This window comes from Orcinus orca, chromosome 16 (assembly GCF_937001465.1).
Source record: "Orcinus orca chromosome 16, mOrcOrc1.1, whole genome shotgun sequence".
NCBI classification, from domain to species: Eukaryota; Metazoa; Chordata; class Mammalia; order Artiodactyla; family Delphinidae; genus Orcinus; species Orcinus orca.
Genome location: NC_064574.1, coordinates 6,450,121 through 6,592,975, shown reverse-complemented (window position 1 = coordinate 6,592,975; position 142,855 = coordinate 6,450,121). Strand labels below are relative to the sequence as shown.

Below are 142,855 nucleotides of genomic sequence, written 5' to 3'. Positions count from 1 at the left end.
CCCCTAGGACTACTCGTTGGTTTTGTTTATTGAATTTGTTAACAGGGTATTTTTTGGAGCAGTTTACTTTGTTCTTACCATTCTATCTTTGAGTTGATACCTTGGATTTTGGACAATTCTTTTGACTCTGAAAGTTAGTTTCCGAGTGATCATAAAATTATGACGAAATGAGTCCTAAATAAATTGAAGGTGTGAAAACAGTCACGTGGCCTCCCCCGAGCCCATGCCCATAAGAAGAGAAACAAGGAGCAAGGCCCGGTGAGGCCTGGGACACCTGCCCACACCTGACCCGGGGAGGAGGGTGTTAAGGGGTTTGGGGACAAGTTCACCGGGGCAATTACTTGGAGGAAAAATGGGGCACTTTCACAAGAAAAAAACAGGGAAATGAACACTGGCACATAAAAAGAGTAGATATCTGACTCCACCAACTGTAAAGGAGGCAAAAGAGGGCTGTAACACCAAGCAAGATGACATTTCTTAATTGAGACATAATTCACACACCATAACATGTATCATTTTAAAGTGTACAATTCAGCGGTTTTTAGCATGTTGACAAGGCTGTGCAACTCTCACCACTATCCAGTTCCAGAACTTTCATCACCCCCAGAATAATCCCTACACCCACTAGCAGTCACTCCCCGTTTTCCTTCCCCCCACCCGAGTCCCTGGTGCAACTTGATGTTTTAAATCGTGGTAAGTGTCATTGCGGACTGCGTGAGATTCCCCTTGTGCTTTTGAAGGACTGACCATAGTTTAAGGGACCTGCCATCAACACCGGATAGACACACTCTCCCTTCCTGATGGAAACAGCCCCGACCCAGATGATTTCTGGGTCAGTGCCAGCCATATGAACCTGGCAGCGTGTGTGTTATAAAGCCAGTCCCTTAGGAGCCAGCGGCTTAGAACAAAAAGCCAAGCCGATCACAGTTCTGTTCAGATCAGACGTGGTGGTTGACCAGATCTCTGCACAGAGAGGCCAGAAAGAAATCATGCCTTGAGCACTGTGCCGATCTAAGGAGCCAGGAGCCTGGGGCTGAAAGCCAAACGAGAGGCTCCTGGGGGAGTAGAGAGAGAGTGCTAGGTGACCCGGCTCTGAGGTCAGGTCGACCTGGATTCAAATCCCACCGCTTGCCTGCGTACGACCTTCATCTCTCTGGGCCTTAGTTTCCTCCTCTGTAAAGTGGAAATGAGTGTACCACCATCCTAAGGGATCAGTGTTGTAGGAGCAGATGAGCTCATGCATGGGCCTCGCTCTGTCAAGCCCTCAGTTCCTGTTTATCCCCACCTCTGTAGACGGCACTCTTGTGTCCATTTTACAGATGGGAAAACTGAGGCTCAGCCAGGGGAGGAGCTCATCAAAGAGCACCCACCCATATCACGAGGGCTGTTCAAAGACACCCCAGCTCTCTCCTTCTGAGGGCACTTCCCTGCCTTCTTGGAGTTGGGTGTGGCCATGCGATTTGCTTTGACCGCCTTCTTTTTTGCCTCTGGTCTGGCTGCTCTGTCTGCCTGGGTCCCTGGGTGACCACGGTGAGCACCATCCCTCCGCCATCCTGCAATGGGCATGTGCTATGGATGAGAAGTCCAGTACATCTGTGTCGTTTTAAGCTATTGAGAAGCTGGGACTGTTCGTCACCACAGCATAACCCAACCCACCTTGACTGACAGAGTCACATGAGCGAGAGCTAAGATTCATACCCTAGTCCGTACCCAGTCCGTATTCATACCCAGGCCTCAGCCCCCAGCTCCCTGCCTTGTTGGAGAGTCTGGGGCTTCCTCAGGCCCACAGCTGGTGCTTCCGAGGCCCGGCATCGGCAAGTGGCTCTGAAAGTCCACTAAGGGCCATGAAGAAAGATTCAGCAGGTGGAATTCTGTGATGACCCCTCAGCATAATTCTCTGCATCTGGAGCGGGGCCTGTAGACAGTTGTGTTACGGGGCACAGCTGACCTTGAGAAAGGAGCCGGTCCTCGTGTGCCTGACGCAGCCAGGTGAGCCCTGGAAGGAGATGAGGCCTTTCCTGGACAACGCGTACAAGAGGTTTAACGTGTGGGAGAGTCTCTGTTGCTGGCTTTGAAAGTGGAAGGGGCCACGTCACAAGGAACGGGGCTGACAGCCAGCCAGGACGCAGGAGGTGCATCATTCCACCGCAAGGGACAGAGCTTGCTACAACCTCGCGTACTGGGAACAGGCATTAGAGCTTCTGAGGAGAGGATCGGCCAGCCGACACCTCGATTTCAGCCTGGGGGTCCTTGAGCGGGGAAGCTGGTCACACTGTGAGCTCCTGTCCCACGGAAAAGAGAGCCAATAGATGGTGCTGTCTCAAGCCACTGTTTGTGGCCATTTGTTATGCAGCACTGAAAGCTGATACAAAAGCGGATCTTTTCACGTATCCACCGGGCTGGGAGGAAGCTCAATGAAGCCCCAGCTTCTCCCACTGTCCTCGGGGTCCCTTCGCCCAGCACGTCCCAAGACCCCTCCACCCTCCCCTGCTTTTCTTCCTGCCACTGTCCTAAATCCCCTGTTACCCCCTTCAATACCTGCTGGACAAATGTGTCATGTGACTTGGGGCTCTCCTCGCAAGGGGTGAAAAAATAAAAAAACTTAAGCTCTCAAATACAGGCTCGCAGTCAGAGCTGGACATACCAGGCCGACTTGGCACAAGGAATGCCAGCTCCTTGCCAACGTAGTTGAAAGAGGGTTTTTAGTCTCGAACAAAGCTCTCCCTTTGAGGATTAACTGCCAACAGGGAGTTCTTTGTTTTGAGTAGAATTTAAGATGATTGCTGAGATAGGAAAGGGGAGAAAGGTGACACCGCCAAGATTGCACCGTGTAAATCCTGGATTATATAAAACATCATTTTTTTTAACGTGTTGGCAAATATGGACGCATATCACGCCGACACTCTGAAACATCCATTTGATTTGGGGCCCCGTCCCCGGTCTCACGTTTCATGGCAGGTGATCCCTTCAAAGATACGCACGGACATATGTGGGTCCTCGCAGAGAGGAAAGGCCTCTTCTCACCTGTCAGCTTTTTATGTTGTTAGAAAAAAAGGAAAGCCATCCTCAAGATACAGCCCCGGTGTTGTTTCCCAAGGTGGAAAACTTTGCAGATGGGAAGGAGGGATGGGTAACTCTGACACGGGGCTAAAAGCCTTTGTTTAGAAACAATCCCTGGCCTGGTGTTCATGGCCGTTTAATACACGCTGCCCTGCGCCTTCTGCTCTCTGAATGCAGCCTGCTGGGGTGAAGGGCCCTGCCTCGGCACGGCACTCTCACACCTCAAGGCTTGGTCCCCATCTTGCTCTGAATAAACTTCAACGTCCTACTCTGGGGCCAATGTCCTCATGACCTGGCTTTCCTGCTGCATCTCTGACCCATAACCCGGCTCTCTGCCATCGCTGTGCCTGGAACACTGCCAGCACATTCCTGCCCCAGGGCCTTTGCACAGCTGCTCTCTCCACCTGGGCTTTTGTTTTCCCAAATATCCACCTGACTGACTCTGTTTCTTCTAGTTTGTGCTCAAGAATCTCATCTCCCTGGAGAGGCCTCCCTGGCGCCCCCATCTCTCTTCTCTACTCACCGGCTTCAGGTCACAGGTTTCAGTTTTAATTCTCTCTCCACCCCCTCCAGAGTGTGAGCTCCACGCTTTGACTCACACCACGCCTGGCCTCATCGTAGGATGTGGGCCAGCAGAGGGACAATTACAGTAGACGGTGGACACAGCCAGAGTCCCTGTCCTCCTGGGGCTCCTGCCCTGGGACACGTCCTGGACACTGGGCTTTGGGAGAGGGTGTGAGTGTCACAGGCGAGCATGGGGAGCTGGCCGTTTTCCCCACCTGCAGCCTGCATTTGTCAAGAGCCCCAGACCCTGCTGACCCCCCTCTGTTAATGATTTGGGGGCCGCTCCATTTGTCAGCTGTGCGTTTTGAAGCTTGCGGGCATGGGCTCCAAGCTGTGGTCACTCCTCCGTGATCTCAGCTCAGGGAAGGGAGTCAGGACACAGATAATCCAAAACAGCTGAAAAGCCCAGCGGCGACGCTGGTAACACTGGCTCGCGCAGGCGACTGTGCCGGGTCCCACCACGGGGCTCCGTCCCAGCCTGGACCGCCGCGGGCAGAGCATTGGACACCTGCTCTATCCTCATTTCTAAACGAACTTTTTGTTTTAATGAATCCATCTTTCATTGTATGTAAAGCTTTTCTCCTTTACTTGCAAAATAAGCCTAACTATTATAGTGGGAAGAAAAGATGTTCTCTTTTTTTTTTATGAAATTGCATATCATTTATTTACTAAGTTAGAATTTACGTTTAGTAAATGTGGTTCTGGGAGTTCTGACAAACACCTACAGCCATGTAACCACTCCCACAATCAAGATGCAGAGTTCCACCCCCGCAAAAACTCCCTCCGTTGTGTGTCTTCTTCATTTAATCCTACATCAACCCTGAGAGGCCGCCGGGCTGTAAGGACAGGGCAGGGGTTCTGCCCTCTTGCACACGCTGAATCACACTGCTCAGCACAGTGACTGGCATATAGTAGCTGCTCAATACACGTTAGTCGAATGACTCAGTGAATGACTCTGGTGTTATTGTTATGATCAATTTACAAAAGAGGAAAGGAGATTCAGAGAGCGTAAAGCACCATGACAAATAAGAGACAGATCCAGGATGCAACCACAGTCTATTGTTATTTACATCTCCAGCCCCAGTCAGTGGCTCTCAGAACCAGAATCCCCTTGGGTGGGACTCCAAGGCCCACCTGGGCCAGACCTCTTGGCACAGCCTCATGCGAATCCAGCCTAATTACTTTGAAACCCTGACTTCCGTCTCCTTTTGCTTCTCAGGTTCATGGGCATTCATGTAAAGAGTGCTTGGGGGTGGGAAGGAGGCCAATTGACCCTCCTCACCACAGGGAAGAGAAAGGAGTCCTGAACGGGCATTCTGCATCCTCAGGTCCAGCCCTGACTCTGGCACAACTTGCTATGTGACCTCATGCAAGTATCTTGGCCTCTCTGGGCCCATGACAAAAAACCCTGCTCACGCTGGGTTAGGGAAGGAAAAGGGAGATGTTTCCCTGGCGAATCGAGGGGCAGGGGGGTCTACTGATTTAGACGTAGCTTGACCCAGGGGCTCTGACTGTGTCACCCAGACTCAAGCCCCCCACCCTTTCCCTGGATGGGTGGCTCGGGTAAGCGGGGTGCCGGGGACCCGCGTCTCTCATCCTCCAGCTTGGGCTCGTTTACCAGCAGAGGCAGGGGCCCAAGAGCCGGAGTGGAAGTGTGCAAGGCCTCTCATGGCCTAGGGCTGGAACCGCATGCAGACCCGTCCAAAGCAAGTCACAGGCCAGCCCAGATTCCAGGAGGTGGGACAGACCTCACCTGTTAGCGGGAGGTACCACCCAGTCACAGTGCAAGCAGTGAGGCTGCAGGGAGTGACGGGGGATGTGGCCGCTTAAAAAGTCTACCGCAAGGAGGAGGAATGCGAGAACCCGCGCAGGGGCTTCTATTTCTCTCAGCGCCCCTGAGTGCAGGAGAACCTCCAACGTCACTCACGTTCCAGGTCCAGCTGCAGTGAGAGATTCTCCCTCTGGCGAGGTCTCCCCGCCCCTGCCTCTGCTGCATCCCCTCATCTCTCTGCTGGGCAAAGCTGCCTTCGTGCAGCTGAGGAAAGGCCCACAGGGGCCCTGCCGGGCTCGTGCAGTCCCGGCGCCTGAGGCTTCTGGCCGCTGGTGCCAGCGCGCGCTGACTCACCGGTGGCCAGAGCATCCCTGGGCTTGGCGCTCACTTTCTCAGCCACCAAGTTGTAAGAGCTTCCGTGGCAACCGCCAGGAGAGCCCTTTTGCCCTTTCACGGAGCTGCTGTCTGGGTTGGCCTGGCCAGCGAGGATCCTTCTGGATGTGCAGTAAATTCTGACCTTTGGTTCAACCCAGCTTAACGAGTGTGTGAGGCTGACAAAGGCCTGGCCGGGTCCCCAGAGCTGCTTTGGGGCGAGGCCTCTGGTCGCTCGCGGGGCCAGCCCTTCCCCGTGATCTCATGCCCCTCCCACTCCCTACAGAGCAGGGGGCGGGGCGCAGCTGTGGGGCGGCAGTTTGGGAAAGAGACTGCAGGTCTTCTGGAAGTGGGAGTGGAAATGCCGAGAGCTGGGGAGCCCGTGTGAGGTCAGCCAGCATCTGGGGGTCCTGCGGAGGCCTCGACGGTGCTGGGCGTCTTGGAGCCGCTCCCGCGGGTGCATACACTGCGGCTGTTCAGGGGGCAGCTCTAGGTCACCTGGCTTCCCCACCTGCCACTCGCCCGCTCTGTGCGCACTGGGGTCATCGGCAGGAAGGGGTTAAGACCACTCACTGCCCAGGTCACTGTGAAGCGGAAGAAGAGGCACGTAGACGCGCTCAGTAAATATTACATCTAACTGTTCTTGGGGCTTCCGCCTTGGGAACCTGGAAGAAGCGCGCGCCCAGCCCCGCGATGAGAGAGCTGTGTCCTCGCTCCATCCTGATGCTGAGAGGCTCCGAAGACAAGCCTGGAAAAGAGGACTTAGCCCCTCTACCAACAAGGAGAGCGGCCAAATGAAGGCAGGGCCGTGCCCAGGGCCACCCAGCTAGAGGGGGGGGCTCGATCTCATGACACGAACAGCACCCACCAACCCGCTGCCCACCCGCCCACCGTTCCAGGACATGCGCTGGAACTTCACCCGCGTCCTCTCAGCTCATTGTCACCACCCCGTGCCCCTCTCGTAGATGAGGAGGTGCGGTCCAGCAAGGCACAGCCCCGACCCAGGTTCTAGAAGCCTGTAAGTACGTGACTAAGTGTGGAGCACTTGCTTAGACGAGGCTGCAGATGGGGGCAGGGCTTTGGGGGTCAAGGCTGCTCTGCTCCTGCAAAAGGGCTCTGTCCTCCACCCACCCACCCCGACCTAGAAAAAGGTCTTCAGAAAAGGGCAGCTCCCACTTAGGGGGCCCAAGGCGTCTCCCGAAAACAGCTCTCAGCTGACCCCCATCTCATCTTCCATGCCCGCGTAATGATAGTGATAATAATAACAACAGAAACAACAAAAACAGCTACGATTTGCTGAGACATGACAGTGTGTGCCAGGCATTAAGTATTCTAGCTGCACCAGCCCAGTTTCTCCCCACCTCAGCCTTAGCAATGAGGTACTGCCTTTAACTCCCATTTCACAGAAGGGAACACTGAGGCCGAGAGGATAGGTCGCTGGCTCCAGGTCCTCAGCCAGGAAATAGCAGAGCCGGACTCAGACCCAAACCGCCCCTGCCACTCCCCCCCCCTGCCCCCTCAACCCCGGCCAAGGCCCTCACACCCCTCCCATTGCGAGGAGGTGCTGATGAGAACGCTTTCCAAGGTGCAGTGCTGCGGTTCACTTGGCTTCTGTCTCGGAGCTGGAGATGTAGCTGTAGAGAATCACGGGTGGGCTCTAAGGTGGGGTGATGCCATGGCTGGGAGCACAGGTGCTGGAGCCAGGCTGCCTGGGTCCCCATCAGCTGCACTCAGGAGCCACTCTGATCCTCTGTTTTCTGAGACAGGCAACAGAGATGATGGAGACGTTCTGGGGATTTGACGAGACGATAAGTGTAAAGTGCTTAGAATTATGCTTGGCACGAGGTAAATGCTCAACAAATGATCACTACCTGATCTGGTCTGTACTCCTTGCACAGGGGCAGTGTGTGGAAAATCCTGGAGGCAAAACAGAACACAACATCCTCGGGGAAGGACAAGCAGCTGGGGACGGGGCCGCCAGATTGCGGACATCCTCAGGCTGTGCCACGGACACTATTTCAGGGCAAAGATGAGCCCTCGGGGGGTTTGCGCAGGGCCTCGATGGGAGCACCTGTGCATCTTTAAAAGTCCATCTGGCAAGGCTGGGGGCAGGGAGAGGAGGGGAGGGAGGGGAGACTGCTGGGTCATCCAGGAGAGAAAGGATGGTGGCCGGGACCAGACTGGCACAGGAGACTTGGAGATGGGTGGCCAAGGTGTATGTTAGATGGGGAGTCAAGAGCCTTCGTTGATGCCACTTTGCTTATTGTTTAATAACCTGCATTTTCACTCTATTAAGGTTGACCTCTATATAAATACAGATCTACTTTTGAACTGCATGACGTCACCAGCATTCGGCCGTTCTGATCCACAAAAACAGGAATGCCATATTGTTTGACCAAACACATCACGGGTTTCCAAGGACTGGCTAGTATTCCATTTCGTGACTGTGCTTCTTTTTTAACGTCCCCTCTTGCTGGACGTCTCTGGTATTTTCAGTTTGGATCTATTCTGAGCCCCACTACACTGAATGGTATTTTTTATACTACATTTGTGTGCCGGTCCTGTTATTTCCAGAGCTTTCTTTGCCATGTGTGCTTCGCTGGGCCTGCTGAAAGCCAAGGAAGAGCGGAGGGGCACAAGTTGATTCTAGCATTTACCGAGCTGCTTGCTCCTGGCAAGGAGAGTTTGGCGTTTCTGACCCCTTCACTCCCAGACAGGAATCCCACCCTGCCTGACCCCGGGGCTCCAGGAAGCTGAATGCTCATCCCTGCCTGGGAAGGGACCGTCCCACATGGGAAGGACAAAGGCAGGCGCTGGCAGCCCTGAAGGTTAAATTCCAAGTCTCCTGGGTTGACGGCTCCCTCCCAGGCCTCCTCCCTTTGCTGAGTGTAAATTGGGGCTCTCTTCAGGCGGAACCTCCCCGACCTCTGCCCTTAACACTGCCCGCTCCCTGCTTGGCTTCCCTGAACCCCCAGCACCTGCAGGCACGGTGTAGATGTGGTCTGGCCTGGAGGAGGGGCCTGAGGATGCAGTGAGGCACAGCTGTCAGGATGGAGGATGCTGGTGGAAAGGTGGCCCAGCAGCCCGCGGTCCCTGCCTTCGGTCCAGCTGGGCTCCATCACCGCCTGGGGGCGAGAGGTTCCCACACACATACACGTCTTTCACCCTGAGTTATGGGGAACTGGGAGGGCAATTTGGTTGGGAACTAAACAAAAGGGGGCAGACGCAGGGCAGCCCGCGGAGCAGCGGGTGGTCGCTAAGCACCTGCTCTGTGGGAGGCTCGACTTGCTGCCTCAGGGGAAGTCTTTATAATTCCAGCGGCTTCTGAGAGGGGACTCCTGTTAAATGGAGAGCTTTCGGTTCTGAGTGCCTTTGGGGCTTCGGGTGAGAGATTATAGGGACCCGAGCTGGGGAGAGCCCTGCAGAACTTAGGGAGAAGAATTTGGAGCTGTGAGTTGGGGGGTGACAGGGCAGGAATGGGGAGGCTGAGAAGGGAGGGGCTGGGAGGAGGAGGAACTGACAGTCAGACTGCAGTGCCTGACATCCTCTGCAGCTGAAGCCCAAAGGTGGGCCAGACCCTGCAATTGCTGGGCGGTACCTGGAGGCGGGCATCCTGGGAATCCCAAATGGCCTTTTATTAGAGACATGTGTATATATTCAAAATGAATGAAATTGACATTCTCATAGAAACTCACGCACACCTCTTAACCATCCTGGACGAGCCCCACCCTGAGTCATAGCCCAGAAGGAGGTGCCGGGCTCCTTTTCCGAGGAAGGCAGGAATTTGCTCTCCATCGGTCCAGGGGCTCCCCGTCCACCCTGGGTGCTCCTGTCGAGGTCAAGCCTGCACTTCTGGAAGCCCCCGCACGCTGCAGTGTTGGAGATGGGGGCAGGTGGGTTGCTGGTCGTCGTCTCTGCAGGTCAGTATCTGCTTACCTCACAGGACCCTGCCCGCCTCAAAATAAGAAACAGGAGGCTACATCATCCCTAGAGGCCCTCTCAGTGCGGAACTGGAAACATTCCTAAGAAAAGAACTGCTTTTTCCGAGATTCAGAGATTATTCTGGTGCCTGTCACCTGCCAAGGAATACTGCTTTCCAGCAAAGGTGCCTGTAATTTCAGCCTTTAAAGAATGTCTCCTGATAAGCAGGAGACAAAAACAGTGACCATGACAAAGAGCTAAAATATTTATCCCCAGACCATCCCATACATCTACCCAATAGGAAAACGATTCTCTCGGAACCTGCTTCTGAAATGATTGTCTCTCGTGTATCAGAGCTGTACTAAAAGCTACCTTAAAACAGCAACAGCTTCCACTTTCAAAGGGACGCCAGAGGAGTTCCCTGGTGGTGCAGTGGTTAAGAATCCACCTGCCAATGCAGGGGACACAGGTTCGAGCCCTGGTCCGGGAAGATCCCACATGCTGCGGAGCAACTAAGCCCATGCGCCATAACTACTGAGCCTGAGAAAGCCACCGCAATGGGAAGCCCGCGCACCGCTGCGAAGAGTAGCCCCCGCTCGCCGCCACTAGAGAAAGCCCGCGAGCGGCAACAAAGACCCAACGCAGCCATAAATAAATAAATAAATAAAAATTAAAAAAAACAAAGGGATGCCAGAATATGGTCAGGATTCGGGGGAGGTTTTTTTTTGTTGTGCTGTGTTGTTTGTTTGTTTGGGGTTCCATGGTGAGGTGTAGCCAAAGAGAGAAAGAAAGATGGGATTCTTAAAGGCTTAACAGGCAGGGCAGGAGAATCACCTGCAAATTCATAATCCCAGGGGTTTTGTGTGTTTCTTATAGATGCATAGAGTGGGGTGGACTTTAGGGTTTGGCACACCTGGGTACGATACAGTTGTTCTCTACAAATCAGGGATTTGGCAAGAGGACTAAATGGAAAATACTGAGGTCAGTGCCTGACACATAGTATTTGCTCAAGAAATGAATTTTTTTTTTAATCGTCACTGTGATGAGAGTAAGATTTATTGATTTGGAAATGTTTCTGCCCCAGCTGCACCCTGACCTCCCCAAATTAATTCAAAATGATATATTTGCCAGATGTTTGAGAATGAAAAATTGAAGAATGGAGTTAGAGACAGGATCAAAAGGTGGGACAAAAGTGGCTCTAATCTACCTAGAAAAGCCATCAATTTATATAATGAAGAGCCACTGAAGGGGAAGGTGGGGGGGATGTACGAGCTTGGCGTGTTTGGAAGCAGGGCGGTGAGAGGCTCCGGAGAAGCTGACTGGGGGGCCGGCAGGTCGGGAGGGGAGAAACGAGAATTTGAGAAATGAGGCTGAGGGCTGTGAACTGGAGCCTCATGGAGGTACTTTCTGAGATGCCGTTGAATGTCAATTCCTTTTTAATAACTTCTGGTCCCTGGACTGTGCTTCTTTGTAAGAGACTCTGTTCTGAGACTGGGCCATGGGGGGGCCCAGCTGTTATTAGGGCTACATGGCTGATTCCTTTTAGGGTACAGAGGTCACCCCAGATGATAGGCGTCTGTTTTCTGGGTACTCACGGAAGTGAGAAGAGAACAGTCTTAAGAGCCCAGTATCACAGAGTAAGAAGCTTATTCGGGATTCCAGATAACTCTAGGGTCCTAGTTATACTGGTTCCCACATAGAAATGGGCTTGTTGTGTTCTTACCCTAAGGGGTCACCATCGTGAGTCAGCCACGACTCCTCTTTTGAAGGTTCCTTGTTTGAACTCCCTGAAATGACCTGGTTTTTTGGCCATCACCAACAGCACTGCGTATCCCTGGAGGGCGTAGCTGTCCTGCCACCGACAGCTCCTGTTGAGATAACTGTCTAGGCCTGTAGTGGATGCCAGGATGTGCCCCTGAGAGCCTCCCATTAGGGCTGTTGGGGGTATTGGTGGCTGATTATTCTTAGCTGAGTCCCAATCCAGGAACTGCCTTCAGCCTCTGACAGCCGCAGACCCCCAAGGTCAGGCCCCTTCTTGGGTTGCCTGCTTCCAATGACTGGCCGAAGAGAAAGAATGAAAGTCCAGACCCATTGTCCATGTCTATGACCATTCTATAGGGCATCCCAACTCCAGAGCTCCCCAGGGTGTCAGTGGGGCCTTTGTTGTGACCGCATCACAACCGAACTTCTCCCACACAAGTGTCCATCCCCAAAGCTCCCCCAGCGAACTTCCTGCACATGAATGCTGTTTCGGGGTCTGTTCCTCAGCACCCCGATCTGTAACAGTCCCTACTCTGGCTACTGAGAGACGAGTGGGCTCTAGGGTTGCCAGATTTAGTAAATAAAAATTCAGGATTCCATTTAAATGTGAATTTCAGATCAACAGCAAATAATGTTTTAGTATAAATATGTCCCATGTGACATTTGGGACGTTATTTGTTGTTGATCTGAAGTTCAGATCTAACTGGGAGTTCTGCATTTTATCTGGTGACCCTAGCAGGATCATGGAGTATAGGATATGGGGTCAAGGTCCGAATGGGTTGGGGGCCACGGCACATTCAGAGCATCACACACTCACATCCTACATGCAGATCAGCTTGGGTTTCTCTTGTAAGAAATGTAACAACTCATATGTGACCCTGTTTTTGCTTAAAAGAATAATAAGGGTAGTAACTACCATATATTGAGGGCTAACTTTGTCCTGGACCATGTACTATGCATTTTAAAGCTGTTAACCCATCTTTTAACCTATTTAATTTCCCAAACAACCTTTTGAGGTAAATGTATTTGTTAAGATCAAGTCCAATATAAGTGACAGAAAATCCAAACTATCAGTGGTTTGAAGAAAATTCAAAAATTCAGAAGTAAGCGAGGCAAGGCTGGGATTGGTGGACCCCTCACCCCTTCCCTCTTGTTCTACCTTGTGTGACCTCCATTCCTCAGGTCACCAACCCCCATGGTCCAAGATGGCTGCTGGAGATCCAGCCATTACATAAAATTCCATCCAGCAAAGAGGAAGAATCAACAAAGAAGGGCACATCCCTCCATAAGGACACTTTCTAGAAGTTGCACAAACATATCAGTTTATGCCCCTTTTATCCTAACTCAATCATGTGACTTTGGTGTAAGAAAAGATGCAATAGATAGTTTTTATTCCAGCTGGTTACAGGACCAGGTAATAATCAGGGTTTTTCTTGCTAAGGGAGAAGGGGAGAAGCATAGTGAGAAATAATTAGCAGATTTTGCCACGAATAAGTACTATTAATATCCTCATTTTTGGATGAAATTGAGGCTCAGGAAGGTTAAGTAACTTACCCAAGGTCACTCAGCTTACAGCCTGCCCCTGAGCCTGTGTCTGTAATAACCACTATCATGTAATTCAACATAATTAGACTTCATAAATGCCAAATTATGTAAGTAGGATCTGATGATTGTCAAACCCTGTTTTTAAAAAATATAACATTCAGACAATTCATGGACATTCAAATATCAACACTTCATAAAACACTCTAATGATTATAGCAAATACAGAAAAACTTAGGCAAAAAAAAAAAAGTTTAAATGACACACACAGAGATATGAAAGAGAAAAGACCAGTTTTCACACAGATCAGCAGTCCTGCCAGGGAAGAGAAGCCCATCCCATGTCCCAGAATTCAGTTTAACTGGTATCATCCAAAAGAAGAAACAAATGTATAAAGCGGTAAAGTGTCTGTGGGGGAGGGGAGGGAATGCTTGAAATCAGCGAGAATACGAGTTTGAGCACGTGGGTGTGAATGAATATGCAGTGGGCTCTGTGGGTTTAAGAAATGCAGCTGAACAACACCCTGCAATGTCTTTGAACTCCTGGAGCCCAGCAAAATGGCCATGGGAATGAGAAAATTCTCCAAGAGAAATATTATTTGTATTCCACGGTTGAAAAGTGAACAGCCCTCCCCCACCCGAAACCAGAGGAAGGGAAATTTGAAACATGAAATTGAGAAGCTGGGCTGCGGAGATGCGGGGCCTGTCTCCCAGGTAAAGTTGCCTGGGGCCTTCTTCAGGCGGGTCTAGAGGCTGAGCCGCTCTAACTGTTGGGAGAAACTTTCTGCTATTTCACAACTTGGTTGACCTCCTTTCTTCTAGGATTAGTTCCTCTCAAAATCATGGTTTCATAGAAAGCAGAAAATAAAATAGAGCTTCAAGGCCATCTAGGCCTCTGAATTCAGCTGGGTCTCACCTTGGGGGCCGATACGGCTGCCTGGAGCGCCGCTCTGAGCAAGTGTGTGAGCTGAACTGAATTCAGTGAGATGGAGTGCTTTGCTGTGATTGATTGGTCATGTCTGCTGTAGGCACAGAAGGGTTCAGGGGAAGTCTGTGTGCCATGGTTTCTGACTCTGAACTTGGGGAAGCCCTTCATCTTACAGAGGAGGTAAATGAGGCTCTCTGAGGGAAAGTAAATTGCTCTGAGCCTTTTGGTAGCTGAGTGGGAATAGGAGGTCAGTTCCCCTGAATTTTAGTCCTGTCTTCCTTTTACCATTAACATCTGAGGCTGGCAACTGGAATTTTCTCCAGAGCAATTCCTAATGGGCATTCTCATTCCACTCAAAGAGGAATCTCTGTCCTTCCAAGGAAATCCATTTCACTTTTCCTTGATGTTCAGGTCTGAGCACGGCACAGTTGGAAGACAGAGACGTTTGATGTTGGTAGTCAGCCTTCCCTCCTGGGCGATAGTGAGAGTAACCCTGTGTGCTGCTGTAACAGATAATCCCTAAACCACAGTGGCTTAGCAAAGGGTGGCAGGCTGAATGAGGGCCCCTCAAAGATCACCATGGTCTAATTTCCAGAACATGTGAGTAAAGATACTTTACATGGCAAAAGGGATCGTATAGATGTGATTAAATTAAAGATCTTGAGATGGGGAGATTACCCTAGATTATCTGGGTGGGTCCGAGGGTCCTTATAAGAGGGAGGCAGCAAGGTCAGAGTCAATAAAGAGTTCTGATGATGAAAGACATGAGAGAGATTTGAAGGTGCTACGTTCCCGGCTTTGCAAACGGACGAAGGAGCCAAGCAATCCAGGCACCTCTAGAAGCTGGCAAAAGAAGGAAAAAGATTCTCCTCTAGAGCCTCTAGGAGGCATGCAGACCAACACACACGGTGCTAGTCAGACTTCTGACCTCCAGAACTGGAGCATAGTAAATTTGTGTTAACTGGGGCCCTTGAGTTTTGGGTAGTTTGTTTTTGCAGCCATCGGAACCTAATACACACAGGGAAAGTTTACTTCTTATTCTTATCTCAGTCTATGAGGGGAGGCTTTCCTCCAAGTCGTGGTCAGGACTTTTCCTATCGTGAGGCTCCGTGGCCCCTGGGTCTCCAGCCGGCCAGGCACCAGCCAAGAGAGAGGGTGAGGGCAGGCGTCCTATAGGAGGTCAAGGCTTCCCGTTTTCATAGCCTCTTCACTCTGCAGTTCAAGGCTTCCCATCACCTGGCTTTTGCCCACCGTTTGGCCTCATTTCTTGTCATTCTCCTTGCCCACAATCTTACAGCCTTACTGGTCTTCTCAGTCCTCAGATATGCTGAGCGCACCCAGCACCTGAAGGGCATCAAGTGTGTAATCCCCCAGCTTCTCGCAGGAAGGCTCCTTCCCCAACGACCACCCCCCTCAGATAAAACCTGTCCCCCTCCTGTTACTCCTGCCGCCAACGCTCTGTTTACTTGCTGCAAGGCCCTTCCTACTCTGCAAAAGTCCCTTCTTTGCTTGTTTGCTTATTCCGTTTGTCCTCTGTCTTATCACCGGAAGAGTCACCACCACGATGCCGAGTTTGTCGCTGCTTCACTCTGAGCCCCCAGCTTGCCAGAGGTCAGCACACAGTAGATGCTCAATCAGTAATAGTCTGTGGATCCAGCGAATCAATGAGCCAGCAGGACAACTTCTACGCTGGACTCGGGATGCCCAAGACTACCGGTGAGCTTGACATCACAGAAGTTCAAGAGTAATGGAAGGAAGGAAGGATCTGCCTGCTGGACGCCATTGGTAACAAGAGCTCATGTAGATAATCTTCTGGGGGGCTCATCGGCACATCCTCTGGAGCTGTAAGCGGAGCCGGCTCCTCTGAGCTGTGCAGAGGGGTGCAAAGAGGCAAGGCGGGAAGACAGAGGGAGGACCAGCATTTTGCACAGGAAGGTTCAAGGTGGGGCACATGCAGGATGTGTTTTCGCAGTGAGATGTCAGCTCCGCCTCCCCCACCCCCACCCCGTGTCAAAGGCCTCTTGATTCCACGGCCAAAAACAAGGCTCCTGCTAGCCCGTGACCCCAGAGGCGTTTATACTTCCCTCAAACACTCTCTTTTGATCGTCCCCCTAGGGTCACAGGTCTTCCAAGGCCTGAAGATAAACTGTTAGTTTTATGGGGTCAGTTTTACTCCCACCAGAAAACAAAACAAATGCATGACATTGTGCTTTGGGAAATCTGCTTGCATTTGTCATAGATGTGCCTCCCTTCGGCCTGGAGCCGAGGCGCCCCGAGAGGATCTGCCGGCCACTTCCTCTCGGAGCAGAGGCTTCCGCTCCCACGCGCATGAGCCGCCTGAGCCGCCGTGCTCGCCGCTGCGCTGCTTCTCCTCCAGGATTCCCTCGGGAGCCGGAGGAAGCAGGGCGGGATGTGCGCACGCGCACCCTCACCTGCGCGTGCGGGACAGAGAACGCTGCTTTTTGAACTGACGAGGAACTTTCAGAAATCTGTAAGACACGGCTCTCAAAAAAGCTATTATTGGGCATCTCTTCATCACAGAGAGAAAACTGAGTCAGTCAGATGTTGAACGGCGTGGGACTGCAGCCTTCCTGAGGCCACTCTCTGCAGCCCTGAAATGATTGTTAACTATATTCACTGACCCGGAAAGACATTTGTTTTGTGTCCATAGGAAGGTGGTAGAGGGATTAATGACGACCCTCGCAAATGCTGCCGTGGCCCCGCCCATACGCCCTTGGCTTTCACGCTTCCCGTGCAGGTGACCCCTACAGCTTCTGACACCTCGGCGGGTGACCCTCAGGCAACGACCGAGGGGAGCAGCTGGGCGAGGAGTCGGGCTCCCTCTCTGGAGAACACGAAGGCATGTCTGACGCTGTCTCCTGGGGGACCCCAGCGGGAAGGAACCCCCATGTGCCCACCGCAAGAACCTGCTCGCTGCCGTCTACCCAGCTACTCTGACCTGAGATCGACTCCCAAGTCAGTCACTTGCCAGGCCGGGCCCAGCAGTGGGAGAAAGCAGGGTTTGCGGCTGAAAGCTGAGGGGTCCACCGGCACGGCGGGGAGAGCCCAGAGGGGCAGTGGGACACGTGCCTGTCTGCTGTGGGCACATGTTGGAAGGAGGACCCTGTGCCCATGAATCTGAATTTCAGAGTTCCATCCCTGCCTCCGGGGGATTCAGAGCTCAGCTGGGGTGGAGCCCTCGCCTACCAAGGCTGCAGGGCTCGGCTGCAGTCGGCCCCAGAGTCTGGGGAGCTGGGGGCTTGCACACAGCCCCACCCGGAGAGTCGGACTGGCAGGTGTGCGGTGGGCCCAGAAGTGAGCACATCACACGATCATCCCAAGCGGTTGAGTGAAGGGTGCAGAGACCACATCCTGAAAAATGCTGGGCTGCAGAGCAGACAGAGCCACTGGACAGAGGCCACTCTAAAGAGAACGTGAGCTGCGTCCCTCCTCGCAGCGGCCATGGGTCACACCTGTACTCTCCCCTTGGCCACCCTGGACGTGGGAGGGAGAAATGCCATCTGTATTCTTTTGCTACTGCTCCCCAAACAAATTCGCACAAACTGAACGGCTACAGCAGCAATCGCTTGTTGCTGGCAAGCTGCTGCTCTTCCAGCAGGTCGGGGTCAGGCAGGCGCCTCTCCTCCAGCAGGTCTCAAAAGGCTGAAATCCAGGTGTCAGCTGGGCCGGGCTGTGCTCTGTCCTAGAGGCTCCGGGGAAGCATCTGCGTCCAGCTCATCAGGCTGTGGCCTGGATTCAGCTTCTGGTGGCCGTCAGGCTGAGGTCCCCGTTCCCTCGTGGCTGACAGTGGGGGGCAGGTGTCTGCTCCTCGAGGCTGCCCACATTCCTTCTCTTGCTTTCCCGGTGGCCCTTCCAGCAACGGTGGGTCAAGTTCCTCTCCTGCTTCAAATCTCTGTCTTTCCACCTGCCACGCCTCTGACTCCAGCCAGAGAAAGTTCTCTGCTTTCAAGGGCTCATGGGATTAGAGTGAGCCTACCGGAGAAGCCAGGATAATCCCTCTGTCTTAATGTCCGAAACCTTAATCAGGCCTGCAAAGTGCCGTTTGCCATGGAGCATACCAACTCACAGGTTCTGGGGACTGGGTGTTGGCATCAACAGTGCTATATGACAAACAAAAGCTGATGCAATTCCTGGTCTCCTTTCTCATCTCAAATGATTCTCTACTCAGAGACTCTGTAATTGCAGACCTGAGACAAAGTCATCAGGAGGCCGGGGAGTCGGGACTGCATGGAACTGAGAGCAAACGTTTTCCTCCCTGACAAGAGCAAGGTGTGAGGGAGAAGAGCTTGCCCTGCTCTCCTGCTCGGAGTGCCATCCTGTAAGGATACTTGACTCGGAAGCTTGGCAGCCATCTTGCCACCATGAGACAGCACTAAGCACAGGGATGGCAGGCCCAGGCGGAGGCTACTGCTAATGTAAAGGCATCAAACCGATCCTGGAAACTTCTATCTCCAGACGGTTGGTGGGATTACGAAACCTACCATTTAAGCTATGTTGAGATGGGTTCTGTTCTTTGCTGATGAAAACATTTCTAACATATGCACGATGGTTGTGACCATTTGGATTATTGTTCAGCGTCAATCACTCCCCTCTCCTTCACACTACGGGCAGAGCATCCCTCCCCACCCAGCTGACTGTGGACTTCACCATGTGACTTGCGTTAGCCAGTGAACATTAGTGGATGTGTCACAAGCAACAGCCTTCAACGCACGTGCATATGCTTTGGCTTGGCTCTTATGCCCCAGTGACCCACCAGATTATCCCCAGGATGGGCTGCCGCCCCTTCAGTCTGGGCCCCAGAGCAAACACACGTGGAGCTGAGTGAGTCCGGCCTGAGTCCTGTAACCCAGCGCAGCAGACCCTCAGCTTGAAGCAGACCCCAGCAGATCCCAGCCAAGGTCAGCTGAGCCGCATTCAACCAGCTATGAGCCACTGAGTTTAGGGATGGTGTGTTATTGTGTCAATAGCTGACTGACACAAAGACGAGTGTGTCACACACAGGTCTGCACTCTCCCCTTCCCCAGGACTCCCAAAGTTAGGTAGAGGTGAGCGATAGAACCTTCTGCTACTTTGAGGATCTAAGAGCACAGGAAACCTCTGCCACCCATTTGTAGGAGAGGATCCAGGGGACGGGCCAGCTTCTGGAGTTCTCCCGAGACACGCAAAGGGGCAGGAAAGGGGCAGGAAACATCTGTTGGTGCGCCTGGCAGCCTCACAGAGCTTCCTCAGTTCCGGACCCCACAGCATCCGAAGAAAGCTTGCTGTGGGCCCTCAGGCCGCTCTGCTAGATGTGGCCCAGGGACCCAGGACCCCTGGAGAGGCTTCAATCTCAAGATGCAGAGGGCACAGGTGCAGCTGTTGAGAACTGAGGAAGGGGGCTGGCGCAGCAGGTGCCCAGGGCACTTGGGACAGCCCGGGCCAGATACCGCTCACTCACCTGGGGCTAGACGGGCCCCATAAGCTATGCTGCAGGGAAAGGAGGACCCCATATCCCTCGAATTAAGTTTCTGCCCCCGGCACAAGGGGCTTGAAAGAGAAATTAAGTTAGAGTTACGGTCCTTGCACATCATAGACAGTAGACTCAGACTCACGTCCATTATAGACAGAGAATTTATTTAGTCTCTGGGTGAAGCGGTCACCTTGCTTCAACTTTATGCATCTCAGTTCCCATTGGGCTAAGCCACGGTTGACAAACTAGGGCTTGTGGGCCAAATCCAACCCACCACCTGCTTTTGTAAATAAAGTTTTATTGGAACAGCCTTACCCATTTGTTTACATATTTTCCAGGGCTGCAAAGGCAGGTTGAGTAGATGCAAGAGGGTCTGGCCTGCAAAGATGAAAATGTTTATTATCTGGCCCTTTGCAGAAAAAGCTTATCAACCCCCACACCAAACTGTCGCTGACTTTCTTACCAGCTCCAAATTCTAAATCCCCATCTACTGAACTCTGCTTCCATTAAAGTAATTCAACAAACGCTTGAGAACAGTGCACTAACAGGAATAAAATTGGCTTTATAAAAGGAAACCAAACCCTTGAGTGGGCCAGGGAGCTATTTCCCACATACCACAAAATTCTTCAGACTTCCCCCTCCAATTAGCCAACGGGATGTGTCAGGGACCCGCCTGGACCACACGGCTTTGGTACCCACTCCTGTCCAAGAAAAATGACTTTTGCTCTTAGAGTTCGCATCCCCTGCTGCCCAGCACTTCTTACAATCCTCCCTCAGCCCTGGGGTTTGCAGGAGAGGCAGCAATGAGAAGGGAAATCTGCTCCGGCCAGACTCCACCCAGCACCGCGGATGCCAGCAGAAATCCGATGTTTGTGTCTATTAATCACAGGCGGAATCTGCAACTCGAGCCCGTGTACCAGAAATGAATGGAAAAAGTGCAACCTGACCACAAAAGTATTATTTTATAAATAAGGCCCTTCAATAGTAGTTAATTGGATACACATTTTGCAAGATTTGGGGAACATTAAAACTATCATACTCAAATTGACAGGCTAGGTTCGTGTTACAGCAGTGACCATTTTCGAGACCTTGTCAGGCCCCAGGTTGCAAATCCTAGCTCCGAGACTTTATTTCTCCCTGAAAGATGTCACTTCTCCACCTCTACCCTTAAAAAAAAGATCAAGATTAATTTAGTGTATGTTTAACAGCTCCATAAATCACTCAACATACTCGAATCTCATCAAAATTCTGCCAGAAATGATTTTCACTAAAGCAGATGGCCTGATTGGGAAACTCATTTGGTATATGCTTTATTTTCCACCAAATCTCAGAGAGTTCCTACTGTGTGTCAGTCCACACCGAGCGCTGGAGACAACCAAGGGCAGCTGTGTCTAACACCTGGCTCTACAGCCAAGAGAAAGAGAAATTGCAGGAGCTGGAAGTAGGAGAGGATGTTCGGGAATACGGGAGACCTGTTATGACGAAGATCTTGAGGTGCGGTCGTGCCCCTGTTTGTTCTGAGGCCGTTTAAAATACACAAATTTCTCAGGAGACAGAAGATCAAATCCAAGATAAGCTTCGAGTACCGTCTCCTGCTCTGCTTGTCCTCTGTGGCTGCTGTGGGCACAGTGAAGGGACTCAGCCACGCCTAGAGGGACAGCTAGAAGGTAGGTGACAAGTTGGGAGGCCAGAAACTTCATATGCTTTATTGCTGATTCCTCAAAGTGACCCCAAAAGGCAGGTCCAGTTATTAGACCCAGTCTTCAGATGAGCAAACCAAGCTTCTTGAGTTTCTCAATGTTTCCATCAAAATGCTCCTGACAGTAGAAGAAAATAGCATGTAGAGTGGGGACTTGGAGGGGCTCCCCAAATCTACCTGCCGCAAAAGCAAAATTTCTTTGACGTTCTGGTTTTTAATGTTGAGTTGTTTTTTATATTCTACTCTATAACATTTCTCAGCCTGTTTTCAGACTGTTCCTAATTGTCTATCAGTAATTCCAAAAATCGCCATCTCCCCCCAAAAAAGACTTCTAATAAAATTCAGTTTCCCAGAGGATGTACCTCATTTCTCTGGGGGCTTTTCCAAATCCTTCACCACTGACTCGTACCTGGAGAGCAAACACGCTCACGCCTGAGAAGTTTGGTCAGAGAGTGAGCAGGGCTTGTAAACTGGTGGCCTTTGGCCCTCTGGTTTTGTTTGGCCTGTGCAGTATTTTTAAGTTTTCACACACACACACACACACACACACACACACACACACACACACACACGCAAATCCAGATTTCCAGGTTCTCTTAAAAAACGGTCTCAAAATAGCCCTTGTGTGTCTCTGAGTAGTGGCAGCCCCTTCAGGCTGGGCATGGGATCTGCACTCTTCCCCAGTCCCCACCACTCCCTAGTGTCTTATACCTGGACAATGTCACTGACTTATACACTCATTTGGACTCTGGGGGCATTGAGTGTGGGTTCTTGTCTTGAAACTATTGGTATTTGGAGTTCAAAGTGCTGAAAAGCCATGGGTCCTCCTTGGGAAGACACAGGGCCACAAGAGAAAGAAAGAAAAGTCCATTCACAAAAGAGGCCTGCAGGGCCTTGTCAACATGGAAGGGGGAAAAAAGCCTCAATGATGCTCAAAGAAGCTGTTTTATTTTCCACTCTACCTCTGATGCTGCTCAGGGTGCTGGATTAAAGAAGCTCATTTCCTTTGGTTGGAAAAGCAAAAAAAATACAAAAACAGAACGCAAAAGAAAAAGCCAGTGTTCAATAAAATGTGGATGAATGACGCAATGGTGCCTGGAACCCGCAGAATGGAGCTGTTAATTGCTTCCTTCCCCGGGGCCAGGACGCTGGTTCGCCCTCTCTTGTGGACTGGGATGTGTTTGTCAAAGAAAGTATCGACCTCCCATAACTCTCTGAAATGATACAATACATCACTTGAAAGTAAGCTAGGATCAACACGTTGTTAACCGTTTGATCTCACAAGTCAGAATTAATGATAGGTATTTTGCACAAAGAGAAAAAAATGAATGTTAAAAGCCTATTTACGTTAACGAAAGACATCCCTGCAGCATCAGGGTTGAGTTGGAGGCGATTTCCTGCGGCACAGCTGTTCCACGTTTGTTAGTCTGCGGGTGGGTGGCAGCAACCGGTAATCAGAGCCAGACAGAGGGTGCGGGAGCTGGAATGATGGGGGGACACGAATCTTCAAATGGAAAATCCCAGGGACTCCCTGGAAAAAGGGGGTCCCAGTTTAGAGCTCAGAGCAAACTCCTTCAGAGCTTTGGGGAGAGTCAGGAATCAGTTTCTTCATCCGAAAAATGGACTCCATTCATTCGTTCTGAAGATACTCAGAGACGTTGGGCTGGGCACAGGGGATACAGTGGGGAACAGACCAGGTCCCTGCCTTTGTGGATCTTACATTCTGGACAAATCTACTTTAACTAATAAGGAAACAAGTAGATTTAGAAATAATAATAATAAAACCTCTAGGGGCTGGAAGGATAAATTGGGTGATTGGGATTGACATATATACACACTACTATATATAAAATAGATAACTAATAAGAACCTACTGTATAGCACAGGGAACTCTACTCAATACTCTGTAATGGCCTACATGGGAATAGAATCTAAAAAAGAGTGGATATATGTACATGTATAACTGATACACTTTGCTGTTCAGACGAAACGAACACAACACTGTAAATCAACTCTACGCCAATAAAAGGTAATTATTTAGAACAACCCTCTAGGTCACGGTGATGCTAATGAGAGAACAAGCAGGCTGAGATGAGCCCTAAAGGGATCAAGACTGATGGGCAGGGAAGGCCGCTCTGAGGAACTGATACTGGAGCTGAGCCCTGAATGATGTGAGGATGGAATGAGCCAGGCAAACACTCAGGGGCAGGATGTTCCAGCAGAGGCCGAAGCCCGTGCAAAGGCCCTGAGGCACGACTAGGCTTGGGGGGTGTTCAAGCTACAGCAAGACGGTGGAAGGTGCTGGAAGCAAGCGAGGGAGCAGAGTGGTGGAAGAAGAGGCTGGAGAAACAAGGACAGCAATGTGGAAGGCTCTGGAGGCCAAGAGCCCGGCTGCTGCTCTGAGTGTGAAGGCTCCATTAGAGGAGTGAGAGTAGTGAGATTTGATTTTCGTTTCGAAAAGCTCTCCGGCTCTGGTTGGAGATGAGACTGTGGGCCCCAGTGGGGGCAGTGGAATCGGGGAGACCAGGTCCAGGCCATTGGAGGGGCACTCCCCATGTCTGCTTTGTACAGCAGCATTCCCTGCTTCTGGGGAGTTGGAGGTTAGGATTTAGGGAAGGCTGGGGAAATTTAGAAAAAGCCATAGCTGCGGGGCGGAGGGGGATGCAGAAGAGGCTCTGAGCACACACGGAGCTGCCTTGTTGGACAAGCAAGCCCGCTTCTCATGCTTCGTCCTCCCTCCGACCACGAGGGAGCTTGCTTGGGGACCCTTTAATTTCTCGGATTCATCAAATTTGCTGTCCTCGTCCAGGCAGATGAGAGGTTTTCTGGAGAGTATCAGGGACCGTCAGAGAGGGTTTCAAAGCTGGCTCAGCTCCCCTGTGTGGGGTGAGTCTCTTGTCCACCGGAGAGCTTCTGGGGTGTGAAGCCTGGGAAAGGTGGGTCACGGCAGTCGCAGCGCCGGACAGACACCCCGTCAGAGCTCCACGTCCTGGTGGGAGCTAGGAATGGCCGCAAAGCAGAACAGGAAGCAGCCGGTCTCATTTCAAATGTGCCAAGTCAATTTTGTTAGCAGATATTGGTTTGAATTAAGTCATATCTTCCATTTAAAATAATATTTTATTATTTTAATTTATTTATTCATTTTTTAAAGTCTTTATTGAATTTGTTACAATATCGCTTCTGTTTTATGTTTTGGTTTTTGGGCCAGGAGGCAGGTGGGATCTTAGCTCCCCTACCAGGGATCGAACCCGCACCCCCCTGCATTGGAAGGCGAAGTCTTAACCACTGGACCGCCAGGGAAGTCCCATAAAATAATATTTTTATATTGCAAAGAATTTTCACCTGTACAAGTTTATGTCCAGGTTTCACAAAGGCTGTTCTGAACATCCCTGGTGATGAGATGGGTTTAGGTAGGACACAGACTTTTAAAATGTTACATATTTGCTTTTAACTGTATTGGCAAAAATATAACAAGTACATCAAATACATGAATTGCTTAAGTCAAGACTAAAGTGGGTACTTAAATGATAAAAATAAAAGAGAGGGTGCAGTTGATTTATATAAAATGCTGAACGATAATTTGGTTATTTTATGGGTACAGGTAAAAATCGTGAAGTGACTGAGTTTGGAGAGCACTTTGCTCACGGATGGCTACAAATGCAGAGAAAGAACTTGACGTGTGCTGTTGTCTCCAGGTGACGGGTGACGAAACAGAGGGAGGGCAGCAAGACATACACACCTCAAGTCGCACGTCTGGTGATGAAGAGGCAGGACCCAGATGCTGGATTTTTTTAACTCTCAGTCTGTCACCTCCACTGGGCTAAGATGTCTCTATCACTAAAATGTGCTGTTTGCAAACTTGCCCCAATATAGCGCTTCTCGAGACTTCTCTAGAAGCAGAGAAAACACGATAAAATGTGATCCTCATCACTTTGTTCTTATTTTTCCTTCTATAGCAGTGGTTCTCAACCAGGGTGACTTGGCCCCCAGGGGACATGTGACAACGTCTGGAGACATTTTGGGTGTCACGGATGGGGGTGGGGGGGGGCGAGCAGGGGGTGGAGGCCAACGGTGCTGCTTAGCACCCTGCCGGGCACAGTCAGCCCCGCAGCAAAGAAGGATTCAGCCCCAAACGTCAACAGTGCCCGGGCTGAGGACCCTGCTCCACCCTAGTGATGTCCCACTTCACGTCACGAAATCAAATCTCAGACTGAAGGACTGGAAAACTGTCTCGCTCGTATTCCTAAAGATTCTCCAGAAATTAACACTTTGTTGGCTAAAACATGGGGACTGTTTTCTCATGAATAGACATCCTATCATAATATCGTTAATAAGAACAAACGTTTATAGAGCCTTCGTGTTGTGCCAGACATAGGCCTGACGACTTCGCATGTAATCCTCACCACCATCTGATCAGGTAGGTACAGAAGAGGACTCTGAGGCACAGAGAGGTTAAGCCACTCGCCTGAGGCTTCACAGCCTCTGCCTTGGAGGCAGGATTTGACCCCAGGCATTCTGGTTCCCGAGCCTGTGCGCTTGACTACAATGTTGTTCAAAACAGTATATAGCCCGAGTTGTCAGAGTATATATTTTCTATGGGACACAGTTTAACGATGTTTATTATTAGATGGGGGAAAATGCCACGCACAAGACTATTATTTTCCCTGAGCTGGTCTTCATGAAGAAGGAGGACGCACCACTGTTCCAGGTTGTCCGCCTTTATTGCGGTTACTTCCCCTGCAGTTGCCCTGTTTGGCCTTAATTTCCTTTTCATCCTCGGGTGCCATGGGAACTGGATTGGAGGGGTTCATGGAGTGGGCTTTTGTTCGGCTTCCCAGGACAGATCGTTGCCTTGTTTGAGCAGGATTTTCAGGCTGGGTGGTGCGAATGGAAGGTTCTAGAACTGTACGAGTCTTACCATTTACTTCCAGCGAGCTAAGTTCAGCTAGTTCTGGTTATACGGCAGGCACTGTGCCAATGCTTCAGGGGTGCTATTTCATGCCAGTTTCAGCCCTTTGGGGGTAGATATTGTTTGTTTTTGTTTTTTATTGAGGTAAAGTTCCTTTAACAAAATTCAGCACTTTAACCATTTTAAAACGTGCAATTCAGTGGCTTTTCATGCATTCACGATCTGGTGCAACCCTCACCACTATCTAATGGCAGACATCTTCATCTCTCCAAAAAGAGACCTCATACCCATTAAGAAGTTGTTCCTCGTTTCCCCTCCCGCAGCCCCTGACAACCACTAATCTACTTTCTGCCTCTATGGATTCGCTGGTTTTGGGCAACTCCTGTAAATGGGATCATACAATACGTGGCCTTTTGTGTCCAGCTGCTTTCACTTAGCGTCTTAGCTTCAAGGTTCATCCATGTGGTAGCAGGTGTCAATACTTCCCTCATTTTTACAACTGAATAATATTCCATTGTACGGATATACCACATTTTGTTTATCCATTCATCAGTTGATGGGTGCTTGGGTTGTTTTCCCTTTTTGGCTCTTGTGAATAATGCTGCTATGAACACTCATGTACATGCTTTTGTTTGAACACCTGCTTTCAATTCTCTTGGTTATATTATCTAGGAGTGGAATTTCTCGGTCGTATGGGAACACTATATTAGATACAGTTTTTTTTTTAAATAAATTTACTTATTTTATTTATTACTTTTTGGCTGCATTGGGTCTTCATTGCTGCGCGCGGGCTTTCTCTAGTTGCGGCAAGCGGGGGCTACTCTTTGTTGTGGTGCGCAGGCTTCTCATTGCGGTGGCTTCTCTTGTTGCGGAGCACAGGCTCTAGGCACACCGGCTTCCGTAGTTGCGGCTCGTGGGCTCAGTAGTTGTGGCTCACGGGCTCTAGAGCGCAGGCTCAGTAGTTGTGGCGCACGGGCTTAGCTGCTCCGTAGCATGTGGGATCTTCCTGAACCAGGGCTCGAACCCGTGTCCCCTGCATTGACAGGCAGATTCTTAATCACTGCGCCACCAGGGAAGCCCTGTTAGACACAGTTGTTTTTTTTTTAACTTTTTATGACCTACATAGTCAATCTTATTAAAGATATTTATTTATTTTTGGCTGCGTTGGGTCTTCGTTTCTGTGCAAGGGCTTTCTCCAGTTGCGGCGAGCCGGGGCCACTCTTCATCACGGTGCGCGGGCCTCTCACTGTTGTGGCCTCTCCTGTTGCGGAGCACAGGCTCCAGAAGCACAGGCTCAGTAGTTGTGGCTCACGGGCTTAGTTGCTCCGCGGCATGTGGGATCCTCCCAGACCAGGGCTCGAACCCGTGTCCCCTGCATTGGCAGGCGGATTCTTAACCACTGTGCCACCAGGGAAGCCCTGTTAGACACAGTTTTAAGCTCACTTGACAAATGAGAAATCTGAGTCACGGTGTAAACTTGCCCAAGATCACTCAGTAGTAAGTGTTAGGGTGGGATTTGAATCCAGGCCATGAGGCCATAACCACTGGTGTCCCCTGCCGGTCATAAAGGAGGCTTGGGAGAAATTGCAGACAGATCATATGACACAAACCCTCATTTATTTATGTTAACTTTTATATTCTCTTCATTTAATTTTATTTCATTATAAAAGTAATGTGTGTTCTTTGTGACATGCCAAATGATTTTTAAAAGCAAGTATATTTTAAAAAACCCACACGATTAATGGTTCACATGCTTTAAGCAGCTCTTACTTTCCAGGTTATTTTTAACATCAGTGAGCACAGTGATGGCATTACACCCCAACAGAGCAGCGCTCAGCTTTAATCAGTTTAACCTTGGGGGGAGGGGCTGAGCCTCGGAAGCCAAGGGCTGTGCCGTCCCAGGGACCCGAGTGATGGGGACTCTGAGGGCCTCAGCTGAGCCATCCTGGGAAGCTTTCATGCCCTCCGCAGCCCCTGAGGTCTGGCCGACAGTGACAGTGACCCTCGGCCAACAGTATCAGATACCGGGTTAGCACATCATCTGACCTACGTTTGATTCTCAGGAAAATCGTTGTTTTCTCTCGGGTTTTTTAGGTAAGGGAACTGAGGCTTGGACAGGTGGGCTGACTTGGTAAGTAGCGAGGAAGAGGCTGGTCTGGGAGCCAATCCAGATCTTTGTGACCTTAAAGCCAGAGAGGTTTATTTACTCTCTGCCTTTATATCCATTACTGCATTTGATTCACAGGTTCCTAGGTTTATGAGTAGATACTTTCATTATCTCCATTTTGTAGAGAGGGAAGCTGAGGCTCAGAGAAAGGTCATGATTTTTTTTTTTTTAATTTTATTGAAGGGCATGATTCAACTGAGATCATTTGGCTAAAGGTAGAGCCAGGCTTGAACTCAGATGCCAAGTCTGACGCTCTTTCTATTACAAGAAACCATTTTCTTGCAATTCACGTATCTATGCAGTGCGTTTAGCTCTCCTTCCCAATGTTAAAAGCTTCTAGGCTTCCACCTTGATTAGCTCGATGGGCTTCGGTATCATACAGACAGGTCTTGGCTTCAAATCCCAGCTCTGGGCAAGTTGCTTAATGAGAAGTCAAATTAAATACATGAAAGGCATATCTATTCCATGGAGAAATAATTTTTAAAAATCCAACTGGTCCAAAGAGCTGATTTCATGCCAGAAACTGGGCAAAGCATTTTCTATGTATGAATTTAACTCTCACAACAATCCTTTGATCTGGGTAGTGTTTTTATTCCCATTTCAATAGAATTCATAGGTGTGGAAACTGAGGCACAGAGAGGTTAAGTGACTTGTCCAAGGTCACCCAGCTCCCATCTGCCAAGGCTGGAATCTGCAATCACACAGCTTGGTCGCAAAGCCTGTGCTCTCACCCACCATGGCTTAAAATCATGCTGTGGAAATACATCCACTAGCATGGAAAACTCCATGAGTTCAGTTTACAAAGTAGGTTACAAATCAGCACAGATGCCCCTATTTATTTGAAGTTCGTATGTAACGCTACAGTTTTTGAGTGCCGACAATATGCTGGGCGCTACTAGAGTATACTGTTTAACTTAATCTTTCAAGCAGCCCTGCTAGGACAGCGCTACCATGAACAGATTTAGATGCATAATTGAAGACTCAGAGGGGTTCTGTCACCGGCTATGGTCACAGAGTCCTGAGAGTAGGAACTGGATTCAAGCCCAGACACTCAGCCCCAGAATGCATCCACGTGGAGGCCACCACTGACCGATGGCCACAGAGCTCGGAGCTCCTTCACCATGGCCCGTGGCTGGTGGCTCTGTATTGTCCCTAGAGACTCATGTCCCCCCCCGCCCAACCCTGCTCCCACTTTTGCAAAGTGCTTTTCAAAATATTTAGCGACACACAGCAGGAAGATGGTGCTGGCCGCCCCACTGGGCTGATGCTGCCCCTTTAGATGCCGGGCTGGGGGCAGTGAGGGAGGATCTGGGGCAACGGGAGGGATGCCCGGAGGGTTCAAAGCAATGCTCTTTGCCTACCTGCAGCTTTTCACTGCAGCCGAAGTTCTTCTCCCCCGAAAGCAGGCAGGTGCCAGGGTTTCCTGTATCGCCCCAGGAGCTGCCTCCCTAGATTCCCAAGCCCCTCCAGATGCAAAGCCCCAGGTGGGAAGACAGAATCTGGAAGATGCTGGGATCGCGAACAGCTTCGGAGAAGCAGCAGAGGGGACACGGGGTGGGGGGCGTGGGCTGGCTCAGATGCCCGGCCCTCCATGTGCAGGCCAGATGCAGGATGGGAAACAGGAACCACATCAAAGTGGCAGGAGCCCCAGCCAGAGTGGGAGGGGGCCAAGGAAGTGTACAGCACGGCGATAAAAACCCAGGCCCTACAGAGCCACCACCGTCTGCGGGCACGGAGCCCAGGCCAGCAACAGGGACAGCAGCGATGTTGGCAGGTCCAGGACGGCACTGAGAACCCAGGCTCGTTGGTCAGCGGGTTCACCACTGCAGCAAAGGGGCCTGAGGGGCCATGCCCTGCAGAGGTTAGGAGCACGGGCTCTGGACCCAGAGGGCCTGGATGCAAATCACAGGTTGACCAGTCTCTAGGATTGTGGTGGTGATTGCACAACTCTGTGAACATATCAATACTAAAAATATTAAATTGTGTACTTTAAGTGGGTGACGTGTACGGATGTTATATTTAAAAGCTGCTTCGTAAATTCCAAAGGGCTGGACAGTGGCTGTTATGATGACGATCCCAGCACAGTGCTCACATGCGTGTGCACACACACTCACACCCACAGGGACACACGGGTCCTGGCTGCCTGTGTGCCCGACCTGCTCTACTCCCCTGCTGGATTTTCCCTATTTATTCTTCACCTTTGGGAAAACACATCGGCTGCCAGGTCCTCCAGGGAGAGGTCCCGAATAAATACACCAACCAGGAGGAATCCCTCCTTCCCACTGAGGCTCTGGTGGGTCACGTGAGATGGACTCTCTGGACCCTCCCCAGGGCAGGGATGACTTTCCGACCTTATCAGGAGGTGAACAGCTTTCCCGCCTTGGTTCAGGCTGCAGAGGACAGAGGGCTGAGGACAGTGGTGCCCAGATGGGGGGCTCCCCAGAGCAGTCAACATTCAAATAACGTTGCGGTGATTTAGGTGGGGCCATCTCCTCCTCTCTCTCTCTTTCTCCCTCTCTCTTCCCCAGTTTTTGTGTATGTCCATCTCTGACCTTCGGATTCTCTCCCTATCTCTCCCCGGTTCTCCCTTCATTAGCATGTTGATCACCTCATAGCTGTAAGATGGCAGCTATGCGTCCAGACATCACATCCACGTTCCAGGCAGGAAGGAAAGGCAGGAGGAACGTTAAGCAATGCCTCAAAATAGTTTCCAGGTATTTGTGACAGAGACACAAATCAATAAATATTTGAGTGTTCCTTCGTTTACCAAAGAATCCCAAACGACCACAACTAAAGAGGATAATATATTTTGCTTGTTCAAGTTTCTCCTTTTTTTCCTGCTCTAAATGGAGTGCCCAGCCTGTTCCTGGGCTTCTGTGAAATAGAAGTGGGAGAATAGTTAGAGACAGAGGGATTGGCGATGCAGGAGGCACAGGAAGGGGAGAGGGAGGGACTAATTCAGCTTGGGAAATCTTGGCAGTTGTGACAGTCCCGGTCCTTCAGCCCTGTGTTTCCACCAAACCTGCACTTATGCCACCCACAACTAGCGTTTTAGTTCATTCATTCATTCTTTTTTTTTTTTTTTTTTTTTTTGCGGTACGCGGGCTTCTCACTGTTGTGGCCTCTCCCGTTGTGGAGAACAGGCTCCGGACGCGCAGGCTCAGCGGCCATGGCTCATGGGCCCAGCCGCTCCGCGGCATGTGGGATCTTCCCGCACCGGGGCACGAACCCGTGTCCCTTGCATCGGCAGGCAGACTCTCAACCACTGCGCCACCAGGGAAGCCCATCCATTCATTCATTCATTCTCTCACTGCCCCATTGATTCCCTCCCTCATTTCAGCAAGAACTAAGGGACTCCTCAGATGGTGATGTGACTGCCTTGGACTTGTCAACCTCCTTGTGAGACTGTGGGCTCTTGGAGTTTCTTTAAGACTGGGGCGTCTAGGGGACTTCCCTGGCGGTCCGGTGGTTAAGAATCCATGCTTCCAATGCAGTGGGCACGGGTTCTATCCCTGGTCAGGGGACTAAGATCCCACGTGCCGCACGGCGTGGCCTAAAAAAACCCCCAAAATTGGGAGTGTAGTGTGCTGCCTGTTCGTTAGACAAATGAAAGAATGCAGGGATGTGCCGTGATGCTTTCCAGAGGAGGATCCTGGGTAAGAAAAGCTCAAACAATCAGAAATCTCTGGGCCAGAGGTGATGGAGATAATGAACATTGCTTTCTCCATGACCCCTTGATGTTGGAATCTTGCTGTGATACCCTGGTCTGGTTCTCCTCCACGGTCAGGACCCATGAAGCCTGACTGGACCTCCCCATAGCACCTGTGCTGTTACAGAGCCTGGAGCATCACCTTGAGTGATGGAGGCTGGTGGACATGCTTCCACATTGGCCGGGCTCCGCCCTCCCCCAGGATCTGCTGAGCAAGTCCTTGTTTGTTCCCCATTTGTTGATTCCCACCTTCAGAGCCAGGTGGGTCCCTCGAGAATGGCAAAATAAGCCTTATAATTACAACAACAGCAATAATAACACCAGTCATTGTGCACTTATCATGTTCTATTATCATAACATGCTAAGCACATGGTATTTATTTTTCTTTCTAATCTTCACACCAGCGCTATGCAGTCCATGCTATAATTATACCCATTTTGCAGATAAGGAAACCGAGGCTCAGGGAGGCCAGATAATACAGCCAATATGTGGGTGGCACTGGGACTTAGCCACAGTGGCATCCACCATGAAGACACACACCTTGGTCCGCACTCTCCACCAGCCACCCTCCTGCCTGCCCTCTAGCGTCTGCCTTGTGCTGGGCTCCCCTCCCTCTTTGTGTAAATTAACTTATGCTAATGTGTGGATGACTGCTAAGCTCAACTCATCATAAAAATATTTGCCTTTAATTTTAAATGCTAGTTCATCCAAATGCATGCTTAGTTGGTGGAGCATAGCGTAGCACCGACCAAACAAAAAGGCACCCCCCCTATGCCTGTTCCCAGGGGACAGACTGGGGGTGCTGAGGAAGATCTGCCGACTCCCCTTCCAACTACAACCCCTGTTGCTGTAGAGACGGTGAGAACATCACCTCCAGCCCTGCCCTGTGTTGTGAGTAAGCCCTTCCAGGCTCTCCCATGGAGACCGTTCCTCTCCAGCCCTAACGACCAGCCTGCTCTCTGCATTTCCAGGTCTTGTTTGGACTGGAACAATTTAAAATGCTCTCTCATAATTACAGAGGTTGCGCAGGCGGGGGCTGCACCTCCGGGCGGCCACCAGACCTGCACGTCTCCACTGCAGCCGGCAATTTCAGTAATGATAGTCATGCCTGCCGTTTATCTTTGGGGTTTCCAGAAATACAGGGACTTTTCCAGACACTTGTGAGTGCCTGTAACATGAGTGATTCAGTCCGCGTCATTCTCCGAGGCTGTGAGGACCACCCCCGGATGAGCCAGGGCACTTTCAGTGGCTGTTCAGGGAAGACCAGACAGATGGGTTCAGACAATCGATGGGGTAAAGGAGACTCAGAAGCTGCAGCTGGAGAAGTTAGTTTTCCCAGGACTCAGGAATTTCCTGAGATGCAGGACTTTCAGTTTTATTTATTGATATTTATTTTTTAAATTTTATTATTGAAGTACAGTTGATTTACAATCTCTGCTGTACAGCAAGGTGACTCAGTAGGACTTTCAGTTTTAAAACCAAGAAACTCCTGGACAAACCAGGATAAGTTGGTTACCCTATTCCTGGTGAATCCAGGGAATTGAACATGTGTGTTTGTCTTTGCTCCATCCAGAGACCATGCTAAAAAGGTTAACAAATGAAGTTTTTTGGTGTTTTTTTAAAAAAAATTTTATTTACTTATTTTTAGCTGCATTGGGTCTCCGTTACTGCACGTGGTCTTTCTCTAGTTGTGGTGAGCAGGGGCTACTCTTTGTTGTGGTGCGCAGGCTTCTCTTGTTGCGGAGCACGGGCTCTAGGCACGCGGGCTTCAGTAGTTGTGCCTCGCGGGCTCTAGAGCGCAGGCTCGGTAGTTGTGGCGCATGGGCTGCTTAGTTGCTTTGCGGCATGTGGGATCTTCCCGGACCAGGGCTTGAACCTGTGTCCCCTGCATTGGCAGGCGGATTCTTAACCACTGTGCCACCAGGGAAGCCCACAGATGAAGTTTTAAATAAAGGTATAAACCTAAAGAACAATATGAATAGACGAGAGGACGACAGCAGTTGAAGGACGCCCACAAAATATTCGAAAATGGAAGTCAAATGGATGGGGACGACCCACGTAGGCCAGCAGAAAAGCTGAACTCTAAGAAGCATGGCCCAGAAAATTAGGCTCCCTAATTCTAGCCCCTCTCTGGAAGGAGATGGGAGATCAACCCTGCAGAGATTAAACCTGAGACTCTAAAACCAGGGATGTCAGCACAGAGAAAGGGGGCAACCCTGTTGTGAAAACGGTATACTTAAGTGCGAGTCAGTGTGGGAAATGGCGAGCCTCACGCTCGCTCTTCCCATCACGGGGACCACCTCCACATCAAAGCCAGAAACCGAAACACACAGCAGAAAACAACAGAACGTAAGGAAACAAAGACAATGCAGAGAGAAGAAACATGCCTAAGAAAAAGCCAAAAACCATGGCTAATATTATCACAGAGATAAAAGACTGAATGGGTGAAACAAGAAGAAAGTGCTACCTAAAAATTTTTTTTCAGAGAAGAATGCACTCTTGTAAAGCTGTAAAAAGAGCATCAATAGAATAATTGAGAAAATAAAGGTGAAGAAATACCCCCAAAGCTTGGCATAAAAATATGGAGATGGAAACTAGAAGTAAGAGATAAGAAAATTAGAGGTTCCATCCTGGGACCCAAATTCCAACTATACGTCAATAAAAAGAAATTATCACAGCATTAAAATTTTTCAGAAAACTGGAGATTAAAAAAGACACTTCGGGCTTCTCTGGTGGCGCAGTGGTTGAAAGTCCGCCTGCTGATGCAGGGGACGCAGGTTCGTGCCCCGGTCCGGGAAGATCCCACATGCCGCGGAGCGGCTGGGCCCGTGAGCCATGGCCGCTGAGCCTGCGTGTCCGGAGCCTGTGCTCCACAACGGGAGAGGCCGAAGCGGTGAGAGGCCCGCGTACCAAAAAAAAAAAAAAAAAAAAAAGACACCTCAAGTTTTCAAAGAGAAAGAAGGGGAAAATGTCATGTACAAATGAACAGGAATCGGAATAGCCCCGAACTTCTTAACAGTAGCACTGGAAGTATCGCAACTATGAAGTGCACGGCGCCAAGCCTTATTGGCCTTCAAATACCTGGAGGAAAATTATTCTCAAACTAGAATTTTATATTAGGTTAAACAATCAAAGTGTGAGATAGAATGATGATGCTTCCAGATATTAGATGTTTCAAAAAGTTGCCTCCCTTGTATCTCATGCCAGGCAGCTCCTAGAGAACCTGTTCCAATCACACAGCAGTGTAAACCATGAAGGAGGAAAGCGCAGCATCCAGGAATTGGCGACCCATCGCAGAAGGGAGGTGAGGGCAAGTCCCGGGATGGTGTGAGGGGAAGTCCCGGCGCTGCAGCAGGCCTGCGAGCCACTGACTGGGAACCAGGAGGAATAACTGAAAAGTAATGAACAAACAAAAATCACCCAATAGATTACCTGATATGTTCGTGCTGAGAAAAGTTTTAGAATTCTTTTGGAGGGTTGGAGAAAGACACATGATGGATACAAAGAAAACTAAGCAGATTATTTTCTTAAGGTAATTATAAACTCCAGGAAAAACAAAAGGTTGTTTCAGAAAGGAAATGATGTCATACCATACTACACTGGGTAGAGGTAAACAGTATTTGCAAGGCCAGAATTACATAAACACTAAATGTTCATTTTGCCAAACATTTGGATCAATAGATCAAGAGGATGTGGGAAGCCTATATATGGAAGTGGTGTTAGGTTTTCAATTCTCATTTTCCATATGAGAGGTCAATGGTGAATGTCTAAAATAGGAAATCAAGAAAGAAGAGGGTGAGCATATTATTTAGAAATACAGAGGTTTATATGAAAAGAAATAGCTAAAAGAGTAGAAAAAAAAGGTGTTTCTTCTAGAAGGCACTAATGTCCAGATTTAAGGTGCCCATCAAGTACCCAGGACAATACATTTCAAAATGATGAATATTGATCTGAATCCCCACTGGGAGTTGGAGCCAGTGCTGAAGAGGGGGGTAGAGCACAGCTGCTCTTTATTATAAACCTTGTATTAGAGTTGAACTTTTTATTTACCTCTGCACAAATAGAAATTATACTTAATGAGTAACAAAAGGATAGTTTTCTATGGGTAAAAAGAGGAATAAGAGGAATTGACTGGTATATCCGTCGGCAAAGCAAGGGGTGATGGTAGGGAGCTCTGCTTTCAAGCACAGCTGGATTTAGCAGCTCAAGTGACGTCACCAAGGGCTAGAGCAGCCAACTCAACCCACTCTGGGACGATCTCAGGTTTAGCACAGGGATGTCCACGCTCCAGGGAAAGCTGTCTGTCCCAGGCACACCAGCATGGTTGGTCACCTTAGCAAGAGCCCAGTTTTTCTGTCTCTCTGCTCTGCCTTCCTCGGGCTCAGCATCTCGCTCAGATTCCCCAAGGTGGCCCCTCGAACATTTGTGTGGTCGGCCCATGCCAGATGCCCACCACTGTTAAATTCATTGGTTTTTTTTTAAAACCTCTTACTCCAATTTTATTTTAAATCTTCCTATTTTTTTCATGTGTTTAAGTTTTTTGTTAAGCCTCCCACAAAACCTTTTTGGGAAGCAGTGCATCTATAAATCCGAAATAAATAAACACATCACTCTCCTTCCCACAGCTGTCCTGGAGAGAGCAGCGTTCCCGGCAGAGCTGCCAGGCTTCCCGATGGGTCAGGACTGATGAAGCAAGTGAATTCTTTAGCCTGAATGATCAGGTTTGTTCCTCTAGACTGGTCAGTGAGCAGGACATTGCCAAGTCCCCTCTTCCTGCTGTGCCTGGTAAATGACCGAGGAGGTCACTTGTTTTGGTTTTAATTCACCCGCATACAGGTTTGGGCAATAAGCTGTCTCCCTGGATTCTGGTTCAAGTTCTCACATGGTGGCCCCCACATTTGTGACATTCAAGGCTTGGGGCAGACGCCAAAAGGAACAAGAAACAACCTTTGGTCTGTGGGAATAGAAGCATCTCGGTCTCCCCTTCCTTGGGCAGGGTGAGCGCCTTCACGGGTGGAATAGTGCCGGGAATGGGAGCAGGGTTTGGAGCAGGACAAGCCTGAGTTCAAACCTCCGCCCTTAGCTGTGTGACAGTGGCAAGTCGCTTAGTGTCTCTGGGCCAAAATCCTTTTCTCTGGTCCCCAAAGTGCAGGGGCCGTCACAGCACCCCCCTTACAGCGTGGACTGGAACAGTGGGTGCAATTGCCCAGACCAGCTCCTGGCTCACAGGAGGTTTGCAGTGCACGAAGCCGCAGCTAGCAGAGACCTTTTCTCTTTTCCATCCCTGGTCCTGCCCCTGCCCTTAAATACTTTTGAGTGACTGTGAATCCCCCTCAAAAAATTAATTCAAACTAGCAAATTCGAAATTCAATTGAATGGCTCACGAGCATCTGTAAAGTGAAAACAAACAAACAAAGAAAAAAACCAGATACATCAAATGTAGGCGGGGATGGGGACTTCCCTGGTGGCGCAGGGGTTAAGAATCCGCCTGCCAATGCAGGGGACACGGGTTCGAGCCCTGGTCCGGGAGGATCCCACATGCCACGGAGCAACTAAGCCAGTGCACCACAACTACTGAGCCTGCGCTCTAGAGCCCACGAGCCACAACTACTGAGCTCTCATGCCACAACTACTGAAGCCCACGCACCTAGAGCCCGTGCTCCACAACAAGAGAAGCCACCGCAATGAGAAGCCTGCGCACCGCAGTGAAGAGTAGTCCCCACTCGCTGCAACTAGAGAAAGCCCGCGCATAGCAACAAAGACCCAACGCAGCCAAAAACAAAAACGAAACCAAAACGTTGGCGAGGATGTATAGCAAATGGGACTCTCACCTGCTGGTGGTGAGGATGTAGCTTCAATCATCTTGGAAAGCAGTCTGGCAGAATCAGCTAGAACAGACATTTCACAGATCCTGTGACCCAGCTCCGCTAGTCCATTCCTAGGAGGAGACCCAGCAGAGACATGCATGGACATATGCAAGAGTGTTCACAGCCGCATTTTCTTATTAGACAGAAACTACCAAACGCCCATCAACAGTAGAATGAAGAAACAAATTTGCTATGTTCACATAATGGAATATTATACAGCAATGAAAAGGAAACAAACTACAACCAAACACAGCAAGATGGGTAAGTCATGACATTGAGGAAAAGAGGCCAGGTGCAGTGGAACAAGTATTATACTGTTTTGTTTGTATAACTTGCTAAAATAGGCAAAACCAACCTACGGAGTGAGAGTTGCAGGCAGTGGTTACTCTGGGGGGCCAGGGTGATGACTAGAAGGGCAACTCTGGGGACCATGATGCTATTTTTTGATTTATTCCAGGTGCAGAAACTGTCACTCTGTGTTCACATTTTGCACATTCTGCATGGATATCATACTTCAGTAGAAAACTGAAAGTAACTACAGTCACATCATCTTGATCGTGTTTCCCTCATCCAAGGGCTGTGGAGACCAGGCTCCCCAACATCCTGTCTCAGCTGAAATGTCGCCTTCTCTGAGGAGCCTCCTCTGAAAACCTGTCCCAAAGCGGCCACTGGCACCACACAGCCTGTGAATTCTCTACCGACCCGTCACTGTCTCTCTCAGGGCTGCTTTCTCTGGCTGGAGGATTGTCACTTGCCGGTCTGGTGCCAATGGTTGACTGTGTCGTGCCTGCCTCGCCGCCCAGCCTGTGAGCGCAGGAGAGCAGGGTCCTGTCCGCCTTCCTCCTGCTCTGTGTCGTTTCCGTAACCGCGGCTGGCACAGAGGCAGAGCTGAAGGAGGCTTTGTGAGTGTCAGATGCTGAACGGACTAGTCAGATACCTGTCCACAGAACAGAGGTGTGGAAACGTGCGTCATGTTTACATCCAGGGAGGGGGAGAACATTAGATTGATGGGTCATTTGTTACCTTTTCCCGTGAGCTGTTCTTTATTTCCAAATCTCTGATCAGGAATGGTCAATGTTAGCCAAAGTAGCATTCTGAGGATGAGCCGTAGGCGGCCAGAGAAAGGCTTAAGGAATGACGCTGAAGTCGAGCACCCCGTAGCCGATGACGGGGATGGAAGGTCACGGCTGGGCAAGGGCTGGGAAGAAATGCTGCCCAGATGAGTCTGCCCCGCACCCCGCTGCTCACGGGCCCCGCCTGGCTGAGGACACACGGGCAGGAGCAGTGGCAGGTCTGCATACACACGTGACTGCCGGCGGGTGTCATGAACCAGGCGTGCCAGGCTCTGCCGCCGCCGTCACGCCCGTGCACGCAGGCCTCCAGCCTGCTGGACTATTTATACCCCTGGAATGTCACCAGGCCGCCGGGAAGCAAAGACCCTTGTAATGCATCAAGGCCACGGCCGCCGCCCGGTCTCAGCCCAGGGCATCCGAGAAGCCCCACTTGGTGTTATCAGCAGACCCCTCTGAAGATAAGGAGCCTCCGCCTGGCCCACTAATGGTGTTATTTTAGGGACCACTCAGAAGGACAGGATGAGAGGGAGGCCCGGGTCATCTGTCATCCTTCCCTTCATCAACACTCGAAACAAGAATGGAACAAAGACCAGTGCTTGCTTGGAGGGCTGGAGAGGCCACCGAGCCAGAAAAGTATCCTCCGCAAAGACACCCGGGGAAGGAATTTGCTCAGAGCGACTCTCCGTCCCCCTCAGAGCACCTCTGGGCGACCCACCCACCCCCAGGCCAAGTGGGTTGCCAGAAAGCCATTGCTCCCCAACTCTGGGCTGGACAAAAAGGGTAAGATGATTTCTGCTAAGACGTCCTGAAATAGAGAGATCTGGCTCTGGATTTGGTTAGGAAGGGTCAGAGCTCAGATATGCAGTTTCTCTTTGGCTTTAGCAGCTGAAACCATTTTTATTCAGCATTTCTATAACGTGATTAAGTTCTATGTGCACCATCAAGGGTCAAGGGCAAGGATGTGGGCCTCTGAGCAAATGGTGGCCACGTCTCCCCAACCCGCCCCGCCCGCCGGACCTCCACCTTCACCGCCACCGTCCCAGACCCCCACCCCAGCACACACGCGCAAACTTTTCTCGGGAATTATTTAGTCTGTCGCTCGGCGGCTTGTTTGTGCCATTAAATAATGACATGAGTTTGGGAGAACATGGATCTCAGGCCAGAGTCATCATTCCTAAACTCCCCCAGCCCCTTCCTTTTCTAGAGCAGGAAAAGCAGAAAAGACCACAGGGTTTGGGATGAAACTCAGAGGGTCACTTCACCGTTCCAGTAAAGCACACTCCTGGGTACACCTGAGAAAACGTCTCACAGATGATCCCGAGACGCCGCCCAGATGCCAAAGGGGCCAATCAGGTGGCGCCGGCAGACACCCCCGATCTAACCTTGATCTGAAAGGGCGAGGCCCAGGGGGCCAGGGTTAAAGCCCTCTCCAAGGCCCTTCAGCTACGAGGAGCAGAGACCAAGTCTCCTGATTCAGGGCTTGTTAATAGCAATACAGGCATTTATTCATCAAACCGTGTCAAGGAAGCCCTGCTGTGCACCAAGACTTGGGTTGGGCATGGGGACACCACAGCGACCAAAACACAAAATCCCTTGTCCTCTGGAGACCAAGACGGACAACAGCCACATAAATAAGTAAAAACATTCGGTTTGTCAGGTGGCAACGAGCTTTACGGAGGGGAAGTAAGCAAGGAAGAGGACAGGAACGGTGGGGTGGGGGGAGTGGAGTCACCAGCAGGCAGCAGAGGAAGGCTTGAGGACGAGCCTTAGGGAGGGAGCTTAGGGAACAGCCTGCAGCCATCTGGAGGAACTGCATTCCTGGCTGGGGGGCGCAGCAAGTGCAAAGGCCCTGAGGCAGGAGCGCACACCTGGGATGTGGAGACCAGCAACGGGGGTGCTGCAGCTGGAGCAGAGTGTGTGAGGGGAGGGGCGGTAGAGTGGGGGTGACGGAGGCTGACGATGGCCCCCCAAAGATGGCCGTGTCCTAATCCCTGGAACCTGCGAATGTTACCTTACGGAAGGTGACGTACGTTGGTCTGTATCAACCATTTTCATTCACAACACTTCTGACACCAAATGTTGGCGGTGGGGGGGGGTGGTTCTCCCCACACCAACCAGTTCTCTAAATCTCTGGATACCACCTGGGTGTCCTACCATTCAATTCAGTTCTGACACTATCTCCCTGGAGTTAGCACAGACCCTGAGTTTAAGGGTTCAGGCACCAAACGCAAATCCCAGGTTGTCACCTGCACTTTTGACCGACTGGCGATAGATCAGGGGTTTCCACACACCCCTCCTCAGGTTTGATAATTTGCTAGAACAGCTTACAGAACTCAAGAAGGCGCTTTACTTACTGTTACCCATTTATTGTAAAGGATACAACTCAGGATCAGACACATGAAAGAGAAGGTCAGGGAAAAGTGCAGCGGGAGGAGCCCGTGGACCCCAGGCCTTCCCAACCGCCACCGTCCCTCACCTCCATGCAGCTCTCCAAACCCTCCTTCAGGTCAGGGGTGGGGCTGAAGGTTTCGATCCTCCAATCACAGAGTCTCTTTGCTCAGTCAAGAGTCACCTCATTAGCATAAACTCAGGTAGGGTTGAAAGGAGCTAGTTAGGAAAACTAGACCATCCTAAAGCTCCTATTCTTCCCAGCACTCAGGAAATTCCAAGGCTTCTAGAAGCTCTGTGCCAGGAATCAGAGACCAAAGACCAAATATTTATTTCCTATTATGTCCCGCCTGGCAAAAGGGACTTTGCAGATGTGATTGAGGATGTTGAGATGGGGAGATTTTCCCGGGTTGTGTGGGTGAGCCCGAGGTAACCACAGGGTCCCTGGAAGACGGAGGAGGGCTGGACAAAGAGATGTGAAGAGACCTAAAGATGCTACCCTGCGGGCCTTGGAGATGGTGAAGGGGCCAGCCCTCTTTAGGCTTCAGACCTCTAGAACTATACATTTGTGTTGCTTTAAGGCACTAAGTTTGTGGTACACTCAGCCCTCTGTATCCATGGGTTCAACCAACCATGGATCAAAAATAGTCAGAAAAAAATTCCAAAAAGCAAAACTTGAACTTGCTGCATGTGGATAGCATGTACATTGTATTAGGTATTTTAAGTAATCTAGAGATGATTTAAAGTGTATGCAGGAGGTGTGTAGGTTACACGCAAACACAGAGAGGGGTCCTGGAAAATGAGGCACGACTGTAGTTTGTTACCGCGGTCACTGGTAACGGGAAACTTGGTCGGGGGCGAGGGTCAGATCCTGTAGGTTCTTTTTGGTTCTTTTACTCTGAGCAGGGTGGGAGCCCATGGGGGGCTCTGAGCAGAGAATTCTTGTTTAACAGCATCACTCTGGCTGCCAAGGTGTGCTCTGCTTACCTCATCTAATGCTCCCAGCAAGCCTAAGAAGTTATTATTGTTGTGCCCACTTGATAGAAGAGAAAACTGAGGCTTGAGGAGCTATGCGGTGTGCCCAAGGTCAATCAGCTCATAAGAGGCTCCAAGTTCATCGTTTAACGGGGCACACAAGATCCTTTGTTTAGTGGTCCCACTCACTGTAGGAGTTTCCCCTCAACTGTCCCTAAAATAAATGCCCAGCTCTCTACTCTCCCCCGTCACTGTCTCCTGCAGATGCCCTTCCCAAGAGGCAGACAACACCAGAGGGCAGACTCCTGAGCGCCAGTCCAGGGGCTGGACATCACTGGGGGGGTGGGGTGTCTCTAGGAGGCCGGATGGGGGTGCTCCAGCCCCATTTCCTTCCCTTCTTCAGCTGTGAGTTCTTAAGTAAGTGGACCCCACCCCTCAAAATCTCCCCATAGCTCCCAGGCTTCTGCTGGCTTGATTTCAGTTTCCGTAATTCGGTGGTTCTCAACTGGGAGCGATCGTGCCTCCCGGGGGACATTTGGCAATATCTGGGGACATTAGTGGTTGTCACAACAGGGGGATGCTACTGGTGGCTAGAGGGTGGCGGTCTAAAATGCACAGGACGGCCCAGCAGCAGAGAATGCCCGGCCCCACACGCCGGTGGTGCCAAGGCTGAGAATCCCCTCACTTAACCTCTTCCCATCACAGGTCTTCCGCCGGCCTTGGCTTTCTCCCCTGGGGTCTGTCCTCAGCTCCGTGGGCTCAGGGCCTTCTACCTGGGGTTTCTGCACACTTGGACCGCACACCTGGCTAACATCTCTTCAGCTGGTGCGAATCCTTCCCCCAACGCTGGCCATCGTCTGGCCTCTCCCTTGACCATTCATTTGCTCACCTGTTCTCTTTGCCATTGCATGCGCCATCCAAGAGAGGGGGGCCTCATTCCCCCCTCCCCCGTTCACAGCGTATCCTCAGTGCCCAGAACACTGTCCGCAGCCCATATATGTCCCAAATGTCCTTGTTGAACAGTGGATGTGGCAGAGGACATATCGGACCCTGGGCCTGACACCAAAGTTCTTGTTCTGTCCACTGGGCACAGGACTGGCTACGGGAGCTTCAGGACCTGGAGCAGCATGGAAACGCAGGGCCTTCTGGGGCACAGAGCCCCGGGTGACTGCCCAGGCCACACGCCCTTGTGGTGGGGAGGGGGGGCGGGTAGCTGGTACCATTTCACAGCACTGGCCGCTGATGCTGGGACAAGACTTGTGGCCACACTGCAGGGCTCACAGCACTAAAGTAGGGCCAGCCCAGGGCCTGCGGTCCATGGAGTGGGGGGCTTGAGACCCTGCCCCACTCGGCCACCTCCTCTGTCACCAGGGAGCCGTGGCTGGGAGAGGGCGGGTGGGAAGGACTGAGTGCCAGGGAAGGCAGCGCTGTCCTCCCGGGCCAGGTGCACTTTCTTGTCCCAACAGCTGTCGCAAATCCATAGACTTTGGAGAGTTCTGTGTTTTTCCTCTTCTATTTTTATTTCCTCAAATCTAAGACCGAGAGAGGCTGGGGCCAGAGTCCTGAAGGGGTCTGAGCCAGGAGGACCCGATCCACAGGCAGAGGGGAAGCATGTCTAGGTCACGGTCAGTATCCCTAGAAGGGGTGGACGGGCTCCAACCTGAGTGCAGGGCTGGGGCCCCAAGAAGGATTGGGTCCTGGGAGAGAGGGTAGGAAGTTGCCCAAGGTCCCACAGCTAACAAAATAAGTTAGTTAGGCTTTGAGCTGGCGCTGATCCCAGGCCCCTCTGCCCAGCATGCACTCCCTCTGTGGCACGAGGATTCACCTCCATCTCAAATAAATACGTGTAAGAAGGCAGCAGAGGTCTTCTCCCAGGGGAAGCGAGCGTGCTCTCAGCTGCCTCCGTGTGTGACCTTGACCGGGTGCCACTTCCCATCCCAAACACCAGGCAGAGGGGTTTGAGTGCTCACCCCACCTCCAGCCTCTGCAGATGGGAGATGGGAAAGGCTCATCTGGGGCAGGGGAGATTAAAATGCCACGTCCTCCTTGAAGCCCTCCCTTATTCCCTTACCCACCCTCCAGCTCTTCCCATCAAGTCCTCTCCTGCTCTTAGCACGTCCTATGACCCCACTGCAAAGTCCCTCTGGGGCCCTCAAAGCCTTTGCCTCGCTGACTTCATTCCTGCCTGACTCACTCTGCCCCGGCCACAAGGGCAGGCTTCCTTGCTGTTCCTCCAACCTGGCAAGCGAGTCCCACCTCAGGGCCTTTGCATGTGCAAATCCTTCAGGCAGAAATGCTCTTCCCCATGGGGACCCCTATCGCTCCCCACTCAGAGTCCTTCCCTGACCATGCTTTCCAAGAGCCTCTCTGCTGACACCACCCACCCTTCCCTGGCTCACTCTTTCTTCCCAGCACTCATCACTAAATGGGTCACCCCTAGCCGGCTTGCCCATCAGGCACAGCAGACACCGTGCTCGGGAACCACGGTACTTTTAGGAGCCCACAAAAATATTTTAATATCTTTTGAAATGAGAAGATAAAAAAATATGATGCAGCCTGGTTAATATTCATCTCTATACCAACGCAATCATGAAGGAAAATCTGTATTATTTTATATGGAGGAAGAAGCCCACGCAGCCATGGTGCGGTACCAGATACTATGTTTCCTGTGCCCTCGAACATGTGCTTCCCTGAGCGGATGCTTTGCTCCTGTATCTCCAGTGCCCGCAGCCCGGCACACAGAGGACGCGCAAGGAACTAGTGAATGAGTGAATGACGGCTTCTGGCCAAAGAGGAGGACTGTGAAGCCCTCAGAGACACCTTTGCACCTGCGAAGGGCGCCGTGGCTCAGCCGTCCTTGTTTATGGTCTGCCCTCTCCCCCAGAGCTGACACGGCCCGGCACCCTGTGCTGCACCTGGCTGCAGCATGACTGGGTGAAGGCTCAGAACTGGGGGGAAGCTGGGCTGGGCTCCCAAGCCCATTTCTAGTCGTGGGATGAGACACGGAGCTGCAGTGCTCACACAGCAGCGCGGATGGCGGCCAGGGGCATTCTGAGGACCACAGTGCTCTACGAGGTCCCAAAACTCTGCAGCAGGAAAGTGGGGGCAAGGCCTCAGGAACGGGACGTGTAGCTTCATGACAGGGGGCCGAACAGTGCCACCCCAAAAGATATGTCCACACCCTCGTCCTTAGTACCTGGGAATGTGACCCTATTTGGAAAAAAGGTCTTTGCAGATGTCATTAAGGATCTCAAGGCGAGGAGATCATCCTGGATCATCTGGGTGAACCCCAAATCCGGTGACAAGTGTCCTTGTAACAGACATGCGGAGGAAGGACGTAGAAAGATGGAGAAGCCATGTGAAGACTGGCGGAGATTGGAGAGATGCAGCCACAAGCCAAGGCTGCCGGCAGCCACCAAAGGACGGAAGAGACACGGAAGGTTCCTCCCCTGAAGCATCTGTAGGGAGCGCGGCCCCAATGACACCTTGAGTTTGGACTTACAGCCTCCAGAACTGGGAGGATACATTTCTAGTTTTTTAAATCACTAGTTTGTACTTTGTGAGGGCAGCCTCAGGAAATTAACACACTCAGCTTCTCCAAAAGATCTGGACAGAGGGAAGGACTCACATGTGAGACTTTTCTAAGCAGATGGCCCCAGTGACCACTGCTGACCCTCCCAGGCTCCCAGCAAGGTCCACACACTACCGTCGCCAGGCAGTGAAGCAGAAATCAGAGGTGAGGCAAGCTATATGTACAGCAGGCAGGGCTGGCGGGCCCAGCCAGGGGGGAAGCTAGAAGTTCGGCAACATGCTCACAGAGGAAGGTCCTAGAGCTGCTTGGAAGCAGGAGGGAGACCGAAAGCCTGAGCCTGTGGTCCAGGAACTTGGCACGGATTCAGGGATGGACGTAAGGAATTGGGGAAGGTCATTTGGAGAGGCAGGGCTGGGGGCCGGGAATCCCCACATTTCGTGAGCAGACCCAGGAGACCCTAACTCAGGTGAGCATGGGATCGAGGCCAGGCTTTGGGTCCCAATTCCAGTCCCAGCAATTATTAGTCGGTGACATTGAGTAAATTCCTTCACTTCTTCAGGCCCTCTCAGCACAGCCAGCAACGATGTCAGGCCAAGTGGTGGGAACCATGGTCCCTGACAGAGGTGCTCCGTAAGTGGGACAGGGAGGAGAGGCACCAACGCAAAATGCTCCAAGGTAACAACGAGCAAGAGAGGTGGGAACCAGGAGAGGGCAAGGTGAAGGCCAAAGATGAGGCCACCTGCAGTGCTGCAGCCACAGACACGCCTGCCTACAGGGGTCCAGCTGGAAAGGGGAAAGTGAGCCAGAAATGAACAAAAGGCTTCTCCTCTTCCCCCAAAGTGCGTGGCCCTTTCAGTCCAGGCTTTACTTTCCTACTCTTAATAGAGACATGGGTACAAATCAATAAATACCTACAATTTTTAAAACAGCAACTGACATTCGCACCTTCATGAGACAGACAACAGGGAGCAGTGGAGACTGTGGCAACAACTGCTCTTGGGCTCCAGCCGGGAGCTGCCACGCAGGAACGGGGCCCAGCGTGGCCAGATCTGCAGACTGCTCAAGGGAAGGCAGAATCTGAGGTTTTTTTTCACCCCAATCTTCTGAGTTTCAAAAATGTGTTGGCAACGAATTCAACCATGCAGGAGGAATAAGATATGTCTGCAGGCTGCATCTGGCCCTCTGGTTTGCAGCTCTGGTCTTCAGCCTGGAAACAGAACAAAAGCTAGATCACGCATCAGGACAATGACAGGAGGGTTTGGAAATCACAGGGGCTGGAACTTGTTAGGAGCGGCTGCTTCATTTGAGGCAACAGGGCAAGAGCAAGCAGCCGGCCAGGGAATGGGCCCAGATTCTAACCACCATCAGGTGACCTCAGCGTGCACTTCAAAGCGGAAAGGGACCCAAGACGCTGCTCCACGCTGCACGGCTGCATGCTCCTGCATGCACAGCGGGCCCCTGGCTACCTTCACCGGGCCCGCTGTGGGCCACCTATGGCTCAAGCCGGGAGCCAGCAGCAGCCCCCAAGCCGCCGAAATAATTTGCGCTGGACAGTGCTGGCTCCGGGGTCCGTGCTGCTTTAAAGTTTTGGGTGTACGCTCCCCCTACCCCCACGACTATTTCTTTTTCTTTCTTGTGCCTCTATTTTATTGGGATGACTAAATCTTTCAACTATGTTAGCAGTAAACACAGCTAATTTACCCCCTGCCTCTTTGAAACAGCTGCTGACAGCTGCACTGTAATTCAATTAAGGATCTTTGTAGTCGAGCCTACCAAATTCACATTTGTTGTTTGGTTCCATCTCTCCTGCCTGGAGCCCCGCACAGCTGCATCAAATATTGACGAGCGTCCCTCTCTCCCCAGGGCCTGAATGATAAACAGCGTGTTAATGGTGGAGGCCAAGGCAAAGAGTTCTCAGCGCACCAAGAGAACTCCGATATCCAGGCGCTGAGAGAAAAAACAACACAGACATACACAGGCCCGAAACCAGAACGCTTTTTATTTTGTCTATTTATACAGCATTTTCTCTGAGGACTGCTCTATGCAACGGCTGAAGGTACATCGGTCTGACCATTAATAAATAGTCTTAAATAAGAAAATAAACAGGTTGGAGGGAAGCGGGTAAGCTCATCGTCCTGAACAAGGGATTGGAGAGGGTCTAAAATGAGCTTCAGACGGACATAAATAATTTCTTTGTTTAGTAACAACTATTTACATGCTTCAGTGTACAAATGATGAGAGCCAGATGTCGGCTGGGGTGTACGTGGTGACAAAACTTGCACCAAGAGGGAATCACAGCAAAACCCCCAGATCTGTCAACAGACAAAACAAAATGTAACAAAAACACCGACTCTTCCCCATTGACCAGGCAGAGTGAAGGCTGCAGCCCAAGCTACTGAAGAAGAAAACATAAAAGAAAATGAAAACAGCGTCCCTGTGTTTCCAGGAACCAACTCAATCAACATGGAGAAGCAGTTTCCCACTAGACCAGATCCCAGGGGCCACAGGCCTCACCGGGATAACCCTGTTCTCTGTTCACAGAGAGCCTGGTCGTCTCCAAGGCTGCACTGCAGCTGGAGGCTGGGTGCACGCCATTTAGGGGACCCACCGGCTAAGGCAAGGGAGGCTCACACCAAGAGCCGCGTCAGAAATGGCACCTTCGAGTCAGGACACTCTCACGACAGCTTCTGGAGGCTTCTGTTTGAGATTCACATCTGCACACCCTGCATCCAGCAGACCTCCCACTGTGTCACCTTTCCCTTACGTCAAGGGGCCGATTCTTGCTCAGAGTCCTCAAAAAGGGGTCTGCGAACGAAAAGAGGCGACCACGGAGGCCCTCATCAGAGCCCAGACTCCAGGACGCTGCTATCGATGACCAACGGAGGAGCTGGCTTGGGGGACCGACGGTCCCCCTGCCCACCCACCCCTGTTGAAGGCTAGCGTGCTTCTGAAAGTAGGACTATGGTGGCCGGAACTCAGGATCAAGCTGCAAGTTCTGTCCTGAGCTGTCCGCCTCCATCTGCCAACCCTCCCTCACTTCCTACCATGGGAAGTGTTGGAAAACCAATTCCAGGCGTCTGCCGGTGCTTCACGTGCCTGTTTTAATTTCTGCCACCACGCACTCAGCTGAATGATGGAACCTATTTATTCTTCAAGGTCAACTCCAAGCAGAAAATTTCCCTCTCCCCTGCTGGCCAACTCTTGGCTTCTGGGTGAGTTTACGTAAACAGTGGGCCTCAGCAAGCCTCAGAATGAAACCGGAATGGCACGGAGAGGGGGCCTCCCCTCCCTCCGCCGGCCACAGCTTCTGTTTATGAAATCAGAGTAAACCAAGAAATGGGGATAAATTGTTTAGGAAAATATATCTCTACCATCCTAACCATTTTCATTCATTCGTTTTATTGTGACATTTATTACAGGGACTTCCGCGTTAGTCTCCCTCTCGCACAGAGACGAACGTGCCCACCCCTGGCCGCGGCCCCTTCCCCCCGCTGCTGGTGGCCGGGCTGAAGGGTGTCATCATTACCCCTGGGAACGAGTCGGTGCATAGCTGAGACTTCACAGCCAGCGATCGGGGCCCAGCAATTTTTCTTGATATATGTTTTCCCTGTTAGGTTTTGCCTGCAGCAGCTTGTAGGATCTTGTCTGTAGGATGCCAACGAAAAACGGATCAAAAGCCATCTGCCTCTCAGATTCCTTAACGCTCCTACAGCGCTGCAGCTGGAGAGGGGGACGGGAAGGCCTCGCGAAAGGCAGCTGGGCTGCGGGCTCCTCGCCGAGGTGGTGGGAGACGCTGGGCGGCGAGGGGCCCAGGATCTGGAGAAACGTGGCCCCGAAGCGTCTGACTTCCAGGAGGGGCTAGTGGCAACCACAGGCCCGGACAACCATGTTTCTGTATTTCTTCAGGATGACGTTGGAACTGTCATCGAAGTAGAGCACGGAAATGGCATTGAGCTGAGTCGGAGCACAGCAAGGCTTGGGCACCGTTTCCGGGTTGATGAAGTGCACCTGGAACACACACCAAAACGGTGGCAGTGGTGAGAGCCGGTGAGTCACTCCTCCCTGGCCTCAGTATTCCTAAAGGTACAGGTACTGCTTGGACAAAAGTCCCCCGCAGGTGACACTCACCGGTCACTCCCAGTTCTAAGCACTTGCTGGGTAACTAACTCAGTTCTGGGGTTATTCTTGATTCACAGATGAGAGAACCAAAGCATAGAGGGTCACCCAGCACATGGCTAGGAAGACACTTGGGGCCAGGATGTGGGGCTGTCCTGTGCACGGCAGGATGTCTGACAGCATCCCTGGGCTACAACCACTAGAATTCGGAGGCACTCCACCCCACCCCTGCACCGTGACAACTAAAAATGTCTCCAGACATTGTCAAATATCCCCTGGGAGGCAAAACTGCCCCAAGTGGAGAACCACTGGGCTAGACGAGGGTTGGCCTGCAGGCCGATCCCTGCTCCACCGCCTGCTTTTATGAATAAAGTTTTATTGGCACACACCACGCCCATTCATCTACACATCATCTGTGGCTGCTTCTGCTTCTGCATTACACAGCATCTGTGGTGAAAAGGTGCAGCACAGACTTTCAGCTCTCGAGGTTGAAAATATTTACTATCTGGCCCTTTCCAGAAAAAGGTTGCCAAACTCTGGGCCAGACCTGTCCTGTCCAAGAAAACTATCACGCAAACCACATGTGTAATTTAAAACGTTCTAGTAGCTACATTTTAAAAGGTGAAAAAGAAAGAGGTGAAATTAAACAGTATGTTTACTCTAATCCCAGATTTCAAAAAATTATCATTTCAACGTATACTTAGCATAAGGAATCATTAATGAGATATTTTACATTTTTTTTATACTAAGTCTTCAAAACCCAGTGTGTATTTTGTAGTTGCAAAACATCTCCATTCAGACTGGCCACGTTTCAAGCACTCACTGAAGAGGCACCACACAGAAGTGGTCACTGTATTGGATGGTGTGAGTCTAGACTATATTAGACTGTTCTGCATCTTAAGCAATAAAAATGAGAGGCAAAGAATTTGGGCAAACCTTTGGGTGCACGTCCACAAGAAAGGAGAAGGTCCAGAGGTAAGAACGAGGAAAGGAGTCAGCCAGTTGCCCAGGTTTATTGTTCCGTCTGGCTCGTGGGCGCCTACGCACCTTACAGGTGGTGGGGCTCGGGGACAAACTAATTCAAACGTCGGCAGCGGCCATGCAAGCGCCACGGACGACCAAACTGGGCCAGGGGTCAGACCATAGGGGACGGTGAGGACCGGGGCAAACCAAAGGGAGATGGACACAAGCTGCCCAAAGCCAGTGCGATCGGATGTGCCGAGTGCTCAGGCCAGCTGTCAGTCCTGTTTTGTTTTTATGAGAAACTTCCAGGTTTCCAACACACCACGTGGGCCAACCGGAAACCCTGTGGATGACCCTCCGCCCCCAAGCCCCAGTCTATGACCTCCCACGTAGGTCAGCGTGCTTTTTAAACTGTTTTTTATGTTTAATCTCAAACCTTACAAATCTAAACCTTCCCCCATCTCCTCCATCCTTGAATAATGTGAAAGCAAATCCCAGATGTTAGCTCACTTCCTCTGTATTTCATTAGGACTCTCTAGAAAGCAGGGATTCACCTCCTTTTCAAACATGACCTTCGTTTCAGAATAATCAAAGGACTCATTCTGATCCCAGAGCTTTCTGGTGAATTGCAGATGGAGAGAGTGTCACAGGGCAGCCGGGCTTCTGCTCCATGGGCAGGGCTCAAAGAAGGGTGGAGGTGTGCTCCTGGCAGCCTGGGAGACACCCCCGTCACTCTGGTCCTCGGAGCAGGACAGAACAGGGGGACACTGGCACGGGGGACAAGTTCAGGCCAAGGAACAGGCTGGGGTGACTCTTCATTTCCAGCCTGAAGACCTTCAGTCCTGAATAGGGCTTCAGAGTTTACTGCTGTGGGAGCGGGGGTCCTGGCAAAGCAATGCTTCAAAAAAGAGGCCTTCCCTCAAAGGGCAGAGCCTAATCCGAATAAATGGAACAGCGGAGCGAGAAGTAACACACGGGGCAGGGACAGGGAAGAGGGAGGCAGGTTACTAAGCAAAAGAAGCACAGAGCTCTGCAACAGACAGACCCGTGGTACAGAGGAGATGGGCCTGGGTAGTGAGCTCTCTATCACTAGAAGCATTCAAGCCAGAGAGGATGACCAGTTGTCAGGGAAGGCCCAGATCATTCACAGCAAGGAGGAAGATAAACAACGTCTCTGAGCCTCAGCTTCTAAGCTAAAGAACAAAGTCTCTAACTCGTATCACTCTTGTTGTTGGTAAAGTAGTAAAAATAACATCTGTTGAGTGTCCTCTGTGCTGGATACCCCGTTAAGAGCTTTAATTGCATCATCACACTGAATCCTCCAATGACCCCGTGAAAGTTCAAAGAGCCCCATGGCTGCCCCCCGTCTCTCTACCCTACTGTCCCGTTTGCCACCTTCCTGTCGTTCCCCTCTCTGTTCTCCCTGAAGTTCCCGCATTTGTTCACTTGACTGTTTCCCTGCCTGGAAAATGAGGCTCTGAGTGCAGGGACCACGTCTGTGATGTTCCCTGTATGTTGTTCCCTGCGGCGTCCCCAGCTGTCAGCGCAGGGGCTACATGTAGTAGATGCTCAATAAACACCCTTGAATGGCTGAACCACAGAGTTCAAGGCCCGGAGGCAAAGCCACGAGCTCTGGGAGGGGATGAGCCCTCAAGCCTACCCGACCTGGAGGAAGCCCAGACGTTGCAGGGCCTGTGGATGTGCATGCTGACAACCAGGAACAGCGGTCGCCTGACGGAGGCAGGGTCAGGGCGACCGCCGTTACGCACAGTGGCCTTTACCCACGATACCTTTAGGAGCCCACGAAACTGTTCTAACTGCTTCTAAAATTGGGAGAAATAAATGCACTCTAGGGTTGAAGACATACACGAAGATTATAATACATGTTATTAACTATAATTTCTAGTCTTGTTTTATGGAGGTAGGGCCCACGAAAGCAAAAGTGCCCTGGGCTCCTGAAAGCCATGACGTGGTCTTGGCCAGAGACCTGCTGTGGCCCCAGCTCGGAGGAGCACGAGGCGGGATGTGGTGGCCCTTCTCCCCCAGCTGCCCACACCCCAGCCGGCGCGCAGGCCACTCACCAGTGTCTGCACGATGGCGTGGTTGGTGGCGTTCATGTAGGAGTTCAGAGGGAAGGCGCACTCCCCCTCGCAGTAGTAGGCGGCATAGCCTTCGGGCGCTATGATCCAGTCCTGCGGGAGAGAGCGGAGGACGAGGCGGGGGGCGGGTTCAGAACCACGTGGGAAGTGGGAGCCGCAGGGTCCTGCCCTCTAGGCCGAAACATTCCTCCTGTGGGCCAGACTCCGAAGCTCCCAGAGGTCAAAGGCACGGCCCACCTCCTCCTGTGCAGCTTGGGCTCCTACAGAGGCAGCCTTCCATGGTCCCAACAGACTGCAGAGTGAGGGAAAGACCACCGGGGGCTGGGCTGAGCCCAGAATGAACACTTGCTCTTCATCGGAAGGTGGCACAGAGAGGGGTGATTAGGGTGGCATCAACCTTACCCCTGCTAGGTGGTAACCCGTGGGCGGTTTGCTTTAAACAAAGCCTCCAGGCCTCACTTCACCCACCCAGGAGAGACATGACAGTACAGCCGACGCAGCACAGTGCCTGGTACACGTGTGCGACTCTGTAAAGGACGCACGTGGTTGGGTTAGCACAGAAGTGTTGTGCTAGCAACACATATACCCCTCAGGGACTCGAGTGCATTTGGGGCTCTGTCCCAGCACTAGGACGCAAGCACGGCCTGGTGCCTCTTAGACCACGGATGCTGTCATAAGAGTGAGGACAAAATCACAGGAGGACTCCAAGCCGGCTGTGTGCACAAGTGCCCTGGGGGTGTATCTGAGGACATGATGACCTGGGAAGAATCTGGACCCTGCCACTGAACTACAAGCTCGCTGAAGGGAGAACAACAAAACCAGTGGTCCTGAGGATCTTACGATGACAACACCCTTTCCGGGGATATTTGGGCTCTGTGAGGGCAGGCACATTGCTATGCCCAGGGCTGCACCTCTAGTGCCTAGAAAAGGGCCCAGAACGTCATAGATACTCATAAATAGTTGAGATACTCTTTTTCTAGGATTCATCCCCTGCCCTGCTCCAGTCAAATGATTCCAGAGGGGCAGCCACAGTCCTAGGACATGACCCCAGCCCTAAAACAGCTGACTGGTTCAGGAACAAGCACCTGACCCGAGCTGGGCCAATCAGCACCTTCTCTGGGAACTGGAATCACAGACGGGGGAGGGAGAAGCAGACAGGGCAGAGGGTGGCAGCCCGCCCTCCAGGCAGCTGGATTCCAGCTCACGGACTCGGCCACGTCTAAGAGAAGCAGCCAGTGCAGGATGCAAATGGGGTTCACATGGAGAACGAGGTTCAGAGTCCACAGTGTTTGGGTTTCTGGGTCTAGCCTGAGTCTCAACCGTGTTTCTGCTCTTGGGTTTCACGGGGCATCCCTAGAGCCCCTAGTTAGGACGCGATACTGGAGTCTCAAGAGATGAGGAACATGGCTCACTGCACATGCGGGACCCAGCCCCACCACCGGGGGAGTCCACACTGGAGGCCTCACACATCCGGGGCCGATCCAGCCACCGCCGCCCTTACCTGCCAGCCCAGGTCCCGGAAGCTGACGTACAGCTCGTGCTTCTTACAGGCCTGCCTCTGGTCGCTGCTGCTGTTTTCTGAGGAGCGGCACCGGGGGGAGGAAAAGGAAATACACACAGATTAGAGTTTCCTCAGTCTAAGACAGTGGTGTGATCCCAAGCAAACTCTGAAAGCTGGAGGGTGACCTTCCTGACACAGAAGCCGTTCAAGCCCCTGTAGCCTCAAAACTCATTTCCATCCCCAGCAAACGGCCTCTGTAAGGGAGGCACCAACGCCCCCGTCTCTCTCACGCAGTCTTAGCTCACAGCTCTCTCTGGATCCTTCTGTGGACACTGTTTTCTCTTGTTTGGATGTGGACATCTGCGTGGATTACGGGTGGGAGTCCATCTCCGTCCGCATCCCACACGCTGGCTGCAACAGCCTGCTCAGAGGGGTTGCTTCCACTCAACCTCACTTTGTGAGGCCCGCCCACCTCACGATGCTCAGCCCCGAGGAGCGGGCAGCAGGAGACACGGACAGGGCCTGGGACAAAGCCCCACCATCGAGAAGAAATGACAGGGCGAAAAGTCAAGCCCCACTGACCTTCCAGAAAAACAATACTGAGGTTTCTCTGAGGAACGAAAATGATGCACTGGGGTTTTCCAGAAGTATGTAAAGTTTGTAGGAACTTTGGGTTAGGAATTGAGCCCTTGTAAACATGTAGAAATCTGTTTATCTCTCTCTTTGTGTCTATGTCTCTCTCTGTCTCTGTCTGTCTCTGACACACACACACACACACACACACACACACACACACACACACACACACCTGCCACTGCACAACCTCCCCTGAACCCAGAAGCTAGAGGGATTCATTTTTTTTCTTAACCACGACCTGTCTCTCCTCTGCCTAAAACTTCCCAGGGGCTTCCTACCAGCTTTTTTGAATATCCCCAATTGTACATGTATCTTTATATCTAGAGTTCAGAAGAGCAATTTTTTAAAATGTACAAACCAATGAGGAAAGGACACAACTGATGATGACAGAATTGCATGTGTCTTTCTAGGAGGGATCCTGGCTCCTAGGAGACACTCAGGACCAGTGAGAGGATCTCAGTGAGGGGGGCCAGAACTGGGGGGGGGGTGGGAACAGCCACCTTCGGGTATCTCGGGCCCTCATTACCTTGGTGCCTGGTATGTCATTCATTCATTCATACAAATTGTTAATGTCTACAGATTTGCAGATGCTGTTTTGGGCAGTGGAGCTACAAGTGTGAACAAAACAAAGCCCTGCCACTGAGGGGCTTATCCTCCAGCGAGAGGCAGATAATGACCAAATGAGGAAACACCAATTCCATTCCATCTAGATGAGCGCCGTGGAGGAACTAAGGGAGGAGAGGAGGACGGGAAGGGCGGGCTGAGGGGTCTGTGCCATGGGCGCTAACCAAGGCCTTCCGAGGAGGGCCGAAAGGAAGAACGAAAGGAAGTGAGAGGGCGGGCCAGGGAGGAATCCAAGGGAGGAGGTCCCAGGATGAGGACGGAGCAGGATGGAGAGGAGGGTTAGGAAGTCGGCAAGAACCAGGACAGGAGTGGCGGTTGGCAGAGGGACGGGCAGCAGGCACTAGAGCCTTCCAGGAATGAGGAGGCAGCGCTGGGGTCAGCGGCCGGCGGCGTGCAGGGGGGAGGTCTGCTTCGCTGGATTGAGCTCCACGGCTGGGGGGTGGGGAGGTTAGGGAGGATGGAGCAGGAATGGGGAGTCCTGGGCCCCCCTTCCCCACTTTGGGACCTAGCCTGAGGGCCTTGAGATAGAGAAAACCAGCTGCAGGGGTACTAGGGCTGCTGGAGGGCCAGGTGGTCACTGATATACAAAGGTCAAGCTCAAGGGAACCATCAGAGGCGAGCCCAGGAACCTCCTGGACCATTCACTGTGCCATATGGAAGGGCACAGACACTGAGTGGAAATCCAGGAAGGCCTCCATTGCTGTGGCCATGCCTGTGGCCCCAGGTGGCCACCCCCCAAGCCTTCTTCCCCTCCTTCCTTGTAGGGAGGCAGAAGGTGGAGGGGAGAGGGGGGGAGTAGCCCTCAGCCCAGTGATGTTGTGTGAAGCAACCTGAACAAGACAAAGGTCTGAGCACGTTAGCCTAGGCCAGGGATGTGGCAAAGAAGCTGTGCGTGGAGGGCCAACACTGCTGGCTGTTTGTTGCCCTGAGTAAAGAAGGATCTGAAGCTTTGTGTGGGCTCAGTGAGAAGAATGTGCCAGGATTGATTAGCAATGTCTGCCATGAGCAGAGGAAGGGCGAGTAGGGACCTTACTGCCACTTTTCCCAACCCTGTCTGAAAACAAAGCAATGATACGTGGCTTCATGTTGAAGCCCAAGGCCCAACAGACCAAGGACAAGAGCAGCTCATGAAGCTAGTTGTGGGCATATCAGTACGGGGTGGGCCCTGGCCCTGCCATCAGGGACCTCAGACACCTGGGTCCTTCAGGCCTCCTTGGAACGTGGCTGCTCCAGGAAGAAGTGGTTGGAACTCCTATTTCACTCTGACCTCTTACTAGCAGAAAGACGAGGAAAGGGAAGAAAAGAGATGCTCAAGAAGTAGAATCCTAGTTCCCCTGTTCCTCTTGTCCTGCCCACCATCCCAGGCCGCAGCAGCAGGCAAGCAGGAGTGGAGAGGCAACTGCTCACCCACCTCCGCAAACCCGGCCAGAGCAGCTGAGAAGTTACCACCGGTGCTGGGACTCAGCTCCCACCCCCATGGGTCATCTGGTGAAAATGGCTAATGACTAGGGAGTTGGGTCCAGTCGTGGGCGAGAGGCAAGTGGAAGGGAGGCGAGGGACCCAGTTTCTCGCCCCAAACCACACGGTCTGAAGAGCAGCGGAAGGCCTTTGCGGGGTGGGGCTGGCCTGCAGGACGTGTCTCTCTAGCACACAAGGGCTGCCACAGCAGAGAGGATTCTACTCATGTGGCCATGCAGCAGGATTCGCAGCTCATCACAGGAGGCAAAGCACTTCAACCGGGCATGTGTGTACAAACACACACTCAGAGATTCTGGTTTACTAAGCCTGCAGTGGGGCCCAGGCTTCGGTATTCTTTTAAAATTAAACTCCCAGGCAGGGTTTAGGTGAACTTCAAACAGGGCCAGGAAGTAGAAATCCAGAGCAAGGAAGTGTATCCCAGGCAAGGTAGAACAGCTGCCACGTGAGATAGTGAGAGCTCCGTCCTGTGGGGTTATGTAAGTGCAGACTTGATGGGGGTCCTCACCAGAGGACGCAGTGGGGGAAGCTGAGTGTCCAATTTTAAGATTTTGAGACCAGTCCCTCCCCTTTTACTACCTCGGTTAGACCGTTACACCTGACAGACCTCCGAGCCACGGGAGTCTCCGCGGGGATGACGTTTGCTAGCCCTTCCTGCCTGATTGATATAGAAAAGCCTCTCATAAATCTTCCTATTCCAACCCTCCCTGAGTGCCCCGCCCTGCTCCCCAGCATTCTCAGAGCAGCCAGAATGAGCTTCTTATCAACCCCACCCCGAATCATAGCTGGAAACTCTGCAAAGGCTTCCAAATTTGCTTTGGATGAAATTCAAACTCAAGATGTGGCTCCCGAGAGGACACTTGACCGTGCTCATTCCCCAGCCCAGCCACATGGCCTGCCCCCCTCCACCCTCCCTCCCAGAGCTGCCCCGAAAACTCCCTCCACCTGCAGGTCCCACTGCCTGCAGCGCTGGCCTCCTGCCCACCGGGCCTGGCCCCTGGGGCACCAGCTCGCCTCGGAGCTCTCAGCTGGCAAGTCTTCTCTGAACCACCCCCTCAAGAGTCCCTCGTCACCACGTTCCAACTCCCGGGCCTGGTGTCAGTGTGGCTGTGAATGATGGCCGCCTCCTGCCCATCCTGAATCATCTCTGCACCACGGCTGGGCTTTCACTGGTGAATCCCAGCCCCCAGGAGCCCAGCGCAGAGGAGGCTCCTAATACAAATGAAGAGATTCAGTTGGGCTTTGATTTGGGGGATCACAGATTCCCTCGGAGCAGCCTAAAGAATAACGGATGCACCTGCCAGAAAAGAATCTAAAGATCCTTTTAGATTCAAAAGCTCTGCACACAAGCTCGGAAGCCACACGTACCCACTAGTACCCACCCAGCAGGATGCCCTGCTCTCGAAAACGTCACCAACCGCAGTAACTGTAATTTTCTTTTTCCTCGAAAAGGAAAATGAACAGAAATTTCAAAACTGTCCAGGTAAGGCAGAAGAAGCCATTGACAATATAAGTGAATCTGAGGGTGGCAGCCCCTTTCCCACCTCGCCATCGCCCTTCTAAACACCCCCCCATGTCTCCCTTCCACGCTTCCTCCGACCAGCCCCAGGCCTCTCCCAGCTCACGATGAACCCAGAGCCGGGACGGCTCCACAGGAAAATCGTGCCGGCCGTATTCAACAAGTGTTAAAATTTGCCATGGGTTTCAAATGTTTTTCACTTGAAGAAACAAAACTAAAGATGCAGCACACTCCCCCCTTTTCCTCCTCCCCGCTCCCCGGGCAGCGGTCTCCCTCCCTCTATTTATTTGGAGCTATTGTTTCGTCCGCTTAGAAGTTTACATGATTGGCATCTTGTTACACTCATGTTTTGCTACTTGCATTTCGAAATGAATTTATGACACAATTTATACCCGGAAGACGGTGAGCTCTGGGGTGGAAGGGATTCTGTGGGCTGTGCTTCCTGCTGCATTGGTTCCAGAACCATCTGTCAAGCACATGCGTGGATTCTGAGTCCCACCCCAGCTGGGGTCCCACAGGGGGCCCCCTGTGGGCTCCTCGGGGGCGGGGGGCGGGTGTCCACGTGTTAACCCTCCCGCCCCCAGGCGTACCTGCGACGTTGGCCACCCGCAGGGCTTCCTGGTTCTTGGGTGTCTTGGAGCGGTTCTGGCTGCGCTGCTTGCCCCCCGTGGAACGGGTGCTGCGGAGGTGGACCTCGGTGGCCTTGAAGAAGGCCACCATGAAGGGCTGCTTGTTCTGGGGCCCCTGCCGCCCGATCAGGCCTGCCAACTTGGGGTTGATGCTCTGCCCTAGACAGGAAGGAGTCAAATGCACAGAGGAGCGGTTACAGGAGAGGCGGTTAGTGGGAAGGGCTGCACAGACTCCATTTCATCCGAGGCTCGCGATCCATCCGCGCGCCCACCACTAGTCCATCGCAAGTGTGGCCTCAGCTCTGACCCTACACCAGGTTGCTTTAGGAGCTTGGAACACGGTGGGAACCACAGAGAGAAAACTCCCTGGCCCCTGGGTGCGCCCACTGGTGGGGAAGGCGGCCAGAAAACACGCAGGGCAGGGAGCCCGTGGTGATACGTGTGTGGAGACAAACGGAGCAGGGGAGGGGTAGGACGCTGATGTCTGCAGAAGGACTCCAGCTGGTGGAAGTTCCACTCGCATCTCATTGGCCAAATCAGGTCATGCGATCCACCCAAATTCAAAGGGTGGGGTCAGTCCCGCTTGGTGCCCAGGTGGGTGGGAACAGTCACAAGCAGCCCCAGTGACTGCCACCTTCTGCGCGGAGGGACCTCTTGAGCAGAGAGGTGGGCAACAGAGAGGGAGGGAGCCACATGTCAGGGAAGCGGGCAGTGCAAAGGCAAAGGCCCGGAGATGGCGGGGGCGCAGTGAGAAAACTGGCCTCCTCTTGGAGCAGAGACTAAGGGTGAGAGGGCCAGGGGAGTTCAGGGCAAAAGTGGTGGGCACAGCAGGGGGCAGAAGCAACGCAGGGTCCTGGGGGCATCAGCGAGCCCTTTACCTTTATTCCGTTTACTCCCGCAACTTCATGTCCACCCAGAACCTCAGGATGCGACCTTATTTGAAAATAGCATCTTTGTAGATGTAATTAGTTAAGATCATACTGGATTAAGGTGGTTCCTAATCCAATGACTGGTGTCCTTAGAAGGTCACGTGAAGACACGGAGATGCACGCGCGCACGCACACACACACATGCACACGCACACACACACGCACACACACGCACACACACACACGGCAGCCTTGTGAAGACACAGCCCAAGGACACCGACGGCCACCAGAAGCTGGAAGAGGCCAGGAAGGACTCCTCCCTGGCGCCTTTGGAAGGAGTGTGGCCCAGGACACCTTGGTTCTGGACTTGCAGCCTCCTGACCGTGACAGAATAAAGCTGTGCTGCTTTGAGTCCGGGACACACACCCTGTCTGCATGAAGTGGAAACCGCGGGGTGTTCGGCTGAGGAGTGGGCAGCTGCAATTGTTTGTAAAAGACCAACCCAGGCCACTGCTGGAGACTGAACTGCAGGGGGCGAGGCTGGAAGTGCGAGTCCGGGCAGGGGCGACGGAATAGCGCAGGAAGACGTGACAGGCACTGGACGGGGGGCAGTGAGGGCAGAGGCGGCCGGAAACCCTCAGACCCTCGATGGTTCATTTTGAAGTTCATCTTTAGAATTTATTTTATTTTCAGTGTCTTGTTTTGGAATAATTACAGATGCACAGGAAACTGTGATAAAAATGTACAGGGAGGCCCCATGTACCCTTCTGGAGGTGGGGAAACCAAGGCGGAGGGTAGGGGTGGGGAGAAGACCTGGGAAGTGGAGGACAGAGGACAAAACAGTGCGACTGAGCAGCTCCTCTCTGAAATCCCCACCGGACGCACGAGGAAAACGGGCAGGGGACAGCAGGACATCCCAGCCCAGGCCTGGCTCCTGATCTAGGGGGAGAGACAGCCTTGGAGCCAAGACGTGCTCTGGCCCGGGGCCCGCCTTCCTGGGTTCACGCCCCACCTCTGCCACTCAACACACAGATGCTCCTCCCAGCAGAGCTCTGCACGCCGGAAGTGCTCACTAACCACCAGCTAAGGGCAGCGGTCCAGGCCGGAGTGGAGACTGCACCCCGGGGAGAGCGTGTAGGTGGACAAGCAACGTGAGGGCCGAGCCCAGATGCCCCGTCTCCACCTGAGAGATCCGGGGAATGCGGCAGAGGCTGTGCACGAGTGCCCGACGGGGAAGGATCTGGAAGAAGCTTGAACAGGAGGAAGGGGGATGCCGGGAGGATGTGGGGCTCTGGATTCTGGGGAAGGCGGATGAAGCAGTCACAGTGTCCTGTGCTCTGCGGGCGGGTCGAGTGTGACGGGGGCCTAGAACAGGCTACCAGCTCCGGCAACGATGAGACCATTGGCCAGTATATACTTAACATCACATCTGGTGGTGATAAGTGTTCCAAAGGAAGGTAAAGCAAGAGGACAAAGAAAGCCCATCTCACTCATGACAAAACAGCTCAGAGAGGCTGAATAACTTGCCCGAGGACACCCAGCTTGGAAGCAGGGAAGCTGAATCTGAACCCACGTGAGGCTGCTTAACCACAACAAATATGGTGCCTGCAAGCTGGGTGAGAAGGCTCAGAGGTCAGTGAAAGCAGTGCTTCTGAAGGCCCTGGGCCCGTCCACATCTGGAATCGGCTTCACCTGGAGCCTTCCAGACGGGCCAGATGTCCCGAAGCCCGGCCTCCCAAGGACCAGACCAGCATCGGGGGTTCTCTCTGGCTGTTTAACAACAAATGTTTAAAGAGCGAGCTCTTCCACTCACCACTACTTTACCTTAGTCGCTTTTAATGCCGGCTTTCCTGCATTCTTTAGTGGGGTTTCCTCGAGTTCACCCATCTATAATTTGAATGATTCTATAAAAGAAACCATTAAAGCTGAGCCCTTAGGAATTGCGTCCCCCCCCGGAAGGCTTTTAGGGCAAAATAAAAATGCCTCCCTGAAAACCTGATCCTGTTCCAGATCCAGTAAACCCAAGCCCTGGGGGCAGTCGCTGGGCATCTGAGGGCGGGTGTCTGGCTCGCTCTGGCCACTGTCAGGACAGCCACGTCCAGGGACGCACAGCCTCAGCTGAGAAATGGGCAGACAGAAAGGAAAGAAGAGGGTCTCCAGGGGGTTGAAACCCACATCTGCCGCTGACCAGCCTGTGTGGGCTGAGAGGGGGGAAGTCACGTGCCGGGGCCTCCATTTCCTCATCTGTGAAATAGGGACGATGCCATCTGTCTCACCCATGCCCTCTTTTTTTCCCTACCCAGCCCAATTTTTATTTAGGCAGCTGTGCCTTAGAGTGTCTCCAGCCTGGCTATAGAGGGCAGGACCTGCGGCCTTATACGCGGCAACCAGCCCTCCAGCTACAGCGACTGGTTCAGGAGTGGGCACGTGACCCAATTTAGTCAATGAATGGAGCACAGGTATCCTAGAAGTTTCCAAGTCCAGAGCAGCCCTCTCTTTCCTTGGACAGGATTGAGGGAGGAGGGATGGAGAGAGTCCCAGAAACAGCTACCATCTGGCAACCGCGAGTAGACCACATTTCCAAATGGGGCTGACCTGCTGGAGGGAAGAGCAGAGAGACAAACAGACACGTGATCTCTGGTGGTATCACCGAGCCACTGGATCACACCATTCCTGAAGCTGAATTCTTGCCCCGGCCAGCCAAACGAATAAACCCCTTTGATTGTTCAGTCCAAGTTGCCATTTTAGGGTCATCCTTGCCCCTTTTGCAGAGGCTGGAGAACTAGGGAACAGGGTAGCAAGCCATCTTGGGCCTGGTAGAGAGCAGGCACTCACAGGGCAGGTACGGATCATTCCCCTTCTATCACCAAGTATGAGAAAAGATGAGAGCTTTCAAGGTAAAACTGACTGTCACCACAACAGACATTCACCTTCAACAAAAAACAGCGATACGGAAAACTACAGTGAAATATCACTTCGCTCCCACTAAAATGGCTAAAATAAAGGCAGACAAAAGACAAGTATTGTTGAGGATGTGGAGAGAGTGGAACCCTCTTACACTGCTGGTGGTGTTATAAAAATGCCGCAGATGTTTTGGAAGACGGTTTGGCAATTCCTCAAAGAGTTAAACGGAGAGCTCTCATTCGACCCAGCAATTCCATCCCTAAGTACATACCCAAGAGAACTAAAAACATAGGTTCACAAGTGCTCACCGCAGCATTATTCATGATAGCCAGAACGTGGAAACAACCCAAGTGTCCATTAGCTAATGAGTGGATAAACAAAACATGTGTATCCATACAATGGAATATTATTCTCCAGAAAAAGAAATGAAGTACAGATCCACGGTACGACATGTATGAACTCTGAAGACATTACGCTACGTGAAAGAAACCAGTCACCAAACATCCCATGTTGTATGATTTCCAGAACAGGTAAATCCATGGAAACAGAAAGTAGATTAGTGGTTGCCAGGGCCCAGGAGAAGGCAGGGAATGGGGGGAGCGCTAATGGATAGCAAGTCTCTTCTGGGGATGACGGAAATGTTCTGGCATTGTTTAGTGGGATGGCTGCACAACAAGGCGAATGTACTAAAAAGTACTAGACGGTACACTTTAAGATGGTGAATTCCATGTATGTGAACTATATCTTAACTTTTGAAGTACATAAATTACAAAAAAAAGCAGGAGTAGGAATGACCCATCAACCAAACCCCGGGGGATAGTTTTTGCTAATAAAACAGTGTAAGGATGTCCGTCATAGTGCCCGGCACTCGTGGGCTCCTGGTGACCGTTTACTAAATGAACAAACGTCTCCTGTGCCAACAGTGGGCCGAGCGCTCACAGCCCAGCCAGCCCTCTCCACGGCCCCACGGGGCAGACATCGTGATGTCACTTGTCAAAGAGGAACAGGCTCCCGCGATAAAGGCCTTGCAGCGGGTCAGTGGTGGAGCCGGTATTCGAGGCTTGTTCTGCTGGAAGCCAAAGTCTGAGCTCTCAGCTTCACACCAGTGTGTCCTGGGCTGCCCCATGTGCTAAAAAGGGGTCAAGGTTCCCCAACACAGGGTGGGAGCTGCATGTGAGCTCGGAGGTTCCCCTGGCCCAGGACCGCATCTCAAAGAGCCACCTGGAGGTGGAGAGGAGACAGCTTTCTCCCAGGCTGGTCTTCACCTCCCTGGTATTCCTTGAAAGGTCAACTATGCGACCACGGTCATTTGGAAGAATGTGGAAGGAAGGACCCTGAACTGAGTTCATCCCCCCGGCTTCCTCTTGGGGTGGGGTTATAAAAACTCTGCCTGGTGTCTGCAACCGGAGCAAACTGCAGAGAAGAGAGTGGGCCCTGCTGTTCACAGCCCATTTGGGGTTCTAGAAGATGCACTGACCTCCCAGCCATCCCCGGGCACCAGGACTGGCTGCAGCATCTGCGGGTCCCAGCGCAAAGTGGAAATGCAGGACCCCTTGACCTAATGTTATTAAAAATCGCAAGACGGAGACAGCAGAGCATCAAACCCAGCATGGGGTCCTAGTACAGGGTCCTGTGCGGGTCACACACCCGTGAAGCCATTCCCGTCATGCACGTATAGACACACGGAAACACGTGTGTGCAATTCCTCATAACTGAGATGTGTGTCCCTGCTGATTCACATAAACCTGGGTTGGGGGCAACGTACTGTGGGCATCTTCCCTCGTCAATGAAACACATGTTGATCTCGTGTCTTGTGGCTGCAGAGGGGCCTCGCGTCTGGAAATCCCTTTGCCTCATCCTCTTCCGTCCCAGGCTTGAACAAACAACTTGTTTATCCATTTAGCAGTTCAGTCAACAACGATTCATGAAGCCCCCTCTGTGTGCCAGGCACCGTGCCAGGTGCAGGGTGACAGCCCCCAGGGGCTGACCAGAGAGGGAGATGCGCTCAGGGGCAAGGGGGCACCGGTCAGGGGCCGGGTCACGCTGGGCCTCGGTTCATGTTCTAGGTCTGGCAGGGGGACGTGGCCAGAGTTCTGTGATGAGAGGCCCCCTGGGACTGGTGTGTGGCGAACAGATAGGGTGGGGAGAGAGGAAGCCATGTGGAGGTCCAGAAACCAGCCCCATCCCACCACGCCCTCCTCTGGACCCCCGTAATGCTCAGGGCGGCCTCTCGGGGCCCTGCACACACGTCGCCTTCCTCCAAAGGCTCAGCAACTCAGGGCAGGGATGGTCCCCTTCACCCACCGTCCCTGCACAGGTGAGAGCTCTAAGATGGGGCCCAAAGCACATTCGCCAAGCAGGCGATCGCAAACACAGCCGGCCTCTCCACCGGGCACCGGGCGTTTGGGTTGATGATCGTCTGGGGTGCCGTCGTGGGCACTGTAGGATGTGCAGCAGCGTCCCTGGCTGCTCCCCAAAATGCATCCCCAAAATGTTTCCCGACCTTGCCAAGTGTCCCTGGGAGGCAAAACGTCCCAGGTCGAGAGCCAGGTGTTACATAAACCCTTCCTGAAGTAAGGCAGGCAGCAGAGACATGCGAAGATACGGTTACTGTGGTCAAGGTTTTCGCTGCGCAACCCACAGACAATGTGGTGCTTCGTTACGACAGGATAATTAAATGAGGGGGTGCGGGCATGAAGTACCACCCAGCCACCTAAACAATTCACTCATCGATTTACGAATATTCCTGGCTCACACGCCCCGGGCCCAGCAAAGCTCTGCGCCCTGGGGGTTACCACGGGGACAAGACAGGTCCAGGCTCTTGTGGGACGGACAGAAGGGAGGGCTGCCAAGTGAGGGGCAGAACATGATACAGTGTGATTCCACGTGGGAGAAAAGAAATTTGAAGCGTATACCAACAGATGTGGATATGTATATACAGAAAGTTTATTTCTGTTTTAATACTCCCACAAAGGGCAGAGAAAGGTTACACTGGGAGAGAAGACGTGTGGGTTAGCTGAGAGAGGAATTCCTTTTCATTTTATGCTGTTACAATATAAAGGCTTCACTTAGCACTTGCAAGTATTTGTTTTGATTATTTGTATTTAAACCTCCTGAGCAAGCCACACTGAATAGGGAGCCAGGCCAAACGTATCAGGCAGAGGGGCTGAGGTGGGTGAATTCATTCATCTAGGCAGGAAGAAAAGATACGCATAATATTTGAACAGAGGTCTGTATCTTCGAAAAAGATTTATATTCTAGACAAGGATTAATAGGTTAAAAAAACCCTGAAGGTTTGCCCAAGGATGGGATTATCCGATTTTGCAAATAAAAATACCGGATGCCCAGTTAAGTTTGAATTTCAGATAAATGAATAACATTTGCAATACGTGGGACAAACTTATATTAAGCAATTATTTGTTGTTTATCTGACATTCAAATTTAAGCGTGCATCTGTATTTTATCTGCCAAGAGGTGCCCCTTAAGTCAGGACAGAAAGCCTTTCCTGGCCTGTGATGGTAACTGACCCTGCTACACTGTAGCAACCATGATGGGGTCTCTGGCCCACCCAACAAGCAGGTAACGACTCTGCTGATTTCTTCATCCTTAGGATTCATGGCTTTGCCTCTAGCAGAGTGAGTGCTTTGCTTCTGTTCCTGTTTTCTGGCTTTTCTTAAATCTTAGTTTTCAAATTAACATCTAGTGAAATGGACTTTTATTTGGTGTCCAGATCTGTCCGTTTTAATGCGTGCGTAGGTTCATGTTAGCACCACTTCTCTCAGGATACAGAGAAGCTCCTGCGTCCCAAAGAACTCGCTCGTGCTGCTTTACCTCAGTGCATCCAACCAGGGGTGAGCCCGCCCCCACCTCCACCCCAGGGGACACTGGCAACGTCTGGAGACATTTTTGGTTTTCGCAACTTGGGGCAGGGGTGCTACTGGCATCAAGCGGGTGGAGGCCAGAGATGCTGCTAAACATCGTACAGTGTACAGGACGTACCCCGTCCCGACACACACACAGAGCACGCCGACAGTGCCGAGGGGGAAAAACCCTGCTTTCTCAGTCACCCCCTCCCCGACTCCCAGACTCTCAACGACTGACCTGTTCTAATCCCTACAGCTTCGCATTTTCTAGACATTTCATATACATGGACGCACAGTCTTTTTCGTCGGCTTATTTCAACCCGCGTGTCTTTGGGATTCACTCGCGGTGCTGCATGTTTCATGGTCCACAGTGTGGATGCACGAAGTTTGGTGACCCAGTCACCTGCCGAAGGACACCCGGGCTGCTTCCAGTGTGCGTAAGCATGAACATCATGACAGACGTTCCCGTACAGGTTTCTGTGTGGACCTACCCTTTCATTTCTGTGACGTGAAGCAGAGGTGAAATCCTTGGTGTGGCCTATTCCCCACAGTCTTCGCACACTCGAGGTGTCCGTCGGTGCTGGAATCAACCCGCCTGCCATCTGGAGAGACCGGGGAGGCTGCAGAGCTGAGCCGGGAAGGTCCGACCCCAGGAGCGCGCCCGCCACCGTGCCCAGCCCCGTCCTGCCTGGCCCTCCTCCACCGAAGCAGGCTGCAAAGGAGACCCTTCCCAGCCTCCTGTGCCGCTCCTTCTAGGATGGGTGCTGCAGCCTCCTCCTAAAGAGGCAGAGAACAGCCTTCATCTGGCCCCTGCTCCCCTCCTCTAGGCTTGGGCACGTGGAGACAGCCACCTGCCAGCGGCGCTAAGGTGAGTCTCCAGACACGCAAGACGGGGGCCGGGGGAGAAGCCCTGCCTGCTGTTCACACTCCAACCAGGCGTTGATAACAACAGCCCGTGGGCCAAATCCAGCCCACCGCCTGCTTTTGCAAATAAAGTTTTATTGGACATTTCTCTTTCTCTCCAGAGAAAGAGAAATATGCGGAATCAAAAAAGAAAAAGAAGAAGAAGATACAAATGAACTTATTTACAAAATAGAAACAGACTCACAGACTTAGAGAATGAACTTACAGTTATGGGGTGGGGCGGGGGAGGGATGGTTAGGGAGTTTGGGATTGACATGTACACACTGCTGTATTGAAAACAGATAACCAACAAGGACCTACTGCGTAACACGGGGAACTCTGCTCAATATTATGTAACAACCTAAATGGGAAAAGAATTTGAAAAAGAATAGATACATGTTATGTATATAACTGAATCACTCTGCTGTACACCTGACACCAACACAACATTGTTAATCAACTATACTCCAATATAAGATAAAAAGTTAACAAAGAAGCTTTACTGCAACAGAGCTTTGAACACCCGTGCACATATGTACTGTCCGCTTTAACGGTCGAGATGAGGAACCTGGCCAGAGAGTGTCTGACCCGCGAAGCTAAAGCCTTTACTATGTGGCACTTTAGAGAAGGCGTTTGCTGACCTCTGCTCTAACCAGCCCCAGATCCACTGAATTCTAGACTTGTAAAGAAAGCCATAAAGTGTCCCGATGAGATAAGATGCCTTTACTATCTATTATTTGCCAATGAACGTATTCCTTGCAGAGAGGGTTCTGCCCGTTGTTGGTTCACAGCGAAGATTACTGAGTGTGTGCTCTGTACCAGGCACTGTGCGGAGCCCACCCCCTGCACTGCTCTCGGGCAGGACTACTGGCCCCACATTTACAGACGGGGAAAGCTGGCTCGAGGCTACGAACTTGACCCCCAAACCTTTGCCGAGGGAAGGTGGATGGAAATGCAGAAAGGAGAGATTGCCCAGGCATGGATGTGGGCAGCCTACGGGGGCCTCCAGGGGTAGGAAGGATCCACCGAGGCTCTGAGGGGAGGCCCTTCCCAGAGGCGAACCAGGTGGGCAGGGGTGTGGAGACAGGACTCTGGGAAGTTGAGCTGAGGACAGGGTCGAGCCAGTGCATCGGGCCACCACTGGCAGGCCTGGGTGGCCCGGGCAGAAAGAGCATGCCCAGTCCAGAAGAGCCCCGGAGCAGCCAGGGAGCACAAATGGGGCCTCTTAGGGAAGGAGGGGATGTAACTCGCCCAGGAGAGGGTGGCATCTTGGTTTTCTTGTGGTCTCTGTGTTTTCCAGGGCTAGAGCCATCGGGTGCCCCTAGGAGGCCCACGGCATAAGAATGTTCCTCCTTAATTGTGCAAAACGCATTAATTCCAGCCACTTCTCCTGATGGACCGAGGCCTGAGTGACAAGTGAGAACGCAGTTAATACTTGTGACATCCGCCTGGCCCAGTTACCCAAGGCCACCACAGCCGCCACTGCCCACCGGCCCTGGAAGGTCCCATCCCAGCCTCTGGGTCACCAGGGCCTCTTCTCTGCTCTCTTGCTTCGGCTTCTGGACGAACAGGATGTGAAGCAACCGCAAGGGCAAAGGCACCTGGGAGCCAGCTGTGCCGTGGGCGGGATCGCTCGCCAACCTCGGCTTTATGGAGCTTAGTCTCCGCAGCCTCCGCGGGCGAAGGCTCGCCCCCGGTCCCGTCCTCAGCTGCCGCGGCCGGCATCACGCTTGCACGGCATACGCCCTCAATCCTTTAAATGCCTCACAATCCCATCTGATCCCATCTGGGATGATCAAGAACAGTGATATGTGCTCTCGCGGGCCCCGGAGAGAAGCCCGAGGCCCTCTTTGCATGCAGACGTCCAGGATGTGCCTGTATCTGCCCTTCTGGAGGGAGAAGAAGGGGCCCTCCTGGTCTTGGAGCTCCGGGGGTGTCGAGCAGCGGCTGGAGGCCCCCAGCAAGGGAGTGTGAGGGGGGAAGCGAGGCCCCCAGGTCGTCTTCTTGGGTCAGAGAGCCAGGGCTGATCGACACCGCGGGCCTCCTGAGCCGTCAAGTGATTTCTTCTGTGGACAAGGGAGAGGAGGGGGACCCTGTCAACGAGGACAAGATGTTGGAGTCCTCGCCTTGGGAACAAAGGACTAGGTGCTTCTGTATCTGCAAAGACAATGGAGTCTCCAGCCCAAAGCAGTCTTCACCTCCCCGCCACTTTGGGACGGACAGCGGCACTAGGAGCACAGTGTGCAGGAAGCCCTCCGGAGCCATCCTCGGAACCTCAGAACTTGTCTTCACGGCCTCATCCCTGACCTTCAGCATATGGTCCCTTCACGGTCTGCCTCTTCCTATGAGAATGTGAGCACAAGCCTTGTCCTATCCAAGCCGTAGCCCCGGTGCCTGCAACAGTCCCAGGTCCATCATAGCTCTACACAAATGTTTGTTGAGTGAATGTTTGTTGAGTGAATGTTTGTTGAGTGCTTTCAACATGGGCAAAAGGCTCTTGACGGTAGGAAGCCGGTTCTGACCACCAGGTGCGGGGGCTGGGAGGGTTCAGCATTGCTCTGCAGGCTGGGATCCGTCAGGCACCACGGCCAGACCCACAGCACTTTTAGGGACCTGGGAAAACGTTATCGTGTCTCTTTAAATCAGAAGAAAAAACATGAACTTTTTAGTGTTGGAGAAAATGTTTTCATTTTTAATCCAGCCAGGATTATATTCATCGTTATATCAAGACGGTCATAAACCAAGTTTAACATTTTTGAATGCAGGGAGGACCCCCCGGCCACTTCTGTGACGCTGCCTCCTCCAGTTAGCCCTGTGGGAAGCCCACTGTCTTCCGGGTCCTTTTTCAAACTCTCTTCGCAGGAAAGGGGATGTGGAGAGAAGAGCCAGGCAGAAACCAGGATGCTATAGGGTCCCAGGCTCTCTGTCTGGATGGCCCAGCCGTGCACCCAGCAGGGGCCTGTTAATTACACACTGCCCCTCAAGGTGTGGCCGCTGGTGACCACATTCCTCGAAGGCTTTCCTGCAACGAGCAAGTCTGGAGTCAGAATCTGCAGCCACGCCCAGGTCCACCCTGGGAGCAGAGTAACTTTAGTCAAGTTGCTTGGCCTTCTCAGCCTCTGTCTCCTCATCTGTAAGATGCTGGCCACAACAAACGTGCTACCTGGGCAGGGTCACTGTGAGAATTAAACACATCGATAACAGCAATAATAATATCTAACACTCACGAGCGTGGACAGGGTGCCGGCCCAGGGCTCAGCACTTTTACATGAATTCACTCTTTTCTTCCTCCCAGCCATAATTATGCCCGAGGAACAGATGAAGGGACAAGGCATCAGGAGGCTGGACCAGCCGTTCCAGATCACACGAGGCCGCCCCGCGGAGCGTCAGGCTATCGGGCGCTGGAGTCGGTGCAGGAGCCGCCAGAATGCCCCCACTCTGGTCCCGGACCGGAACTGAGCACGGGGCCTGGCCGGCAGCGAGGGTGCAGCTCTCACCAGCGCCGCCTACACAGCCCCCTTGCCAGCTGGCGAGCCCTCCACACTGGTGTCAGGTCCCCTCTGTTCAGGGTGCCTCTTCTCCCCTCTCCCACTGCCCTGGGGGTTCAGGGGGGCGCAGCCTGTGTGGCTTGGGAGGTGGAGGGGCTGCCTCTCCTCTTGTCCTCTGTACAAGGAAAGACAGCAGACGCCAGCCCTCCTTCCCGCGGCGTCCTGTCCTCGGAGATGAGACGAGGCTCCCTACTGGGCTCCTGACGAGCCCCAGGTGCCCGGGGAGTTTATGGGCTTCTCCCCACACAGGCTCACCAGCTGGTGGAGGCCTCAGCTGCACCGCTCCGCTCCGAGGGGCGACCAACAGGAGGGCCGCAGCTGGAGGAAGAGGGGACAGACACGCGCTTCCTGGGTGGTCTCAGGCAGCGTGTGGAGATCCGGTGAGCCGGGGCTCACCTCACGCCGCACCAAACATCAGGAGAGAGGGTCTGTGACGTCTGTGCCTCACTAAGCAAGCTGGTCCGAATTACTGTCATCAACATGCCCATTGTATAGGTGGGGAAACTGAGGCCCCGGATTCTGGCAGGTGCCCAGTGGCTGCAAGATGCTGCACCCCGACTCAGTGCCCCATCTCCTCCCCTCCCAGATGGGGCACTGGGAGCGGGGCACGGGTGCCACGCCCTGAAACCCCGTCTTCTCCAGGTGCTGTAGGATTTATGTTAATGCTAGTAGGTGGTCCCAGGGCAGGGGCCAGGCTGTCCCTACAGGCAACACAGGGCTGGCACACAGTATGTGGGCATCAGCCTGCCCATCAAATGCATCCCAGAGTCCACGGACTCCCCAGCAGGCCTTGCTGGTCTTTCACCTGTGTAGGCACCCAACGTGAAAAGGTTCTGACCCGGGTTTAGAGCTGAATGGAGTTGGCCAGCCCAGGCACCATCTTATAAACAGGGTACCCCAAGACATGGGGCGGAGTGTTATCACTGGGCCAGACCCCAGGTTAGAAGGAGCCTGTGAGAAAAGGCAGATTCTTGGGCCCATCCCTGGGGAATCGCCATCAGTGGGTCTGGGGGTGGAGCCCGGGAATCTGTATGCTCAACGTGCCACCCAGGGGGACTGTGATGGACAACACGTGGGAGAAACACCATGGAGGGAAACGAGTTCCCAGCCAGGAGCCTGTGGTCTCAGAAATGCTGGGCTCACTTGCTTTGTATCTCATCCCCCCAAAGATGCAAAAACTCATACCCTCAGTTGGCCATTGAATACCTTCCTCCTCCCTGACGGTCTGGGTGGGTGATCCTTCCCTGACCCAGGCAACCAGCTTAAACTTGCTGCGTCGGCGTGCACAGCACCTGGACAGGCCGGGTCTCAGGGCGGCGGCATCCATGCCCAGCCCCCAGGGCCCCACTTAGGAGGGGAGGAGATGGGGCCTCAAGTCTGGGGCATGGTGTCTAAGCCTTACCCTGGCTCTAGGCAGCATCCTGCGGCCACTAGGCTACGCTCCCCCTGGCTGGAGAGGGGTCCCCAGGCCTCAGCACCTCTCAGGGGCCCCAGTTTCGTCACCTGTCCCTTGGGGATGTTAATGATAGCATCTACCCCGCTGGTAACGGTGAGGATCACATGAGACTATGGCAGAAAGCACTTACTTTGTGCTTAGCAGCTGCCACACGCTAAGCAATTAAGCTCTTCACTTGCATGAGCTCATCTAATCCTTTGCAACCACCCTGGGAGGTGGAAACTATTATTAACCCCATTTTCCAGATGAGGGACATTAAATGACTCACCCTGCGTCATGTGGCTAGAAACAGCAGAGCTGGGACTTGAACCTGGGGAGTCTGGCCAGCTCCTGAGCCCAAGCCCACGTAACTATCAGGCTGTGCCACGTCAATAAACACTGAGCGTCAGCCACAGGCTGGGGGGGAGCAGACGCTAGAGGCAAAAGGGGGACAAAGGCCCTGACTGTGGGGGAGAAAGGGGATGGCAGGCCTGGGTTGAGTGTCACTTAAGAGAAAAACCAAACCTGTGCCACGCTGAGCCAGAAAGGCAGGCAGGATAAAGGAGCACGTGACCCACTGGATCAAGTTGGCAGGTCAAGCCAATACCCACAAGTTCAGGGAAATGGTCACTCTGAAAAGGTCAATCAAGTCTCCCTTAGCTTCATTTGTGCCTCATCTCCACTGTGTTCCACAGGGGCTTTCAAGGACAAGCAAGAGTTGAATGATTCTATCGCCAAATAAGTTTGGAATTCTATGCTGTATACCCTATCAGGAGATTCACAATGGACATCAGCAAAATAAAGGCTCTGATAAGTCCTGCAGTGAAACCCGTTTAGTTTATCCAACCTAGCATTTCTTGCACTTAACTGATCATGACTCTTCACGGAACACAGTTTGAGAAACTCTAGTATACAGCAGGGGCTGCAAACTCCTTCTGTAAATAGTATTTCTAAAAATAATATTTTCAGCTTTGTGGGCCATAGCGTCTGTTACAACTTCTCAACTCTGCTGCTGCAGCACAAAAGCAGGGCCAGGTGATACGTAAACCAGTAAGTGTGACTGTGTACTAATACAACTTTATTTATGGACACCAAAATGTGAATTTCCTATAATTCTATGTGTCACAAAATATTCTTCTTCTTAAAATTTTTCTTAGCCATTTAAAAATTTGAAAACTATCCTTAGCTCACAGGCACCCAAAAACAGTCTGGAGGCTGAATTTGGTCCACCGTGCATAGTTTGCCAACCCAGTATAGAGCAATGGGAAACTCCAGCATCTTCTAGGACCTCACTATAAAGTGTCAGGGGCATGAAAAGGGGAAGGTTTGGGGGGCTGGGGAGCCTGGGGGAGACCATCAGTAGAAAGAAGACCAGACTGGAAAGAAGACAAGTGTGGTCCTAAACTCTGTGGCCCCCTCCCACACAGCATGTGACCTTAGGCGGATAATTCTGGGGAAAAAATTATAAAATTTATTTACATTTTCCAAATCCACTTGGCCAAACCCAGCATTAACCACAGTAAAAAGAAGAACTAAAAGCTGGAACAATATCTGCAGCTCAAATCACAAAGGGCAAAATGTCCCTAAAATATAAAGTAGAAAAAGACCAACACCCTATGCGAGCAATGGGCAGAGGAGACAGAGGTTCCCAGGGAGGAAACTGCAAACAGCGTATTCGAGAAAGGGCTCAGCCTCGCACAGAGGAGAGAAAAGCAAAGCAAAACTACAAGATCCCACGCATCATCTATCGGATTAGCAAAGACAGGTACATTTGAGAGGCTGTCCCGACAAAGAAGGGGACACGGGTGCCCTCGTGCATTGCCAGTGGGGGCGCAAATGGAAAGACCTCTCCAGAGGGTAAATTGGCAATACCGATCAAAACTACAAACAGGGACTTCCCTGGGGGTCCAGTGGGTAAGACTCCGCGCTCCCAAAGCAGAGGGCCCGGGTTCGATCCCTGGTCGGGGAATTAGATCCCACACGCGTGCCATAACGAAGAGCCTGTGTCCCGCAACTAAAAGATCCTGTGTGCCGCCTAAACAAATAAATAAAATATCAAAAAAAAAAAAAACTACAGACATGCCACTTTCAGGAATTGTCCCTAGACCTACACCTACTCAAAAGTGTCCAAGGACACGTGCGCTGAGGTTCTCCACTGCAGCCCTGTTTATAGGAGCGGAAGATGGAAAAACCCTAGACGTCCATCCCGGGTGGACTGGATGAGTTACTCTTGGTGGTAGTAAAACAACAAAAACAACGACAACAACTCCTCCTCTCATTTAGGGCATGTGTATTATGAGCCGGGTCCTGTTCTCAGCCCTCACTACTCAAAGCACTGTCCAGGGACCAGCAGCCTCTGCATCACTTGGGGGCTGTTTGGACCACAGCCTCCCATCCGTCCCAGACCTGCTGAAACAGAATCTGCATTTTCACAAGAGTCCCAGGGAATTCCTTTGTACCTTAGGGCATTATTTTTAAAACTCTTCCTGTATTAACTCACTCATTCTCAGAACAACCCAATAACCCAGGATCTCTTATTACCCAAGGGTTGGAGGCGAGGAGTGCAGGCTCTGGGACGTTAGCGAAGTTGTCCAAAAAGTCACACAGTGGGTGAGCGGCAGAGCTGCATCCACTCCACATGTATACAAAAACACAACAGCCTCTAAAGACTAAGGAAGTTCTGTAACAGTGGAAAAAAGACCAACCTCCGAGACACGTGGTCCAGTGAAAAAAGTAAAGTGAAGAACACTGTATATACTATGATAGCATTTGTGGGAGGAAAAAAAGGACAGCAGAACCTATACGTAATGCTTAGATACCCAGAAGGCATCTCCGATCAGAAAGACACCCAATAACATGGAGATAGCTGCCGCTGCGGGGTGGAACTCAGCAGCTGGAGGAAGGAGGTCAGAGGGAAACTACTCACTGTTGCACACGGCTGTAACTTTCGAATTTTGAACCAGGCACATGTAGTACCTATTCTGAAATAATTCTTCTGTGAACTGGTGTAAGGAAGAAGTTACCCACACCCTAAAGGCATCCCCACTTAATAAGAAATACGCTTTGGGGAAGGAGAAATCGGCACAGCCGGGCCCACCCTAGTCCCGCACGTGCTCTCCTGTCTGCCCCTCTCAGAAAAGATGGGCGTGGGGTGAGGGTGAGGGTGAGGGGCTGGGGGAGGGCGGGCGGACAGCGCATTCTCCAAGTATCTGGGACCCGGCACCACGTTCAATCTCTTGGAAGACGGTAATGCCTCGTATCAGTGTGGTGGTCCTTAACTGGGGCAACTGTGCCCGCATGGGACACTTGGCAACATCTGGAGACATTTTTTGGGTGTCACAAGTGGAAGAGGCTATCTATCTATCTAGTGGGTAGAGGCCAGGGATACTGTTAAACATCCAGCAATGCCCAGGACACCCCAGAATGTCCTGTGTCCTGAGTTTGGGGAGCCTGCATCAGCACGTTCTACGTTCGGGCATCCCCGGAGGTTCAGCTGAAGTGCAGCTTCTGACGCCGCGGGCCTGGGACGGGCCAGAGAGTCTGCATTTCGAATAGGGGGAGGCCACCCATGCTGCTGTGAGCAACGAGGCCTCACCCAACCCAGCTCTGGCCAACTGTGTAATCATCTTATGCAAAAGAGGTAGGGACTGCTTTCACTGTGGATCAAAAAGCTGGACAGTAAGTACTGATGGGGGAGGGGGCAGGGGAAGCCTGGTCCTGATGGAGACGAGCACGTGGACTGCCGAGATCCTCCTCGAGTCCACGGCTGCGGGCCGCACTGGCACGAGCTGGGGTGCTGGCGTGGACTTACCATCCAGAGTCTCCACTGAGAGCTGCAGGCCCAGGTTGTGCCGTGGGTTGACCACCCAGTGGTTGCTGGTGGCCGTGATGTCGAACACCAGCCAGCCCTCCTCCGAGGCCCAGAGGGTGCGGCTGTCGAGCAGAAACAGGTCTGACTCCCTGCAAGAGAAGAGAGAGACACAGGCTCCGGGTCAGCAGGTCATGGTTCGGTTCCCCACCCCCGTCAGCCAGCCAGCCACTGATGGACAGGAGGACCTTGTGAGGCAGGGGAGCTGGCAGGAGGTCTGCCAGTCCCCCCAAGTGGGTTCATCAGACCAAGATCCAGCCATGGAGACCCCCAGGTAGCAGCCGTGGTGGGGAGACAGAGTGCAGAAGAGGTGTAAAGAGATACGTGCAGGAGACAGACGCACCGCTACGAGACCGATGCGCCCTTCAGATTCATTAGGGGGGATGCCAATGAGACAGAGCACAGGAAGGCAGCAATTACACAGCCTCCATGATGCCAGAAGTTTCAGGAAACAGAAGTCCCCTTTCGTTGGCTTATTCACCACTTGCCAGGCGCTGTCCCCAGTGTGGTACGCACATTCTCATTCAGTTCTCACAACCCTAAGCTGCGGGAGTACTATCATCTCCGATGAATCCATGGTAAAACCATGACATGCCCAAGGTCATTTAGCCGGGAAGTTGCTAGCCTGGGGGTTGGAGCCCAGGCAGCTGAGCACCAGTGCAAACGCGCCTCATTTCCACACTGTGCCACTTCTTCATGAGCCCACCACGTGTTAGGAGGTGGACCCCCATGCAGACTGACATCATTAATAGAGGGAGTCCTTTAATTCTCTCTTCCTCAGATTTGTAGTAGCAAAATGGGTAAAACCACAATTGACCTTGTAGTGGATGGAGGATGAATGGATGGAAATGGATGGATGGATGGAGAGATGGATGGATGGAGAGATGGATGGATGGAAGATTGATGGACGGATAGAAGATTGATGGATGGATAGAAGATTGATGGATGGATAGATGGAAGATGGATGGATGGATGGATGGATGGATGGATGGACAGAAGGATGGATGGATAGATTTTTACATTCCTAGGTAGTAGAATTCTAGTATGTAAGATATCTTAATGTCTCTTTTGCACTTTTAATTATAAGGATTCAAAGTTTAAATATTCTGAGTCCTTCGATAGTCAGTTAGGATATCTGAGCTCCTACACTCTACCAGGCTGTGGGTACAATGATGAACAGCACCCAACCAGCTCCTGCCCCAGGGTACTGACAGTCTCTGTCGTACCTGGAGGGATCTAATTTTCCTGGGAATTAAGGTGAATTTTCTCTGCTCACACCTTATCAGATGTATCAACTACTGATTGAACACTTACCACCTGCCAAGCCCCGGGTTGCACTGCCTGCCCAGATCATGTCACCGAGTTCCTACAATAACTCTCTGAGGTGGGTAATATTAACTGTACCCCTGTGCGGGTCTCAGAACCGAGGCTCAGAAAGGCAAAGATGTTAGCGCAGGGTTACGCTGCTAGCACACAGCTGAGGCAGGACTGGAAGCCCACCGGGCCCCCTGGGAGGCTTGCAACCATACAAGAAGAGAAGGTCTTCTGGACGCTGCCTTTGCTCAAGTGTAGCTGTCATCATTTCAGAGCCTTTGGCGAATTAAACCCATCGTATATAACTCACTAAGCCCTCGGCCGAAGCGAGCGGCAGATACCCGCTCCTTGAGATGAGGCACGATCTCCCTATTGACCCCATCCCCCGCTCTCTCTCCTAAAAACTAGGGCTGATCACCTCTTCATCTTTCCTGTGTGGTCTGCAGACCTCCAAGTTGGTGAGGTCTCTGTTGCATCATAACACATTAGACATTTACCAAGCATATTAAAATGTATGAGACTCAGAGAAGGCATGCATGCAGAAAACAAACTGGCAATGTTACCCAGTGTCTCAAGTGTACTTTCACTCGGAACCCAGTGGAAATGCACCGGGCGATTAACAGGTCACTCAGAGAAGTCTACATAGGTTGGAGAAGCAGGCTCAGAAGCAGACAGGAGCCAAGACAGGTGTGAGGGTGCAGGGCTGTCTCATCAAGGCACAGCTTTGGGGAGTGAGGGAATGAATTTGAGCTGTATTTCCCTCTTTGACTGTCTCCATCCAAACGTCTGAGGGCAGAGGATCTAGTTGGCCTCGTCAAGTCCCTGCCCCGCCCTTGGCCACGGGAGGGCTGAGCACTCCACGGTGATGGACAACATCACCGGGACCACAAGATGGAAACAGGGGTTATCCCCACCTCACGCCCCCCAAAATCCCACTTTTTAAGTGATAATCAGTAATCGCCGGAACCCAATTCAGAAAATGCTGAATTATATTATGCCACGCATGTGAACGAGATACGACTTCTGATCGTACGGCCGGCAGAACGGAGCCACACTACAAGACAGTGCATGGTCTCTTGACCAGCCAAACCACAGTCCCTTGTGACTGCAGGACACTTGCTGCCTCTGTAATACAGAGACATCAGAGGGGCAAGGACGTCTTTTTAGAGCCACCGAATATTTTGAGGACACTCACTTTCATGGCCAAACTGAATTAAAATAACGAGACAATCTTTCATGACCCGTTTACTTCTACTTCTTCCCAGTGCCTTTTCAGAGGTAGTTTCAGAACTGTCTTGGGGGCACGTCCACACAGATTTTAAACTTCCAAACAAGAATTTCCACTGTCTTCATCTCCAATCTGCCTTGATGGCTTTCCTGGCTGTGGAGATTACCAAGACTGTGAACGCACGCGTTCGCTGCTCTAGATAATTAACAGATGAGAGAAGAAGCACCACTCCGAAACCAAACAACTCCCTCCCTCGCTCAGGCACCCAGGGCCCCGGTTGGAAGCCTCTGCAGCACAGCACAAGTCACAGACCTGGGTGGCAACTTCGCTGGAAAATTATTTGCCAGAAGATGTGACCAGATATCTGGATAGGCCCTGACTGACAGTCAAACAATGAATAGCAACTTAGGGAATGGAATTGGGCCTTTGAACAGTGAGCGCCTTGCCAAACGGCACTACACGTTCTCTTGTTACAGCCAGGACACCGAGGGCCAGATGTTACAGGCGAGCGTTGACTCATCATGAATCAACATGTGTGCGTGTGCGGACTCCCTCTCCTGAGCCCTAGTTCGCAGTGCGTTCCGGGCTTGCTGGGAAGAGCCAAACCTTCGTGGAAGGCATCGGGACAGGAAAGCCCTTTCGAGGCGGGAGGAGTGAGATGCTAACACAGACTCTGCTTTGAGACAGAAAGCCCAGCCCCAGGTTGGCCGTGTGAACGGGACAAGGGAGCAATTACCCAGCAGCCGTGTCCGGACTGACGGCTGGGAAAGTGGGAATGCCTCGCTGCCACCTCCAGCATCTTATTCGAACACAATGGTTCTTACAACTGGGAGGAACCAACAAGCCCTTTGGGATGTTTTTATTTACCATGAACATACTGGCCTCCCTGACGAGCCCAGGTGACAGCAGAGGCAGAACGGCTCAGGGTGGGAGCCCCGGGGAACCTAAATGCACTCCTTCCCCTTTCCCACTGCTAAGAATCTAGGTACTTTCCACGCACCAGCTCCCTGATCTCCAACAGTCAGGTTATTGTTCCCATTTTATAGATGAGGGAAGTGAGGTTCAGAGAGGGGAAGCCCACTGCCCACATCGATAAACCTTCTAAGTGACAGAACCAGGATACAGCGCCGGAAGCGTGACCTGAGGACTTGGTACTTAAGCCCCATCACCTCCTTAACTCACCCTCTGGCCAAGGGACAAGAGACCCAGGAGGCTGTTCAATGCTGCACGATGCATGTTATTGTCACAACATTGTGTGGAGTAGAGAGAATACCAGAGGGGGGATGACGTCCAGGTAGCAGGGAACAGAGAAGGCAAGTAGGGCAAGCTAGCTCATTCCAGAGCCTCACTTTCCTCCTGTGTAAAATGGAGAGAACGCCCTCTTCTTCAGCAGCTGGGGAAGCCGACTGAAGACTAGCCTAGTGACAAACTCCCAGGGCTCCTGGAGCAACGCTATAATTACTACAAGTCATGTAAGTGCCGGTGTACACTCCCTGTTGGACGGTAGGAAATTCTGGGAGGGGAACTTTATCTATCTTGGGCCCAGTCATTACATGACTGCCCAAGATCCATGCAACAACAGACCACACACCCATTCAAACAACGTTCGCCTTGGACGCCAACACTCACCAGACAAGGGTCTCCGGGTGTTCGCAGTCGGGAGATTTTCTGCAAATACGGCCGTCAACAATTCCTCCCCTCCCTCCCCACATGCAGCTCTCTCATAAATCGGGGAGGTCTGCTCCACCTCTGACGTCTGCACTGACCACCCGACTTGTCGTGGACTCAGTGGCAGGGAGGCCCTGCCATGTCCAGGAGGAAGACGGAAGAGGCTTAGCAGATCTGCTTCTGCTGCCCACTGCACTGGCAACCCTGACTCTTCTGCGGGAGAGATGACATGGAAGGGAAAGGGGCAGAGGCTGCGGAGGAGGGGGGTCTCTGAGGGGAGAGAGAGAAAAGCCAAGCCAGCCCTCAGCAGACATGCCATCCAGGGTGTTCCAGCCCCAGCCAAGCTCTCAGCTTCATCAGGGACTACAGCAGACGCTACCAAGAGTAGAAAAACTGCCCAGCTGAGCCCTGCCCGAATTCCTGAGCAATTAAATGATTGTTGTTTAAGCCACTGCGTTGTAGGTGGTTTGTTCACCACGGAGATAGAACCCAAACAACAGTCACACTGTTTAGAACAGAAAAACTGAAAACGAACCATCTACTGAGAGGGACGGGTAAAAACAGAGGGTGTATCCAAGCGCTACACATCTGTGTCAAAGGGCCATATAAATCCATACTTCTTGACAAGAGGGAAACATGGTATTAAGTAAAAAGGTGTCATAAAACAGGATGTGTAGTATGCAAATTTCTAGAAAAATACAATATGCTAAGATTGGTTAAAAAAAAAAAAGGAAATAGAAAATTTGAGTCACCCAACATGCACTAACAAATTGAAATAAAACGCCTTTCCCCACACCCAGATGGTTTTATACTGTATATTTGCCATATTATCAAGAGATAATTCCTTCTGGACTTCCTGGTGGCACAGTGGTTAAGAATCCGCCTGCCAATGCAGGGGACACAGGTTCGAGACCTGGTCCGGGAAGATCCCACATGCCGCGGAACAACTAAGCCCGTGTGCCACAACTACTGAGCTTGCGCTCTAGAGCCCTCAAGCCACAACTACTGAGCCCGTGTGCCACAACTACTGAAGTCCACACGCCTAGAGCCCGTGCTCCACAACAAGAGAAGCCACCGCAGTGAGAAGCCCGTGCACCACATCAAAGGGTAGCCCTCGCTCGCCGCAACTAGAGAAAGCCGGCGTGCAGCAATGAAGACCCAACACAGCCAAAAATAAAATATATACATAAATAAATAAATTTTTTAAAAAAGAGAGAATTCCTTCTTATACAAATTGGTCGAGAAAATGGAAGAGGGAAAAGTAAGAACCAGTATTGTAAAGCTAGCATGTTATTGATTCCAAAGATGGATAAGGCCAGTTTCAACAGACATTTCTTTAAAGACAGACAAATGGCCAGTGAACATATGAACAGAGGGTCAACATGATGAGCCATTAGGGAAATGCAAATCAGAACTACAGTAAGTTAGTACTTCACAGCCAGCAGGATAGCTAAAACCAGAAACACAGACAATAGCAAGTATTGGCCAGGATGTGGAGGGACTGGAACCTTCAGACACTGCTGGTGGGAACGTGAAATGGTGCAGTGAATTTGGAAAATAGAACGGCAGTTTTTTTTGTTGTTTTTCTTTTGTGGTACGCGGGCCTCTCACTGTTGTGGCCTCTCCCGTTGCGGAGCACAGGCTCCGGATGCGCAGGCTCAGCGGCCATGGCTCACGGGCCCAGCCGCTCCGCGGCATGTGGGATCTTCCCAGACCGGGACACAAACCCGTGTCCCCTGCCTCGGCAGGCAGACTCTCAACCACTGCCCCACCAGGGAAGCCCAGAAGGGCAGTTTTTTAAGAGGTAAAACATAGAGTTACCAAATGACCCAATAATTTTACTACCCAAGAGAAATGAAAATCCTACACATGAATGTTCATAGCAGCATTACTCATAAGAGCCAAAAAAAAAATGGAAACAACTCATATATCCATCACGTGATGAACGGATAAACAAAACATGGCAAGCCCATACCATGGAATACTATTTGGCAGTAAAAAGGAGTGAAGCACTGACACATGCTACGACACGGCGGAACTTTGAAACCATTATGTTAAGTAGAAGAAGTCAGACACAAAGGACCACATATCGTAGGATTCCATTTAAATGAAATGTCCAGAACAGGCAAATCCACGGAGACTGAAGAGATTAGTAGCTGCCAGTAGCCGAGGATGGGGGAAAATGAGGGGAGGCTGGCTGCCAGTGCGTATGGAGTTTCCTCTGGGGTGGTGAATATCATCTGAGATTAAATAGGGTAACCTTAAATAGCACAGCTCTGAATATACTAAAAACCAATGAACAACACACTTTGCAAGATTGAAGTGGATGGTATGTGAAATAGATCCCAATAAAGCTATATTTTAAAGAGTGAATAAGCCCAAAATGTAGGGCGCAGTGTCACGATGCTAACAATTTCTTTAAGGTTAACACACCTATGCGTGGAAAGCCTAGATGCACGTACTCTGGAGTTGCAGCAACACCCCCCCCGAGGCTGTTTCTCGCCTCTACACACACACATCAATGTTGTCGCAAGTCAGCAAGCACAATCTATTTCTGAAAGAAGTGAGATAGTACGAGGTCCACATTGTTTCCATGTTTTCCTGGGGACGGTCCTGCCCGTTCCTCCAGGCTCACACAGGCAGCCGGGGGAGACCCAGAAGGCAGACTTCACCCCTCCTGAAACCCAGCCTCCCCCAAAGCCCTGCTCTCCGCGAGGCGTGAACCGCCAGTGACCCCAACTCCGTGGCAGAAGGGGCGTTAATATTTAACCACTGGCCTGGGGACACAGTGCTGCTGGGGTATGCGGGCTCCTCCTCCCAGGGACACCATGAGAGCGGCCGAAATCTAACCCATGGGGGAAGCAGGAGGAAGCCCACACCATCACCTGACCTAGTTTCCAGCATCTCAGCCCACCTTACCCTGGAAAGTCCAACCACAACGGAAAAGTGGGTATTTTAAAATCTCCAACGTGGGAAGGTGGAAAGTCCTTTTTTTTTTTTTTTTTTTTTTTTTTTTTGCCCTCTGGCTCCTTAGAGACTATTTAGAGACTGTGATCTCAAGGGCCTTTGCCCACGAGCCTCTCCCGGAGTAGTAAGAGCCCCACGCAAGACGCCACCGGCTCCGACCAGGGCCTCAGAGACACTGTTAATGCTTTGCATACACTCAGCTCCTAGGCAAACAGCCCCGGGACTGAGACTGGAAGCCTGGGGATTCCTCTGACCCCTGGGGTTTTCCAGGCAGGAGCAGGACCCATGGGAAACAGATTCCAACGGGGTCACCCAGTACCCATTGCCTGGTCACCTGGGACTGTCTCTGTCCAGTCTCAGCATCCAGTTTCACTCTCCTTCCCCCTGACCCTATAGCGCTGTAGGAAGGACACCGCCTTCCACCTGCCAGTGGGGCCCAGCAGTGCAGGGTCCTCACAGCCAAAAAGGACCTTGGAAATCCACTCCAGATGCTTTAATTTTCAGCCCGGAAGACCAGAGTCTGGTGTGCAGGCCGCTGGTGGCTGCACGGGAATTAGAACCCAGTCCTGGGCCTCAGTCTAGGCCAGTGTGATGGAGGCCGAGACCCAGCTTGACTCCCTCCAGGATCCCTCGGACACAGTCCATCACCGACAGGGTGCAGACGCAGGCTGGGGTTCGGAAGGGCCACATTCGGAGTCACCCAAGGTCTCTCCAGGAGGCCTCGCTGGTGGCAGGGGGCATCAGAAGCCCAGCTCCGTATCCTGGGCACCCACTGTGCGCCAAGCTCTTGAGTGACGTTCTCTCACCTAATCATTCCTCTTCCAACCAGGTAGACATAATTACAGCCCCTACTTCATAGATGACACAACTGAGCTGCAGGGGAGTTAAGACAGCATCCTCAGCTAGTGACCGGCAGGCCCCCGACCGGAAGTGACGTGAAGCACATGGGCCCATTCTTCACATCGGTGCCCCCAGCCAAGAATCCCTCCCTGAGGTTAGAGGAGGTGGAGAGGATCCAAGAGAGAATGCGGCTGGCCCCGTGCCAAGGTTCCCCCCAACGCCATTAGAAAAAGGGAAAAGAACTTGAGATTACGTGGTGTGCGGAATGATACCCCCCTCAAAGACATCCACAGCTAATCCCCAGAACCCGTGGATTACATGGCAAAAGGGATTACATCAAGGATTTTTGAGATGGGAGATGACCCTGGATTATCCAGGTGGGCCCCGTGTAATTACAAGGGTCCTCATAAGTGAAAGAAGGTGACGGGAGGGTCAGAGAAGGAGATGTCGGACAGAGCAGAGGGCTGAGTGATGTGACTGCTGGCGGGAGCCACCAGCCGAGGGATTCAGGTGCCTCTAGAAGCTGGAAAAGTCAGGGAAACAGGGCTTCCCTGGTGGCGCAGTGGTTGAGAGTCCGCCTGCCGATGCAGGGGACACGGGCTCGTGCCCCGATCCGGGAAGATCCCACATGCCGCGGAGCGGCTGGGCCCGTGAGCCATGGCCGCTGAGCCTGCGCGTCCGGAGCCTGTGCTCCGCAACGGGAGAGGCCACAGCAGTGAGACGCCTGCGTACCGCAAAAAAAAAAAAAAAAAGTCAGGGAAACAGGTTCTCCGTAGAGCCTGCAGAAGGAAGGTAGCCCTGGGGACATCTCCTTCTTAGCCCAGCGAGACCCATTTCAGACTTCTGACCTCCAGAACTAAAAGATAACAAATTTGTGTTAAGCTACTAAGTTCGCGGTAATTTGTTACAGCAGCCAGAGAACTTAAGAATTTCCCTCCTGAAACACACTCTGAACACCTCCTATGGCTCAGGAGTTCTGCTGGGAACCAGAGGTACAAAGGCAGCCACAGACGGAGCTCTGGGTGCACGGGCCATGAATGCATCCCATAGTGAGGGCAAGTAAACACTGACTAAGTGGAGTGGAGGAGGGGAAGTGCCCTCTGGGTGACCAAGACAGAGCAAAGCAATGGATTTGGGGGGGGCGAGGCTGTCCAGGGAAGTGTCTCCTGAGGGAGGCCAGAGGGGTGAGCAAGGCCGATGCAGCCAACAGGGCAGGAAGGGCATTGCAGCAGAGGGAACAGAATTCGCAAAGCCTCATGAGAGAGGCTACCGTGGAGGGGGTGCAGGTACTTGGTGAGCACAGAGGCGTGCGGCGGCACGGAACTGCAGGGCGTCCTGGCCACGGGAAGGTTCAGATGCTGGGAGAACTGAGAGGCTGGCAAGAGTTTTAACCAGGGAGTGGAAATAACTGGCTTTGGGCAAACTCTCCCTCACCCCTGCTCTGACCCTCACCCTGTGGCTCTTTGGGAAACTGCATGGCTGGACATTTTATTTTAAAACGCTGCATGTTGCAAGCCGCTTCTGGGCCTCGAGAACATTCCTCAGAAGGCAGCGAGTGATGGAGAAGCCAGAGCTTTCCCAGGCTAACATGATGTCACGGAGCGGGGCAGTCATGGCGCTGCTAAGGCTGAGTCAGGCTGGGAAGCCAGCAGCCCGCTGTGCACCTGGAGACAGCCCAGCCTGCAAACACCAGCCCTGCAGGGAAGCCGGGAAGGAGATCAAAGGAGCCGGCAGAGGAAGTGGGGCGTGGCTGTCATGAGGCTCCCGGGTCAGGGAGGACCCAGCCCAGGTCCCCGCACCCCACCTGGGGCTTCAGGGAATGCCCCACCTTCTTCCAAGTCACCCAGACAGTCCCTGGTGTCCCCGGGGCGGGAAGGTGAAGTCAGAGAGGTCCAAGGCTTTTTTTAAACTTTTTTTTTTTTAAGGCTGCGCCTATCCAGGAAGACTAAAATTAAGTCATTTGGGGAGAAAGGTGGAAAAATACACAAAGAAGCACAATATTCTCCTCCCGCAGCCAGAGCCCGAGTCACCAGCCCACAGCGTCCCTGCCCCAGGACTATCTGTCTGCCTGTCTGTCTGTCTGTCTCTCCCTCCTCTCTTCCCTTCCCCATCCTCCACCTGGGCATTCACAGAAGGGTCAAGAACACCCCTGTCCAGGGTCCAAGAGGCCTGTGTCACTGGAGTCAGGGAGCAAATCAGCAGCCGTTAAGGCCTGGGGCTCAATCTGTCCGTCTGCAAGAAGAAGGATTTGGAGTTTACCAAGGTCTCAAAAACTGCTTCCCGGGCTTCCCTGGTGGCGCAGTGGTTAAGAATCTGCCTGCCAATGCAGGTGACACGGGTTCGAGCCCTGGTCCGGGGAGATGCCACATGCCGCGGAGCAACGAAGTCCGTGCCCCACAACTACTGAGCCTGCAGTCTAGAACCCGCGCACCAAAACTACTGAGCCCGCACAGCACAACTACAGAAGCCCGCGTGTCTAGAGCCCGTGCTCCACGACAAGAGAAGCCACCGCAATGAGAAGCCCGCGCATCACAACAAAGAGTAGCCCCCGCTCGCCACAACTAGAGAAAGCCCATGTGCAGCAACAAAGACCCAACACAGGCAAAAATAAATTAATTAATTAATTTTAAAAAAACCTGCCTCCCATGAATAAGATGTCCAAGGGGGTAAAATGACACAGCTGAAAATCACAAAGGCTCTGTATTCAAGTAAGATCAGGAAGCATCACGTGATCACTGCTTCTTAAGAGATTTCATAATGCACGTTGGCTCGTTAAAGGTTCTGAGAAATCCTGCTGCAAAGAAATGTCTCCTCCAGCCACGGAGTGCGCTTGCAGAGGCTCTCAAACTCGTGTGTGAAAGCAGGTCACGGGGGCAGGAGGGGAAAGGGATCGAGTCTGCACCTAAAAATGGGATGCAGCTCCCAGCAGGAGGAAACAGTCAGGAGGTCTAAGTGGAGCCCAGGATCCTCTTTGTGGTGAAGTCGCCAGGGTGGCCCTTGGGTCACACTTTGGGGGGTCAGGGATGTATGCATGACGACACAAGGCTTTGGGTCCTAGGAAAGCCGAAATCAAATCCCTGTGGAGTGACCCAGGGCAAGCCAACCTCTGTCCTTCAGGTTCTTTTGTTTGTAATGTGGGGGTAACAATGAGGACTGTTCTAAGAATGCATCAGCTGGGATGGGACAGTCGAGATGCCGGCACAGAGCTAAAGACTCAAGGCTGAAGGCTCCAGGGTGCAGCAGATTCACTCACAACCACATCGTTCTGACTCTCATTCGAGATGCAGTGATCATAGAACAGGTCTGGCGTGGAGACGGCCCACCGACCCCTACGATACCTGAGAGGCAGGCAGGTGCTGTTGTCCCCTTGCACAGGTGGGAGACTGAGGCTCAGGGAAGCTTACAAACGCTCCCGGGGTGGAGGGAGAGCAGCCACCTGGAGGAACCTCAGAGCCTTCCTTCCACCCTCCTCCTCCCCCACTCCGTCTGTCCCCAGCAGCTGGCTAGGCTGTCAGAACCCCGATTCTGAACAGCTAACTGCCCTGCCCGAAACCCTTTATTAGGCCTTAGGATAAAAAAGCCAAAATTCACTAATGTGTTCCATGATAAGGGAGATGATGTAACTGCCGGTCCAAACTGGGAAACTCTGGGGAGAGGAGGGAGGCCACTATTAATTCCAGGTGGGCACATGGGGGCATTTAGTCACCCTCCCTATAGGCTCTGGGTGGTCTGGCCCCCCTCCCTCCCCGACACCTCCTCTCACTCCACTGTCCTTCCACCTGCCCCCCAGGGCCAGCCACTCCAGCCTCCTTTCAGGCTGCCATCTATACCAGACTCTGGTCCACTCCAGGCCTTGGTACATGCTGTTCCCACTGCCTGGAAGACTGTTCCCTGTCCTTTCGCCTCTGTCGTACCTGGGCACCCTGCGGCTCCTCAGGGAAGCTTCCACTGACACCCTGATGGGTACGTCCTCATTATACATCCTCGCAGGCTCTTCTTTCCAGCACTCAGGCTAGAGTTTAAATGTGTTCATGTGGTTCTTTGGGTTTTCCTCTTTCCCCAACACATTTTAAGCTCCTTATCGGCCAGAACCAGTCCTACTTTGCTCCCCTCCGTCGGAGCCCCAGCACCTAGCAAACAACATAGCACACAGTAGGTCTCAAATAGAAGACCTCTGAATGAATGTGCTGGTATCTTTGGAGTTTCTATCAGCCAAGGAGGTTTTCTGATGTCACTCTCTGTAGTTTGTGTTATTAAAAAGGAAGAGTGAATGTTTTTTCTAATGACTCAGGTGCTTCCAGAGATGCATTTGCCTCCAGTGCCCTGGGCCTCCGCCCACCATCCACCCTGTACCCACCGGGAGCCCCCTCCCAGGTCACGGGCACTAGGCTGCCTGGTCACACACACTGGTCCGTCCCCGGGCACCTCCACGCTCCCCACCTTCCACAGGTCCTGGCTAGGTAATCACAGGGTGGCCAAACCTCCCCCAGCCAACCCCCAGCTGGAGGCTGCCCGGCTGCCTGGGCTTCACCTCCTCCATTTCTATGCCCTCAGCACCCTGTCAAGGTCAGCTCCTTGGTCTGCACCTGTCAGGAGAAACCAACAGGACGCAGACAGGCAGGGGTCTGCGGCTGGGAAGAAAGTCAATCTCAAATTTACTTTGGGACCCAACTGTTGCTCCTCCTTACTTAAGATCCCAAGGTTTGGGCCCCAGAATTTTCCAGAACCCTGGAGACCTGGCATTCTGTTCACCCTGGGTGGGCCCCATACAGAAACCAAACGATGTGAAGTGAGCCGCGCTGGGGCTTTCAGTGCTCGGAGGTGAAACATGAAGGTCCCCGGGGCCGCCCCAGAACCACCAGGCCTTGTGGGGAGCACCACGGAGCTCTGAGATGGGAAATCCCACGTGGCCAGGCAGCTGCCGGCATCTGGCATCGTGGAGGTGGGCGGGCGAGACGCCCAGGATGGGAGACTCATTTTTCAAGACCTTCCCCAGTTGCCCCATTTCCTCCGGCCTCCAGCTCCGGACGGAAATAGCGCAAGGTAAGTGCAGCCTCTTTCATGCACACTCAAGGAATAAACACACCAACGCAAACCCAGTGTTTGTGCTGTGTCATCTTTCCTACTTTTTTTTTTAAAAAACAACCACAGGCTGTTTTAAGATTCCAAACCCAGGCGAAGAAAAGTTAAGTGAACCAGGCAGACAAGGGAGAGAGGAAATGAACTCAGCAGTGGAGTCTGCAGACAGAAGCAAGTGTCCTGAGCACCACAGTCAAGGTTTTCGAGAACAAAGGCCAGACCCGTAGCTCGATGCAGAGGAGGGAGGGGGTGTCTGAGACCAGTGGCTCCTTAAACCAAAGAGTGGCGGCAGGAAGAGGCGAGGCTGAGGACACACCTGCTGTGCCAGGTGCCACAGGTGCCTTGCGCTGCTGGACCCCCGACAGCCTACCAGGTGCACACTCTCTCGTCCTCTGTCATGTTCTGGGGTCCCCCAGGAGCAGATCCTGAGTCAAGGGCTTGAATGCAAGTGGTTCGTCTGAGAAGTGACCCCAGGAACCACCTGAAGCGGGGCGGGAAGTGAGGCAGGGATGGAAAGGGGCCAAAACACGGAGCTGTGGGCCTCTGGGGCTCACACCCGCTGGGCCCCCGGGGCGCTGCGTGAACACAGCTCAGCGTGGTGCTTCCTGGGTGCGAGGAGGCTGGGCTATATATCCACCTGCGATGGAAGATGAGGGGCTTTGATTCTGCAGTGAGCTGCACACACTCCTGGGGCAGAGAAAGCCCTGGGCAGGAGACGCCGGTGCTGCGCGGAAGTATCTCGCGTGCGGCGCCCGTCAGCCATTGCAGTGAAGAAGGACGGAGGCCCTGTCCCAGGTCACAGCTGGCGAGGCCAACACGGCAGGAGTTGCCCACCCTTGGAGGCCAGACATGGGCTGCAGGAGAAATTGCAGGGACCCCCCCTCCCACGATGGCTGGTAGGGGTGGGACCTGGGAGAGAAGACCCAGCGCTGAAGGGGAAGCCGGTGGGCGGTCCCTCTTCCAGCCCAGGAATCAAGACTATGGGCCTCACAGATTCTTCTCCTGGGAGTTCAGGGTCACTGGGATGCACCCCGATCCGCTGCACGTGTAATGCCTGACAAAGCAGGGCTCTGCTGGAAAGCGCTGTCCAAGGAGAGCCCCATTTCCTTCCCTTTGACAATGGCCGGCTCCCTTGCAGGCTGCTCGTTCTAACTCTCAGTCCCGCTCGAAAACCTGGCTCACAGACCACCACTCCTACACTTCCCCAGCCTACAGGCCCAACCCTGGAGCCAAAGGTTGAGCCCAAATCCCTAACCTCACATCAAGGGGAAATAAGAAGTCTGCTTTTGGACCCAAGTGTCATCTTTAAAGAGTCCCTAACTAGGTTCTGAGGAAGAACCAAAAAAATTAAAAATCCTAACTCTGAAAAGGCTCTCATAATCTAGTTTTCATGCAAGAAGGGAAACCACAGGCTTTGTGCCAGGCACCAGAAAGGGGTGGTGTGCACTGGTCGAAAGCCCCAGAGGCCACAGGGCGCTCCAGGCTGAGGACCTAGCGATCCTGACCACCTGTGTCCAGGTTCAGAGGGTGTGGGATTCGAGTTGGAGTTTGAAAGAGGTAAGGTTGAGACAGACGAAGCAACAGTGGGAGAGGATTATGTACAAACGCTCCGTCAAAAGCTGGCTGAGGGGCTTCCCTGGTGGCGCAGTGGTTAAGAATCCACCTGCCAATGCAGGGCACACGGGTTCGAGCCCTGGTCGGGGAAGATCCCACATGCTGCGGAGCAACTAAGCCCGTGAGCCACAACTACTGAAGCCCACGCGCCTAGAACCCGTGCTCAGCAACAAGAGAAGCCACCGCCATGAGAAGCCCGCACACCGCAACGAAGAGTAGCCCCCGCTCGCTGCCAACTAGAGAAAACCTGCGCGCAGCAACGAAGACCCAACGCAGCCAAAAATAAATAAATAAATTTATTTATTTAAAAAAAAAAAAAAAAAAAAGCTGGTTGACTGTCAAGGTCATCAGAAACAAGCAGAGCCTAAGAAACCCACAGGCAAGATGTGCCCAAGGAGACGTGATGACTAAATGTCATATGATGTCCTGGAAGGGGTCCTGGAGCAGAAGAAAGACACTGGGTAAAAACCAAGGAAATCTGGGTCAATTACTGACTTCAGTTCATAATAATAATGCATCAACATGGGTTCCTTAACTATAGCAAATGCACCAAACTAATGTAAGAGGTTAACAGGGGAGCCCGGCTACAGTGCGTATGGGAGCTCTGTGTGCCACCTAGTCAATGTTTCTGTGAATCTAAACCCATTCTGAAAAGTACGATCTAGTAATAAAAAGTAAATTATGTTTTTCTAAACTCTGGTTTCCAGGGGGGTGGAAGGATTAAACTAGAGTGAGGACTGAAGAGACAGGGAAGGGAGACCAGCTGGGGGAAAGCAGAGGCCAGAAAACAAGGTATCTCTGGAGAAAAGGGGGGTGTGCGAGAGCCAAGCTGGCTGGACCACAGGTCGTGTGTGTGTGTGTGTGTGTGTGTGTGTGTGTGTGTGTGTGTGTATCTGTGGGTGTTGTGTGCCTGTGTGTCTCTCTGTGTGTGTATACGTCTGTATGTGGATCTGTGTGTGTTGCGTGCCTGTATCTCTGTGTGTGTATATGTCTGTATGTGTATCTGTGTGTCTCTGTGTGTGTGTGTATACAGGTGGCAGCTGGAGGTGAGGTTGGAGCTGGACTGTGGAAGGTGTGCATCCCTGCAGTAAAGCACTGGACTTTCAAGGTACAGATGAGAAGCATTCGTATGTGTATAGACAGCAACAGATATCTATACCCAGGTCGCTTGCAGGGCCAGCCTCATGGGCATGTGACCTGGGCAATCACCCAGGAGCCCACACATACGAGGGCTCCGTGCTTGGTTTAATGCTCTGCAGTCACTGCCTTGAAATCCTTAATGCATTTTTTTTTTTGCCCGCGCTGTATGGCATGTGGGATCTTACCCTGACCAGGGATCGAACCCGGTGCCCTCTGCAGTGGGAGGGCAGAGTCTTAACCACTGGACCACCAGGGAAGTCCCCTTTAATGCATTTTTAACAAGTAGTCCCATGTTTCCGTGTTGCACTGGGTCTCACAAAGTATGTGACCAGTCCTGGGCGCTTCTTTTTAACAATTAATAATAATAATTCCATACTGCATGATTCTAACTGTATGACATTCTGCAAAAAGCAAATTTATGGAGACGGTAAGAAGATCAGTGGTTGCCAGGAGCTGAGGGGAGGGGAAGGATGAACAGGCAGAGCACAGAGGATTTTTAGGGCAGTGAAAGTACTCTACATAAAGACACTGTGATGATGGATACATGTCATACACATTTGTCCAAAGCCATAAAATGTACACCAAGAGTCAATCCTGATGTAAACTAGGGACCCTGGGTGATAATGATGTATCGATGGAGGTTCCTCAGTTGTAACAAATGTACCATCTCGTGTGGGATGTGGATTATGGGGAGGCTGTGCACGTGTGGGGATGGGGGCTATAGGGGAAGTCTCTGTACCTTTCCTTCAATTTTGCTGTGAACCTGAAACTGCTCTAAAAAAAAATCTTTTTTTAAAAAAAGAATACTAACAAAGACTTCTGGTACCAACACCATATTGGCTGCGGTTAAACACACGAATCTGTATTTTTCTCTTTAAACGTGGTCCCAGGGGGTCCTGACAACAGCTCAGCTTGGGCCCTCCCATCCCAGACCATGGGGCCGATGGATGGACCCGTGTGAGCAGGTACGTGGCTGGAGCTTAGTGGGTCTTTAGGGGGAGGATAGCAGTGAGCACGATGAATGGGAGGCAGGAAGGAGACAGGGTGGGGAGGGACTCCCCACTCAAGCCTGGGTCAGGGCCAGCAGCACCCCCTCTGGCTTATCCACAAGCGCAGCATCTCAGATGCTTCTGCCTGGGCTCCCCGGCTCCCGGGGGCTTTCCCTCCCAGGTGCCAGCACCCCTTCACCTGTGAACATCCAGGGTGGAAGTGCCCCTCCCCCTCCCCAGGGGTCCCGCAGGGGACATGTGACAACGTCTGGAGACGTTTTGGGTTGTCGCACCCTGGCAGTGCCATCTCACAAGCAGAGGCCAGGGAGGACGCTAAACACCCTACAGTGCACAGGGCAGCCCCAAGTGTCCGTGATGCCAGGTTGAGAAACCTGCCTCAAACAGCACTGGCGGATGAGGAGGTAGCAGCACGTCAGCTCCCTGACCCGTGAGTGCAGGGAGGGGTACGACTCACCCCTCCGGAAGTCCCTACAGGACGAGGGAGCCAAAGTCACCTTCCGCGGGGCTCTGCCCGGCACCACCCCCTTGCCTGGCTGCCTGTCTTTCCAGGCCCACTTCCCCATGCACCTGCTTTTTCTGGAAACGTTTTCTAATCGTGCACCTTCACACAGTCTTCATCTCAGGGTCTGACTTCAGGGAAACCTGACCTGAGACGGGTGGCCAGCAGGCTTCACTCGACGGCAGCTTCACTCAACTAGCAGCAGCTGCCTCAGCTAGCGGAGCTGTACTGAGGATTCAGGCCAAGGCCCGGGTAGGCAGGAAGGAGCTCTGTGATCTATTAGCAATGCCTGCCCTGGGTCCCTGAGGGGGTGTGGTGGCATGCTCGCTGGACTGCAGGCCAGGTGTCAGCTTTCCTTCCTCCATTTTTGGAGTGACAAAAGGCAAAGCCTTGGACATTGTGGAGAAAAGAAGAAAATGGTGCTGCTGGGGGCTGGTGGTAGGAAGACAAAGGAAGGACCTGTGTCTGGAAGAACCTTGAGCATTTACCCAGATGCTGACCTCCAGCCTGAACTTGAAATAACCAAGGGCTTCCTTAACCATGGTTGACTCCTTTTAAAACGTCCCTTTCCCGGTGAGCCTGCATTTCCCATCCTTACTGAGTTCACATCTGAGCAGGCACTTTTCTTCCCAGCTACAGATGACCCACTGCTCATGACCAAACTGAAAAATATTAATTCTCTCTGTCTCCTGCCAAAAAGGCTAAAGCAATTACGGGCCCTGATATGAAACACAGATGTTAATACATTTGGAAAAATAGACTCCTATGGACGAGCAGAGGTCCAAGTATGAAGTGCTTTTGGAATTAAAGCGCTGGGATCAAGTTATACAGCCAGCCCCCAATACTGAAGCCCATTCTTCCAAAATTCATTCCAGTGTAGGGAATCCGGGGCCATGGCACACACGCTGACATGTCCCCTACTTGCAGACGAGAACCAATCCACCCTTGGGTACCCACTGGCACACAAGCTCAAAATAATATAATTATAATCATCACAGGGAAACTTCCCTGGGATTGAAAAGTATTATAATTATGGGCAATTTTCACTTTTTGGAAATTGGGCTCAGATGCTGAGGAAAGGTTGCGAACGAGGTGTTCTCGGGTTTCAGCTCTGGAGGAGAGAACACATTGGAAGGCTTGCTGGGACTGACGGGCCCAAGGTGGGAGGTGTGGGAAGTGTGAGAGGAGGGCCGGCGCTCCCCCGGCCAGCAGGGACCTGTTTCGCACGGTCTCATACCAGCCCCCGTGCTTGGTACTGAAACTCCTCTGTGCAAGACGCAGCCACAGTCTGTCAAGTCAGGAAGCCCACGGCTAGAAGGGCAGATCCTTCATGTACACGTGTTTTGCTGAGCACCTACTATATGCCAGCTTCCAGGTACTAAGGATACAACAGTGAGCAAAACACACTGGACGCCTGCCCTCATGGAGAGATCGTCTCTGGCCTTGTTGCTGGGCCACCATCACGGTCACCACGGCTCCCACTCAGATCTTTGCGGAAAAGCCCGATGAGGCTCATGGCGGGCCACGACCCACCCAAGTTCAAGCAGCTTCCAAGTGGTGGAGTGGGAGGCAAATCCAATTGCTTCCAAAGCGCCTGGTCTTTACCAGCTGTCCACACAGCATCACTGGGGCAAGCGGGGCAGGTCTTCCATCTTCTCGGCCTCAGTTTCCTTGTGCAGAAAATACGTTTCCCTCCCATCACCCAATTCCTAGGATTGCCATGAAGGGAAAAGGAAATGTGTATCCATCAGCCAAGGAGGAAAACCAGATGTGACTGGGGACAGATGCAAACTTCCTTTCCTTAACCCTAACCTGCTACTGTGCCTCAGTTTCCTTGCCTGTAAAATGGGGTGGGTGATGGTACCTCCCTCAGGGGGTTGTGGTGGGAAGGACAGAGTGCTCTGAACAATCAGCTTTGTCATCGTCACCGTCAGCAAAGGCAGCCAACTCTTCTCTCAGTTCAGAGAACTGTTATCCACCTGGGAGCGTGTATATTACATCATGAATTCGAAGGCATCTGCCTCATGGACAAGAGGTAAAGGAGCGGCCCTTTCCACAAGGCGGGTCTGCAAGGGGACTGACTCACGGGACATCTGGTCTCCTTGACCTTCACGGTCATTAAGCATTAAATCCATATGGAATGATGGGAACAGGGCAGGCACAGAAGAAGGTCCTCCTAAAGGCTCCCCAGCGTCATCGTCTGTAACCTCCTCTCCCAAAGAGGCATCTAGGCTGCCATCCGCTCACCTTGGGGAATCCCACACTGGCACTCACCAGCATCAACCACATCTCACGCACTCCCGGGAGGGGACGCAGGGCAGGAGTCTCCACCCACGCTGAACGGATGACGTGACTCCTGCAAGGTCCCGCAGATCCTCAAAGGAACAGGAAAGGACAGGATCAAGTCCACTCTGGGGACTTTAAAAAAACCCAGTGTCAAGGCGATACTGGGACCCGTTACATCAGAATTCTGGGGGTGGGGCCCCGAAATTTTACCTAGTGCCTGGTTTTGAATTGCAGGGAGGGTGGGACCTTGGGAGGGTCATTTGACCTCTCTGTGCCCCAATGACCACATCCACAGAACGGGAGGATATAGACGTCTCAAGGTCGTCGTGAGGACTTAGCGTGCGTGCAACTTGCAAGCACTTGATGCACAGAGTTTGTCGCCACCGACTCCCTGACCACCGCTCGTATCTTCCCTGTGAAGCCAGTTAGGGGATGAATTACGGAAGGAAACAAAAGGCACCGAGATTTTAAAAAGCAACAAGGCCCACGATGGCCTTAGCCTGCAGGACAGGAAACCGACGGACATGTGGACATTTGGTCCCGGGCTGCCGAGCAGGGCAGCCCAACTGCGATTTGACTGGCATGACGCGGGCTGGACACGGCAGATTGCCATCTGCTCAGCGGGGGGGGGGGGGGGGGGGGGCGCCGGATGCAGGCTTTTTCCAGAGTGAGCCTGTTGGACACCTGAGTGGATCCCAAGGGGCCCTGGCTCCTGCTGGAGCCGCTCTGTGCTGGGATTTGGAGGGGGCCTGGGGGAAGGCAGCCAGAAGTGCCTGGGTGCCCTGGACCAAGCTGCTCTCCCTGGACCTTCCAGGACGTTCCGGCCGTGCCTGGGCAGTCAGTGCTCCCTCCTTGCCCTCTGCGGAGCTCACGCCCTGCGGCGGGGGGTTGTGATGCAAGGTGAAAGCCAGGAGAGTGGAACCGGCCACGCGGGCCTTCAGCAGGAAGGCTCCAGGAGATTCCAGAAGCCTTCAGAACCACAGCCCGCAGGACCTCCACCCTCAGCCTGCCCCTTCCCTGTGCCACTGACACTGTTAATCAGGGCCTGGACCACACTTGGGGCTCAGTCCAATGGGAGAGAAACAGTGTTGTTGGAGAGACCAAGGCAAGAGGAACTTGGGGGCCTGGGCTAGAAGAAATCTCTCCCCTTCTTTTTCCTGGGCGCATAGGACAGCCCACAGGGGAGGGAGAAGAGAGAGCTCAGCCACCTGTTCTCAGACCTGGCTACACAGAGAAGCACCTGGGAGCTCAGAAAATACTGAGGCCCAGCCACACCCCAGACCCTGATGTAGCCAGAGTCGGAAAAGCCCCCCCCCGCACCACCCCCCCCGCAGGTGATTCTAATGCACGGCCAGGGGTGAGGACCGCAGCTGGGGTCACAGTCGCCCTGTTTGAGCCTGTTTTCTCCAGGGAAGGAAATCCGGACAAGCAAGAAGCCCCAGGGTGCTGCCGTGGCCAGGAACACGAGCCCTGGAGTCCAAGAGACCTGAGACTAAGTCCCGCCTCTGCCCCATTTGAGCTGTGGGATCTCAGGTCAGTTACTTCCCCTCTGAGCTGGTCTCTACACCTGTAAAATGGGGATATCAAGCCTTCGCAGAATCATTTCCAAGGTCCTCAAGGAAGGTGAAGTGCCCTGCGGTGCGACCACGCCCCTTGGTCCAGACATGCTCATGGTGACTGAAGTCAGATAAAAAGCAGTCTCGTGGGCCTCCCTGGCGGCGTGGTGGTTAGGAATCCGTCTGCCAATGCAGGGGACATGGGTTCGAGCCCTGGTCCGGGAAGATCCCACGTGCCGCGGAGCAACTAAGCCCGTGCGCCACAACTACTGAGCCTGCGCTCTGGAGCCCACGAGCCACAACTACTGAAGCCCGCGTGCCTAGAACCCGTGCTCTGCAACTAGAGAAGCCACCGCAATGAGAAGCCTGCGCACCGCAACAAGGAATGGCCCCCACTCGCCACAGCTAGAGAAAGCCCGCGCGCAGCAACGCAGACCCGACGCAGCCAAAAATAAATAAATAAAATAATTAAAAAAAAAAAAAGCAGTCTCGTTACCAAGTTCTTCACCTTTATCTGATGCGACAAAGACTTGGGAAGGGTCCGATGACCCGCCGCCCTGAGGCCACCCTGGGGCATGGGGACCACAATGTCCCCACAGTGGGGGGCCCTGTCCACCCGGCGCCTTCTCGCCCGCCTCTGTGCATCGCATCCCCTGGGAGCTTGTCAGAAACACAGAAGCTCAGGCTGCACCCCAGCCACCTGACTTGGAACCTGCGTTTTCATCTGATGCCGGAGGAGCCGTGTCACTGAGCTGAGCTTTTAAAGGGCGAGGATGGCCCTGGGCTTGGGTCAGGGAAGCTCTGGACGAAGCTTCCTTCTCGAGGGAAGGCAGGAGCTGCAGCAGGCGTGCGAATTCCTGGAGGGTGGGGACACCGGCTGAGGAGACCCGTGGCACCTCCTCTGTGCAGGGAGCTGGGAGCCTTGGGGCGGGGCTGCAGGTTACAAGGTCCCCACGTGGGCAGCACGGGCACAGCGCTGGCCTCCACCCTCCTCAATGCCCGCGGCTGCCTTGGGGCGAAGGGAACTGGCGAGCAGCCCCTCGGCCCCCCTCCCCCTCCGGCCCGTCACGGGGACGGTTCCCTCTTCCTCGAGTGATTCAGGCTACGGCTGATCCAATCTTGGCCCCAGAGACCACTCTGAGGTCACCTCCTGGCAGCCAAGGTCCCTGAGACAGACCGAGGGACAGTTTTTATCCAGCTGTCAACTTCATCTCGACCTTGGCAGTGACTGACTCCCTGCAAGCGGGTTCTGCTGGCCCGCGGGCCCCAGGGTGTCTCACTGACCAGCTGGACCCCCTACCAGTGGGGCTGCACTGCAGGGAGAAAGCGTGGACCTGCGAGGAGAGGGCTGGGGCGGGGTGAGGCTGGAAAACGCCCAGCCTGAGTTCCACGAATGAAGCCCGTTAGCTTGCAGGACGCCCACCTCAAACAGCCTCATCTTGAGCTGGAACCAGGGTTAGAGCCAAGGGGGACAGAAGTGGGACCAGCTCCTGGAAGCCAAGCCCCGACTGGCCAGCCCCTGACCCAGGGTTCCTAAAAGGAGGGCAAGACTCCAAGCCCTTCGCCGCCCCCCACCCTCCCCAGCAAGGCCACTGGAGCCAAGGCCACCATCCCCAGACCTGCCTCTCGGCCCCCGCTCACCCCACAGCCGGCCAAGGGCGGCCTCTCCAGCTGCAAGTGGAGCCCAAAGGCCGTGGAAGGCCTCCAGCTCGGCTCATTATCGGAATTTAATCTGGATTCCAAGAGATCAAGAGGAGTCTGTAGAAAGTGGCTGCCACAGGGGGGAGCGATGCTGAGGCCGACCCAAAGCCAGCTAAGCCCCGGCACGCCCAGGGCTTTCCTGGAGCTCAGGCAGAGGCTCGCCAGATGTCCCAGCTCCGAGCTCTGCGCAGCTGGGCGGTCGGTGTCAGGGAGGCCACGGCTCCCTTAGCAGAGGGAGCAGGGGGCCACACAGCAGGGCGGCGGGGGCCGGATCAGAACTCCTCTCGGGCTCAGATGAGCCAAAGGCCTTCTGCTTGAAGAGGATGTGTGGTCCAGGCTGTGGAAACGCAAACAAGCGCTCCACCTCCAAGCAAGCTTAGGCCTGCATCCCCATCAGAAACGGCGAAATTAAGGGATTTAGCATAGAGGGCAAAGGCAGTACCACCACCCAGACCTGGAGCCCTTCATCTTCCTAAGCAGGTCTCTGCGTTCCCCGTGATGGTGGTGGTGACGGTGAGGATGGTGGTGATGGTGGCAGCGATGGTGATGATTCTAATAGCGGGGAAGCCTTTATTGAGAGCTTACTATGTTCTAAGTAGGTATGGTAACTCCCTTTATCCTCACCACAGCCCTGGGAGGTAGATTCAGTTATTATCCCCATTGTATAGAGGAGGAAACCAAGGCTCTGAGGGGTTACTACTTCCCAAGGTCACACTGGTACATAATGTCGGGATGCGAATCTATACTCTTCAAAGCTGGGTTATCCCACCTGCGGAACAACATAATAGGATCATTTTGCTCTGGAGTCAAAAACAGAACCTACCCAGAAGAAAAATCAGTAATTTTTTGGAAAAAATGTTCACCTTTTAACTCTTGGAGCATGAGGGCCTTGCTTCCTTCTTTCAAGTATAGATAGGGGGCTTCCCTGGTGGCGCAGTGGTTAAGAATCCTCCTGCCAAAGCAGGGGACACGGGTTCGGGCCCTGGTCCGGGAAGATCCCACATGCCGCGGAGCAACTAAGCCCGTGTGCCACAACTACCGAGCCTGTGTTCTAGAACCCACGAGACACAACTACCGAAGCCCGTGCGCCTAGAGCCTGTGCTCCGCAAGAGAAGCCACCGCAATGAGAAGCCCGCGCACCGCAACAAAGAGTAGCCCCCGCTCGCCGCAACTAGAGAAAGCCCTTGCGCAGCAACGAAGACCCGGCGCGGCCAAAAATAAATAAATAAATTCCAGAAAAAAAAGTATAGATAGGAAGTTTAGAAATCTAAAGCAAGCAGCCCCTTCCGGCCCTCCTGCGGCCTCTCGGTCCACTCTCTGCTCTGCTTTATACTTTGCACCTGCCGTGTCCTCCTGCGTCTCCTCCTCTGTTTGAATGTGACCTCCTCAAGGGCTCGGACTGGGGTCTGGTCACGTCCACCATCGCCCAGCACAGCAGGTACTCAAACATTTGCTGAGGGGGGACTCGGTCTCCCAGCAAAGCCCAAAGCCCCCCGAGGCAGGAATTCCCAACGCTGGCCTGAGCGTCCCCAGAGGTGGCCTGTGGCCAAGCTGCTCTTCGGGGCAACCTGCCACGCCGGCCACAGAGCCACTGACAGCTGTCCTGTCCCGCCTGTCCCTCTTCCAACCACAGTGACTCAGGCCTTCTCCCCTCCCAGGGCCTCTGGATCCACCCCATGGAGCTAAGGCAGGGCTGAGGAGGCAGCCACTTCAAACTGTTATGGGACCAGTGCCCACGAAGTCAGCAGGTTGACACAGACAGAAGGCTGAGGGGCTGCCAGCAGGCACTAGGGAAGCCAAAGGCTTGTGTTTCTTCTAAGTGAGGACCCAGTGGCTCACACCCACCCCAGCATCATCACCTCCCTTCTGTCCTTCTAACAAACATGCCTGTCTGCACCTTAGGACGGTGGCCCTTGCGGTTCCCTGGAGATACTCTCCCCGCACCCCATTTCAGTTCCTTCTAGTCCTTCAAATATCCCCAGCTCAACAGGCCGTCAAGGACCACCAGTCACCTTGTCTGGCCAGTGGGCCTATTTATTTGCTTATTTGTTGACTGCCCGTCTTCACCCCCTGTTATGGATGGAATTGTATCTCCTAAGAAGATGCGCTCAAGTCCTACCACTGGTGTCTCTGAATGTGACCTTATTTGGAATCAGGGTCTTTATGAACATGATCAGTTAAGTAATGAAAAGTCATGCTGGAGCAGGACGGCCCCGAAGCCAAGATGACTGGTCTCCTTATCAGAAGAGGAGAGAGGCACACAGAGAGGATGCCAGAGCCATGTGACAATGGAGGTGGAGATGGGAGCGGCGCCGCCGAGCGCCAGGAACGCCATCGACGGCCAGCACCAGAAGCTGGAAGAGGCAGGAAGGATCCTCCCCTGCAAATTTCAGAAGGAGCACAGCCCCGCTGACACCCTGATTTCAGACTTCCGGCCCCCAGCACTGTGAGAGAGCACATTTCTATCGTTTCAAGCCACCCAGTGTGTGGTGCTTCGTGAGGGCAGGAAACCGGTACACCCCTCACACAGAGTTGAGACGAGGTCCCTGCCCCCGTGAGCCGGGCTGCTTTATCCCAGCGGTTTAGCAGCAGTGGTTGAATAAGCAAATGGCTGGGCTCCCACGGGTCTCTCCAAATGCAGTGGCCTCTGCGCAGCCCACCCGCCCCGCGAGGGAGGCACGTGCACGCCAGGCCCGTCTCGCCCGTTGCTGGGTCTCCGCTGCTCTTCCCGGCGCGTGGAGTGGAGCGGGCGCACACGGCAGGCGTGGGGCCGAGGGGTGGGGTGCCCCTCGCGTCAAGGGCGGGGCCTGAGGATGCTCCAGACACGAAGAAAGCTCCCACGCACGTGACGGAGGGGCCCACACCAGCAGCATCCCAGCTGACCCCAGAGACCGCCGGCCAGGGAGGACGAATGCCTTCCTGCGTGGAGAACCTGGGGGAAGAGCTGCACAGGCGACAGCAGCCAACCCTTCCGGTCCCGCTCAGCCAAAGGCCATCGGGGCAGCTACGTTCCTGAGGTTGAACCTCTGGGTGGAGGTTTCTGAGGCAGGTTTGGGGAGCCTGCCAGGCGGCCCCGGGGTGTGAGCAGGGCTTGGCTTCTGCACAAGTGGACCGATCGAGCGCTACTGACAGACAGCCTCTGGGTACCTTCCTCGCCCCCAGCTGGTCAGCCTTCAGGAGAAAAGAGCCAAACATGTGCTCTTGTTCAAGAGTCCCGGGGGATCCGTCAGAGTACAGAGCAAACATATGTTACCCTGGGGGACTGAACTCAATGCTTCTTATTGAAATTGGGTCTGGGGGCCAGGGTCCAGCCCACCAGGGTGAAGTGGGGCACCTGAGTGCCTTTAGTAAGATTCGGAGGTGACTGCCAAGGCTGTCTGCTGCCCGCACCCCCTTCCGAGCCACACCCACATTCCAGAAAGGTACCGTCCCCTCAGGGAGGGTCTGCCACCCTCTCTAGCAGGGGAGCAGTACAGGGCGGTGCATTCAAGCGGGGGGTCTAAAATGCAAATTTAATCCACACTGAGATGCCACGTGTCACCCATCAGACAGACTAAGATCAAAACAGTGCAATAAGAGCCCATGCTGGGGAGCACATGGGGCCACAGGCCCCCTCCATGTGGCTGGCAGAAGTATAAATTGACAGCCTCCAAAGGGAGCAGTTCAGCAAAATCTATCAGAGTCACCAAGGTATGCGCCCCCGACCCCACAATTCTATTTCTAGAACTATATCCGACTGATAGACAAGCACGTGTGTTATACGCCCCACCCACACCGTCTATAATTCGGAAAAGTTGAGAATCCACCTTGTGCCCGCAGGAAACTGGCTGAATACCTTAGAGCACAACCCCCACGACTGGAGACGCGTGGTGATGGAAAGAACGAGGATGCCCCCTGGGAAGGGACGTGGAAGGATGGTCAAGGTTTGCTGTCAAGATGGTCAAGGTTTAGTGATAGAAGTAGGTGCAGGAGAGACTCTATGACGAGATACCATTTGTGAAAAGATATAAATGCACACATATCTGCTGATTTGCGACAACGCGAGAAACTGGGCGCAGAGGCAGTTAACGAAGGCGAAACACTGGAAACACTCAAGAAAAGCTTGGTTTTCTTAGTATTAAGATGACCTTCCAAATGACAGTGCTTGCCACGCCAGGTGCTGAGAGTCGCTATGTCCCCAAACGTGCTACGAGGTCCCCTTTCCTGCTGAAGACGCTAGGACAGCCCAGCAGAAGGGGGCGTCCACACCACCTTTCTTCCGTTATGAGGAGTGGCAGGTGGTGCCGGTGGGAGTAAAAGTCCAAGAGCCCGCGATGTCCAAAAACCCAGCCACCAGGCAGCACCACCTCGGGACTGCAGGAGATGTGGGAACATACGTATATGTATAACTGATTCACTTTGTTATAAAGCAGAAACTAACACACCATCGTAAAGCAATTATACCCCAATAAAGATGTTAAAAAAAAAAAAAAGAAGTTCCAGCCCATTCTCTCAGCCTTCTCACCTCTCAGAGGACTTTGAAACGAAACGGAAGGGTCTCAAGAAATGAAAGTCCTTCAACCCAAGCTTTTCGTTCCTGACCTCAAGATTCCTGGAAGGCTCAGAGTTCTCTGCCTGTTTATTTTTGATTTGGGGATTTTTATCCCCTAGCATTTCATTACAAATGGCCACTTTCATTGGTGGCCTGACATCACAAGCTGGGTTTCAGTGATGAATGGGAGAGAGGCAGACCGTCAAAAACGCTTCTTCCTCTTCCTCGTTCCCCCTAAACACAGGCTGACCCAGACTACCCATAATTCCCCACGGGGGCCACCCAATCCCTGGCTCACCTGGCTGTCCCCTATTCCTAACTCGATCTGCTGACGGTGATAGTTTTAAGAGGTGGAGACATACACCATACACCATCTCTAAAAAAAGATACTCCATCCAGGGCACGTGGCTGGTGATCCACGGGGGGAGCGGTCATGACCAGTCTGGTCGCATCCTCTGGCCACCAGCTCCTCTGCAGCTGAAGCAGCTCAGGACCTCTCCCAGGCACCAGTACAGCACCCACCTGCCCAAGTGTTCCTGCAGCACCTGGTAAACGCTGATCCGGAACGTCTCGTTACTGAAGTGTTCCCGGATGTGGTCCTTGTAGATCCGGAATTCGGCTGCGGTCACCGCTTCCCCTTCTGGGATCTTGGAAAGATCAAACCGGAACTCCCGGTGGTGGTAGCGTGGGTGGAAGAACTCTTTGTCGTGTTCCACTGCAAAGGGGAGAAAACACACATCGGCACCAAAAGCTCATTAGTGACTGGGTTTCACTCTCCCAGCTCAGAGTCCAAGCATCTTGCCTAAGCTCGATGGAGACTTGCCCAGAGCCGGTGACCCCTGGTGATGACTGCCTGTTCCAGGCTGCCCTGCAGCAGACTACAGGTCACAGGCTCAGACCCCATGGTCACCTTGGACAATAAGAACAATGAACTCTGCACCAACTTGCTAGGGAGAGTGGGGTACTGACCAAGTCATCCCAGAGGCCCTGGACAGGCCTGGGCTCAAATCCAGACTCAGCCACTACCTAGCTGGGTGGGCTTGGACAAGTGCCAGGTTAGCTATCCGGACCTCAGTTTCCTCATCTGAAAAATGGGAATAATAATCCCCCTTCACGGGTTGCTGTGAGAGTTAAGTGATCTAATTCATATAAATAGCTTAACCACTGGAAGGGCTGGATAGCTGTGAGCTACAGTGTCAACGTCAACCTTACTATGCCTATCATGGGTTACCTAGGCCAGTGGTGCTCAGCTCTGGCTGCGTGTGACAATCACCATGGGAACTTTGAGAAAACACTGATGCCCTAGCCCAGTGGGGGCTGGTAAATGTTTAATAACCGGCTCTCTAGGACCCGATCTGCGGTGTTTGCCAATTTTCATCTTGGAAGATTTCAAGCTACCGAAGTGAAGTCACTGAGAACAGTGGTGGGCAGACTGGCACAAAGTGGGCTCCAGCACCCTGCCCCTCTCGGAACCAAATGAATCATTATCTTTGGGGAGGGGGCCCAGAAACCTGTGCTTTTTAAAGCACCCCAGATGTCTCTAACAGCAGCCAGGGTTTACAAGCACAGCCTTAGACAAAAAGAAGAAAAAGAGGTGAATGGCAGCATCTTGGCGGGGAGGGTGGGGGGTTTGGAAGAGGACTTCAGGACAAAACAAGGTCAAGGGACCGAGCCCTTCTCCCTTATACTGGCAGTGATACTAGACTAAGCCATTATGTCCACTTCATAGACGGCGAACACCAAGATGGATGTAAGTGCAAGAGCGATGCTTCTGGGAGTGGGCCCCTGGTTCCCAAGGATCGTGCCTCCTTTGGACTAACATGGAGCAGCAACGAAGATGAGCATCGTCAGTGTTGCAAAGATGCAGGATGGCCAAGCCCAGGTGGGCCTGCAGCATCTGCAGGTACCCTTCATCTCCTGGGAGATACAGCCCAATCTCCACTTCCTGCCTCGGGGGTGGGGAACCAGAGAGACAGGGAGGGAGAGTGCAACCAGCTTGGCCAGAAGGGAGGAGAAACATGACCAGCGAGCTTCAGCTTTCTCAGCGTGAAAGCCCTCAGGCTGGGTGGGTTAGGGCTGCCGCAGGTACAAGCAGGACGTGAACGCGTGAATGCCTTTGAGGAAGGAGGTTCACAGCACTGGCAGCCCAAAGGCCCTTTAAAAACCAAAAATCTGTTTTAAACCTTAATAATATGCCTGGTCCAGGGCATTTCCACTTTGATTTATGGAGAAGATGAGGATGCAGGGTCTACTGCGGCAGCCTCTGCAAAGTGCCCCCCACTGGGGATCGAGGGAGCCTCGGGAGGGGACCCCAGGGGAAGGGGGCCTCTGTCACTAGGGAAATGCCCCGGGCCAGTCTTGGTCACCCTTCTAGCTCATTCAGCCCTCACGTCACCCTAGGAGGTGAGCACAATGCCGCGTCGGTACGGGTAGGGGTGCACCTGAGACCCAAGAGGCGTGGTGTGGCCTCCCAGGGTCGGGGAGCTGAGACTGAAACCGAGGTCCCACCCAACCCGAGGCCTTAACCACACATCTCAGTGGCAGTGCTGACAGCTCAGCAAGGGGAGTTCCTTGGCGTGTCTGTTAGAATGTTTTCACTGCATTACAACATACGTGTTGTACGTGCACAACCATAGGGGTGCAGTTCAGTGAACTGTCACAGTGAACCCACCACGGGACCTTCTCCCAGATCAAGAAACAGAACGTTACCAGTGCCCCCTTCCTCTCCCCCCAACTTCTCAAACCAGAGGTTAGTTTTGCTTGTTTCTGAACATTATAAACAGGGAATAATACAGTATCTATTCTTCTGTGCCAGGCTTCTTTCACCCAACAGCGTTTGTGCGATTCATCCACGTTGCTGTGGACGTTCATTCCTCCTCGTTGCTGTATAGTATTCCACAGCTCGATTACAGCCCTGTTCACGGATCCATCCCACAGGACACGGGCGTCTGGGTAGTTTCCAGTTTGGGGCTCTGCGAGCAGCGCTGCTGTGCACATCCGGGCACCCGTATTTCCGGGGGGGGGGGGGGCAGGCACACCCGGAAGTGGAGCTGTGCGTGTTCGATATCGCGCCCGAGCACTTTTATGTACGGGGGGCGGGGGTGATGGAAGAAGGCAAGTCTGTCCTGCCAAAGACGTGGGCACAGTCTGGGGATGACTCCTGTTCTCCTCAGGTACTTTTCTGCAGGGGACTCTGGGTGGGGGGCTGAGGGGGAGGCGACAACTCCTGGAGAGAATCCCTGCGCCCCAGTGAGCGGCCGGAGGGTGCACCCCTGCCCCCCTGAGCTCCCTCGCAGTGAACTCAGCCGCGTAGGCCCCAGCCCCAGCACCCCACCCAAGCCAAGGTCACCAGAGACCACCCACAACCAAATGGAAAGGACACCCTATGGTCACCATTTTTCTGGACCTCCAGGTAGCAGCGGCCAACATGTGGCTCTTCCAGCCTCGGCAGACCTTGCCCTCCTGCAGTCCCCTTCACTGTGAACACTTGGCTGTCTCCCGCCCACCCCGCCCCATCCTTCTGGCCACTCCTTGAAACATCCCCTTAGATATTTCCATTTACAGGAGTTGACATGCAGCTAAGGAACACCAGGAGTGGCCCCCCATGCTGACAGACTACACAGATACAGTCTCTATTTCCAACCGTCTTCCCTTCCCCCCCAGCGGAGCCAAACCCCCAAAGGCCAGAAAGAACCCCTGAGGTGTGCGATGCTTCAGTATTCAGCGAGCGAGCAAGCCAGCTTCGTGCCGTTGTGCACAGGAGCCTCGGGCACGGTGCCTGGGACTCGGCGAGACCCCGACAGACCCCGGTGCCCCTGCTCCCAGCGCGGGGACAGACCATGCCTCACCACAGCTCCTACTGGCAAACACAGCCATCAACCCGAGCAGAGAATGGGACAGTGGACCCACAATTTACAAATGAAGATGGCTGAAGAACCCAGAAGTGCAAAAAGGCACGTGCTCCGTGACGGTTCTCGCGTTGAGCACTCTTGGCCATCACGTGGTGGATCCAGGCGAGGCAGGATTGAGCCCCATTTGACAGAGGAGGAAACTGAAGCTCAGGGAGGAAAGGTAACTTGCCCGAGGCCACACGTTAGGTGAGTGCCTGAGCGCCGAAACCCCACTCTTGACCTTTACACTCCCTGGAGCCGGGTGGCCTGAGTTCAGATCTCAGCTGTGCACTGCCTGTGGTCTTGGCCCAGTTACTTAACCTCTGTGCGTATCCCCTTCCTCCAGGGATATTACACTGGTCCTTTCTCATAGGGAAGCTCACAGGAGGCGGCACTTACAACAGTGCCTGGCAAACGGGGAGTAATTTGTATGGGTCATTTTTACAGGGCCTCTCAAACAATGAGCTGTAAGAGTGACAATCAGTACAGAAAAAATAATATGTGCGTGTGGGTATTTACATAGTTCAGCTATGATAACTTTATTTGAAAAAAATTACAATAGATCAAACAGAAAAGAAATGTTTGGATAAGCATGACATTAACACAGGTACAGTCACTAATGTCACAGGCAATGAAGAAAGAAAACACTGATATATAATCACAAATATAGTTTGTTGCAGCAGGTGTATATGTAACTTTTTTTAACGTGTAAGATAAAACGTATCTTAACTGCTAAGACAATTAAGATATCAGGGTTATAAGGTTTCTTTTTTAAAAAAAGATAAATGGATAAAGTGTCCAACTAAATTTCTTGCAAACATTTACAGGCTCTTTGGCATGGCTTCCTAAGTGAAATTTTTTCATTAATCATTTTAAGACAATGAGAGGGATGAACCATGTCATTATTCTGTTCTTCCTGAAACCTACATAATCTTGTGATTTATCAAAGAAAAAACAGTCATTTTTTAAAAGAAGAGCAGCGACTAATTCAAAGTTCAAAGCAAATCCCAAATCTCCTCTTCCCAAGGTTTCCATTTTATATGGAAACCGCTCCACCATGTGGAGTCTACACCATTTCAGTCTCAGGGATCAAGATGGCTTAACAGGGCTTCCCTGGTGGCTCAGTGGTTGAGAATCCGCCTGCCAATGCAGGGGACACGGGTTCAATCCCTGGTCCGGGAAGATCCCACATGCCATGGAGCAACTAAGCCCGTGTGCCACAACTACTGAGCTTGCGCTCTAGAGCCCGTGAGCCACAACTACTGAGCCTGTGTGCCACAACTACTGAAGCCCGTGTGCCTAGAGCCTGTGCTCTGCAACAAGAGAAGCCTCTGCAATGAGAAGCCCGCGCACCGCAACGAAGAGTAGCCCCCTCTCGCCACAACTAGAGAAAGCCCGCGCGCAGCAACGAAGACCCAATGCAGCCAAAAATAAACAAATAAATACATTAATTAAAAAAAAAAAGATGGCTTAACAGTCACCACTAAAGCAGATGGAAACATGCATGCATTTTAGGGAGAAAACTGTCTTCACACTTTGTTGTTAAATTACTGTAGTTGATTACCCAAGACTCGAGTTTTAAAATAAATGTCTAGAGTTGATATCTCCCTGAGCCCATTAAGAAAAGCAACCCAAGGAAACCCAGAACCTAGGAAACCAGCTTTTTCTCCCACTGCCCTTTATAGTCTAGAACACCACTGACTGAGTGAACTCACAGGAATGAACAAAGGACTTTCATCTTCAAAAGATTAAAAAAGTCCAAACCCCTGAGAACCAAAAGCTAAGTCCAAAGAAAATAGATTCCAGAAAAACCATCCTGACAGCAACCAGCTTCACGACTGTCCCCAAAGCCGATTCTGATGTCCTTCTTTCACAAAAGCCCGAAATGATAACCCCAAAGCTGGCCCCCGGAGGGCAAATTTTGGGCTGGAGGGTGCCAATGAAGGGTAGAGGCAGGTGGAACAGGAGGCGGTATCCCCTCTCATGACCCTCTGACATGTCAGGCAAGACCTCTGCCCCACATACAGGTCAAGCCTGATCCCCAAGCATCACCCAAGCGCGTTTGCCTCCTCTCAGCACCTAGGGTTTCTCCTCCCATTTACAGTCACACGATACGTCCAAGTGTGCCCCTCACTAAGTTAAGGTCCTCTGCACAAGCGGATTACGATAACCAAAGGCAGCTTGCCATGCAGACTTGCAGAGGGCAGCAGGCATTTAAAGGGTACCTAAGTGGGGCTTCCCTGGTGGCACAGTGGTTAAGAATCCACCTGCCAGTGTAGGGGACACGGGTTCAAGCCCTGGTCCGGGAAGACCCCACATGCCATGGAGCAACTAAGCCCGTGAGCCACAACTACTGAGCCCACATGCTGCAACTACTGAAGCCCGCACACCTGAGCCTGTGCTCCGCAGCAATGAGGAGCCCGCACACTGCAACGAAGAGTAGCCCCCGCTCTCCACAACTAGAGAAAGCCTGTGAGCGCCAACGCAGCCAAAAATAAATAAAATTTAAAAATAAATAAAGGGTACCTAGGTGGAGGTTTCCAGAGCCACACTTTATAGAACTGTATTTAACACCCTAAAAATTAGGGGTATGCCCCCCGATATACACATACTGATGTGCACACATAATAATACACAAAGATAAATGAATACAATAAACTCTTATACACATGGGAGAAGAGCTCTAGAAGATGCAATATTCCTCCTGCTCCCTAAGGGTTCATTTCGTGCTGAGACACAGCTCACTGTGATGTCACCCGCGGGTGCCACGTTCACGCCATCTCCTTCTCTTGGAGAGCTTCATCGTGGCTCTGGCAATCGAGCCAAACGGTCCCAAGGGAGCCACCACCTTGTCCCATGACCTACTTCCCCAGAGCTGAGGGATGGGAGGGAACGAGCCCCAAGCTGGGCCAAGCACAAGATTGCTTTTATTTTTACTGGCACCTGGTGGGAAAGAGCCCTGTTTGTTTTCTCTGCCTTAAACCCTAAGGATGTAATGTGGCACTCTGGGCAGCCACACACCATCACCGCACAGAGAAAGCTGGCCGGTGAGAAGACTCCAGGAAAGGAGGACAGAGCTCAGAATTAAGGGGGAAGCCTTCCAGGCTTGATCCCCTGGCCTGGTGGTCCCCATCCTCCCTGAAGTTTGAGGTTTCAGTTCTTCTAATTTGTGAGTCACGTGGAGACCCTTCAGACAAGTCCCGTGTAAGCTACTTAGAGTCAGGTTGCTGTCCTTTGCAACCAAGGCAGTTCTGAGCAAAACAGTCGAGCCCAATTATATACACACCCAGAAATGGATGGGCAGGAAACACACCCAGGTAATAGTGGGGATGCCCAGGTGACCACTTGCCGTGAAAGCTGCTTTCTTCAGACGTGGATAATTTCCAAATACAAGATGACCCCCTGACGGAGCTCTGGGAACAGGGGCAATGACGTCTCGGTCGTGAGCCTCCAGTGCCCCGCACAGCCTGATGGTTAGTAGGGCTCCATTAGTCTATTGGATTCAATATATTACTTCATGTAATCCTCTTCTAGTCTTTAAATCAACTATTTTATTGATAACATACATGCAGTAAAGCACACAGATCCTACGTGTTCTTGAAGTTTGGTGAAATTTCTCAGTGCAAACGCACCCAGAGCAGGACACGGCACATTCGTTACTAGCACCAAAGACACCCCCCCGGGCCCCTCCCGGGCCCCTCCCAAACACCAGCCCCTTGCTCATCCCCAAAGGTGACCACCATCCGAACACCCAACACCGCAGACTCACCCTGCCTGCCTGGGGCTTCCCCTTCTGCCTCTGCTTCCTTCACTTAACTGTGTCCGCGCGCACCCTCTGTGGCTATGCGGAGCGGTTATTCACTCATTTCCACTGCTGTATCGGACCCCACTGTATGAATAGGCCACTGCTGATTTTTCTATGGGCATTTGGGGAGTTTCCAGTTTGGGACTATTACAAATCGGGCTACAGTGAACATCCTTCCTGTTGGTGAACACAATTCTACTGGGTAAACACCTTGAAGCAGGAGTGGGAATGGACAGAAGCCAAAGACTGGTCAAGGGCAAGCATTTTGAAGAGAGGGAGATGGAGAAGGGCTACCCAGTGCTGGCTAGGAACGCCTCGTGGGCAATAATGCCAGTGGTGGATATAAGCGCAGGAGGAAGAGCTCCACAGGTGAAGTAGGAGAGAAGGAAACACGTGTAGAGGCAGAAAGCTAAACTTGAGGCGACCTGTGGGAAATCCAAGTGGGAAATTTGACTGGACAATTGAATGTCCAGTTGGGGGCTGCTGAATTGCACTTATGCATCTAGTTTTGTGGGAAAAATGCACATCCAATGAGAAAGATGAGCACCGCCTCGGACCACTACTGGGGGGCTGTGCGGGAGATGGAAGACACGGCCACCGCAAGACCTCGGTCCAGGGGAAGGAACAGGACCAGAGACAGGCAGGATAAGATGACCAGGTGGTGGCCAGCGTCAGGTAACAGGGATACGGAGGCCACGCACGGGGTTTGATCATCAGCTGCTTAGAGACCCCAGGACGTGGTAATGGTGGAGACAGCCGTGCACAGAAGGCAAAGAAGCGAAGAGATGGCCAGTTGCAGAGGACAGACATTTGCATCGTGGAGGGGGGACTGTCAGCCCGTACAAAGCTGCCTTCATTCCCTCCTTGAGCCGGTCTCCCGGCTAGGGCTAGGAAGACCTGATAAATAGTAGTAAGCAAGTTAATGGCCCAACTGTTCCTTCCAAAATTTCATGGTTTTTAGAAAAAGCTTAGTTAACTTTCCAGACTATGTGGTCCTCTGACTGTCCCCAAAGGATGCCGCCAAACTATGAGAGAGGACTTAAATATTTTATAAGCGAAGTGACACTTTCCAAGTAAAAACTGCAAGTCCAGCATTGGAAGTCTGCTCTTTACTCAGCGTCCGGTTTCCCTGAGCTTAGACTGGACCACGAGCTCCAGTTATGGGCTGGGGGCAGACCCCTGGACGCCTTTCACGAGGCTCTGAGAACCAACCAAAGTCCAAAATATAACCAGAAACTAGAGCTGAGTTTTCAAAGACCCTTGACTTCTTAGGATCCTGTGGCCCAGCATCCCCCCACCCCGATTTCACTCTGAAACTTTCACCCCAGGCTCCTTCCTGTCCTACGGGGATACAATTCATCCAGAAGGTTCTGGCCCACGCCAGAATTCACTGGAGCTGATGTTACCAAGGCTGCTGTCACTCGGCGATTTATGGCTCTGCAGCTTCAGGGATGTGAAATTTGATGATGGTTCTTCATTCATTCCAAGATTTACACGGCTAGATTAAGGAGCTTGAAAAAGCCGCCAGAGGCATGCCATAAATTGGGAGTCCTAGAGAACTGAAGAGACATACCAATGACCCTAACAGGAAAATGTTCTCTTAATAACATGAGCGTTGATACACTGTGCTGCTCTTACAGAAGAAGGGAGACGGTCCTAAACACAGAGAAGAGGAAAACTGCATCAAAGTCTAACATGATAAACACTGCCAAGAAAATATTTCGGTGTCTCCTCACCCCCACTGTATTCATTCTACAAGTATCTCTTGACCGCCCGCTCTGGGGGAAAGAGCCCTCTGTTGACCTGCTAGAGGTGAGAGGTGGATAAAAGCTCACTTGGATTGCAGCTCTGTCACCTACCCAACCCCTGAGCTAGGTAACAGCCACCGTTTTAAAAGTTTTATTTTTAATTGTGGTAAAAATACACACAACATAAAATCTGCCATCTTAACCATTTTAAAGTGTACGGTTCAGTTGCGTTAAGTCCATTCACATGGCTGCGCAAGCAATACGCAGAACTCTGACTCTTGCAGAACTGAAACTCTGGCCCCATTACACGCCTCCCCATTCTGCACCCACCCCATCCCCTGACATCCACCAGTCTACTTTCGGTCTCTAGGACTCTGACAGCCCTCTGTACCTCATACAGTGGAACCACACTTTTGTGACTGGCTTAGTTCACTGTGCCCAATGTCTTCCAGGTTCATCTATGTTGTAGCATGCTTCAGAATTTGTTTCATTTTCAAGGCTGAATAATACTCCATTGTGTGGATACCCTACGTTTTGTTTATCCAGTCATCTGTCAGGGAACACCTGGCTTGCTTCCACCTTTTGGCTCTTGTGAATAATGCAGCTACAGATACGGGTGTGCAGATCTCTCTTTGAGACCCTGCTTTCCATCCTTTTGGATATATGCCCAGAAACGGAATTCCTGGATCACATGGTACTTCTACTTTTAATTTTTTGAGGACTTATCATACTGTTTTCCATAGAGGCTGTACCATTTTACACTCCCACCAACAGCACACAGAAGTTCCAATTGGTCCACATTCTCTCACCCCAACGCTTGTTATTTTCTGACGATTTGTTTTGTTTTGATAGCAGCCATCCTAACGATATGAGGAGGACGGGTACCATCATCAAAGCCCTCCCACTGGCCTGGATACCCCATCACATGTGTCACACACACATCATTTCCTCGAATCCTTATAAAACCCCCCACTCAGAAGTAAGCACGTGCATCGTGTCCATTCTACAGAGGAGTACACTGAGGCTCAGAGAGGTAAAGTCACTTGCCCACGGCCACACAGCTGGTCTGAATGCTTCACCACTTAACCGCACTCTCTCCCTCATGCCGGGAGCCACCGCCAACCTCTTAGCCATGGAGACGATTAAATAAAGACATCCCTGAAGTACACACCAAGCTCTCAGCACACACGACGCGGTCACAACATTAATCTCCTTAAACGCTAAACTCAGAGAGCGAGGAATCCGCATTCCTCTCAGGTCCTTCTGGTTTGTAAATACTGCTCCTGCTGGTGCTAGAGTCGCCCCGAGGGAGGCCGACCGCTTGAAGGTGGTGTAGCCTTAACCCATCTCCCCATCCTCCCTCCCCAGCCCCCCAAATCAGGGGGCGGGGCCCCGCCCGGCAGAGGGCACACAAGCGGCATTGTCTCCCCTGAACTGCCGCTTCAACTCTCGAACTTTCCACCAAATGCTTTGGCTGCCAGCGAGACCACCTGGAGCCCCAGCGCCGGGCGCTCCGAGAGGGTCTTCCGAGACACTGCCTCCTTGTTAGACGCAGGGGGCCGCGTCCCGAGCCGCGGGTGCGGAGGCGAGCCCGCTGGCGGCCAGGCGCTTTGTCATAAGCGTGGCAGCCGCGCAGATGTGGAGGGGGTGGAGCGGAGAATTGCTGCCCCGCGAGATTAAACACCCCGGCGTCAACATGTGTGCGCTGTTGCCTGAACAATGTTATCATTGTGAATTGAATGGACCAAAGCGTTTAGGGGATGGGGCGGGGAGACGGAGAAAAGATGGGTTTAATTATCTCTAGGGCCAAAGCCAGTTGTTTGCCTAAAAAGCCCCAGACGCTGGTAGAGCTGAAAAGAAAAACAGGCTGTGAGCTTACATCAACCTTTCCGCCATAAATCGAGGCAGTCATCCTTCATCCAGGGGTACCCGTCTCCCCAGAGCGGGGGAGCCCAGCCCTTAGGGACCTCTGGGTCCCCACCCCATCCTTAGCTAATTGAAAATGAGGGGACAGAATGGAAACTAGTTACTATTTCAGCTAAACTAGTGATTCTTAGCCGGGGCAATTTTGTTCTCCCCTCCCCTCCCCAGGGGCTCTTGGGCAATGCCTGCATTCCTTTTTGTTTGTCACAGCTTAGGGAGCGTGTGCTACTGGAGTCTGGTGGGTAATGGCCAGGACACTGCTAAGCATCCTACAGCGCACAGGACAGCCCCTGACTACAGGGGGTGGTCCAGCCTCAACTGTCAACCACGCCGAGTTGAGAATCCGGGAGCTAACAGACACACAAGCCTCATGAGACCCAGGCAGTTTTGATCCCACCTGGGCTCTCAATCGGCTGCGTGGGACCTGAGCTCCGTGGGCCTCAGTTCTTCCCTCAGTAACAAGAGAATGGATCTAATTGGTCTGAAGTCCCCTTTCACTTCTGTTAGGTTGTACCATAAAAAGTTGTGAAATTTCCACCAATTGACCTATATGTAGTTCGACCTAAACTTGAATTCTACATCTGCACAGTCCAGTATGGCAGCCACTAACTGCATGTGTCTACAGAGCACTTGAAATGTGGCCGGTGTGGCAGTGTTTCCATTGATTTCAGTGTCATCAGTTTAAATGTGCCCAGGGGCGCCTGTACTGGACGGCAGATACAGAACGTTTCCATCACCGGGGAACGTGCTATTGGACAGCGCTGCTCTAGCATCGGCGCGCTGGTTTCTGATAGCAGCATGACGACATAAAGAGCTTATCACAAACCAGGGTCCAAATACGTGTTCTCAGAGAGACGGGGAGGTTCTTCCTCAGAAACAGGTTCCCGGTGTGAGAAATTCCATGGAAGTAGGGAGAGCTTAATCCCGGAGCTGTGGGAGAGGCCTGCGTCGGACGCTGGTGGCCCCTGGGCTCTCGGTTCCGTCTGTAAAATAGGAATGACAACCCCTGCCCCGGTCACAGGGCCACCTGGGAGTTTGTCACTTGCTGAGTGACATCAGGCTGGGTAATCATCAGACCCAGCAAGTTCAGGGGCTCTGCTTCAGGCGCACCCGGCCCCGAGACCCCTTCCCCTGGGCTGAGCCAGGCCGTTCACTCCCTCCCAGCCGCCCCTCCCCGTTCATTTCCTTCCTAGGGCTTAAGGAATTGATTGATTGGCCCGTTGACCTGTTTATTAACCATCTTCTTTTCTAGGTTTTAACTCCCAGAGTAAGACCTGAGAGAAGTCAGGTACAGAAGGTAAGAGGCTTGAACGTGGAGCCAGGCTGCGGGGGGGAGTCCCGGCCCTGCCACCCACGGGGCGCTTGGGCAAGTTACTCTTCACCTGTCAAATGCGAGGACGATGAGACTAACACTGACTTCACTGGGTCGGTGTAGGATTAAAACAGACCAGGGATCCTCAGGCTTCGGCGTGTTCCAGAATCACCGGGGAGCCTGTCAAAACACAGACCACTGGACCGGCTCCCAGTGTTTGTAACATGGGACATCTGGGGTGTGGCCCAAGAACTTGCACTTCTAACAGGTTGTCAGGAGACGCCGATGCCGCCGGTCCAGGGACCCCACTTTGAGAACCGCCAGAATAGAGCCCGTCCGTGGAGTCCCTGGCGCGCAGAAAAGTCTTGAACGAGGTCAGCTCTGATTGTTTTGTGGTTCTCCACTGTTCCACCCACCATACTCACTTGCGTGGCACTGGGCAGGTTCTCAAGTATCTCAGTGAACAGTCTTTGGAAACTTTCCCCCCGGGTTCCCTTAGGAGGGCAGAAAAGCCCCTCTCGGTCTCACTCAGCTCTAGAAGCAGCAGAGAATTGGGGTTGAGATGGGGCCCTCTGGCCTGGGCTCAGACTCGGACTCTGCCAATCACCAGCAGTGACTCAGGACAAGTTAACCCATCTCTGGGAGGCTTAGCTTCCCCTTCAATAAAATGGGGACATGAAGAGGTCCCCGGTTATATGGGGCCGTCATGAGAATTCAAGAAGACAGAGGCCAGCGATCATGGGACATGACAAGGACAAGCGCCAGACCAGAGGAGGCCCCAGGAGCGGCCGGGGGTGGGAGGGGCAGTGCGGCAGCCCACGGGCCCCTCCCCAGGACAGGAGGGTGCCTGCTCAGACCTTCCCCCAAAGCAGCCAGAGACTCCTGGGTCAGCTGGGCAGGCACAGCTGGTTTAAGGTATTTTAGAAGCAAATCAAATCAAATGAGAATTTATAATCCTTCCTGAGGTCTGGGTTCCATCAACCTAAACTCATTAGGCCAGAGCAGTGCAGGTGCAGCTAAGGAAGAGATTGTTCTGCGTTTCCTTCATGCTGGACTCCCATCTCCCTTTCACAATAAGAGTCTCCTCGAAACCCCCTACATGGAGCAAAACACTCATCACAGAGGCATCAGCATCCACTTCTGCAAGTAGGACTGTAAAGAGATGCTCAGAAGCCGCCCCGGGGGCTTGCAGGGGGGAATTTGGTGGAAACCAGCAAACTTCAAGACCCTCATTCGTTTCACACTCACACTGCAACAAACTGAACTTGACTTCCCAAGCTGAACTATCAAAACACCCTTAAAACTGCATTTTTGTCCCTTGAACCTATTTCTGGTAAGTGAAGGAGAATCCGAGGTCAAACCAAACAATGGTTCTGAAATTACAGTTTGGATTCTCTGTTGAATGTAACCGGCAGAGCGGCAAACAGATTTCCAAAGTGAGTCTCCTCTGGTTTACTTGAAACAGGTCTAAATGGAGTCATCTTTCCAAATAATTGGAAATGATGGGTAGTGATTTAAGGGAACACTTGTACAATTAAATGGATAAAGTTTTAAAACAGGCAACACTAGTCTATGGCGTTAGAAGACAGGATGGCAGTCGCCCTTGGGTGAGGCTGTGAGGGGGCTTCTGGCAGCTGGTCCCGTTCTGTTTCTTGTTCTGGGCACTGGTACCTGGGTGTGTTCACTTTGTGGAAATTCCTAACTGTTCTAGATTCGTGCACTGCTCTGTACACAAGTTAAACTTCAATAAACAGTTTTATCAACAATACGTATTGGCTGGCTTTATCCATCTCCAGTTGTACTCAAGAAGTATCTGTCACCATAGTCCCCCTATAGTAAGAGCAATTTCATGCCAGCTGTTTGGGGAAAAGATACTAACACCTTTATCAATTTTAAGACATCTTGGTTTCAGAAGCATCGATAATCAAAGAAATGGGATATTATGCCTAAAGCACCTAATTGGGAAACGTGTATGTGGCATCCTACTGCCCTGACCTATGACCCTCCCGTTAGCAAGGCTGTTTATTCACCTGCTCCAAACCCATCCTTCAAGCCTGAGGAGCAGCTCGGGATCAAGTTTAAGAGGGAGGGCTCAGTAACTGGACCTCCAAATTCAAATACACTTTCTGGGCCAGCTACTTACTTCTCTGTGCTCAGTTTTCCCATCTCTAAAATAAGGAGGATAGTAATAGCTCCCACCTGAAACAGCTGTTATGAGAATTAAATTAGTAATATAGGTAAAGAGGATAAAGGGTGCTTAGCACATAGTAAGGCCTTCACAAATGTTAGCTACAAAGATTATTATTATTTTTATGGCTAACTTAGCGATAATCAGATCGTATACACACCCCCAACTCCCCAACCCAGCCACAGGGGGCCAAAGGCTGACTCTCAGAAACCTTATTTATGAAGCATCTACCTTCTAGACCCAACCGATTCATGAGTGAACATGTAATTCAAGCTAAGAGTCCCTCCTGAGGAATTTTATTTGGGTGCAGTAGCTCAACCAAGTCATCAAGAACTCAAGTTTCTTCCATCTTTTTGCTCTGCCATCGCCTGCACATTGATGTTCAGTCCTTACGCTTGTTGCCTAATGGTCACAAGATGGCCACCACAGCTCCAGACATCACATCTTCACATAACCACATTCAAGGTAAGAAAAGGGAGAAAAGGATAGACTGTTCTGTTTGTTCATCTGTCACTCATCAGGAAGCAAAATATTTTTCAGAACCATCTCCCATCCCTTTCTACTCCCAGCAGATTTCCTCTGGTGCTTCACGGGTTAGAACACCATCCCATGTCCATTCCATCCTGCTAGGGAAGCTGGTAAGGCAAGTATGTGGCTAGCCAGAGAGCTGTGACTACAAGTTGCTGTGGGTGGCCATCTTTCTCCCAATAGGCAGGGTAGCAGAGGAATCCAGTGGGACAGAGAGGTCAGAGGGAAGCTATTCAGTGAGGGACATGGAGAGAATAACCCCTGGACTCTCTAAGGACATTCTAGTCGCTGTTATGTCCTTTCCCAGGTCTTGGGGATGCATCGATTTCCTATTTATTCTCCTTAAACTAGTTTGAATATATTTTCTTGCGTGCAACCCAAGAATTCTGTTACATATAATTTTGTTCACACCAAACACGCACTGCACAGAAATAACACCTGAAAACACCTTCTACCTCCTTTTCCACTGATCATCTCTTCCAACCAGTGGGCCTAGGGATATACCCAGACCCTCTCACATCGGTCTCTCTTGGAAACAAGCAGTAGTAACCCATGTGCCCAGAACCCACTTACTGGAAAAAGTTCTTACAGGCTTTCAGGGTACAAACAAGGTTCTACCAGGATAGCAGGGCTTCCATCCAAGTAGCTCTCCACCCTCGGCTTACCAACAAAGACACAGATTCTTAACATGCCTTGAGTATCTTGATCTGTTCATCCTCTACCCAGAGGGAAATAGGAGCCACCTGTCCCACAAGCAGAGCTCAGACCTGGCCTCTGTTTTCTTCCATGGGACAATGATTCTGACCTTTTCAGATCATTTTCAAGAAGTTTTGCCACTTGTCTAAGGAGATGGTGATAAAATAAAGATAGTTTTCAGCAGGCAACTGGCTGTTGGCCAGAATCCCACGCAGTCTTCAAAGTCAAGGCGAGAGGTATACCTACTCACAGGTTCGAGTTTAAAGAGGAACTGAAGTCTCTCCATGGGCTGCAGAGGGTCTGGTTGAATTAATGCCAACATGCAACCCAACTTCTGCATATATTCACTGTGGCACGCTATTATTTGGAGACTTTGGAAACTAGCTCAGGGTCCCCATTTATCTGGGCATAGTGAAGAGTTGAGTCAAATCACATGTGCAAATAACTTCTGTAAATCCACCTATACACCACATAGGCAACAACGACAAAGAGGGAGAGAGAAACAACTTAGATTATTTGAATGTGGCTACATAACGAACACTTCCAATGCACTTTCCTTCCCCAAGCTTTCCCTCCTACTGTGTGGGCCAGAAGCCAGTTTCATTCCTTTCCATCCTTCCTTGTAGCAAGATCTGGCCTTGTGAACCAGTTTGGGCCAGGGGACTTACAGAGAAGACTTCTAGGGAATGTCTAGGAAGCCAGGAGACAGATAAGCAAGGAGAGCTCTTTGGACCCTTTCCCTTTCTCTTGCCTTGAACGTGAGATTATATGAAGATGTGATGTCTGGGGCTGTAGCAGCCATCCTGTAACCGTGAGGTAACAGACATAAGACATTAGAGGACGGTGAAGGCAAGGGGGAAAGCTCATGGATACCTGGATGATATTACTGAGCTGCTACCCCAAACTTGGAATCACTTCGCAGAAGACTTGCTGTTATGGGAGATACATGTTTTTAATGCTGAAGCCACTGTTAGGCAGGTATACTGTGACTTAGAACAAGTCCTAAATGAGACATCATTCCTCTCCACAGAAACAAGGAGCAGGCTTTGGGACGTATATATCTTACAGCACTTCCTGTTCATGAGAGTGGTGCTAGTGTTTAAAAATAAGTATTTTCGGGGACTTCTCTGGCGGTCCAGTGGTTAAGAATCTGCCTTCCACTACAGAGGACGCGGGTTCAATGCCTGGTCGCGGAACTAAGAGCCCGCATGCCGCGGGGCAACTAAGCCCGCGAGCCCCAACGAGAGAGAAGCCTGCGAGCCCCAACGAAAGATCCCGTGCGCTGCAACCAAGACTCGATGCAGCCAATAAATAAATAAATAATATATATATATATATATTTTTTTAAAAAAAGGTATTTCGGTATAATATGGCACTAAACTTAAGCCAACTGTTTCATCTCATGGGCCACGGAAGAAGTGGCAAACTACCTCAATGCTGGAAGAAAAAGCAGCAGCAGGGACTTACACGGAGTGTGTCCAGCTCCAACATGGCAGCTTCCTAAGGGATTCCAAGGGTCATGTTCACTCTGCCCAGTTTCTGTCTGACCCACTGCCCCCACAAAGGGGCAAATGCAGCATCACACTGCTCTTAAAATGTCCAGGCCTCGTCAAAATCCATAATGGGATTTGAATAAATAATATAAATACGATTTTTCCAACGTGAAGCTACTTAGGAAAATGCTGGGTCTTAAGTGTGAGGACCCAAGTTGGACCTGGAGAGGAACTTACAGGCGTCCCCAGCGAGGACAAGTCAGGACGTCGGGCCATACCCATGTGTACAGAAGGACCTCAAAGAGATTCTGCAGCCAGACTGGGCTCCAAAGGCAGGACCGGGCAGCCCCCGTTTACTGAGAGATGGCTGCCATCACCCCATTTAATCCCAGCTGCCCTGGGCCCTAAGCCACACAGGGGAACTGCTATGAACTAAATTGGGTCCCCCAGATTCATGTGTTGAACCCTAACCTCCAACAGGATGGTATTAGGAGGTGCGGTCTTTGGGAGGTGATCAGGTATAGATGAGGTCATGAAGCGATGGGATTAGCGCCCGTATAAGAAGAGGAAGAGACTTGACCCCTCTCCCCATCATGTGAGGACACAGCGAGAGGGCAGCCATCTGCAAGCCAGAGAGAACAGAACCCAGCCATGCACGCACCCTGATCTCGGACTTCCAGCCTCCAAAACTACAAGAAATAAACGTCTGATGTTTCAGCTACCCAGGAAATGGTGTTTTGTTATGGGAGCCCAAGCTGACCAAGACAGAAGCTGGGTCCCAGAGCACTTGAATGCCTCCGGTCACCTGCATGAGGTCACACACCAGTGACCCGGGACTCAAAGCCAGACAGACCTGCTGTCCCCAAAGCTGGGCAAATGACTTGTCACCCCTGCGTCCCAGTTTCCTCACACATAAGAATAAATGTGGAAATCGTGCTATTTGAAGAATGACCGGCATGGGTGGGTCCTCACTTCAGGTGGAGGTCAGTTGCCCATATCAAAAAATGTTGGGGGCTTCCCTGGTGGCGCAGTGGTTGAGAGTCCGCCTGTCGATACAGGGGACGCAGGTTCGTGCCCCGGTCCGGGAAGATCCCACATGCCGCGGAGCGGCTGGGCCCGTGAACCATGGCCGCTGGGCCTGTGCGTCCCGAGCCTGTGCTCCGCAACGGGAGAGACCACAACAGTGAGAGGCCCGCGTACCACAAAAAAACAAAAACAAAACAAAACAAAATGTCGGGCACAGGAAATGCTACTAAGTCTGACATAAACAGAGTTCAGGGGGAAAAAAAAAAGAGAGAAAAGGGTACAATTTTACTGTGAAATTTTTGTTATTCATTTTTTTAAGAGCAGGTCCGCCCATAGACAAGTGCCTAAATCTGAGGGGCTGTCTGTGCCCTAAGCTGGCGGACGCGCGGAGGGTTAGTCCTGATGATCTGGTGTTTCCTTAAACCTCTGCACGGATAAACACAGATTATAATCAGCAAGAGGTAACTTTCTAGTATAACAGGACTCATAATAACAAAACCAGCTTCCTGCTTTGCCTCGTGCCCAGTCAACAGAGGCCAGCTTCCAGCTTCATCATGGGGCATCCCGGCTAAGGGAGGACCACCCCGACCCAAATCCCACAGCACTCAGTTGGTGGGACACGTGCCCACACCGTTCCCATCCCCAGAAGGTGCCAGGCAGTGCATCCCACTGCCCTACATGCCAGGGGGAGCTGCACGGAGGACCTGCACAGGCAGGCCACGCCCAGAGTGGTCCGAGTTTTGGCCAGGCAAGTGACAGCGTTGCTGCCGGCCACTAACGTTACGTATGGGGCACCAGCTGCCACGTGGGCACCATGCTCAGCTCTCCTCCCGCCACCGCGGAGGGGACGGATCCTCACAGCAGCCCAGGTGGCAGGCACCAACACGAACCCAGAGGAGGAAATGGGGACCCAGAGTTTCATAACCTGCCCAAGGTAACAGAGCTAACAAGTAGCAGAGGTGGGATTTAGACTCAGGTCCGACCCCAGAGCCAGTCTTAACTATCACCTGAGACGTTTTAGGACAGTTTTTTAAAAAGAGAACATGGGACGGGGCTGCTGGGATGAAGCGAATTTAGGAAAAGCTGTGCAGTCTACCTGATCGCTTTGGTGGGAACTTGTGACGCACGACCCACATGAAGGATGCCAGGAAGTCTTCAGAGGAGCAATCTGTTTAACTAAGAGTTTGTGCAAACTCAGAGGAGGCCCTCCCACATCCGGGAAGAGAGAGGGTTGTCTGTGTGTCACTGGACGTCTGCAGAGGACAGAGGGGTCAGATAAAACTCAGACTTTTTTTTACTATTTACCCTTCCCCAGGTAGAGGGCATGGGCAGTCTAAAGCAGGAGTCAGCACACTTCTATAGCAGGCCAGATAATAAATATTCTAGGCTTTGGAGACCGCACCGTCTCTGTTGCAACCACTCAGCTCTGTGGATGGAGCATGAAAGCAGCCACAGAGAAGACGCAAACAAAACGAGTTCCGATAAAGCTTTATAGACACTGGAGTCTGGATTTCATCTCATTTTCACATCATGGAATATTCTTCTTTTATCACCCTTTTTGAAAAATGTAAAAGCCATTCTGGCTCACAGTCTGCACAAAAATCAGCGGGTCTCCCTGCTTTATTTATCGTAGCTCTGAGCTGCAGTGAGAAATGGAAAATGCAGCTTCCTGGCTCACGCCCCTCCCCCCAGCAGGTTACCTGCTGGAGGGGAACAAGGTAAGAGAGAGGTTTGCCCTATTTCCTCCTGAGAAGCTGGCGGAGGGGAATAAAGAGAGACCAGTTCTAAGTGTGTGTTTAATTAAGTTTTTAGTATCATCGGGCAAAAGGTGCTGTAAAAATATTTTAGTTCCCGGGAGACAATGCCTGCTCTTGAGAGATCTGACCTCCTTTTCGTCTCCAGGCTGTTTCAAATCCAGGCAGAGCTGGGTCCCCAGGAGAGGGCTCACGTTTTGCTTGTACTCTGTCTTCCTTTCAACCGGAAAACGATCCATCCATCCGAAAATGCCGCCTTCCCCGCTCACGGCCATGGGCCAACGGGTTTGAAGCAAAGGCTCCCAAGTCAATTTCCAAGTTGGAGGAGAGTTACCCCAACCAGTGGTTCTCCGCCGGGGGCTCCTCTGCCCCTCAGGGCACATCTGGCTATGTCTGGAGACACTGTGGTTGTCAAACTGGAGGCCACTCCTGGCCGCTCATGCGTGGAGCTCCGCGATGCTCCTCAACATTCTACAGCGCCCAGGATGCCCCCCGGCAGAGAAGAGTCGGGCTGAAAACGTCAACAGCGCTGCGGGTGGGAAACCCTGCTCTACACCTACGTGAAAGGGCCACTTCCAAGTTCCTGGGGTGTTTGAGGCACATGAGAACCAGAGATTTCTGGATCTCCTCTCCCATCCCCCCACACCCTCACCCCCCCCCCCAGTATATTAAGACAATTAGGAGCTCCAGGTTTGAGCAGGTATAGGGCAAGTGGCTTCATTTACTGTCTCCTCCTAAAGGAAATGACCAACGGGTGCCTCCACCCCATAAACGTTTACTAGCCCTGGAAGGTTCTGAGGCCCCACTGCCATTTTTAAGGGCTTCTCCCTCAACAAATGTTAGGTCAAGTGAGTCAGAAAATGGAACCTGAGAAGAGGGAAGAGGGTGGGGGGACATTTCACAAAGTTCAGGACCAAGAGGAAAACTGAAAGACCTAAAACGACCCCCTCCCCTCTCTTTCTTGCTTATAAACGGAGGACTGCCTTACACGGGGCACCTCGTGAACCGAGGCAGGGAGAGTTTTGAAGGTCTCGGGACACTGCCACGTGGGGTTTTCATTTGCCGGCTGAGGCCCCGTCATGTTAATGGGTCTGTGGATTGATGAGTTATTGGCCTTTGGGGCATGATACCCTGAATACACTCTAAGACGGGTTCCCTGGGGCCACACCACCAAGAGCCACCTCAGGGCTGAGCTTCCGGCCAAGACTCTCTTGTCTCCAGTAGGAGAGATTTCTGATTCACCGGTGCTTGGAAAAATGTAATCACAAAGAAGAATGCAGAGGAAAATGTAACTAATATCCAGGTACCCACAAAACTAAGAATTTGCAGGAGTTAATATCACGGTTGCTTCCTGGTTTTCCCATAAACTTTTTATTTTAGAATAACTTTATAGAAAAGTTGCAAAGACAGTATAAAGTTCCCGTGGACCCTCACCCAGATTCCCCCAAGATTCACATCTTCCATAACCGTGGGACACTTGTCAAAAATAAGAATTTGATATCGATGGGTTACTATTAACCAGACTCCTGATTTTTTTTTCAGATTGCATCAGTTTTTCCACTATTGCCCTTGTTCTGTTCCAAGATCCAGTCCAGGATACCACACTGCACTTCCGAATGGTTTCTTATTATTAAAATAAAGGAAACTTGACCAGAACAGTTGGAATTTATTTAAAATTTCTCCCCAATCCCATCCCTTGCCTCCCTCCCCAAAGGCGGTTGGTGTGAGTCCTACCGCCATGTTTCCATAGTGTTACCACACATATATGAGCCCACAAACGATACACAGTATTATCTGATGCTCTTGTGTGTGTCTGTTTTGACACAACGACAAACGCTTACACCCTAAACATCCTCCTACAACTGGCTTTCTCCCTCTTGACATTCTGTCCGAGTCTAAGTGGATACATAAAAAAGAAATTCTTGCATTCCCTTCTGGTTTCTTACACATTTATAAATAAATTTATTACAAATGTATTTCTCCAATCCCCTGCTCGTGGACATTTAGGCTGGTGGTGACGATGCTATTACAAACAATATGCAATATTTATTCCAGTACATATGGTAAAAACCACCTCCATGATCTTTTCAATACAGTGTCTTGAGGTATCGCTATTAAAATACCAGTCCCTAGCTGCCTCTGGAATTTTCCCATCAAGTAGGTGTGGGGTGCATGCAGGAGCCCCAGTACATGGGCACTCGGGGCCCTTTGCCCCGTCGATAATTCTTAAGCCATAGAGACAGAGCAGAGGGGAGTTTCCACAAGCAGGATGGATAACTTATCTTTATCTTCCTCTTCAGAGCACAGAACCACAAAGTCAAGGTCAAGGGCTTGGAGGCTGTTCTGGTGGTCTCATCACCGCTGCCCTTGTGCCCCGTCTCCCCCATTCACGCACCTCCACGGGGCCGGGAGGAAGAGTGAATGGGTTTACATTCAGCAAGAGCTGGTTTCAAATGCCAACCCCACCGCTTCCTAGCTCTGCAAGTTGGGGGCCCTTCCGTCTCTTCCTCCTTAAAATGGAAATGCTACGACTTGCTTTGCAGAACCTGAGAGAATTAAATAAGGAGCCTGATAAGGGAGGCTGTTATAAATCCATTAGTGCTACAGAAAGATCACAACCCTCCCACGTTATCACTGTGATTTACTTCAGCGATGCATTTAGATAATGAAGGAGTCTCTGAATTCAGTTTCTAGGTTGAGCCTTGCAAGATCCTGCCTGGACGAGGAAGTGCCTCTGAAGCCCAGGAAGAAAAAGCAAGACCTCATGACAAGACAGTCACCTGCACAGCCCGGACAGACCCTGGCTAGGGCAGGGGCCTCTTGAGCTGGGGCCAGAGTCAGGCTCCTTAATTCTCTGGGTAGTGAACCCGAGTGCCGCCGAAGCGTGCTTTTGCTGAAAGACAAGTCCTAAAGAGGCGAGTCATTTTACAAGTGGGAATGGAGAGAAGTGGTTATTCTTGTTGAACCACGTGAATACCTCGGTGATCAGGAAGATTCTAGAAACACTGGTCTCCAAAATGGGGTGCAAGCACTTAGGGGGGGCAAGAGGGATCCACTGGGACGTGGGGCGGGAAAGATTATAATCGCAACTAAGTAAACTTCAAGGACTGACGGACGTCAGGGAAGATGGGGACTTCCTGGCTGGGCTTCAACAAGCGTCTCTGCATAACTGATGGGTGAGACTGAAAAACACAGACCTTGTTTTCAGTAACGCAGCCAGCAATTCACCTGTTCTGTTTCCATCGTTTTACCCCGTGAGAGAGCCTTCGCCTGCAACAGTGTGGTCGTCATGAGTGCCACTTCCCAGGCGCTTTCTGGTGCTCCCCTTTCCAAGCTTGGGGTGGGGCTGTCATCTCCTGTCTCCTTGGGTCAGGTCTGACCATGTGACAGGCTGTGACCAATGAAATGCAGGCAGAAGCGCCCGTGTAGCTTCCTGCTGGCAAGATGAAAAGCCCGTGCACAAGCCACACTGTCTTTCCCTTTGGGACCATAACTGGTGACTTTCAAGAGGGCGGCAGCTCCATCGGCCTGGAGATCTGAACACCCTCCCGCCCGGCCAGTGTGCAGAGCCCCCTGCCAACCCACGATGCAGCCATAACAAAAGAACAACAAAGCTCTGTGGTTTCAAGCTACCGAGATTGTGGGGCTCTTTGTGAGCTCTTGATGCTGACTAGACGAAGGATCAAAATAATCAAAATTTAGGACCAGACCTTTAGCTCGCTGACCCCAAACTGTTGAACCATGAGCTGTGAAAGATCAAATTCCATCACATTGAAAATCTTAGGGACAGCAAAATTACATTTGTCTTGCTAATGAATTAAACTTGTAATCTTTGCATTAATTACTAATGATGCATGAGTTAAAATGTGTATTAATGAACATCAGAATTTTGTATTTTTTTATCTTTAGTGCCTCCTACTTAAACTTCTATTTCAGTCTTTGTTTTATAAAGTGCACACCATCCTAAAACAGGAGTAGTTATACGATCTATTTCTGTTTAGGGTGTGTACTCAAAGATTTCCTAGCGGGGATGCAAGTTCAAAACACACTTGAAGACACTGCCGTGCAACATCCTCACCCCTTGCACGCACGCAAGCTGCCAATGTCCGAGTACCTTCTGTGCCATGAGAATTCTGCAAGGCAGTGCTAGAGCGGGACGGGGAGAATGTCTGAGAAAATAGTCAAGAAAAAGTCCTTTATCAAAGGCCAGAACACAAGCCATCGAAACCATAGAAAAACCCTCCTGCCTTTGAGTGCGTTGTTAAATTGCTGGGCAGACAAGCCCCGGGGCCATGCTAGGTGGATGGTCATGCTAACTGCTTGGATTCTTTTTTTTTCTTCAAACTACATGAAGGCAAGAGAGAGGCTGGCATTACAAGACGGTACAGGCCTAACTCCAATGTTTAAAAACATGCAGGTCCACAATTTTGGAAACAGTGCAAGTTTTTATTCACAGCCAAATTTAATTAAGCCAGACAACAAAAGAGTGAAACTTGAAAGCTACTCTGGGGAGATAAAGATGTGAAAGAATAACACGTGACCTCAAAGATGTGGGAACCTTAATACTCGCTAAGTCAGAGTTTTCTAACGGTACAGAAAGAGCTGAAGAGAATTTATGGGAAACCTTGTGTGAGAAAGCCCACCCCGAGACGCGGGCCCCGGAGGCCTTCACCATCCTCTGGTCTCCAGAGGCTTCTAAAGGCACTGAATCCACTTGGGACTTTGTTATCCCAACCGCAGCTGGGAGAGCGGGGGGCGGGCAGTCTTGCACCTGCTCCCATAAAAAGTGGGGAAGTTGTGCTGGTCTGTTAATGAATGCTTTGGGCTTGTCACTCCCTTGAATCAAGGAAAAGACAATTTGTACTTTGACCACCTTCCAGGAAGGGGTGGGAAGAAATATGTCAGTAATGCGAGTTTCTGAAATTAAAAGTTTTTATTTTGGAATAATTTTCGATTCAGAGAGAAGTTGCAAGGATAGTAGAGAGTTCCTGTACACCCCTCATACGAGTTTTAGGTTCCCTAGTAGGAAAGTTTTTAAATAGCCATAGATGCTTGAAATCAAGAGAAAGTCAGCATTAGACTCTACTTATCCTCAAATAAGTTTGGTGTGCTCAAATGTCACTGATCTCTGAAGAGGAGGAAAATGCATGTGTCGTTGGGGAGCGGGGGATACACATATATACAAAGATATACATCTTTGGGGTCATTTTCTTCATATCTCTAAAACAACATGGGTGGCTTAATCTTGGTACTTTAAGATCAAGTACTTAAAAACGGAAATTTGGACAATTACACCAAAGTGAATAGTGATCTGGCCACCAAAGTACAAACAAGGTTTACCATTTATTGTGCACCTACTTGGTGCCCGACTCTACCCAAGAGAGATATGATTTTGTCTGCATGAGAGTCTGTGGAGGAGGGGATTCTTAACCAGATTTCTAAGACGAAGAAACAAACTCAGAGACGTTAAGTAACTTGCTCAAGGTCACACAGCTAATAGGCAACCATAGTGGAAACAGACACATGGGTTGAAGCTGTGGCTAAAGAGAATCAGTGTGGATGCCATTCTGTTCTCTCTTGCCAAGTCACACCCTCTGCTGTCACCGAGAACTTCCGTTACACGGCAGTGAAGCCCCCCAACCCCCCACTCCATATATCACCCAGAATTAGCTGCAAAGTGTCAGGAAACTTGGCCAGGCAGCCCCAAGCATCAGCGAGGGCTGGAAGCCTTCACCGTGAAGCCCTTTATAGAAAGCCGCAGTTGGCAGCCCTTGCTCCTGCATGGGAACAAATTAACATTGGCATTCCAAACACAGGAAAGGAAGGAAATTGGAAACACAGTTTATACTTGGCCAGCTCTTTGAAATACTGTACCATGCTACCGACATCAATTAATGAAAAGCAGGGTTGTGCTGAGAGGCCCTGGTTTGCAAATGCATTAACACACGTTAAACATGTTTGTACAGGAACCGGATTATAAGCACCCTGGCTCCAAAACAATAAAGCAATTTACCCTAAAACTGGTGCTCTTGGAGTTGTCATTAATTCAATCCACTCCACGCGGATCAGCAAAGGCTTTTCTCGGCTCCCAGCAATGCCTCCCGACACAAATGTTGAAAGGACGGCATCGCACATGCTACTCTGAGTTTCACATAAGTAAGTGTCAAGCCTCATGCACTGCTAATATGCCCCCAAATCATAAACACTCCACTTTGGAGAGCGGGGGAAGCACACAGCGGCAGCCCTGGTATTCATCGGCACTGCCATTTCACATCAGGTTAGAGCAATTTTTCCCCGCAGAAGGTTAACTGGGAAATATCTGTTCCATATTAAGAAATACCAAGTCACATTTTTTGTCAAATATTATTTGTCAAATGCCATTTGCTGCAAAACCCAGATTTCAAGTGCAGCTGAACACACAGCTAATACCGAACGGTTCACATAATAGCTGTGGTTGTACATGGGATCATTTGCAGTGAAAGCACCCCCCTTCCTCTATAAACTGTTTCAGGAATTGGAAAGAAAAGCATCTGAAGCTCTGGAATAAATAAAGTACTGTGCCTTGAGCTGCCCAGTACAAAGGACCCAGCATGCTGGGAGAACAGACGCAAAACAACCAGAAAGGCAACTGCCGCTTCGCTTCACAATTTTGTAAGAATGCTTAAAAGATTTTACATCATGGGGTTGAATCGCAACGTATCTGGCCTGCAAAGACAGAGTCGGCTAGTTTCTTGAAAGACCAGCCTCTTCACGCACTGCACCCACCGGTACAGGCACCTGCGACCACATCCTGGGTCCTGGGTCCAGGCGACAAACATCACTGATGTGGCCGCCCTGCCCCCTCGCCCAGGTGACATCACCCCACGACTCCACATTGATCCGGGATCCATCAAGTTGGAGCACTTTGGGTGTGCAAAGCTAAACATGTTATCATTTTTACCACAAATTAAGAGTTTCTATGTAAATATTGGTATTTCCTCACCCCACGAAGGCGAGAGGGGGCAAAATGGCACCGGCGCATTTGACTTAAACTAATTAAAAGCAGAGGGTCATGCAATTCAACGTACTGATTTTACCAGTGGGACTTAAATCTTTTATAATAAGTGTACACAGCTGCAGCGCTCTCCCACCGCCACGTTTTACAGGCTAATCCGTGCATTCCTTCTGACAATAACGTGACAGGTCCCACACATCCCTGCCTGTGCCCTAAGCCCGGTGACACTGCCAGAGTGCATTAAAGCAGAGGCCGGCCAAAAAGCAGCCGTGCCGACAGCCCCCAGCTAGGTCTGAAGAGTGATCGCCAAAGAATGAACGTGGCCAGCCACTTGGTGCAAAGGGCTCTCCATTCAAAATAGTCAGCTGGTGAAATGGATGGGCAGGCTGGGGAAGGGTGGAGACTGGGGGAGTGTTAGGACACTCTGATTCTCGCCATGGGCCAAATATGACCTTACCCAATAGGGGAAAAAAAAGATATTAAAGCGATAGGGGTGATCAATCAACTTAGATGAGGCTCTCCCTGGAATGAAGTCATCATCCTCTCCGAGCTCAGTGGACACGTGATATTCGCTCACATCGCAGGCACGCTGCTGGTCAAGGGTTCGCGGGCCAGCTGTGTTTATCCCGGCAGAGGCTTGACAGGCTACGACGCTACGGAAGGCCCCGACCCTCAGCTCGCAGGAGCTGCATCTCAGAAGCTGTTTCCTCTCTCTGTGCATTCAGAGAAGCCCCCCCTTCGCTTCCCTAGGCCTCCTCCCTTACCCCTCCAAGGGCCGCCCCACAACCAAGTGACAACTCTGGAATAAACACCAAAACTGTTGGCCACGCGAGCTGGCATCCAGGCTTCGGCCTTAACCTGCTCTGATTCCAGAAGGGAAATACAAAGACCCCCCCAAAGTTCAAACCTGGGTCACATATATCCTTGGGGGGAGGGGGGAGAAGATCTTTGATTTATATAAGCAGGAAAATGAGGTTTAAAAGAAGTGATGTTGAAAGGGTTACTAAAAACACAGCTGTTGGTGCACTCCTATAGCGAAGACACTGCAGAAAGAGAGAAAGAAAGAAAGAAGGAGGGAAGGCTATGTGACATCTATATTAACCTCTGGCTGCTCACCAGTGAGGGCCGGCACTCCAGTGCTGGAATGTGGGGCAGCCCCTTCCAAATTTTAACACAAGCCAGGTTACAGCTGCGAGCGCCTGCAGCCTGTGCTCCCTCGGCAAGCACTCCCTGAAGGAAATTTTTAAACTGTAACAGAATCTTTTTCTAATACTCTACAGTGGTAGGGCCTGTTCTGAAGGGGCAAAAGGAGAGATCTTAATGCCAAACACTTGTCAACGAAAAGGATCGCCAGATGGTATAAAATAAAAGTAAAACTGAACGGCCTTCTCCCTACTCCTCGACTACATTAACAAAAGCCACTTTTAGACACTGAGCCCAATAAGGATAGGTTTCTAACTTCCCCTCTTTTTAATTTAGCTTCAAAGATTAAACAAATTTGGTTCCTTCAGAACCTGGACCAGAGATAAATGTGGATCGCACACCCCCAGTGCCAGGGGCTTCTTTAGAAGATCCCAAAAGGAGCTGCTGAACTTCTCCAAAGAAAGAAGGGGGGGGGGGAGGGCAGCTATCTTCGGGATTCAGTCTGCAGAACTCACATTGCCTGGGGACAGTTTAAGAGAGGGTAGCCTGTTTTGAATTCCAAACTTAAGTCTGCACAGAGGAGTTGGGGGCTTGTTAATCCAAACCAGTTTACAAATCTCACCATTGAACTTAAGAGGCCCAGCCTGGGAAGATGTAAGTCTCCCTCCGGCAGCTCAGCTAGCATTACAGGGGCTTTATTGTACAGGCTGGTCTTTGTCACAAGGTGCGGTCTGAGGTCCTCATTCTCAGCACCTGGTTTTGTCATAAATTCTCCTCTAGTTCCCTCTCTAGTTTAGATCCCACTCAGCCTGGCAAAAAGCTTGAATTCTGAGGAGAACGACTTAGAGGAACAAAAACCAGTTTGGCTGCAGACGGAAGAATAAACGCACCAGCTCTGCAAAAGCCTTCAGACTTCAGGCCGAAGTCCCCCAGAGCACTGCAGGACAGCAGCGGTATGCAATGAGGGAGGAGGGGGTGGTGGAAGGAGGAGGGGGCTTTGAGGGGAGGAGAGGGTGGTGGAGAAAGTCAGTCTCCCTTCAAGGTCTCCCCCAGGTCCCCTGCAAGGTAACAAGTAATAGCTGCATATGAACAAACGACGTTTTTCTCACTCTTAGTAAAAGTGTGAGACTAAACGCATCTTTAGAAAACTTTGTATGTTACAGGTCAGTATGATCTGCAATCCAAGGAAAAATCGTGTGCTTTTTCTCAGCTTCCAAGCAGGTCTCCTACACGCCCCCTCCAACCCCACTGCTACCCCCCAGCCCCTCCTGCGGCAAAATCCCAGAACCCCACAAAATGGAAGGGACAGGCGGTTTATTCCCATGCTGCTGCCGAGCAGAAATTAAAGGGCAACCTTAGAAACATCTACAGGAAGAGTCTTGCCCAACTGCGGTCCAGGTCTTCACCCAACTAATTACCGAGAAAGTTTTAGGGACTGAGAAAGAAAGCAAACAAGGTCAGTGCTCTCTGTTAAAAGCCACTCTGCCATCTAATTTGGAGTGATGCTCCAGAAAGCAAGACCTGAGAAAGTCAGGACTGTCCCACAAAGCCCAAAGCCAGCCTGACTGATTAAGAGGCTCAGACAAGCCGGTCTTTGTCTTTTCAAGATGAAAGAAATGGGACTAACGGGTTGAAAGGTGTGTGTACAGCCAGAGGAGGAAAACCACCCAGCTGTGGTCTTCCCAAACAAGTCCCAGCTTGCTCCCCCCTACCAAAGGGCAGCAAACAGCCCCGCCCCAAGTTTCCCAGAGGTGCCCAGTTGGCAACCTGGTCCTTTTCGGGCATGGGAGGAGCCCGCGTCTGGCCACGCGGTTGGTCCATAAGCAGCGGGGTGCTTTCTGCACTGCGTTTGCAGAGCCCTCCACAGAAGCCAGGGCTTACAAATACCTTTTTAATGACCTCAGCCAGGCTCTGAAGGCCGCCACTGGGACCTGCTGGCATTCACTGGGAGTCACAGGTATCCGACAGAACAGAAGATACCATAAATCCCCAGCCAGAGAAAGGGCCCTGGTTAACCCCTGGCTTCAGGATGGAGACACAGCTCTGCTTTAATTAATTTATTTATATGTACGTATTTGGGATTTTTCTTTAGCTTCTAGTATAGGTCACAAATACACGTTGAAAAAAAAATCATACACAAAACTGCAGACAATGAAAAACCAGGCCCCAGCTCCCAAATCCCTAAGGCCCCAGCCCCAGTTCTGCCCTGCCCCCATAAAATCTATTTCCAATCCATGGCGTCTTCCTCCAGTGGGAAAGCATGATATACAAGCACGTATGTAACCTCACTGATCTGCACCTTGCTTTTTTCCACCCCATACATCTTGGAGATTGTTCTAAATCAGGACATATGGCGCTGTCTCATTCTAACAGGCTGCCTAGTATAATTTAAACTTTCTTGAAGTCATTTTGGCATCTAAACCTCCCACCCCTTGCTCGCTGAAACTCGTTTCACTATTTGATTTTGGGCTATTATTAAGGACAGACAATGGCGTCCCGGGAACTCCAGGGACCTTATCTGGCGCGGGAAGCATTAAGGTTGATCCGCGCTTCCCGGCGCCCTCCATCCACGCTCCAGGTGCCCCGCGGGGGGCTTCAGGATCATTATTTCCCTGTTGACACAGCGCCGGTGGGCGTGAGTTTGCTGTCTTGACTTCGTTCGCATTTTCGCAGCAAGTGACACTTGTAGAATGAAAGCGGCTCGGGAAACAGCGCTATCGGGGCGTGTTATCTCAGAAACCAAATATTTGATCATGAGCTCTATAGCGCGCAGTCGGGGGTTAGTCTGAGCAAGTCTGGTGAATGTGCACAGATGGAGCGAGGGCACCACCCCCGCCGCAGCGCCAGCCTCCGATCCCCGGGGCCGTCGCGGCTCCAGTCGGAAGCCGGGTCCCCTAGCCTCCCCCGGCGGCGTCTGCTGGGAGATCCCTCGCCACCCAATAGCCAGAAGCCGTGGTTTGGCGCCACACGTGATAAACGCTGAAAATGGATTCTGCCAGTCCGGGACCTATCATTAAATATTTAAAATAGAAAGGTCGCAATGGCAACGTTTTTTCCCCCAGCTCCAGCCAGGAGAGCTGAGAGCGAGAGGGGCGCCCAGCGGTCAGGAAAGGGGCCCCGAGGCGCTCGGGGCGCGCAGCACGCTACGGCGGGCGCACCGCGAGGGGACAGGTAGGGCTTGCCAGGGCGGGGAAGGGAGCGCAACGCCAGCGATGCCAGGGCCAGGCAGGGCAGAGAGGGGCTCAGAAAGGGCGGGAAGTCAGCTTCGCGGAGCAGGGCCCTTTAAATCCAGGTAGCGCGGGCCCAGCCGTACAGGCACAGCTCACATGACCGAGCCCCGCGCTTTGAACTGAGCCGCGGCCCGCCCGGCGCCTCCCGCCCCAGAGGTGCAGTCGCCGACTAAACCCAGAGCGGGCTTCAGACCGGTCCTTACTTCCCCCGCACTCCCACAGGCCAGATGAGCCCGGCTCGCCCTACCTGGGGCGCGCGCAGCTTGGGGTCCACTAAGGCAGGGGGGTGGGAGACCCTCGGCCAGGCACTGCCGTTTTGAAAACTACCGGGAGTGGAAAGATGGGCGGGCTGGATGCAAGACGCGGCGCCCTCCCTGTCCCAAAGCGACTCCTGGCCGAGACGCGCACCCCTCCCTCCCGCCTTCACTCACCGAGGTTGACGAAGCTCATGACCATGTCGGCGTCGGTGAGAAAGTGGCTGTCTTGCAGGCTGGCCAGAGGGGGGCCTTGGGTACTGAAGACGGCCTTGTAGGGGTAGGAGAAGCCCTGGCCGTCGGGCCCGCCGCCCTCCTCCACCGCCATGGCATTGTACAGGTCCAGCATGAACATGGGCGCCGAGTTGTGCTTGCCCTGGAGGTGGGGACGCGGGCGATGGGGCAAGCCCAAGATGGAGAGGATCTCGCGCTGCATCTCCCGCCGCTCCTGGCTGCGGAGGCGCCGGTGGATGAAGCTTGAGTGCACCTCGTTGTCCAGGCTGAAGTCGGCCAGGGCGGAGCGCAGTAGGAACAGGGGCGCCCAGAGCGCCACGAAGCTGTGGGGCGCCGCGACGCGCAGCGAGCGCACGTGCATCGCGCCGGCTCTACGCGCGACCCGGGCTCCGGGCACCCGGCACCGGGGCCCGAGCCGCCCCAGGTGACGGAGCGGGGCAGGCGGCCGTCCACGCCGCTCGGTCACTTGCTGTAGACGGGCCCCTCTGCGCCCGCGCCGGACATGGCCCCTCCCCGGCCGGCTGCGCTCTGCCCGGACCCCCGCCCCCGGCTCGGCGCTGGCCCCGGGGCCCCTCGCCCCGCACTCGCCCGGGCGCACCGTGGGGCTCGGAAACCGGCTTGAGCGAGCGAGAGCGCGAGCAAAGAGGCGGGCGCGGGTGGGAGGAGCAGCCAGCAAACCTAGGAGCCGGGAGAGCGAGCGCCGGGGTGGCAGCGAGGCGGCGGGCGAGCGGGCGCTCCTTCCTCCGGTTCTTCTCGTGCTCTTGCTCTTGGGCGGCGGGGACCCACCCTTTTCCGAACTCCGGCGCCCAGAAGAGGGGCCCCAGGTCGCTCTTCCAGCCCTGCGCGCCCTTGATCGCACGAGAGGCCGCCTCGGGAGCCCCAGAGTGGTGCGCGCTGGGGCCTGGGAGGGGGAGGGGGAGGAGGAGGACGGGCTTCCGAGGGCCCCTCCCGCGTCGGCGGCCTCCCACCTGCCCTCGGCCCCGCCCTCCCCCCAGCGGCGCCCAATGGGTTCATTCATTCCTTCTAGTGCGCTCTGCAAATATTTACCCAGTGCCCACAGGGTGCCCAGCGCCGGGCCGGGCGCCGCGGGGATGCGGAGAGAGGAATCCGAGCCGGCCCTGCTTTCTCCGCACTCGTAGTCCGGGCAGGGAAGGAGGCCTGAGCGGCACCCATGGGATTTGCGCTGCGGTAGAGCAAGCTGGGGGAGTGTGGAGGAAGCGCGGCGATACGAGAAGGCTTCCTGGCGGAGGTGGCACCCGAGCCCCTCTCGCCTTTTGCCCCCCCTTCCCCGCCTTACTCCAGACACGCGGATCCCTCCCCGAACTTGTTGCCAGCTTGTTCTTGCACTTGCCAGCCCTTCTGCCTGGAACTCTCTCCCCTCCCAGTCTCCCTCCCCACCCCTGCCATCTGGCCAAGCCTCCACCTCCAGGTGCCACTCAGGTGCCACTTCCTCCCAGACCGTCGGAGATAAGGTCCCTTCCCCTCGTCACCCCCGCGCACACCTGTTCTATTTTCCTTAACTCCTCCTCCCACCGTCTGGCATTACTGAGTTATTCGTACCTTCTTTATTGTCTTGCCTTCCCACTAGAAACAGAGCTCCCTGGGGGCCGAGGTGGGACTCTCTCAGATGTCCTCGAGCCCAGGGCCTGGTAGCCACTGTGGCTGCACAGTCGTTATTTGTTGAATGACTGAAATTGTGTGAGCTGGAGAATTCCTCCCCACCTCCCTTCCTTGGGGGCCCAACCACTCCTCAGCCTGAGACCAGATATCCCGGCCCGGCACTGCCTCTTTTTTAAAAAAATACTTATTTATTTATTAATTTATCTATTTATTTTGGTTGCGCCGGATCTTAGTTGCAGCATGCAGGATCTTTAGCTGTGGCGTGCGGACTTCCTAGTTGCGGCATGCGAACTCTTAGTTGCAGCATGTGGACTCTCAGTTGCGGTATGCACGCGGATGTGGAATCTAGTTCTCTGATCAGGGATCAAACCCGGGCCCCCTGCATTGGGAGCGTGGAGTCTTACCCACTGGACCACCACGGAACTCCCTCGGTCACTGTCTGACCTTCTCCACCAGCCCCTGCCTGGCCACACCTGAGGAGCGCACAGCTGGCCTTGCATCCAGTTCACCTCTGAGTGTCTGTGCCTGAGACCTCACCAGATGCTCCTGGCCTCCTTTCTTCCGTCCCCTCATTCATTCATCCCACGAATGACACTGAGCTGCCCACTTGGGGCCCAGCTCACACTGGGCATGGCACACAGGCGCCCCAGACAACCCAGAACCCGCTGTGGGACCTTGAGTAAACTACTGCTCTTCAGAGCCTCAGTTTCATTGTCAAACTGGGAGCAAAATAACACTTGACTCAGAGTGGCGGTGAGTACCGTGATCAAGTTCAATCTTGCCTCCGCCCTTTCCCGCCCCAAGGAGGCAAACCCACAAACCAGTGGTTGCCCGATGATGGGCTAGATGAAGGGTGACCAGAGGGACTCTGGGATGAAAGGTGAAGGGCTGAGTCTGGGGACAGGGGTGTCCTTTAGGGGGAGGGATCTGGCTAAGCCTCACTTGGGGGAGGCAGAAGCTCCAGGGCTGGTAAAGAGGAACCTGATCTTCTGGAGTTTTCTGCGGCATAGGTGGTTCTGCCATGCAGCCTTTTGGGGGCTTCTGGACAAGATGGCAGCCTGAGGGTCCACATGGGTGGAGACAGGAGAGGCCAGAGGCCAGGTGAGGAGAAGAGAAATGCAAGGCTGGGGGTCCTAGCCATTCCAATCACATCCCGGCCCTGTTACACAGGCTCCAGGTTGTGAGGTGGAGCGGGTCCTGGGCCCCCGGCCCAGGGCTGGGCCTCTGCCCACCTGTCAATCAAGGCACTGTGAAAGCCCCCTCCACCTGCCTTCTTCCACTGCCGCCTTCCTTCAACAAAGGTTTGTTGAGCACTTCCTGGGCGTCACGCAGGGTGGGCTCCACGGGCCCCCACGCTCACACCTGGCTTAATGCTCTGCTATGGCCACATTGCAGCTCTTCGTGATCTACAAATAAAGGGTCCCCGCTTTCATTTTGCACTGGGCCCTGCAAATTATGTGGCCCATCCCAGTGCCAGCACAGTGCTGGGCTGGAGGGGACAGGAGAGAGTGAGCTCACCCAGTGGCCTCCACCACGAAGCTGGCTTTCAGGCCAGGGGAGACAAAGCGGGAAGCTGATACATGGTTTAGGGGTGGGAGGGGAGGCTATGCTTGGCCATTGGTTCTCTCAGGCAGGATGCAGTGCGCTCACCTCCTGGAGCCAGGCCAAGCGGGGCACACAGGAGGGTCGAGGGGGAGAGCCCCGGGTGGGCACTGTGGAGAGTGAGAACCAACACAGGGACCTGCTGAGGCAGTCAGAGGGGCACTGGCTGGTCCAGTGTCCACCAGAGCATATGCAACCCAGATCATGTCAGCCTGTGATAGAGTGAAGGAGTGAATAAACAGGGAGAGGTGGAGGGACGTGGGAAGGGGATCTCCTGGAGGAGATGCCATTGACCTGAGTCCTGGAAGGATGAGAAAGACACGGCTTTGCCAGGGAGAGGCATCCCAGGCAGGGAGAGCAGCAAGTGCAACACAGGCCCTGCAGAGCGAGGAACGGCCACCAGGCTCTGTCTCCCCAGAGCTCCCTGTGCCCCCGGGGTTGGCCTTCCAGGGGCAAAGCCACTGCAACTGCTATGCCACCTCCAATGCCAGCTTGGATGAAGTAGGTTACTTTCGTCCAGTCTGAAATACTACTCCTCTGCAGCAGCCTTCTCTGCTTTTTAATCCACTGTCAAATCTCTTGGGGGGGATTTTAACAAGCAAGTGAGGCTGGGGGTGGAGGCCGCAGGTATTGGTGCTACCAGTCTACAACGAAAACAACTGATTGGCTGGCGTCTGCGCTGCTCCCCCTCGGTCAGGGGAAGGCCCCGAAGCAAGATCTGTGCCTCTCACCCGAGCCTGGCACACAGCAGGCACTCAGGAAGTACCTGTTGAGTGAAGAACAGGAAGCACAGCCAATACCTGAAGAGCGCAGTGGACTGAGGGCTGACTGCGCAGGCACCAGGCTAAGGCATCTTGTGAGCCCTCACCCCGCCCCCCTTGCTCTGCTCTGCCATCTTTTCCCCTGTGAGACGGAGACGATACGCTTTCCATATCTGAGACCCGGAAGACACCAGGTTCCCTCTGAACTCCCACCACCCCCTATTTAACGTGATTTTTCCTGTGATTCATGCCGGGGGTTGGGGGGCTCTTTATTTTCCCTGCTTCCTCCCTTAAAGGAGTCCCCCAGACTGCACCAGGCCCCCACTGAATGCTTGCTTGATCGCTGAATGAATGAATGCACTCATGCAAACAAGAATATCTGCCTGGAAGCACATCAGATGCTGGTTTGAGAGCGGAGGCCACCAGCAAAGGCTTCGGGATTGTTTAGAGAAAGTCTTGGGTGGGAGCTGGCAGCCTGGGTTCACACGTCAGCCCTGCCACTTGCAGGCATGTACCAGGGGTTTAACCTCTCTGTGCCTCAGTTCCCCCATCTGTATAATGGGGGGACAAATAGCACCTGTTTCCTAGGGTTGCTGGGAGGATTCAGAAGTTAATTCAACTCATGTAAAGGACTTCGCAAGGTGCCTGGGGCACAGAGAAAGCATTTGATAGATGTTAGTTACCATCTGGATGAAAAGGAAAATATGTTAACAGGAAAGCCTCCTAAGCTTAAAAATAACAACGCAACTTTTCATGATGGTCTGTTTTTTGGCCAAACAGAAGAAAGCAAATGTATCCTGACTAGGAGAGATCCAGGGCAGGGGCAAGAGTGTGAGAGCAGGAGAGAGCAGGGCAGAGAGGGAGAAGGGATCAGAGATGAAAGGGGGATCCCCGCATTCTGATCCGTCTCATTGTCCCCCAGCTCCCCCCTCCTCCTGCCCCATGCCATCCCGGGCCCAGGAACTTCCCTGGGGCCTATCTCATTTCCCCAGCAGACAGCCCCCAGCCACCCAACCCCAGCTGTGGTTCCCCAAGCCGGGGCACCCAGCACTGGACTCCTGGGCGGTAACCCGATCTCCCCAATCTGCTCCACCCCAGGGCCAGCTTCTCCCAGATGAAAGATGGCCTGGAAATGTAAGGGGTGTTATTGTGTCTGGCCAGCCCCGGCCGAGTGTCCACAGCCCTCACTCGCCGGCCTCCCAGCACTGGGTAAGCAGTTTTCATTTCATACATCATCAGTCACATCTTGCTGAAGTGATTTTGACCAAGTCAGCATATGTCTCCAAAGCAATAAAAAGAAGAAAAGAATTCTGCTGACACGCACATTCAGCGGGAGATAGGGACCTCATCTTCATGGGCAGAACTCATACCATCTGCCCTGGAGGAAGCGCAGCAGGCCTGAGGGCTCCCTGGGGGCACCCTACACAGCCAAGGGAGCCTGAGGGCTGCTCCCTCTGTCCACCCACCTGGCCAAGGCCTGACGACCTCGGCCTCGGACCCCAGTAGGGAAGAGGGGCCGAGAGCCTTCTCACGCACAGGCTTTAAAATCCTTGTGTGCAAAGAGATCTACCCTAGAGAGGAAATGATTTTAGCACACCTATAATTCAATGTTGCTTTCCATGCAAATCCCTCATCGCACTGGAGATAAACTCATGCTCGCTCATGCTGGGACTTGCTCTGCACAATTTTTTAAACAGAGGAGTAAGATACTAAACAGTTTTTATCAGTCTTAAATACACGTGGCAGTAGCCACCGCTCCAAATGGAAAACACAGGCAACAAAGACACACACACACACACACACACCTCCAGAGAAAGCTGATGCCCAAGGAGGGATTTCCAGGGTCTCCCAAACAGCTAGTGGGAAGCTGCGGTTTTGTTTATTACCAGCATGGCTGTTAGCTCTTCCTCGATTGGAGGAAACCTGATTTGGTTTTGAGAACTTAACGATTCTCCATTCGGCTTTAGAGGGAGCCCTTTCCTCCCTCCCAGACATGAATAAGAGCTGCTGACAAGTCCAGGGCTTTCCCTTCTGCCAGGCACCTGCTAAGCCCAGTACTGCCTTAGCTCATGTCACCCTCCGGCACAGAGGGCCCCATTCGGCTTCTCAGACCGCAGGAAGGAGATCGAGACTCCGAGAGCGCCTTGCCCAAAGTCACACAGCTCATCTACGACGGAACACTTATCCAAAGCCACATCCGTCTACACAGCCCAGACTCCTCACCGTCTGGTGGTTTCGTGATCTTTTCCCCCCTGCTTGATCCTAAAGCCACACTTCTCCATCCGGACTGTACACACACCCCTGGGGAGCTGTCAAAATGCAGATTCCCACACGGCCAGTCCCAGTGGTGCCTGAGATTCTGCACTTTGACCCAGTCCCCAAGGGGGACCGATGCTGCTGGTCTGAGGATTCTACACTGAGGGGCAAGGCTGTACATGTCTGAAGTTACAGCTAACTTTCCTCTAAAGGGGACCATAAGCACAGACATACTGACAGGTGGCAAGGGACCCAGGGCCCCGATACAACAGGGGAGGGGTAGGGACCAAGGTGAACTGGAAACC

General features: G+C 52.3%; 1 protein-coding gene across 4 annotated transcripts; it reads right to left on the bottom strand.

Annotated features, from left to right (window-relative positions):
- Window positions 1-47,678: 47,678 nt before the first annotated feature.
- On the bottom strand, window positions 47,679-138,135 carry BMP7 (bone morphogenetic protein 7). Of its 4 annotated transcripts, none has more exons than XM_004282301.4 (7): window positions 136,255-138,106; window positions 104,616-104,808; window positions 76,604-76,752; window positions 59,232-59,429; window positions 54,387-54,463; window positions 52,868-52,978; window positions 47,679-49,715 (listed from the first exon to the last, which is right to left on the bottom strand). In XM_004282301.4, exons 1-7 carry the CDS (start codon window positions 137,327-137,329, stop codon window positions 49,566-49,568), a joined length of 1,953 nt encoding a protein of 650 aa, XP_004282349.2. In that variant the 5' UTR covers window positions 137,330-138,106; the 3' UTR covers window positions 47,679-49,565. The 4 variants fall into 4 exon arrangements, with proteins under 4 accessions (XP_004282349.2, XP_012393081.2, XP_033266291.2 ...); XM_033410400.2 differs by lacking the exon at window positions 47,679-49,715 and adding an exon at window positions 49,722-52,609 and having other exon boundaries at window positions 136,255-138,117; XM_012537627.3 differs by lacking the exon at window positions 59,232-59,429 and having other exon boundaries at window positions 136,255-138,112.
- Between the last annotated feature and the right edge of the window lie 4,720 nt (window positions 138,136-142,855).

Excerpts from the sequence above, each read along its gene's own strand:
- BMP7 (XM_033410400.2), bottom strand. The coding sequence starts at position 137,329 with ATGAATGAACCCATTGGGCGCCGCTGGGGGGAGGGCGGGGCCGAGGGC. Across the intron at positions 76,753-104,615 it reads CTGCAGGAACACTTGGGCAG|GGAGTCAGACCTGTTTCTGC; the intron begins GTGGGTGCTGTA and ends CTTCTCTTGCAG. Across the intron at positions 52,610-52,867 it reads ACGCCATCGTGCAGACACTG|AAGCAGTTAGAACAGTTTCG; the intron begins GTGAGTGGCCTG and ends TCCCAATTTTAG.